Source organism: Patella vulgata, chromosome 6 (assembly GCF_932274485.2).
Source record: "Patella vulgata chromosome 6, xgPatVulg1.2, whole genome shotgun sequence".
Classification (NCBI taxonomy): domain Eukaryota; kingdom Metazoa; phylum Mollusca; class Gastropoda; family Patellidae; genus Patella; species Patella vulgata.
Window position 1 is genome coordinate 65,090,991 of NC_065884.2, and position 144,179 is coordinate 65,235,169.

The following is a 144,179-nucleotide window of genomic DNA, read 5'->3' on the forward strand; positions in this document are numbered from 1 at the left end:
AAACAGGCCCCAGGGTCATATCCATGTAGTCTGGCCGACAACTGTTCTAATATTGTAATCACTCGAGTAACAAAATGACTTTTTATACGCCAACATTTTCACGTGGACGTATATTGTCGTCGCCCCTGTCCGTTCGTCCGGACGTTCACATTGTTTGTGAACCCCCTAGCTGTCACAATTTTTATCAGATTTTGAAGAAACTTAACATATATGTTTATATCCCACAGATCTCGGTTTTATCCGATTTAAAAAACATTTCACCGTTACACCATAATGGCGGATGAGTTCGAATTTCGTGAGGGTTGTGGACCCTCCAGAGGTCACAATTTGTATCCGATTTTAATGAAATGTAAAATATATATGTTTATATTCCAAAGATCTCGGTTCCTGGATTGTGACCCTTGATTGCACTTAAAATCGCCTATTGTTTTAGCTTGTTCTCTGTCCATCTCTTGCAAAATGTGGGCGTATCTTGCATGGCAACAGCTTGTTTTTTGTGCTATGTACATGTAATTACCGATTGTTACCGTACACAGTTGCCGTCATTCGTTCACCATATCTTATGGTTTAATGGTCGAGAGCGAGCCGTTAAGTAATATATTGAAACAACCCGAGATGTTGTTTCAATAGATTGTTTAATGTCTCGCTCTCGACCATTAAACAACTTAAAATACAGACACTCGCATGTGCTTTGCAATGAAATAGGTCATGCTGTTCTAAAATTTCAACTAGTATAAATAATGTATGCTTGACACATTGCCCGCCTGTCTGCGATATCACCTCGGTTGAAGCGAACGTTAAATAAAGCTATTTTAAACACACACATTGCCCGTTCCATTATTTGAAATAATGGTACGCCAACATCAAAGGATGACGTCACATCTGTATTTTAAGTTGAATTATAGTACTATTCCGTTCGTTTTCACCCATACTAATTACTAAACTTAGGCTGTCTGTCTACAGTTAGCTCCCCTTGAGAACAGACAGGCACTTAGCTAGTTGACCGACATTTAAGTCTTAAATCGGCGATTTTAGTCTAAAACACTAAGTATACTTCGAGAATTTTGTTAAGCATTTATTCTGCTTCCATTTAATGAAATTCAAAAAAAATATTTAGTCTTTGTGTGTATTAGAGATGTGAAACTCAGTAGAAACGAATTACAAAACAATATACTAATTTTTTGATATGGCGGCCATTTAGGGCAGAGATCTATTCTCGAAGTATGGAATAGATGGATCTTTGTGTGCAGTCACTATTATTCCATTGGTTTCAACGGATACTCATTGTTTTAGATTTGTTTTGTTAGGAGGGGGGGGGGGGCTGTCTAGTCATTCGGATGAGACGATAAACCGAGGTCCCGTGCATACATTGGCGTGCCACGGAAAAGATCCCTTGGCAGTTGGAATTCGATATAACAGTAGGTCATAGTGCCGCTGCCCGAGTAGGCCGTAGTACCACTGTCCGGGCAAAATGTCCGCCATAGCACACTGTATGGCGTATGCACCTCTTCATTATCACAATCGGAGCAGAACAGTAGGACGTTAAACCTCATTTCATTTCATTTTCATTTCTTTTGGCGGGTAGGATGGCCGAATGGTTAACACAAGCTCGTTGAATCAAAAGGTCTGTCATTGAGTAAATTGGCGTGGTTTCGATTCCTCACTTGTACATGACAAGGAGTACGGTCGCTTGTCCAACCTCGTGGGTTTTCTCCGGGTACTCCAGTTTTCTCTCACTGCTTAAGACCCCTACGCGCAAGCGAATTATTAAAATACAATTGATCCATATGTTAGTCCCGAAATGACCTAGTTTGTGTGGACGTTAAACCTCATTTCTCTCTCTGTGTTTTGTTCTTATGTTGATCTAAGAAACTTACAAACTGGATAACCAAGATGGTCTTTCGCGCAACAACGCATGCGTCGAATGCATAAGATAAAATCTCAACCAACCATGGCAGCTGAAACATATTCGTTGTGTTTAATTACGTCACGATTGTACTCACACCACCTTCGTTGTCGGGACTGACAAAACTGTGAGGGGACTGAATTCCGACCCACTCAATTGTGATTCTGTCAATTCGGAACGTTCTGGTCTGACAATTGAGCATCCCCTATGTTTCAGGGGCGGATCCAGGAATTTTTGCAGGAGGGGGTTTGCCAGGTTCCTGAGACAATGTATCTACCCCCCCCCCCTCCCACATGGTCTCTATCGTCATTTTGGCGTATCTACATACACATTGAGCTTTTTAAGCAGAGAAATTCAACACCTCGTTTGACGTCAATTTGAATTTTTATTATGAATTAATACAGTGACATTGTGATTCAATTTTATGGATGCGAAGCATTAATTGTGATATCACATAATGTCTATATCATTATCTCGTGCTTTGAGTGCCCATCCTATCCCACATCTGACGATAAAGGATAAAGCACACGGCCGAGAAACTTTTCTCATAAAAAGTGTTCATTTACAAAAAAAAATTATGTAGCTGAGCCCCCCCCCCCCCTGGATCCGCCCCTATGCCTGTTCCGCAATCTCATTCAGATATCGTAAATAGTGATATTGTTTAAATAGAAAGTAAAGTGGTGGCCAGACTCTCTGTGTATATTGCCCTGGGGTACACCCTTCACCCGATTCTTAAACCCATCAGTTTCCCATCCGCTTTACCACATCATCGATGGGTACCAAAATAGGGCATTGGATAAGGCATCCGAAGTACTGAGGTATATCATAGGGGCCACGGAGTTTTCCATCCGCTTTACCACATCATCGATGGGTACCAAAATAGGAAATTTGATAAGGCACCCGAAGCACTGAGGTATATCATAGGGGCCATGGGCACGAGAATAATTTTATGAATATGGGCATAGTCTGGTGTGTAGTTCTGACGTATATCTCGACCACGAAGGAGCGGAGATAGTACCCAGAATAGGGCTTAACTTGGTCAGTTTTATGACCCGTATATATGTATACTGTATTTAATTTTTTTTTTAACAGCTTTAGTATATTGTTTTCCCTCTTTATTGTACATTATTGCAATCTGATTAAAACACAAATCCTATTTTGTTTCATCTTTTATAATTCAAAATTTCGTTTTACTTGTCTTCACAAGACTAGGATCTGAAAGAGTTGGGTTGTACGTGACAAGGAGTAGGGTCGCCTGTCTAACCACTGCTTAACACTCCTACGCTCAAGCGAATTATTGAAATAAAAATTAAACCATATGTTAGTCCCGAAATGACCTAGTTTGTGTCGAGTGGACGTTAAACCCCATTTCTCTCTCTCCCTCTGAAAGAGTTGTTACATAACACGCGTTCTGGTTAAAGTGAGGGATTATTCCATGAAACGGTCCGTTCCCGTGAGTTCTTGTCGTGCGATGCACGGATCTGTGGGTAGACCACTAGAAACGTCAACGCTGATAGATTAATCAATGTTTGACGACATAGGGTCAATAGCCGCTGGTGCGAACCCTGAGGCGACCGTCCACTAGAACCGGTCAGATCTTCATGTAGTGTAGGTCATCGAAAGTATAAAAAAACGAAACGAAATATATATCTGTTATTTAATTTATCGCACTATATGAAGGCAGGGTGTTAGAAAGGCTATTATTTTTCAATAAGTCTGATTTCTGGGGTTTCTTAAATAACTTGAATGACAGGAAGACAGTTGTTATAAAATTAAAGTTGAACAAAGAGTTTAATTACGAGAAAAGCTCATAATACCCTAATCCAGTGATTCTCAACCTGTGTGTGCCGCGAGATATTCCTAAGTAGGCCGCGAAATTTTGAACGCATACAAAGACAATGCGAAAAACCACGTGATCCCAATTGAGTATTCACTGGTGTCTACTAGTAAGTTCATAGCTGTGTTTGTGTTTTTCTTTATTTAGTTTGAGTCATTCTATGTGTCTATGACTAGTCTGTGTCTACGGTTGTATGCCGTCTTCGATTCATATATACGCTTAAAAAAAGTAGGGGATATTGAAATGCAAATACCTATGCAGGTTGCGATATGATAAATAGTCATGGACATTTGACATGCTTTGAGAGTATGTTCACAGATGAAGACCTTATCACCTCAACAGAACCACTTAGCTGAATGTGCGGAAATGCACTGCTGTTTTTATTAGAGGTAACCAGTGTATGTTAATAACAGGCCAATTGCCTACACATGAAAATAAACAGTTCATATGGGTGACGTATCTGACGGCCCCATTTCACTCGCAAAGAGATACCCGTCAAAAGTGAAAATGGACGTTTTTTATTTTTGTCTTAATAATGAGTAATTGCTCCACCAATCCTCAGACATTCAGCAATTCGTCGTGTCATGCTCCTAATCAACCATCCAATCACGATTTGGGGCAATCTGACCCACTCCTTTTGCAGTGCCACGGCCAATTCTTGCAGTGTTGTCGGTTGACGTTGACGTCGACGAACAGGTCTCCTGATCAAATTAAACGTAACACACTAAAGCAAAGATACGCTAAACAGTAAATCTTATGCAAGAACCGATAGGAAAGCAAACATGGATAGATAAAGCAGCACGCGGCAGTTTTCATCAACTCTTTCTTGAAGTGTCAAATTTGACAATGAACCCCTCCCACGTGTATGGCGCTATTCCCTGCGCATGTGCAGCTCAGTGGCTCTGTTGGAGCGATAAGTTCTTCATCTGTGAAGATACTCTCAAAGCATGTCAAATGTCCATGACTATTTATCATATCGCAACCTGCATAGGTATTTGCATTTCAATATCCCCTACGTTTCTGAAGAGTATATATATATATACATAACTATATAAGAAATACGTCCAGATAAAAAAATTCTCCACTTTACTTCATTCTGACAGACATTAAATCATATAAGGTAGTTGTCTGCTTCTATGGGCGTCTTATATATAGGTGTGCCGCTATTTTTTCATGTGTTCCAAGGTAAAATGACTTAATATTGGACTAGTATAATATTACACACATGGTTGAGTCTTAAAGTTTTTACTTCTATTAAAAACAATACAAATAATGTTGTTCTTGTTGGGTTTTTTTTTTGTTTTGTTTTGTTTTTTGTGGCGAGGGGGGGGGGGTCTTTAAATAGAACGAAAACAATAACACGTCTATTACAACATCGATATTTAATATTTATCAAACTTATCCTAGTATCGAATAAATATTGAATTAACATTACTTGACACTTAGCAGTTCCATATATAAATAGGTGTTATTATATTAGGATTAAAAAACGTTGGTTAAATTTACTTAGAAAGAACAAAGAACTGTGGGTTATCAATAAATAAAACGTCGGTCTTCGGATGCGTCCTTTGTAAGTACATTAACCACGTGCCCAATGCATTTGTGAACTAAAGCTAGGTTCCCACTCTCACGATTCGCGCTACGATTGAAATAGTGGTTTTAATTTTGGAGAAATTGTGGTGATCCTATCAAGTCTTATATATTGAGGACAGCCGTAGCAATCGTATTGAAACGTATCCAACGCATCTGGACGTGAACTCAATAGGGACAATATTATCGTAACGTATCGCAGGACAGTGGGAACCTAGCATCAGTGCATTTTTGGATCGTGCCCCGAGTTCACAAAGCATTCTCAATTAAGGAATTCACTTACGACTTCAGAGGTTCTTTAAGACGTTTTCACGAGCGAGCTCGTCTGCCGACGTGGGGGAAGCCCTCCAGAACTGATGACGTAGCACGCAAAAGGGAATCACCTTGTTCTCGATCTCGGAGTGCATCTGAACCCGAGCTCGTCTGCCGACGTGGGGGAAGCCCTCGAGAACTGATGACGTAGCACGCAAAAAGGGAATCACCTCGTTCTCGATCTCGGAGTGCATCTGAACCTGTCTACAAATAGTTTGCTATTTATTAAGATGAAACTATACTCTCTTATTAAAAAAAAAATATGAGGGAAAATTGATCTCTCCAAGCGTCATAACAAAATTAAAAAAGACCTAATAGATTCCGTTTTAAAATATTATATGCCCGTTACCCCTCACCTGCAAAACAATTAAAACATCAAAGAAGCGAATATTGCAGAATGTTTTGATTCTTAAAATATATTTATTTGATAATCAACAGAGGAAAGAAGAATAAATAGAAGGAGTGTTATATCTAATTGTCTTTTGGTAAATACACAGCACATTTTGAAGTACCATTGTCCTTTTATTTTAATCTTTTATTTGCTATGAGTAAATATCAATTTTCCAATATCATTTTTTATTTTTTCAATTACTGGAAGTCCTTAAGCTCTCCTTGGTTGTTTATTTTTTTTAAAGTTACAATTTCATATTTTTAAGTTATATTTTTAAAATGTATTAAAATAAAGCCCCCAAAAAGATGCTATCATAAACAGTCCTACCTTGTTAAAGAATAATCCTATTAATCCTATAATTCACTATGGCCAGTTGAGCAATTGGTCAAAATAACATTTTTAACTTCAAATTCAAACGTTTGAAGATAGCTATTCCATGGTGGGAATAGGAAAACAAGGGAGGTAATTAAGAGGTAATTGTGTTATTATTTCCGGTGTAAAGATTTTTAAGTGTGAGAAAGATAACCTATGATCGTATAATAGTGAGTTGACAACCTATTGTGCAAAAGACAGAAATAATTATGTTTTGACTTTCTTAGAAAATATGAAATTGTAACTTTAAAGTATATGAACTCTTTATTGAAAATGAAATCTTCTGTGTGTCACGATATTGACGATACATTTGTAGATAATTTAAAGGGCGCCTAGCTCAGTACTATCCATAACATTCGAAATTAAAAACACGAATTAGAATTATATATGTATATTAGATTTTATATACATTCATATTATATGAAAGGAGAATACTATCGCAAAAAAAATATTTTAATATGAAAATAACGTTAATATTATATTTTTAAGCCCTACGAAATTTAAAAAGTCACTCTGAATATTTTTACAAAGGAAAAATACCCCCCCCCCCCCGCCAAAAAAAAACCCAACAAAAAACAAAAACGAATTGACATTTTATATGCATATTTGCCGCCTCGTTTTAATTTTTTCCGTGAGTGACGTCAAAGACGACAGACGTGAATTTCCCTATAAAAGGCTATTTGTTCCGTCATTTTGTCCAACTGGAAGCATAAACATGGTCAATTGCCTTGTTTGGGGATGTAGGCCTATGTACTAATAGCACAACAAACAATAAATCAGGACGCACGTGTCATTTTTTTAAAATTTACAAGCGAGGCAACACGCAGAATGGTCTGGACACAGCGATGACAACGAGGCGATGTCAAAACACGCTTCTCTTTGTTTGGGGCATTTCGATTATCTGCTTACGAACGTGACCAGTGCAATTTTAATAATATTATTATGTCGATCAAGATATAGCAGTTATGTTTCTCTCAACGTTAAAACCGTGCATAGTTCTATGGTGAAACGGGTACGCTTTCAAAATCTAGCAATAGAAATGACTCATGTAACCATAGCAACAGAATGTAAACAACCAGCTAGGTTGCCTAAACACTTATGTAAATCAAATTAATATCCCCTTTTCGACCTGTCTTCCGCGTAATAGTAGGTGTAGGCCTAATGTCGATGATTTTGCAGTCGATCATATATGATTGTGACGCCGATACTATTGGCCTACACACGACGTGTGTTACATAGCGACAGACATTATAGACGCTTCGTGCTATCTTGACTCGTGAAACTGGTTTTAATATCAACCTGTCCGCTATCGACACCCCTGGTGGTCCTGATGGCATTCATTCGTCATTATGTAACATCAACTTGTGGCTGGCCTGTTTTATTTAACTTCCTTTGTCTGATAAGCAAACTGTAGGCCTACTGAGTGTTAAATCTGATATGATACAATAGCCAGATATGTAATGAGATCGGATCCTTTGTCGAGAAAGGTTTATAAACCCAGAATACAAACGAATCGAGAGACGAGTCTAGGCGAGGGCGTCTAGAAGTTAACTTGGGACCAGGCAGGTCTAGAGTTCAGAACGAACAGCGGTCATGTAAGTTAGTCAGGAGTTGGCACTCTGTGTCAAGCCAAGGTAGGGGCATGGCTCCCTCAGCACCAGCTAATTACGGAGTCTTACGTTTTGTACATGATATGTTAGAAGCAGAATAAAAGTATTATTAGAAGTTAAACCAATGTTGTCATCCAGAACCTGACTGTCACACGTGACCCCCGTTTTTCAATTGTTGAACAAAGAAAGTAGTCTAGGGCATATAATACCGTATTACCATATAGCTAGGGTAAACTTATTGGAATTGGAATTAATAGTTTTTCTCTGATATATTTTCGCCGATGAAGCGTGAACATCAATAAATGAAGCGAAAAGTTATCGAGAATCAAACTCCAAGGACTGTGGTGATAATTTGACAGTAGGACGTTAAACCCCATTTCATTTCATTTCATTTCATTTCTCTCTCATGTCTGTTTGATGCGTACACGATTCTCTTACGTTTGATCTTACGCTGTGCGCATGTCCCCACGGGTACGGTAATACCAGACATCTCTCTCTCTCTCTCTCTCTCTCTCTCTCCCTCCCTCTCATGTTTGTTTGAATCGTACATGACTCTCCCGTTCCATTTGTGCATAGATCTTACATTTTATGTGTGCATAACTCTTACGATTGATGTATACGTAGCTCTTACGTTTGATTTATACACAGATCTTGCGTTTGATTTGTGAATAGATCAAATGTTTCATATGTACATAGATCTTACAGTGGATGTACTTACGTTTGATTTTCCCATGTATGTAAATATTGATATTTTAGAATTCAACTAAAACCTGACATATTCTATCAATAACAGTTATCAATAATTAAATTCTGTCTACTTTTAAGTTTAAAAATCGATTTCGTTTAATGGTATTCAGTAATGGAACTAAAATATTCAGGATACGATTCTGTAGAATTAAAATAAAATAAAACCAAGTACGAACGAACAATCCAAACCATTAGACAATATTCGATGTCCTGTGAAACGGTATCGGCAAATGGATTGTTCACCGTGTACAAAATACATGATGAACAGCGGTAACGGGTGTCCGGAAGAGTAAGCTTACCCTCCCTGGTTTCACACCCGCCATAGCTGCATCCAAACCTTTAGACGAAATCTCGGTAAAATAGCGTAATCAACAAATGGACTTTCCATATGCACACTGGGCTGTCCATATGCACCGTGCACATGATGAATAGAATGAATGTTTAATTACCAAGTGACTAGTATTCTCCTTTCAGTAGGCCTATCAAGCCCAGTTTCAACCAGCTGACTAGTATTCTCCTTTCAGAATCAAGCCCAGTTTCAACCTACTGACTAGTATTCTCCTTTCAGAATCAAACCTAGTTTCAACCTACTGACTAGTATTCTCCTTTCAGTATCAAGCCCAGTTTCAACCTACTGACTAGTATTCTCCTTTCAGTATCAAGCCCAGTTTCAACCTACTGACTAGTATTCTCCTTTCAGAATCAAGCCCAGTTTCAACCTACTGACTAGTATTCTCCTTTCAGAATCAAGCCCAGTTTCAACCTACTGACTAGTATTCTCCTTTCAGTATCAAGCCCAGTTTCAACCCAACTGATTGGTATTCTCCTTTCAGTATCAGGGGGGTGGGATGGCCGAATGGTTAGCACGCGCGCGCTGTATCATACGGTCTGTCATTGAGTCAACTGGCGGGGTTTCGATTCCACGGTTGTGCGTGACAAGGAGCAGGGTCGCCTGTCCAACCTCGTGGGTTTTCTCCGGGTCCTCCGGTTTCCTCCCACTGCTAAAGACCCCTATGCGCAAGCGAATGATTGAAATAAAATTGAACCATGTGTTAGTCCCGAAATGACCTAGTTTGTGTCGAGTGGACGTTAAACCCCATTTCTCTCTCTCTCTCTCCCTTTCAGTATCAAGCCCAGTTTCAACCGAATTGACTGGTATTCTCCTTTCAGTATGACTATCAAGCCCAGTTTCAACCAACTGTCTTTATTGATGATGCATTATGGAAGGTTAGATAAAGAGCTGACAGTACTGGCTATGATAGTCAAAAACTAGATAATGAAAAGGCAATATCTTGAAAATTTCAGACAATACATTATTCAAGGGCTAAATCTGCCTATTGCAGGTCTTTCGTTACAGGCCCTCTGTCCTACGCCAATGACAAAGCGGTACCAACTCGGAAAATCTCGATGATATTATTCGGCCAACGCAGGGACCGAACGCGGGACCTCGTGTATAGTTCATCCATGCAGGATAAACATATAAATCAGCATATCCATATTTTGAAATTGGAAACCCTGTAAGAAAACACAAAATACCCATTATTACGTGATAATTTATAAAAAATATCTAACAAATAACTTTATCTGTAACATATGATCACAGGCAGCTAAGAATACTTAAACATACATATGATCCCAGCGCCACATGTAATCTTTACTAAAAACTTTTGATTGGCCTCTTTTTAATCCTTGAATTCCAGCCTGGGGATCATCTAGTGTTGATATTATGACTAAACTTTAATCAATTTTAGTATAGATTGATCCGTAAAATATTAGATATTTTCCGAATGCAAATGATACCCATGGGGGTGATGCACATGATCCAATGAATCGCCATCACCATCACTTTAAAAGATCATGCAACTTATAAAACACTTTTAATGGCCATGTGCAGATTTTGTTTTGAACTTTTTCTGACCACATGTGTATTATTTGTTCTTTTGTATAGGGATGTCCAGAAATTTGATTTTCAAACCAACAAATATCAACAAATGGATCCCAGGCAGCGACCCCTGGATGGAATCCTCGATGGTGAACCAATTTAACTGCAGCACGTTCCCTTACTATACCATTAATAAAAACATCTTCTAGATAATGGTATTTTGTCTTTAAAGCGACACTGTGTAATTTGCTAGTTATATCTCCGGATAACACGTAGGCCGGTCCAGATACATAATTTGGATAATGCGCTAATGGATAAGTAATCTCGTCCGTGTACCACTTTGACTTTGGGTTTCGATTGGGCTTCGTGAACAGAATGTCGTGTCCCATAATCATATTTCTCCCGTCATGTTTACGTAAATCCTCGATCAAGGCTGGTAGGTTTATAAAGACATCCACATCAACTTTTAGTATATATTTTACACCCCGACAAAATGTGCTGGCGAAACGAAGAATGGCTTCAGATTTAATACTGAGATTATGGTAACTATCGTAAAAATCCTCTTGAATAATATCGTGGTAGTTTTCACTTTCAGTCTTTAAATCATGATGGTTGATCTCTGCACGATATCCAAGCATAAAAACCAAACGTATTTCTGTATTATTCACAGCCAACGACCCCCATGCCTGTCTTATAACCTTTCTTTCTTCAAATTCAGACGTTCTTGAAGGAACTGCTATTAATAAAAATATTTTTTCTGGAAACAGTTTACAAATCTCCGATTCATTTATGAGGTATTTATAGCTGTGGGTTCGAGTGTCATCAAGAAAGTGTTGGAACAAGTCGAGACCTGGGATGACATAATATTGTCTCCAAATCAAAATAAAAACAAAGACCGACACTATTATCGTCGGTTTCTTTTTATGCTTCAGCCTACACCACATAGTTCACAATACAACACAAAGACCTGTAAATGGAACGATGAATTAAGATTAGACATTGGTTGGAATATGAAAGCATCACTGATTAGATATTGGTTGGAATGTTACAGTACCACTGATTAAACTATAGGCGTAGGGGAACAGTCTCAGTTAGGGATGATGAGACTATTTGCCCGAAAATTTTCTTCGTCAACCGAATTTTCAGAATGAATCAATTATTAAATAAAACGAATTTTCCACAAAGCTCCCCTTAAAGGAGCTAAATCGTTAATATTTGGGACCTAAAAATTGACACAAATGGGTCGCAAGGTATATAATAATGTAATATGAATGTAAAAAAAAATGATTTACATTCAATCGTTTCCGTTTTTACTCTAATTTCAAAACAGTTATGTTCGGCGAAATACGCCAGAAGTTTCAATCGAATAGCAATCTCTAGCGTCTGGTTATTCCAGTCTACACCGATAGTATTTATTGCGCTTGCTCTCCAGAGAAGAATATGTGGTCACCGTTTGACATGACTTGTGGAATATGTCTAAACTCGTTCTTCCGAGTCGCAGGTTACAAATTGAGCTGAAACGCATTATGGTACACGATTCGTGTATCAATCGTAAAATGTTTATTTTTTCTTAAATATTGGATATCAGAAGCCCATCTTTTCCCGGTAAGATCATAACACCAATGTTGATTAAAATTGACAAATAATTCGTGTTTTCATTGTCGAAGGTTTTGGATGATATTGAGTTAAGAGACTTAGCTACTTTAAGTATTATAGCATTCAAAACGTAAACTGCGAGCGATTTCATTTTACAATTATAAATCTTTAATATATATTCTCATTCTCAAATCTTTTTGTCCGAAAAAACGCAATTGCACCACCCGAAAAATGCCACACACCCGGCTCCTACACCTATGGATTAGACATTGGTTGGAATTTCACAACCCCACTGATCAGATATTGTGATGTTTCAACATGAGAGAGAGAGAGAGAGAGAGAGAGAGAGAGAGAGAGGGGGTATGTCCACTCGACACAAACTAGGTCATTTCGGGACTAACATATGGTTCAATTTTATTTTAATAATCTGCTTGTGCGTAGGGGTCTTTAGCAGTGGGAGGAAACCGGAGGACCCGGAGAAAACCCACGAGGTTGGACAGGCGACCCTACTCCTTGTCACGTACAACCGGTGATTCGAAACCACGCCAAACACTTGAAGACTTGTTTCTATCATCCAGATAAATATTCTACGAGTATTGGTCCGGAAGCGTTGTCAACATTTGAGAATAATAGGCCATTGCCTAGATTATCCGGTCTTTCCCATTATCATAAACAAAGTCTAAGGGAGGTAACTAGTCCCAAACCAAGATGTCGACGCCTATGAAGTCAATTTACGAATGCCATTCCAGAAAATCCATTTGATTGCATTGCCAATTCAATATCCAACACATTTAATATTTTTTATATTGTAAGATTTCTCTCTTCATGTGCCATATCTATGGGTTTTTTTTTAATTTACCCTACTTCGTCGCCACGGTTCATGGTTGTTTATAATAATGAAAGAATTGTGGGATTTATTCTGGGAAGGGATGCAACTCTTACTTGACTTGGCGAAAAATACTGGATAATCAACCACATAAAAAAAAAATCCCTTTTATGCATGGGCAAAAGATTCCGTGGCATTTGGAAATCGATATAAGAGTAGGCCATTATGTCGCTGCCCGGTAAAAAAAAAATCCCTTATAGCACACTTTATGGCGTATGCCCTTCTTCATTAGCCCAGTATAGGAGCAGAACAATAGGACGTTAAACCCCATATCATTTCATTGCATTTATTTCAGATGATGAAGAATTAACTGCCGAAGAGAACGTTACCAGCACAGCAGTAGGTTTGTACATGAAGGTTTTGTGTTAAAATTTTCGGGGGGGGGGGGAGCTACAGTAAATCAGTAAGCTTCCATATTCGATCCCTGTGTTGACAGGGAAAGTCCATCTGGATAATCCGGCGTGGTTTCCTCTTCTGAGTGGTGCCGTACGGAGGGCCTGGCAAGGGTCCAGTGTACAAAATGACCTTTGACATTTTGAATTTGATAAACTGACAACTTTATGGATAACATTCACTAGGTTTATGTTATGTGAATGTTATCCATAAAGTTGTCAGTTTATTATTATCCCGTTGACTAAATGCCTTTCAAAAATATTTTGAATTTGATTTAAGAGTAGGCCGTATCGCCGCTCTCTGGGCAAAATATTCCTCGTAGCACATTGTATGTTCGTCTTTATTAGTCCAGTCGGAGTAGGGCGTTAATCCGCATTTCATTTGTGTAGGGGGGTTGGATGGCCGAATGGTTAGCACGTGCGCGCTGTATCCTAAAGCCTGTCATTGAGTCAACTGGCGTGGTTTCGAATTCCCGGTTGTACGTTACAAGGAGTAGGGTTGCCTGTCCAACTTCGTGGGTTTTCTCCCGGCCCTCTGGTTTTCTCCCACAGCTAACGACCCCTATGCGCAAGCGAATTATTGAAATAAAAATTAAACCATATGTTAGTCCCGAAATGACCTAGTTTGTGTCGAGTGGACGTTAAACCTCATCTTTCTCTCTCTCTCTCTCTCTCTCTCTCTCTCTCTCTCTCTCACTCTCCATTTGTGTAAGAATACGAGGTTGCAATTGTAATTCGAGGGAGTTTCCCTTTTAATGGGAGAACTAGAAGCCAATCAAACTATAACTTTTTCTCATAAATTTTTCATGGGTTGTTACTCTTGATTGTTTTTTATTGCCTTATATAAGGTCACATTACCTCCAAAAGACAAAACGTAGTTATCTCCCCTGAATCATACAGTTTAACATTAAGGTTGTGCCTTACAATAAGGTCACATTGCCTTCAAAAGAATAAATATGTCACAACCATTGTCGGTTACTTGGATGGCTTAGCTGCTAGGATTTATGTTGCACAAAATTTCATCCTAATCAGGAATAGCGTATCAACTGCCGGAAATTATACCAACGAAATAATAGTATGACTTAATTTGATATCTTTTATTGAAACATACATTGTGCAAGAGCTAAATCTGCCTATTGCAGGTCTTTTTTTAGGTCTAAAATGTTATCTAAATTATTAATTAGACATTAATTAACTTATCCAGACCATAATCAACTCTCGATGTCATCGCTAGCCTGCGATATTTACTGGATTATGATCCAATTTGCTGTTCAACTTTAATTCATGATTTAATCATGAAATGGATAATCGAGGCTATGTTTTTTATCGTACCGACTTTAGTAATGATGATCGAGGCTAGGCCGAAATGTCAAACTATTAATTCTCTGAAATTTTCAGTAAATTGCCTTTACATTACCTAGTTTTTAACTATTATAGTGAGAACTGCCAGCTCTTTACCTAATCTTCCATAATGTATCTTTAATTGTCTTTGTGACTTCCTCAAAAATAATGATAAATATCTTGCGAATTTTTTCCATACTTATTGAGCGGGAAACGACTATGACGTCACACCACGTCTACATTACAATTTATTTTTTATGCTTGTCTGGGAGAATGTTTAGCGAATGATGGAAGATGTTCTGTGGCTAAATCTATTTGTTAAGGCCAGCTCAATTTTTGTCAAGGTCTCTGAGATGTAAATAAGGTTAGGGCACGTGATTGTTAGCGAGATTGTAGGTTAGGTTTAAGAATTTGGGGGAGAGGTTAAGTCTCCACATAAGGCTAGGTCGAGGGTTCGGACTAGGGTTGGGATTAGTACTAGCACTGTTTACATCTTGTGACTATGACGAAAAATTGAGCTGGCCTTACCATTTAGTACTAACCAAGGATGGAAGATGTTCTGTCGTGAAGCAGACTCATTCTAGTAATGAGGGTCATTAGGGCATGGCGCATGAATACATCAATTAACACTACCACAACAAAAAACAGAAGTTGTTAATAATCTATTCCATATGAATGCTAAAAAAGATTGATATCTCTGTATATGTTTTCCTCTCCTGGGAGGTGTAAATTGCCGTCTGTGTAGCAATGCAGACAAGGAACAAAAAACTATCCAATGCAACAACCCATGCAGTAATTATCAGGCATTGCACAAATAAAAAATGAAATTGGGCTTAAAGATAGGTTCCCAGAAAAGTATTTATCGGGTGGTTATTTCTAATAAAGGTATGGCAATTTTGGTATATATGGAAAGTAGAGTTAACCAATCTTACTAGAAAAATACAGGATTCCCTGAAAAACACTCATGGAGTGTATACAGGACAAAAATGTCAGGTTTCCCCTAATCGTAGCCCGACGATTAGGAATATCCGCACGCGTGACGTCAAAGATTGCACGCGGAGATTGAGCGCTTGATGTACATGTTGATAAAATTTCTGAAGAGTTAGACGTACATCTTCTGAGATAAAAATCACGGAAAAAGACGCGGGCAGTGGATAATCCGAGAATTTAATTAGGATTCGACATTTGTAATAAATAGTCAGCGATTAAATAAAGACAACATCGTCTTGTGTATGTAATGAATTCGCCTCCGACCTCGCACCCGTAAGTCACGTGACACAAACATGACCCCTTTTGATCGATTTTTTATAGCAAGGGTATTCCTTGACAATTACAATGTTTTGAGAAGGAATTGAAGCAAATTTATGATCAATTAATTAGTTTGAATATGTTTTTAGGCTAAATATATCATCAAATCACCCAGTTTGTACGCGGGAAGGTATCTTTAACGTCCTACTGTTCTGCTCCGGTTGGGCTAATGAAGACGGGCATACGCCATCCATACAGTGTGCTATGAGGGAAATTTTGCCCAGGCAGCGGCACTATGGCCTACTCTTATACCGAATTCCAACTGCCAGTGATTCTTTTACGTGCATGCCAGTGGGTACACGTGACTCCGGTTTTTCGTCCCATCCGATTGAAATAACAAATGGTTTAACATCCAATTTTTTTTTACAAGAACCTAGTAATGAAGACCGACATACTCCATGCCATGTGCTATGAGGGAAAGTTTGCTCAAGGGTTAGGTCTAAATAGTAAGTCCACCTGCAGATTTCGTCAAGGTTGCGAGATGTAAATACCGTTACCAAAGGCTGTTTCTAAAGCAATCTAATTAAAACACAGATCCTATTTCGTTTCGTTTTTCATAGTTCAAAATTTCGTTTTACTTGCTTTCACTACACCAGGATCTGGGAGAGTTGTTAATAACCCGCGTTCTGGTTGATGTGAGGGATTCGCTAATCAAACAGTCTGCTGTGGCGAGTTCTTGGCGTGCGGTGCACGGAACTGTGGGTAGCGAAGACAATCAAAAGTTTTATTTCCAAATACCCACTTGAACCATCAACGCTGATTTAAAATGTCTGATGTCATAGTCAAAAGCCGCTCGTATGACCCCTGACGCGACCTTTCACTACAACCGATCAGATCTTCGTGTAGTAGAAGCCCAATCTGTTTCACAGAGAATTACGAGTAGTAATATCTCTGTCAAAGATGACTGTCTTAACACGTGCCGTCACAGCACGCGGGGTCAATCATTGGCTGAATGGTGCGTACATTGTTTACATAAGACGTTACTGCTTCGGGCAGAATGCTGCCTTTTAGTCATTTTAATACCCATTTACACTAAATAGGAAATAATTGTTACCTACAAATACGTCAAACGCCTTTATCTATTTTTCCAATACATAAAAAAAATGTTTTAGAATTTAATTTGTTGAAGGAAAAAAGTTAATATTTCTGGCTCATTAAGTCGCATCGATGTCATCCTTATCAGTGATTGTAGCGGTCTAGTGAAAATTCACTTCTGATCAGTGTGGTAGAAGCCACCGAAGGTATAAAAAAAACGAAACGAAATATAGATGTGTATTTTAATCAGGACGTTTCTAACGTGAACACCAACGATACACCCTTGGTGGACCCCCGGTTCTTGTTCTACGACGTGAAAATCCCAATGAAAATTATCACCGAGCCTTCTAACATATAAATAACTTCTGTCTAGCAACTTAAACATACATTATGGAAGAGCTAAATCTGCCTATTGTAGGTCCTTATTTAGCCCTGAAATGTTTTATAAATTGGCATCCACCGCAGGATATAGTAAGCAGAGCCTTTGAGAGAAAAAAAATGTGCTGGGCGCTCTCGTGAGGCTTGATGGTAATTTCGTCATACTAGATGTAATTAAGGTTAAGTTACGGGGTAGGGTTAGCCTTTACCATAAGAGTTTCGCTGACATCTTTTTAATCCGACTGGAGAGAGAGAGATAGATAGAAAGAGAGAGAGAGAGGGGGGGGGGTTCTTAGCAGTGAGAGGAAACCGGAGGAATCGGAGAAAATCCACGAGGTTGGATGGGCGACCCTACCCCATGTCACCCCCTCATCTTCTGCCAGTAGGAGAAAACCGGGGTAGTCGGAGAAAACCCACAAGTGGGAAATCAATACACCAGATGACTTAATGACGGACCTTAAGATACAACAAGCACGGGACTAACCATTCGGCCATCCACCCCCCCCACCCCCCAACCCACTCCTCTTCTGCCCGAATACGTTTAGTTTGTTGAATTTTGTAACACATTATAGAATTTTAAATAATACATAAGTAACATCAATATTTTTCATGTTGTTGTTACGGAATCTGTATTTTGTGTTTTAAAGACTTATAAGTGATCTTCTTACTTAATTGTCACTAAGCAACCGCACAACAAAGGATTTATTTTTCTAATCTTTTTTCCGGATGATCCGTTGTCGTAATTTAACGCATGCGTCAGACGGTCTATATATCTCTGGATAATTATCAGCCAAAGTGGAATTGATAGGAGTCGTGCTAAATACATTCTACGAATAAATAATACATTAAGGTCGTCAATCATCACAGACAGGCCTATGATGAATAACGATCGTTCTATTGTTGTAAAAAATATGAAGAAATAGAAAACAATGTCTAAATGTACTCGCGTGTCTCATACGGAAAGGGAATGAGGTTTAACGTCATACTGTTCTGCTCCGACTGGGCTAATGAGCAGTGTGCTATGAGGGGAATTTTTGCCCGGGCAGCTGCACTACGACCCAACTTATTTCTTGCTGACTTAAAAGAGCTAAAACTCTAAATCAATATTTTCCATAATATTGGAAATTAAAAACACTGATTAGAATTCAATATTGGTCCATTTCAATCAATATCGATACATTTAATCAATAATGATCCATTTCAATCAATATTGGTCCATTTCAATCAATATCGATGTTGTTGTCTTTATATAAATGAAATGAAATGTTCTGCTCCAACTGGGCTAATGAAGACGGGCATACGCCATGCAGTGTGCTATGAGGGAAATTTTGCCCGGGCAGCGGCACTACTCTTATATCAAATTCCAACTGCCAAGCGATCTTTTACATAAAAAAAAAAATCAGAAATGAACATTGAACGAAATAGAAAACAATTATCACGTCTTTTAAGACGCATTGTATTAAAATGCAATGCACTTGCGAACATCTTTTTCACGTGGGCGTCTATCAGAGAGAGAGATAGTGAGGGGGGGGGGGGGTAACGTCCATTCGACACAAACTAGGTCATTTTGGGACTAACATGGTTCAATTTTATTTTAATAATTCGCTTGCACGTAGGGGTCTTTAACAGTGGGATGAAACTGGAAGACCAGGAGAAAACCCACGAGGTTGAACAGGCGACCCCACTCTTTGTCACGTACAAGAGGGGAATTATAAAATTTAAAATTATCGCTGTTACCTTTGTTGTACCAGATGCCCGACCTAATTTGAATAACAAGTTTATTTCGTCTGTTTTTACTTATTTAAAATGTCTTCCTTTCTTATATTTCTGCTAAACACATGTCCCGTGTTCGATCCCGGTGTTGACCGAGTAATTGCCTCGTTGTTTCCGAGTGTGTCCCCCCCCCCCCCCCCACACACACACACTTGTGAGTGGTACATGGCAGCGGGTTTGACAAGAACAGTTGTCTTGTCGCTCGAAATGGACGAAACCTCGAGGTCCCGTGTACACATTGGCGTGCACGTAAAAGATCCCTTGACAGTTTGAATTCGATATAAGAGTAGGCCGTAGTGCCGCTGTCCGGGCAAAATTCAACTCATAGCACACTGTATGGCATATGCCCGTCTTCATTAGTCCAATCTGAGCATAACAGTAGGACGTTAAACCCCGTTCATTTCATTTCTGTCGTACATAAAAAAACTAATTTGGTCCGCGTTGACAGGTACTTTACAAGTAGGCCGTAGCTTCGCTGTCCGGGCAAAATTGCCCCATAGCACACTGTAAGGCGTATAATGCCCGTCTTCATTAGCCCAATCGGTACAGAACCAGGGGCGGATTGGGGCTGGGAACCGGCCCGGGCTCCTGTGTCGGAGTGGCCCCTTTTACTGACCGCGGAGCCCGGATGGGTGTTCCGGGGGCTCTCCCCCATGAAAATTTTGAAAAATGAACCCCAAATATGCGATTTGGTGGCATATCTGATTATAATCTATGTCAAATAATATATATCATAAATCGATTAATTTAGGCCAAAACCCCGACCTGCAAGTAATTTACAACCATCAACCTGTGAAATTATCATATCGTCATATTATTAATTAACGTATTATCATTGCATCGTCAAGACCAGCTATCATCAAATTTTGCCGAGCCCTTAAAATTGATTTTTTTTTTGAGTTACGAACCATCGGCAGACGTTTCTGGCGACAGTGTCGGGTGAATCCGATGAAATTTTCGGATGAAATTCGGAATCTCTATTGCAGGATTCCGAATTCCGGCCCACACCCAGCACACCCGGCCCACACCCAGCTCACCCGGCCCAGAAAGTCTATTATACCAGCCCAATCCAGATTCCATACAACATGATCATCATCGCTCTATGGCCGGTCCAATACCCCCCCCCCCCCCATATAATGTTCAGTAGAAAAGGGTTTTTTAGACGAATTGGAAAACATTTTTTTTTTTCATTTTTTGTCCGACCGGCCCTTTTATTTCAATAATTCGCTTGCGCTTAGGGGTCTTTAGCAGTGGTAGGAAACTGGAGGACCCGGAGAAAACCAACGAGGCTAATCCATGTCACGTACAACCGGGAAAATTGAAACCCCGGCAGTTGACTCAATGACAGAACTTCTGATACAACCCGCACGCGCTAAACATTCGGCCATCCAACCCCGCCTGAAATCTGAGCTTGAACGATCCTTTGGGTGAAGTGTCCTTACTATTGCCCACAGCACACTTCATGGCGTTTGCCCCTTTTCATTACCCCTGCTGGTGCAGAAAATTACGATGTTAAAGTAGCTAAGTCTCTAACTCAATATCTTCCAAAATCTTCCACATTGAAAACACGATTTATTTGTCGGTTTAAATCAACATTGATGTTGTAATCTTACTGGGAAAAGATGGCCTTCTGATATCCAATATTTAAGACAAAATAAACATTTTACAATTGGTGGACGAATCGTGTACCATAACGCGTTTCAGCGCTATTTGTAATAAGGGACTCAAAAAACGAGACTAGGCATATTCCACAAGTCATGTCAAACGGGGGCGCTATATTCTTATCTGGAGAGCAAGCCCAATAAATAATATCGGGCTAGACTGGAATAACCAGGCGCTAGAGATTGAAATTCGATTGAGAATACTGGCGTATTTCGCCGAACCTAACTGATTAAAAATTACAGTAAAAACAGAAACGTTTGAATGTAAATCAATTTATATACATTCATATTACATTATTGTATGCGTTGCGACCCATTTGTGTCAATTTGTAGGTCCCAAATATTAGCGACTTAGCTCCTTTAAACACCCATTTAATTTCGTAGTCTGTATGACAACATGACGTCCCGTTGTAATCAAAGCTAATCGCTCAAAGCCTTCTTGTGGGCGTCTTTATAGCATACTGCAGTCTTTGAATCATTGCACGAGGAAAGTTTAATCAGATCTAAGAAAATGATTTCAAAAATAGATCAAAGAATTCATAAACGGAAACGGTAAAATGGAAACATATTTATTTAAAACAATAATTGATTTTTGAACTAGATATTAGACAAGCCTAAATACACAATCAGATTAAAACACAGATTCTATTTCGTTTCGTTTTTTATAGTAAAAAATTTCGTTTTACTTGTCTTTACTACTCTAGGATCTGGAAGAGTTGTTATATAACCCGCGTTCTGATTCATGTGATTGAATTAGCCAATGAAACGGGATGTCGCAGCGAGATCTTGGCGTGCGATGCACGGAACTGTGGTTATCCTACTAGAAACATCAACGCTGATGGATAATTAAATTCTGGCGTCATAGGACTAAGAGCCGCTCGTATGACCCCTGACGCGACCCCCCACTACATTGACTGGTAATTTAACAGATTGGGGTGATTTAAAGAGTTTATTAGCTAATCTATGCACTTCTTTTGTATTCTCTTGGTTTTCAACCAAACGTTTTTTTTTTTGTGACTGGGCTAATCAAAACGGGCATACGCCATACAGTGTGCTATGAGGGAATTTGTGCCCGGACAGCGGCACTACAGCACGATAATGTATACACAGATCCTCGGGTTTTCGTCCCATCCGAACGGCTAGACCCCTGTCCTTGTCAGGCCCCCCGTGCTGTGCCACTAACAAGGAGAAACCACGTCGGAAAATCCATCCGAACGACTAGACAGCTGTCCTTGTCAGGGCTTTCGTCCTACACCACTGACAAGGGGAAACCACGCAGGAAAATCAAGATGAACGACTAGACGGCTGTCGTTGTCAGGCCCTCCGTCCTGCAGCACTGACAAGGGGAAACCACGCCGAAAAATCAAGATGAACGACTAGACAGCTGTCCTGTCAGGCCTTCCGTCCTACACCGTTGACAAGGGGTTAACCACGCCGGAAAATCACGATGAACTATACCTAAAACAAACAGCACATAAATAAAGCAAAGTAAACTGAGCTGTGAAACTGTCCAATTTATTCTTCCATAATATGAATTTAATAGGCAACCACGCCTAGATCAAACAGTCCATCAAAACAGCAAGAGTAATTTAAGCTGTGGAACTGTTCAATTATTCTTGTATTGCTGGCGTTTGAATTATTGGATTTTGATTAAGCATCTCAAACTTGAGAAATCATAAACCATATTTCCATTAACCGGACTAAATTGATAATCTCAATCGATGATTTATTCTTTTTTTACCAGAATTAAATACGACAGGAGATTGATAAATTACAGATATAAATATATAATATTGTGTATTGAATTACGCCGAATCATTGCAGATTGATTTTTGATCTGCCAAATAGATAACGTTCCTCGTATCCTGTTTGATATGAGACAGAAAAACTGAATTGTGATGTACACAGCGCCATTAAAGGGGCAGATAAAGAATCTGTTAATTTTTACAGCTCTGTGTTTGTGTGTGTGTGTGTGTGTGAGAGAGAGAGAGAGAGAGAGAGAGAGTCTGTTGTTAATTTTTGAATGATTAGCATCGCTTATTAGAACTGATTAATGACCAAATAGCTGTAATTACACCCGTTTGATAATGACAACGCTCATTGAAAGCCACTGATCGACCTAGAGTGGAGATGAAATGAAATGGAATGGGGCTTAAGTGCTATAAGGGACAACGGCACCATGGCCTACTCTTATATCGAATTCCATCTGCCTAGGGATCTTTCGCGTACACGGGATCTCGATTTTTCGTCCCACCCGAACGACTATACATCGTCTCTTACACCGATCACACGAGGGAGCCACGCCGGAAAATTCCGATGAACTTTCTAGACCAATGCAGGGATCGAACACGGGACCTTCTGGTTAAAAAGTCAACGTCTTACTCACTGAGTCGCCGTGGCACCTGTCTTAGAGTAGTATGTATGATGACGTTGTACCCGTGCAGTTATATAGACAATGTAAGAAACAAATCAATCTAATTAAAATACACATCTATATTTCGTTTCGTTTCGTTTCGTTTTTTACACTTTCGATGGCCTACACTACATGAAGATCTGATCGGTTGTAGTAGAAGGTCGCGTCAGAGGTCATACGAGAGGCTTTTGACCTATGACGTCAGACATTTGATGTTTCCAGTGACTTACGCACAGCTCCGTGCACCTCACGCCAAAAACTCGCCGTAACAGACCCGTTTCATTGGCTAATTGATCCCTCACATTATCCAGTTACCATAGTTAGATTCAAATAGACATCAATATGAAAATGTTACCCGTTATAAAAGTCACATCCAAATAGATATCAGTATGAAAATCTTACCTGTTAATTTCCATATTTACATATCAGTATGACAATCTTACCAGTTACCATAGTTACATTGAAATAGACATCAGTGTGAAAATCTTACCAGCACAGAGAAACTTGGTAACCTCGGGACTAACATATTGTACAATTCTATTTCGATAAATCCCTTCTGCATAGGGTTCTTTAGTAGTGGGGGGCGGGGAAACCCCACTCGCATAAGCTTGTGATCAAAACCACGCTATTATGATATATTGGAGAAGCCCCCCCCACCACCCCACCTCGGCTTGCTCTATCTGAAAGACAGTCACATTAGTAACATAATATTTTAGAATCATTCGTCTGTTAAAAATTCATTAATTATGTACATCCTATTCGCTAGATAAAATCTATACGGAACATTAATTCGCTAAATACGATCTTTATCTGCACGGAACATAAATCTTTTAGCGCTATTATGTGACTTTATAATTATTTCATTCATATATCCATATCTTCACTTGTTATTCCCAATTAACCGGAATTAAAGGGAGACCAAAAAAAATCTGTAATAGACCTAATTATAACTTATTTCTTGCTGACTCCATGGATTAAAATGTCATTTGATCATAAGCACTTGAAATTGAAAGGGGCTAAACCTCTAACTTAATATTATCCATAATGAATTGTCCGACAAAGGATTAAGTCAGTCAAGCATGGCAGATTAAGTCAGTCAAGCATGGCAGATTAAGTAGTTAATAGAGGTAGGTGTATAGAAGGTGTAACACGATAATTACCTAATCAATCCAGCCTATTATCAACGATAATCGGGTTGAGTAGTAGATATACACTCAGTACACTATGTCCGATTGAGCTTACTCGTGGTCGGACAATTTCGGTCGTTTTGAATTATAGATGTAATGACTTTTAATGTTTGTTCCTGCATTGTGGCAATAAAGAAGTCTAATACACCTAAAGAAGATCAATACACATAAAGAAGATCAATACACATAAAGAAGTTCAATACGCATAAAGAAGTTCAATACACATAAAGAAGTCCAATACACACAGTCATCTTATCATTAGATCCTTTCATCCTATTTTCGACCATAAAAATAATAGATATACATTGTCCATAAATATTACAGCACCTCTGAGAAAACTCCCCGCCCCCCTCGTTGCTCTGAGCTAGTTACGGCCCTGTTACACAGACGATTGCTGTTAAAAAGAAAACCAAATCTATAAATGGAAAAAGTAAATTTATTTGAACAAAGATTATTAAAACAATAATTTTGGAGCAAATTATTATGCATGTATAATAGAAAATTTAAGATGAAATACTCTTAGCTCAAAATATGGAGTCCTTGTGCATTTTACTTTCCATATTAGAAAGTCATGATATAGCATAGTACAGACAATACACAGGGAAGACCGTCTCAACATTCCGTAGTAGCCTATAGTCAATACACAGCGAAGACGGTCTCAACATTCCGTAGTAAAGACAATACACGGCGAAGACCGTCTCTACATTCCGTAGTATAGACAATACACGGCGAAGACAGTCTCAACATTCCGTAGTATAGACAATACACAGCGAAGACAGTCTCAACATTCCGTAGTACAAACTGAAAATGAATACAGTAACGATATCTCTACATATCATAGAACATACAATATACAGCTTCTACATATTTCGTAGTATAGACAATACACAGCGAAAACAGCCTTAAAATTCCATAGCACAAACAGTACAGGAATACAGCATAGGCAGTTTCTACATACCATAGTACAAACAATACACAGCAAAGATAATCTCAAAATAAATACAAAAGATAATTGATATAAAATAAATATTGGAATGTTGACGAAGTTTTAATGGACATCCATTTTACATCTGAGGAACTCGATGTTGTTCCTTGCTAGGCCCTACCGTCCTGATCAACTGACAGGGGAGGAAACCATGCTAGGCCCTACCATCCTGATCAACGGGGCTGTAATTATCAATTAACAATATTAGTTACCTATCAATTAACGATATTAGTTAATTATCAATTAACCATCTTAGTTAACTATCAATTAAGCGTCTTAGTTAACTATCAATTAACAATATTAGTTGACTATTAATTAACCATCTTAGTTAACTATTAATTAACCATCTTAGTTAACTATTGATTAACAATATTAGTTAACTATTAATTAACAATATTAGTTAACTTGAAAGCCCAGGCCCAAGAGCATGGCATAAGGTTAAAACTGATGATTGGTATCTCTATCGAAATACCTTGGTTTGATAGGCGACTGAAACTGAAAGTTCCAGGATACCCAACCAAGGACACAGTGGTATTTGTGCTAGCAATTGGTGATTTCAATACCAATACGTTATCTTTCGGCCATTCCAGCACCAATGCATAGACTATTTTCTTAGACAGACCCTGACTGGTGTTTTGTGATGTATACCTGAAAGAAAGAACAACCAGTTCTAAATATAGTTTAAGATAGGTTGCTAGTTTAAAATGTTAAAAGAAATAAATAAGACATAAACCATGCAGTGTGTCGTGAGGAACATTTTGACCAGGCAGCGACGTTTCCGCATACTCTTGATTAAATTTCAAAGGTTCTTCTACCTGCAGGGCAAAGTGTACACAGGTCCACAGTTTTTTTGTCCAATCCGAAGGAGTATATATCCTTCGTCCTACACCACTGACAAAGAGAAACCTTGCTGAACTTTCATGGTCAATACAGGGAAAGATACCTAGTTCAGGGATCAGTGGTCGAACATTCGAATACCCAGGCCACGGCATAGGCGTACGAGTTGGGGGGGGGGGGCGGCCCCCCCATTTTGGGAACCAAATGCTGGGAAAATTTTTTGCACACAATTGTACTTTGTAAAAGTTGTATAAAAAAAATATTGTGTTCTTGAATGTGTCCAATTTAACAGCGAATTTAAATTCAGAGTGTCTACAAGTAGGCAATTAAATAGAAATCTTAAGACTGGTACCCTCTATTGTTTGGAGTACAGTAAGCCACGAGTTACAGTTACATAAACATCTGTTTTTAGATGTGTATATTACAAGTACATAAAATTAGTTCTCTTGTATTGATGATTTATTCATCGCAAAAGAGATATTGTAGAACCTGTCATGGGCCTTCAAATAAAAATTAAACTTTTTTTTATTTGGTAAAAACTCCTCAGAATCACTTAAAATGCATATTTATTCATACGCGATTTTGTAAAAAACAAAACACCATTAGCAGCATTCGGATCGGAAATATAGTCGGTACTCAGACAGTATTGTATATGTGTTTGTTTGTTCTTTTATTTGCTATTTGCTTGTTTTAAATTTTAAAACATTATTTCATCGTTATTAGATCATTTGTCTGTAAATAATATATATATTTGTAGTTTTATAAGAAAATAAAGTTATTATTATTATTATTATTATTATTATGTAACATACTAAGAACCTAACTCCTTTTGGGGCATCAACCACCAACGCCCCCCCCCCCCCCAGTCAAAAATTTCCCCGTACGCCTATGGGCCATGGCAATGGACAGCTAAACGTCTGAAACTGCTACTCTGATATTTACCATACTTTCGGAGTCAAGGTATCATTCTGATATGTCCATGGTTTGGATGCATAAATGGCTTCTCCATTTACTGCCAACCATTGTCCCATCTGTCGCAACCTTTCTTCAAATATAGGAACAATAATACCAGAACTTGTTGGTCCCACATTAATCAGAATATTCCCTCCACAACTGAAATTATAAGACAAGATCATCAATACCGCGACAATATATCTCCACATTAATCAGGATATTCCCTCCACAACTGAAATTATAAGACAAGAGCAGATTAGGCCACACTCATTTGAAATTGGTTTTACGAGAACACCTATTAAAATTTTGCCTATTTATTTCATGTTGGGAATTTTTTTTTTTTTTTTTAAAAATACAGAGTACTGGATTGCTCTTCTCAATAACCTTTAGCTTCAAATTGTTAAATGTTTGTTTCTCAAAAGCCATTAGTACTAAATTGTTATAATTAGTGTGTAATGACAGAAGAACACACCTATTTCTACTTTCATATTATACTTCAGATATATTAAAATGTCCTACCTGACTGTTTCAACTATTGTAGCAATAAGATTTTCAATGGTAATGATGTCTTTTATATTCGCTCTTCTTCTATAACCCCACGAATGTAAATCAAGAGTCATACAGTTCTCCCATTTTTTCTTCTGAAGTGTTCCTGAAATAATTATCACAAAACAGTTCAATAATGACCACAAACAATAATAATACAAGTTAAATAAGCATCATAAAAGAGTTAATTAATGATCATAACTGAGTAAAATAATTAAGCATCATAACATAGTTAACTAATAATCAGAGTCAAATAATACTCATAAATAATAACCATAAAGAGTTAAATAAGCATCATAACAGAGTTGGATACATATTAACCAGAAAAGAGTTAAATAATTATCATAAATAATAATCATAAAAGAGTTATATAACGATCATAAAAGAGTTAAATAATAATCATAAAGAGTTATATAATGATCATGAAAGAGTTAAATAATAATCATAAAAGAGTTAAATAAAAATCATAAAGAGTTAAATAATAATCATGAAAGAGTTAAATAATAATCATAAAAGAGTTAAATAATAATCATAAAAGAGTAGAGTAAATAATAATCATAAAAGAGTTAAATAATAATCATAAAAGAGTTAAATAATAATCATAAAAGAGTTAAATAATAATCATAAAAGAATTAAATAATTATCAAAAAAGAGTAGAGTTAAATAATTATCATAAAAGAGTTAAATAATAATCATAAAAGAATTAAATAATTATCAAAAAAGAGTAGAGTTAAATAATTATCATAAAAGAGTTAAATAATAATCATAAAAGAATTAAATAATTATCTTAAAAGAGTTAAATAATAACCATAAAAAAGTTATATAATTATCATAAATAAGATTGAAATGATGATCATATGTAGCCTACTAGGTTGCTTTAAATCTCTGATAACTTAAAGTGATAATCTGGTTTGAATCTTCTATAAATCATATTTTATTACCTGGATTATAGCGATCACGACATGTGTAATATCCACCATGTTTACATTTAGTTTCTGAGCCCCATCTATCATTGACAACAACTCGATCCTTTACTGGACTGAAAAATAAAAGTAGAGTACTAAAGTATTTGAAGCCAGATAAAAGTTTAATCAGTGAAGTAGATGTATGCATGGATTAAGCCGCATGTTTTTTGTAACAATAACGGAGCTCAGTGATTTTATGGGCTGTGTAAGATTTATATGGATACAGACCTGTCATTGTAGAGCCATGAAAGAAATTCCTTTGATTTCCAATAATTAGAATCAGCCCCCATTTGTCCATCTGACCAGACTATATCCGGTTTATATCTCTTTACTAGTTCATATAATTCTGGTGACGATTTCGTCTGCAAACATCAACATATAATACAAGATATTTCAATACGTCATTCCAAAGATAACGACAGTGGCTTGTTTTGTCATGTGATTTCAGGACACACTTTGGTTCTACAGTGACTGAACGTGGTATTTATATAAACTAAAAAGATAGGTTGCCAGGCAATGAAACATACACCCACAGCAGTTAATTATAGGAAATTGTTGAAAATCAATAAGATTCCACGTCTCATGACCATTAACACTGTGTATAAATTTAAAGTCAATCGGATATTAACTTTAGCCTCTAGAGTGTTTACAAGATATTTCAAAGTGATCGAAGTGTGGACGGACGGGTGGATCAATGGGGCTGATGGTAATATACGACCACATTTCAATGTGGGCGTATTAAAATCCCAATAAATTTTAATGCACTACTTACTGGCATAGAAATACCATGTCGGACAATCTGGAGGATCTTTCTAAGCCAACACCAGGATCAAACTCATGAACTCCTAGTTCACAATCCAGACACCGAGGCACTAGGGGCTCTCTCTATAGTTTAAAAGAAGTGCTACCCTCATGAACTCCTAGTTCGCTAGCCAGATACCGAGGCACCAGGGGCTCTCTCCATAGTTTAAAAGAAGTGCTACCCTCATGAACTTCTAGTTTGCGAGCCAGATACCGAGGCACCAGGGGCTCTCTCCATAGTCTAAAAGAAGTGCTACCCTTAAGAACTCAATATACATGTATATACATACCTGTTCATAGACATTAGTAGTGTAATTAGCAGCTTTATCCATATTATATAACGGATTAAACCATTCAAATAACGAATGATAAACACCATAATGTAAATCAGAATTACTACGAACAGCATCAGCTAATTCACCTATAATAAACAAAATTCAAATCAACATCAAATATCATTCAAAATCCAGAGAGAGATAGAGAGAGAGAGAGAGAGAGAGAGAGCAGCGTCCACTCATAACAAACTAGGTCATTTTGGGAACTAATATCAAATATCATTCAAAATCCCATGAATAGCAATCAGCAACATCTAATTCTGAATTTCTAATACATTCAGAATATCACAGTATGTCAATGTGTTCACAAGACCTAAATTTTTTGTACTATCCAGTAAACTAGACAGCTGTCCTCCGTCCTGCACCACTGACAAGGGGAAACTGCGCTGAAATATCCAGATCGAATCACAGATATAAGAATATACAAACCAACAAGATCTCTATTTGGTCCGACAGCCATGGCGTTCCAGTTAAAGGAATGATTTGATGGCCAACTGGTAAAACCTTCATGATGTTTAGTAACTTGTACAACATATCTGTAATAAATTTATTCATAGGGATCATTGTCAGTAAATATATTTGAAGCAAAAATAAATTTAATGGTCACTCGACACAAACTAGGTCATTTTGGGACTAACACATGGTTCAATTATAATTCAATAATGTAGGTGTCTTTAGCTGTTGGATGAAATTGGAGTACCTTGAGAAAACCCACGAGGCTAGATTGGCGACCCTTCTCCTTGACATGTACAAGTGGGGAATCGAATCACGCCACTTTACTCAATGACAGACCTAATGATATAATGCGCACACATCAAACCATTTGGCCACCCAGTCCCCTCAGATTAAAAAGATGCCCATCAAATTTTCAGTTCTTCATAGCTTTGTCAATGCTGAACTGACATTGCTGATTTAGAGATTCAACTTTCATCACAAAATCCCTCAAATGACAGCCAGCAGCTTTTAATAAGTGAGAGAGAGAAATGTGGTTTAACGTCCACTCGAAACAAACTAGGTCATTTCGGGGACTAACATATGGTTCCATTTTATTTGAATAAATCAATTGTACAAAGGGGTCTTTAGCAGTGGGTGGAAACCGGAGGACCTAGAGAAAACCCGCATACAACCGGGGAATCGAAACCAAGCCAGTTGACTCAATGACAGACCTAATGATACAACACACTAACAATTCGGCCCCCCCCCCCAATATATATAGACTAAAACATTCATTCTTTTTTTGTGGGCTATAATAAACCAGTGGTTGTGTTACTGTATTAAAGGACTTGAAAGGAAACTGTAGTCCTATTTACAAATATCAAAGATGAAACTCTTATAAACGTAAGTGGTATCAAATATCACAGTTCAGTGGGTGTGTTTCTTGTAATTATTAATAACTGGTAATGACAGTCAACAATTAACACTAAATATTGCAAAAATCTGGGGTATATATGTTGGACTGAGTGATTGATGGTCATTAAAACAAAGGATTATTACATTGACAAAAATTGAGTTGGCCTTAACAAATAGATTTAGCCGTGATGGATGGTCACTGAAGCAAGTGAATTATTACAAATGAAGCAAGGGAATTATTACAATGAAGCAAGGGGATTATTACAAATTGAAGCAAGAGAATCATTGCATATTGAATTGAATATTGTAACACTAACCTGGCACCACTAGCTTTAAAAATGTCCACCCATTTCTTTGGATTATAGAATTCTGCATGAAACTGGGAGGCAAAATCAGCATAAGTGAAGCCAGGAGGATAATTCTCTTCCATAAACATCTCATAACTTCTGATTTTGGATCCTTTCCAGTAATACCAGAACCATTCCGATCCAAAACTTGGAACAGAGAAAACTCCCCAGTGTATGAAAATACCTATTTTACTTTGATCATACCATTCTGGTAATGGACGACTGTCAAGTGATTTCCAAGTAGGCTCATATCTTACACAATGAACAAACAATACTATACCGAGTGTCAGAAATAGGTAAACATAAATTTGACAACCCATATTTAGAACTCTGATTTGATATTAAAATTAACACCTGCCTTGTAGTTATATGAATACAATATTATATCAACATCTGCAAATTATCTCCATCACTATCAGAACAAAAACAATCTATATCTAGCAACCAAGTAAATAAACACAACATTCAGCAGCCCAAGCTAACTGTGACAACCCTGGAAAAAATGGTACAGACATCCCATATGGCTCCACCCCTTTTCCTTCTGCAATGACCTACATTATGAGCCAATTAAAATGCATTCAATTACTCTATTACTTACTCATAAGTAAAATCCAAACTTGTTATGTTATGACAGTTTGAAAGGTTTGGTCATGTGATCGGTAAATTACAAACTGCAGTTATCTCCCTTTGACCAATTTCTATAAGTTACTAAATAATAACTCTGAGAGTATGATTTGATTGTAAACCAGTTTATCACAGAAATATAATATGATGATGATGAATCAATGATTTACAATTTCATGATAATTACATGAATGGAAGTAATAAAATTCTTTATGTGGAAATAATGGATTATGATTAATTAGGTGAAGTTTTGAAATTGATTCTTTGAAAAACCATTTTGATACGACCAATATGAAGTAATAAAATAAATACAAATCTGTATGCATTAAATAAAATATATAATTCTTATTTTATGCAATCTATTTATGACTTAGTACGATATTTAATTTTTGTAGGTTCTAAGAATATGTCATACCTATTGACATTATATAATATTGACTCAATGACAACCACTATTATCTAAAGTGCATGCATTAGTCCACTTGATCCCTAAACATTGAGAGAGAGAGAGAGAGAAATGGGGTTTAACGTTTACTCGACACAAACTAGGTAATTTCGGGACTAACATATGATTCAATTTTATTTCAATAATTCGCTTGCGCGTAGGAGTCTTTTAGCAGTGGGAGGAAACCAGAGGACCCGGAGAAAACCCACGCGGTTTGACAGGTGACCCTACTCCTCGTCAATTACAACCGGCTAAACATAAAGAGGGGTGTGTACATAATATTAGTATTTTATAGTCCCAGCAATATGGTAACAATGCATTACAATTTTCTTCTCTTCATCAACATCAATATTGTAAATCTTCATCCGGATTCAGACCTCTATATCTGCACTATGTTGAACATGGGCATCTTTGGGTAATTTGATAATCTATGGATGTGTTAAGAAACTTAAATATTTGTATCATAAAAGTGCTAATTGAAGTGACTAATAGTGGTTTTATGGCAAGTCAGCACCAACCGAGCTTTATTGCGCCAAATGAAATGAAATGGGGTTTAACGTCCTACTGTTCTGTATATTGCGCCAAACATGATGAAATTAAAGTAACATCTTAGACATTATAAAGCTGGACTCACACACTTCAATATAATATTCTTTCTTTTAATCGCGGCATATTGCAGTTAATTATGGTCAGCATCAGGTCCGTAACTAGGGAGAGTGCAAAGCCCCCCCCCCCCTTCCGCATAAAGTTTCACGCCCTTCCCCCCCCTCCTGTGAAAAAATTTTTGACCATAAAAACAATAGATATACATTGTCCGTCAATTTTACAGCACCCCTGAGAACACTTCTCGCCCCCCCTCGTTGCTCTGAGCTAGTTACGGCCCTGGTCAGCATATTGCAGACAATCATGACATATCACAATGAATCGTGGCATATGGTAGAGACAGAGAGAGAGAGAAAGAGAGATAGAGAAATGAGGTTTAACGTCCACTCAACACAAACTAGGTCTTTTCGGGACTAACATTTTCTTTCAATAATTTGCTTGCGCGTAGGGGTGTTTAGCAGTGGGAGGAAACCGGAGAACCTGGTGAAAACCAATGAGGTTGGACAGACGACTCCTTGTACACACAGCAACTAAACGTTCAAAATTCCTTGATAAATATCTTTAAAAAAATCTTATCGCAAACACACTATGACTATGACAGGCTATGATCCGTACCGGTAATAGGCACTTTAAACAGAAAGTTGTGGAATGCTTAATATCAATAGGGTTCGTCCTCTCATGACCACAATGCTTCACACCACATTTTTTAAGGATCCGTTAAAAATGTAACCTATATCACATTCACAAGCTAATTTGTGACAGACGGACAACATAATACATCCACAATAAAATGGGTGATATAAAAAGGATACTTGATCTGTGTTTTTCATGGATGTTATTATAGTAGAACAGGGTGTATATCTATTTAATGTTGATATATCTCCGACCATTATTAACTTTAACTTAGCTCTAGTTACAGCTACATTTAATCTTTTAATATCATCTAACAACTCACCTCTCTGATCAAAAACAAAAAACAAAGGATATCTTAACCACTATCTATTTTTAAGATCTCAGATTTTCATAGTTTGCCACTGAAGGGACTATAATACACTAGCCACAATAAAATGTAGCACACAAGCAACTTTGTCAAGAGCGGGTCAATGTTTTTGTTTTTTTATTTCCGAGAAGTGGAAGGTGACAGAGTGAGAGAAATGGGGTTGAACGTCCACTCGACACAGACTAGGTTATATCGGGACTAACACATTGTTTAATTTTATTTCAATAATACACTTGCGCGTAGGGGTCTTTAGCAGTGGGAGGAAACCGGAGGATCCGGAGAAAATGCACAAGGTTGGACAGGCGACCCTAATCCTTGTCACGTACAACTGGAGATTCGAAACCACACCAATTGACCCAATGACAGGCCTTATGATACAGCGTGCACGTGCTAACCAATCGGCCATCCAATCCCCCTGGGAGGTGACGGAAGAAGCACCAGTATCCAAACAGTATCAACCACCATGTCGTTTCAAGAACTCAAATTTCCACAGTTTGTCAAAGAAGGGGCATGAATACATGTAACGATCAAAAACAAACTATACAGTGATATCTCAACCGCTATGAACTCACATTTTCAGTTTGTCAAAGACGGGGCATGAATACGACTAGCTACAATAGAATGCAGCAACTGAGCAACTTTGTTAAGAGTGAGAGTGGGTCAATGGTTTTGTTTTTAATTTGGGGGGAAGTTGAAGGCAGAGGAGGGAGAACCAGCATCCAACCAGTGCTAGATCAACAACTATATTTGGTTTCAAGAACTCAAATTTTCACAGTTTGCCAAAAAAGGGGAATGAATACAATTATCGACAATGAAAATGAAATGAAATGAAATGAAATGGGGTTTAACGTCCTACTGTTCTGCTCCTAAACTGGGCTAATGAAGACGGGCATACGCCAGACAGTGTGCTATGAGGGAAATTTTGCCCGGGCAGCGGCGCTACAGCCTACTCTTATATCGAATTTCAACTGCCATGGGATCTTTTACGTGCACGAAAATATGTACAGGGGACCTCGGTTTTTCGTCCCATCAGAACTACTAGACAGCTGTCCTTGTCAGGTCCTCCGTCCTGCATCACTGACAAAGAAAATCTGGATGAACTTTCACGGCCAATGCAGGGATCGAATACCTGACCTCCAGGCTAGCGAGCCAGCGTCTTACCCACGTGATCCCCCTAGCGACAATGGAATAAAGGCAAATAAAGTTTTACAATTTAATTGCTCAGGATCCTTTAAAGAAATCCTTGGATCCGTTACATCCATCTGTAAAATCTACGACATATCTTACCGAGGACTTGGAACGCTCTGAATAACTTCTCACAAACGAAATAATTATGACCTTCTTGTCACGACCTTGATATTGATCAACAGTGTTGACCTCGACCTCTTCAACTTTGATCTTTTTTAACTGTGAATGGAGAAGTTTGACCTGACTTCTGTATGGAGCAATAACTCCTATATCAACTGCTTCAATACCCGCCTGAAAATATATCGAGAAAGAAATCATTGCATAACAGAAGACATTTGAATAGGTTACTCATCGACAAATTCCTTTTATCAGGTGACCTTCGACTTCAATCGAAGGTGCCCCACCATAAATAAATATCTCCAGATGATTATAACACAATATTCAGAGAGAGAAAGAGAGAGAGAGAGAGAGAGAGAACCCACAAGGTTGCACAGACGACCCTACTCCTTGTCAGGTTCAATGATAGACCACCTGATTTCATGTGCACACTAGACCACCTCCTTAAAGTGCAATAAAAAATAGACTGAAAAGATAAACTACTAACAGACATATTTAGTTCAAAATATGGTACATATGACATGAAAGGGTTAAAACACTGTAACCCTGGTATCATTTCATCTTGTGTATCTAGCACTAATTTCTTTCACATTCATTCAATATCAAATCACCCCAAATCATCTAATTTTTACTTGTGTCCAGTTTAAAGCTGACTGTTTAATTTTGTTAATGAGTGTCCAATTTACAAGCGTTTAATTTCCTGACCACTGTTCAAATATTAATCATTATACATCAATAATCAATTGGGTTGTTTATTTTTTAACAGTGATCGAGAAATTAAACGTTTGTAAATTGGACATTCATTATCAAAATTAAATGGTCAGCTTTAAATTGGACACAAGTACAAATTAGATGATTTTTGGTGATATTACACAATTTTTACGAATCTTTAAACAAAGATTTGATATTGAATGAATGTGAAAGAAATTAGTGCTAGATACACAAGATTAAATGATACCCAGGTTACAGTGAAAGAATATCATTGACCTTTAACAAAGTTAGTATTATCGTTGAGATAATTTCTGCTTCTACAGGATTTTCAATTACACCTTTTTTATCACAGACTTCTGGTGCCGGTACCTGGAATATACAAGTTTAACTTATTATATTTTAATTCTTTAGTTGGTTAATAGAGAAATGGGTTTTAGAGTCCACTCGATACAAACTAGGTCATTTCGGGACCAACATATGGTTCAATTTTATGATGCAACACATATGCGTTAACCATTCGGAATCCCCTCTCTCCCCGCCCCCACTCCACGTCTCCCAGAAGATTATAAAGTAAAATAATTGTAAGTTTAACTGAGATTATATTTTTACGATGGAAATACCAAACGATATATTTTTTTATTAAATAAAGGGAAGAACTTCCCACTAAACCAATTCCTAAAGGCCTTAAATGGAAAGACTGCAAAATCATATTCTAAAAATGCAGGAAGAACATTTGGCTCTCCTAGGTCTTATCTGCAATATCACTTTAGCGGAGAGAGAGAGAGAGAGAGAGAGAGAGAGAGATATGGGGTTTAACGTCCACTCGACACAAACTAGGTCATTTCAAGACTAACATATGGTTTAATTTTATTTCAATAATTCGCTTGCGCGTAGGGGTCTTTAGCAGTGGGAAGAAACCGGAGGACCCAGAGAAAACACACGAGGTTGGAGAGGCAGCCCTACTCCTTGTCACGTACAACCAGGGATTCGAAACCACGCCAGTTGACTCAATGACAGGCTTTATGATAGCATGTGCTAACCATTCGGCCATCCAACCCCCCCACTTCAGCGGAAGCAGACATTAAAGAAACACAGTACTTCTACTAGGATGAATATAGTTGCAGAAATATATCATTAACCAACCTGTTGAGTATCACAAAATACAGCTGATTGGTTAATATTACAGTCTAATACTTGTTTCAACCAATCACATTCACCCTGAAATTACAATACAACATAACATAATCAAGAGCAATAACTAAATAATTACCAGAAATTGTTATCCCTCCCAATAATCTGGGGAGCCACGGTGGCTAAGTGTCTAAGATGCTGGCTCGCTAGTCTGGAGGTTGCGTGTTCGATCCCTGCATTGGCTGAGAAAGTTCCTTGTGATTTTCTGCCATGGTTTTCCCTTGTCAGTGATGCAGGACGGAGGGCCTGACAAGTACAGCTGTCTAGCTGTTCAGATGGGACGAAAAACCAAGGTCCCGTGTACACATTGGCATGCACTTAAAAGATCCCTTGGCAGTAGGAATTCGATATAAGAGTAGGCCATAGTGCCACTGCCTGTGCAAAATGTCTTACAGACAAGTCGATTGGATAAGATTGTACTAGAAATACTTACAGACATGTTGATTGGATGAGATAATACTAGACAACCTTCACTAGCTATTTTACTACCACACTGTAGAGCACCTCCATAAACAAGTTCATTACCTAACTTCATTATAACTCTGTTAAAGATATAAGAGTTTTATAAAGAGTTGGTCATTCTTGCTATAATAATTCAAAAATAGTTGATAAAAAAAGAAAATGTTGAAAATTTCAGTCAAATTACTTTGTTCTGAACGGAATTGTTACTGTTGGAAGTTTGGACTAGAAATAGGCATCAATTGTGTCTGCACCGTCTATGAGAATTGTCAATCCTTTGAGACGATAACTCCACCCAAATATTCTCGATTATCAAGTAACATGTTCAATGGCTATATGGTAGCCTCACTTGGCAGGCCTTTCATCACCAGTTTCTGGTAATGACATCAGCGACTAACAGTAAACGTTCTCCATTTATTGATTTAATTTTAAATGGACGACTATTTAAATCCAAACTTTATCCAAGCCATCCGTGGGTCTACAGAGTTGACTTTGAGCTTGTCATGTAAATAAAGGTCTAATTAATAATTTATATAACATCTGAAGCCTAAATAAAAAATTGCAATAGGCAGATTTAGCTCTTGCATAATGTATGTTTAATTATAGAGAGATTTTTAAGCACTTGTAAACTACAATATTGTGAAAGTTGAAACTCTAATAAGAATATCGGTCCAAAAATGGTTCAATTTCTGGGTTCATTCATGTAGGATTAATATTCAACCTGTTCAGGAACCGTAGTGGCTCAATGAGTAAGACGCTGGCTTGCTAACCTGTAGGTCTCTTGTTCGATCCCGTTGTTGGCCTAGAATGTTCATCAGGATTTTCTGGCGTGGTTCCCTCCTTGTCAGTCCCTGGCAAGGGGTAACGTATATAGTCATTCAGATGAGACGAAAAACCAAGGTTCCGTGTACACATTTGCTTGCACGTAAAAGAACCCTTGACAGTTGGAATTCGATATAAGAGTAAGCCGTAGCACAGCTGCCCGGGCAAATTTCCCTCATAGCAAACTGTATGGCGTAAACTGTTCTTCATTAGCCCAGGCGGAGTAGGATAGTAGGACGTTAAACCCCATTCCCTTTAACTTTCTCACCTATTCATCCTGTATTGTAAATTAAGTTCATAACTAGCTCCCATTCCATCTAATCTTATAAACAGACTTTCCTCCATACCTAGATCTCTGATATAAATAATACAGTATTTACAACATACCTAGATCTCAGACGTAAGTAAAGAATTTACTCAAAATTGTTTGCCTTATTTGAACTGCAATATAGCCCTTTATAAAACTTTTGTTGTTTTAATGTATGAAATACATAAGAAACTATGTGAAAAGTTTTATGTTTCTGGATCAAAGATATTTCTCATAAACAGTGATTGAAAGTTGAGTAAATTTGTAAGTCTGAGAAAGCTTTCAGAGAGCGAGCGAGAGAGAGAGAGAGAAACTAGGTTCAATTTTATTTCAATAATTCACTTGCGAGTAGGTGTCTTTAGCAGTAGGAGGAAACCGGAGGACCCGGAGAAAACCCAAGAGGTTTGACAGACAACCATACTCCTTGTCAGTTGACCCAATAACAGACCTTATAATACAACGCACACACGCTAACCATTCAGTCATTGCAATGCCTCATAGCTTTGTGAATCCGGGGCCAGATATATATTTAAGTCAAGATACCCGTACATACCTAGCTTCTCTACTCTGTACAACAGGCGAGAGTTGTTTAGAATCACCGACTAGAATAAATTTATCTGAAGTAAAGATAGGTCCGAGACAAGCGGGCTGTAATACTTGTGATGCCTCGTCAATGATACACACGTCAAATCGTCTCTGTGTAAAAATAGGATGATTGGTACCCAGACAACTTGTAGCTACTATACCCTGAAATATATATATATATTCTCGTAGCTAATATATCCTCATCCGCAGTATCCTGAGTGGGGGGGGGGGGGTTGTCACGTGGCTAAGTGGGTAAGACGCTGGTTTGCTAGTCTGGAGGTCGGGTGTTCGATCCCTGCATTAATCGAGAAGGTTCATCCAGATTTTCCGGCGTGGTTTCCCCTTGTCAGTGATGCAGGACGGAGGGCCTGACAAGGACTGCTGTCTAGTCCGTTTGGATGGGACGAAAAGCCGCAGTCCCGAGTACACATTGGCGTGCATGTAAAAGATCCCTTGGAAGTTGACATTCGATATAAGAGTAGGCGGTAGCGCCGCTGCCCAGGCAAAATTTCCCTCATAATAAACTGTATGGCGTATGCTCGTCTTCATTAGCCCAGGTTAGGAGCAGAACATTAGGACCTTAAACCCTATTTCATTTCATTTCATTTCGTAGCTACTATATCCTCATACTCGGTATCCCAAGTGGGCTTATTCCATTCCACTAACCACTGGGTTCATCAATTGGGGACACATGTATTCAAATTATCTGCCCTTTATGACTATGCTATTTTTATTGACCAATCAAAAAAATTGTTAAATACATAAATGAAATGAAATAGGGTTTAACGTCCTACTGTTCTGCTCCAACTGGGCAAACAAATACATAAAAAGATCTTTCCCATCAAAAATACATTTTAGGACATCTTTTTGTGTGCATGTCACATCTTTTATATTAAGTTTCTTGCAAACTTTCTTATAATCGAGTGAACAAGCCGCCATATTGATGTGAACGTAAACAGTGAGGCTAAGACTTGTTTTTAAACTGTTTTTTGATTGGTTCAAACAATCAAGCTACAATCAAGGGCAGATAATTTGAATATGTGCATTCCCCATGGATGAACCCAGGGTATAGTGGAGTAAAATGGATTAAGACCACTGGGAATACCCAGGAAGTTAGACAGAGGGAGGGAATGGGGTTTAACGTCCACTCGACACAAACTAGGTCATTTCGGGACTAACATATGGTTCAATTTTATTTCTATAATTCGCTTGCGCGTAGGGTTCTTTAGCAGTGGGAGGAAACCGGAGGACCCAGGGAGAAAACCCACAAGGTTGGACAGGCGACCCTACTCCTTGTCACGTACAACCGGGGATTCGAAACCACGCCAGTTGACTTAATGACAGACTTAATGATACAGCGAGCACGTTCTAACCACTAAGCCATCCAACCCCCCAGGATGTTATACTCTGAAATAGATATAAATATAAATGGGGTTTGATCTTTGATGTCTTACTTTTCTACAACAACTGGGAACATACCATGAAATGTGCTACGAGGGAAATTTGTTTGTCACCTGTGAAACAAAGGATTATGGGAATTAAAGTAAATACCTGAGATGCGTAAAAACGTCTTAATTCACCAACGCTTGTAATCTTTGACGTTAAAACTTCGGCTGAATGATCATGTATATTCGGATGAATTCTAGCTAACCTACCCAGCCTTAAAAATGGTAATCCATCCTAAAAAAATAAAATATATCTAAGCATAGCAGTGGCTGGGAGGCAAACAGTAGAAAAACGACAGCCTTACAGAACTGGTTCCCAATGTTTTTTCCACTCACCAACCCCTAGGGACATTTTACAAATCTCTGAGAACCCTGACTCCGTTCTGTCAGATTAAGGGCTTTAGAGCTTAGTTTTTGGCATAAATCTTTGATAAAACCTAATATTGAACAACTTAATATGAAATGTTAAATTATAAAACAAATAAAATGGAACAAATAAAATGAAACAATATGTATTTTGTGCCAGGATTAGATGCCGTTCCTTGCCAGATCTCCTGTTCTGCACCACAGACAAAGGAACACCAGACTGGAAGTGGAAAAGCCTGAAGAACTTTGGAACCTCCAAGATCAACTATAGAACTCAAGGTAAGTGAGTCAGCACTTTACAGATGTAATTTTGCTGTTTTAACTTGTGTAGTATATCATCAACAGTTTATATAATTTACCTGTTTTAACTTATGCAGTCTATTATCAACAGCCGATGTTATTTACCTGTTTTAACTTGTGTAGTATATTATCAACAGCTGAATGGGTATAACTAGTCAATAAAACTGTTTGTCCTAAAGATCTCAATATCTTCACTAAAGCTACTATTGTTGATGTCTTTCCTGAAACATAGATCATGGACAAAAGTTAACTCATATTGCATATCTTAAAGGACTATAATCCTTAAAGGCTCAATATCACTCTTGTTGTAACTGAATAATATGTCCCAATCTTTATTCTGGTCAACAAATTGTACTATTTTACAGTATTCCAATTAATTGACGATACAAATTTCATCTTAACACACCTAATTTAAAAAATTGGAAAAATTCAACTAAATGATTTGAAAAGCCTTACGTAAACCTTTTCAAATGAGACTTGGATTTAAAAATATTTTCGAACCCTCTGGACAAGTAAAATAGGATTTAATGGATAATTTACACAACAGGTATTACACTAACACATCTAATACTTAGAATAAGGCTAATATTTATTTACTGGAGCTGTCAAGCCAGCAAGAGTGTAATTGTCCCTTTAAGTGGCAATTAAGATTGAGTACAATAAAAAAAAACACAACACAATTTATATGGAAAACAATCACAGGTTTATACACATGTCGTTTCAAAAAGAGTTCTCTTATCTTATTCATTTGTACTTGATAAGGGGGGTTGGATGGCCGAATGGTTAGCACGCGCGCGCTGTATCGTACGGCCTGTCATTGAGTCAACTGGCGTGGTTTCGAATCCCCGGTTGTACGTGACAAGGAGTAGGGTCGCCTGTCCAACCTTGTAGGTTTTGTCTGGGTCCTCCAGTTTCCTCCCACTGCTAAAGAACCCTACACGCAAGCGAATTATTGAAATAGAATTGAACCATGTGTTAGTCCCGAAATGATCTCTCTCCCTTTCTCTCTCTCATTACATCCCGGACCCGGATAATGATAATAAAGGTTTTCTTACCTGTTCCAGGGAAACCTTTTACTAACACATAATCTTTACTCATCAATACCTGTTAAATAAACATACAAACATAATCTTTACTCAATCTATCTGGTTGACATTTATTTGTCAGGCACTGACTATTTTCACCGAACGTTATAATGTTCGGGATATCAATATTGACAAGCGGTTGCCATGCAAAATATGCCCACATTTTCCAAGAGATGGTCAGGGAACAAGCTAAAAAACCCAAAAAAACTGGGAATTTTTGTACAATCAGTGGCCATAATCCAGGAAGTTACAGTTCAATATGCAAGATTATCGAAAGGAACCGAGATTTTTGCAATATAAACATATATTTCAAGTTTCATCAAAATCTGATAAAATTTGTGACTTCTAGAGGGTCCACAACCTTTGTATTACATACTTTTACACTATTCAAATCGGTTAATAATTGTTACCTCTACAGGCCCCACAAACTAAAAATGAAATTTTTTGTACAATCGGGCCATAATTCAGGAAGTTACGATCCGATATTCATGAATATCACCAGAAACCACGATCTTTGGGCTATAAACATGTATTTCAAGTTTCATCAAAATCAGAAGAAAATTATGATTTTTCGTACAATCATGCCAATAACCAAAGGAACCAAGATCTTTTGGAAATAAACCTATATTTCAAGTTTCATCAAAATAGGATAAAAATTGTGACCTGTAGAGTGTCACGGGCGATGACAATATATGTCCACATAAAAAAGTGGGCGTATAAAAATATACCATACATTAGTCTCTAAAATATTGTGTAAAACGGATGTTAACCTCCATTTTATTCTCAAATCTGACGATATTCAATTTACACATCAAATCTTTATACAAACCTTTAAAATGGCCGTTTTCTGAGGCTTGTTCATAGATTTAAAATGTTTCTTCACTGAAACAGACACAATAATAATAATAATGATGACTTTATTTAAGAAGGGTTGAAGATTAGGCTATAATAGCCTTTCCAACATCCTGCCCTTTAAATATATAAGCACTGAAGTTAAATAACTCAACCATACACAGAATAAACAGCATATAAATTTAGGACATCACACGAGTTAAAACTCCGTTGTTAGCATCGCGTCTTGTAACATTAGTGTAATATCAAAATGTCAACCAAACAAAACTGACAACAATCTGGTTTAATTTAAAAATATGACAGTAGATTAAAAGTAACAATGGAAATAGAACAAAATACAAAATTAATATTTTAGAAATGTTTCATATAATTGAACATTTTTATATTATTATTATTATATAGCACTTCATATTCAGTGATATTTATAAGTGCTTTACAAATGTCACACTTTGTAGTAATATTTAAGCAAGTGTGTTTTTAACTTCGATTTAAATTTAACAGGGAAAGATAATTTTCCTATGAGTCTCCTATAAGCAGGCACAGATAATAAAGTAGTATCTGTGGACGAACGAAGATTATTAGCATACAATTCTGCTTTTTAATTTTTTGAAAAATGTCTGTGTTATCTTTAGGTTATTCCGTCATTGTGTCCAATCTTGATCATCTTTAAATAAACTCCTGCTGGATGCTTGTGATCTCATTTCTCTATATATTGTGAGAGAGAGAAAAATGGGGTTTAATGTCCACTCGACACAAACTAGGTCATTTCGGGACTAACATATGGTTCAATTTTATTTCAATTCGCTTGGACGTAGGGGTATTTAGCAGTGGGAGAATACCGGAGGACCCGGAGAAAACCCATGATGAATCGAAACCACGCCTGATGACTCAATAACAAACCTTATGATACAAGGCGCCATTCAAACCACCCTCTATCGTTTGATCTTACTTATCAAATTTTTTGAAGAAATAAATGTTTGAAATAATGTATGTAAACCAAGAAACAAAATCTGTGCATTTAAATATAAATTTGGGTTCGTATGTAATTTATTAATAACCTACCTTTTTCTATAGATTTCTTGGATAAAGTTAAATTAAATTCAGGTTTCCTCTTGTTAATGATCAAATCTCTTAATCTAGCACTGAAATATTTTAAATTAGATCGATTATTTCATCACATCATTGGAAAAACAACAGAGAACCATTAGCAGAGAATACACAAAGAAGGTCATTTCGGGACTAACATATGGTTCAATTTTATTTCAATAAATCGCTTGCGCGTAGGGGTCTTTAGCAGTGGGAGGAAATAGGAGGACCCAGAGAAATCCTATTCCTAGTCAGGTACAAGTGGCAAATTGAAACCGTGCCAGTTAACTCAATGACAGACCTTATGATCCAGTACATTTTTGTGGTTTTGGAACCGTCAAGCTGCAAAAGGAATATATTAATAAGCAATTTATGAATGTGTATACAGGACTTTGGTTTTTCGTCCCATCCGAACAATTATACGTAGTCCCTTGCCAGGCCCTCAGACAAGAGGGAACCGAATACTAAAAGGATAACTCAATAAACAACAATTTGATTAATTTATGAAACTCACCTATGAGGGTCATCCAACATGAGACGTGATAAATTCGTAAACAGATATCCCATTGTATTAAAATTATTACACTTATCTAATCGAAATAATTTACGCTGTAAAATTTTATCCGTATGTAAAGTATCTCTGTAAAAATAGAAGGTAGAAATCCAAGTCAGATACATATACCATACTCCTCGCAGTGTTTCGTGTGATTAGAGCTAATCACACTAAACACTGTTTTAATGGAAACAAATTTCAGTTCCAATTTCTGACTGCGTAACAACATCGTTACATTTTAAACAAATCTCCAAATTGGAGCAAATATGTTTACATAACGTTACGTCATGACTCACGATTTTATTATGCCCAATTAACCAGTGCATAGCAGAATATTGCAGAAAAACTAATTGCTTGACAAACAAGGCTATCAACACCAATACAATGTAAACAATACTGTATGGAGACAAAGAATACTTTCACCGTTTTTAATACCTTAAATCACTGTTCAAAGTTTTAGGGAAGAACCCAGATTAAACGAAGGGCTGTCATGTTGCTGTACTTAGGATACATTTGATTGAACGGGAAAAATAGACATACTCCCTCAAAAGCTCAAGTATCAGAAGCCATTCCAGCAATGGGCAGAGATGGATTTCTCAGACCATTGCTTCAGGAATATGGTCAGATACCCACTCAATTAAAAATGGTCACATTTGTGGTTGAATTTTCCACGCAAAATAAGTGGGATAATTTTAGAGAGAGAGAGAGAAATGGGGTTTAACGTCCACTCGACACAAACTAGGTCATTTCGGGACTAACATATGGTTCAATTTATTTCCATAATTCGCTTGCGCGTAGGGGTCTTTAGCAGTGGGAGGAAACCAGAGGACCCGGAGAAAACCCACGAGGTTGGACAGGCGACCCTACTCCTTGTCAAGTACAACCAGGGATTTGAAACCACGCCAGTTGTCTCAATGACAGGCCATCTAACCCCCTAATTGTAGATAGACAGCGCTAGTTTAGTATGTTTTTTAATAAGAATTACCTGTCTACAGCAACATATATATATTTATCTGTTATATTCTGTATTACACCTGTACTGATAGCTAATAACTGACACTCTTCAGTACTTATAACAACAAAATCATTCTTCACCATGCCAACAGAATTTAACATGATTGGAGAATAACTGGAAAATACAAGAATAATTTAAGGGGCATTCACAGATTTCACCGGGTACCTGTTCATAGAAGGGTTTAATGCCATATCGGGACGATACAATTCTATTTCAATAATTTGCTTGCATGTAGGGGTCTTTAGCAGCGGGAGGAAACCGGATGAACTGGGGAAAACCCAAGAGATTGGGCAGGCTATACTGCAAGCTTGGGGTCGAACCCATGCCACCTGAGTTAATGACAGACCTTATGATCTAAAGTGCACACATAAGACTACTAGCACCCCGCACCCCACATCCCTGTTAATGAAAGTAATTTCCAGATCCCATCACACAACCCATATAAAGAATTCCACTGTGTATTCCAATTGTATGAGTGGCTTGGTAATCTCGACAATCACTTACACATATAGATTATGCAAGTACATAGACATGGATACCGAGGCACATTGAATTAATCATCTGTCATCTATGTAAGTCATAGATCCAATCCCACATGCCTAAACATATGAGTTTTATCTGTTCTTTGGTTCCCAAATACATAGATTATAAAACAAGAAATGAAATTGGATTTAACATCCTCCTGTTTTGCTCCGACTAGGCTAATGAAGACGGGCATACGCCATACAGTGTGCTATGAGAGGTAAATTTTGACTGGGCAGTGGCATTACGGCCTATTTTTATCTAATTGTCTGTCAAAGGATTTTTTTTTTCGTGCATGCCAATGTATACATGGGACTTTGTTTTTTTTTGTTCCCATCCGAACGACTATACATTGTCCCTCGCCCCCCCCCCCCCATCCTGCACAATGAAGACAGGACATAAATGAAGAACTTACTCGTGATGTCTGGTGAATGTGATAAGACAGTCACTACCTTCGGAATAATTCTGACTGGCTAATATCTGACCTACATCCGTTTTATAAATGACAAGACCAGCAATACAATCACCACTTAGCTCTCTACAAAATAAACCACAAATAAAAACATGAGTTGCCAGGCAACGAAACATACAACTGCAGCAACTTGGCTAATGAAGAGAGAGAGAGAGAAATGGGGTATAACGTCTACTCGACAGAAACTAGGTCATTTCGGGACTAACATAAGGTTTAATTTTATTTCAATAATTCGCTTGCGTGTAGGGGTCTTTAGCAGTGAGAGGAAACCAGAGGACCCAGAGAAAACCCATGAGGTTGGACAGACTTTATGATACAGCGTGCACACGCTAACCATTCAGCCATCCAACCCCCCAGCTAATGAAGAAGGGTATATACCATACAATCTCTACTTAGCTATCTACAAAATAAACAAATAAAAACATGTGTTGCCAGGCAATGAAGCATAGACCAAAAGGCAGCTAAGGTGTCAGGGCAGCAATAAATGAAATTGGGTTTATTAGTTTTACTTTTCTGCACTAACAGGGCAAAATAAGGACGGGCATAGGTCATGCAAAATGTCAAGAATTCTTTTTGATTTGAACACCAATACATACAAAGGACCATGTTTTTTTGTTCCATCCAAATGATTAGACATCTGACCGGCACCAGTGTTGTTACCAGGGCCCTGTTTCTCGAAATCTTAACTAAAGATAAAATCGAAATTTTAGTAGATACTTCAGTTTTGATTGGCTAAGCACTAAAATCAATCTAATATTATCCAATCAAATTACTAAAATTTTGATTTTATCTTAGTTAAAATTTCGTGAAGCAGGACCCAGACTAGAAAATCCTAAGGAACTCTCTTCGCTGACATCTGCATCGATGCTTGGTTAGTGAACCAGAGCCACAATCAATGAGCCTTTCGGCAGCCTTGAAACCTTTTTTATGTAGCTGAGCAGGGGGTGGCCTGCATTAACCTTTCCCTGCTAGTAGATTGGGCAGGCAACTAGACTTATTTTTCCCACCAATAACCTTTCACAGCTGGTAGGTTGGGCAGGCAACTAGACTTAATGGCCCTGCTTGATTTGTCATGTAACCGGTTTAATATTATAACATTATCCGACGCCATATTATTCATCAGCCGAGTCACTTGATTTGCTTCGATACCGTAACCTGACCGGCGTACGTCATAGTAGAAACCGGCTCACCTATCGGCGGACAAATCAAGCAGGTCCATTTTTTCCCCACCACTAACCTTTCCCTGCTAGTAGGTTGGGCAGGCAACTAGACCTATTTTTTCCCCACCACTAACCTTTCACTACTAGTAGAACACCAGAATTGTTTTGTCCTGTATCAGTATTTTGTCCTGTGCAGGTGACTAGATACATCCCCCCCCCCCAACACTAACCTTTCACTGCTAGTAGAACACCATAGTTGTTTGATATCAGTATTTTGTCCTGCCAGTAGACTGTGCCGGAGACTAGATATATCCCCCCCACCCCTGACACTAACCTTTCAATGCTAGTAGAACACCATAGTTGTTTGCCCCCCCGACACTAACCTTTGTCCTGCCAGTAGACTGTGCAGGAGACTAGATATATATTCCCCCTGGACACTAACCTTTCACTGCTAGTAGAACACCAGAGTTGTTTGATATCAGTATTTTGTGCTGCCTGTTTTTCTAGATCCATACATAACATCCAATGTATAAAATAATCCAGATGTTCTGTCGTTAGATGTGATAAAGATTCCGGTACCAGTTGATACATGGCATGGCTCTCTCTGTGATCATACTTCTCTACAGATCTACAAATAGAATGGTGAAAAAAAACCACAACATAATTTTGTGGAAAACAATCACTGGTTTAATTATACACATATAGCGCAACATTTTGACAAGTGAGAGAGAGAGAAATAGGGTTTAACGTCCACTCGACACAAACTAGGTCATTTCGGGTCTTTAGCAGTGGGAGCAAACCGGAGGACCCAGAGAAAACCCAAGAGGTTAGACAGGCGACAATAGAAATAGATCTACAATAGAATGTGTTTTGGCAATATGGATAAGACATTATCAATATTGATGTCGACTTTTAGAGTCGATGATTGCCATTTGAAGGATTTTGAGTTCCCTGCAAATTACAAAATGGTGTTTTCGTAATATATCAGTTTTTAATTGAAAGATAAGAAGTCATTAATACTTGTGGACGATGCTGAATGACGTAAAACTTTCAATTTATCACATCTCTGTAAATATGAAGGAAGAGAACAATATTTTGGACTGATGTCTTCTATAGAGATTTAATATTCACAATATTGTAGTTTGCATGGAACTCAAAATCCCTAAAAAAGTGATCATGGAACTCCAATTCCCTCAAATGATGATAACGGAACTCAAATTCCCTCAAAAAATGATCAGAGACTACAATCAAATGAAATGAAAATGGGGGTTTAACGTCCTACCGTTCTGCTCTGACTGGGCTAATGAAGATGGTCGTATGCCATACAGTGTGCCATGCGGGAATTTTTGCCCAGGCAGCAGCATTATGGCCTACTCTTATATCGAATTCCAACTGCCAAGGGATCTTTTACCTGCACGCCAATGTATACATGGGACCTTGTTTTTTCGTCCCATCCGAAGGACTAGACAGCTGTCATTGTCAGACCCTCCGTCCTGCATCACTGACAAGGGGAAAACACGCCGGAAAATCGGGATGAACTTTCTCGGCCAATGCAGGGATCGAACACCCGACCTCCAGGCTAGCGAGCCCCAGAAGTAGTATCAAACCGGCTACAAAATAATTATATACTCTGCCTTATGTATGATACTAGTCACTATTTGTAGCTTTATTTGGAGACATTTTGGAATTGGGCCATTTTAGAGGAAGAAAAGGGAGGTTTAACATCCACTTGACACAAACTAGGTCATTTCAGGACTAACACTTGGTTCTATTTTATTGCAATAATTCACTTTTGCGGGGGTCCTTTAGCTGTAGAAGAAAATCCATGAGGTTCAGACAGACGACCCTACTCCTAGTCACATGCAAGCTGGGAATCGAAACCACGCCATGTGACTCAATGACAGACCTTATGATCCAACGCGCACACATTCAACGATTCGGCCACCCATTCCCCGGACGATTTTAGCATACTCTGGAAAATACAGCTCACCTCTGATATATAGCACAGTTTAAAAGTTGTGGACATTTACTACATGAACGCTGGCTGTTGATTGGTTCCGGTAACTTGCCTAGATTATAGGTCACATGACCTTCGTCTACTTCCTTCTCAACATGGTGACTGATATAATACGCCATTTCATTTCGTAACTGCAACAAACCTACGACGACAAAATTATTTTATTATTATTATTATTACAGCATATCTATAGTGCGCCCTTTCATATAACATGTTTAGGGGCACTTTACAAAGTGACAATGTAATCATAAATAAACAACAAGATTATGGACATGGTAACGATTGTATACAGAGTCAGTTAAAAGCCTGATTAAATAAATGTGTTTTAAGCTGTTTTTTAAAAGAATATAGAGATTTACATTAAATAATAGTTTCTTGATATATTTTTACATGAAATGAAGTCACATTTATGGCTACCAATAATAAATTTCAGGCTAGTGACCTATAAGGCTTTGGTAGTCCTGGATTTGTGCTCTTTCACTGGTGAATTTTTATGCTTTGTGAATATACAATTACTGATATTGATAAAATAAAACTGTAAAATGTCCCACTTTTACTTTCTCAAATGGGAGTTACCACATTGTTTTCGTTCACGGAACACCACATACCCACATACTTCATAGTGTAATAAATCACTAATTTAGTGGAACAGTGGAATCCAATAATTCTTTATGTCCCGCATATTCCTGAAGCGATTGCCCAAGGAATCCCTCTCTGGCCACTGCTGGATTGACTTCTGATACTTTAACTTTTGAGGGAGTGTGTCTATTCTTCCCGTTCTATCAAATCTATCCCAAGTACAGCAACATGACAGCCCTTCCTTTAATCTGGGGTCTTCCCTAAAACTTTGGACAGTGATTTAAGGTATCAAACAGTATTGTTTACATTGTAGCCGTTTTGATAGCCTCAATTGTGACACAATTAGTTTTTCTGCAATATTCTGCTATGCACTGGTTAATTGGGCGTAACGCTACGTAAACATATTTGGAGCTCTGTTTAAACCCGAATGACATTGTTATGCAGTTATGTATTGGTTGTTAATCGGACTATTGACCAGTCATAATTTGGAACAGAAATTTGCTTTCATTACAGCAGTGCTTGAGTGGGATTAGATCTAATCAAACAAAACACAACGGAGGAGTATGTATGTCCCTGCTTCTTACCTTTTTTGTTTTCATTTTTAGCAGGAATCATTTTCATGGACGGTTCTTTTAGATAAAGTAACAAACCTTCTTCTGGGTCATCTCTACGATCAGAGCTCATCATGGAATACAGTGTCACCTGGGTAAAAATATAAATTATCTCCCTTGAGTCTGCAACATAATTTTATTAGGTTTATTTACCGAAACTAATGCATGGATCTTATTCAAACATTTATGTATTCATGCACTAATAAAAATCTATTTATAGTAATTTTCTTTTTCTCCAATTTAGGGAGATTTGTTTAATTAGGCCTAGCTAAAAATCAAAAAGGTCACCTTCTTTAACATCTTTATCAGAAGATTGTGACATGTTAGGGCACTTTCTGGTTATAAAAATTAAGTTAATCATAATGTTCAGAAAAAGGTTACAGGCCAAGAAATGTCATGGATTTAACATTGAAGTCAATGGGGAGAGATTGACTAGTCTGATACCTCATGTATCATGTATGAGTTATCTCCCTTTAGTCTTCAAAACAATTATGTATGTGTATGTACAAATGCATTTATCTCATATAAATATATATATACTTGTCCTTTGTGTTCTACAGAATAAGTTGTTCGACCAGTTTTCAATTCTAACGGAACTGTTTTAGTCTGGTAGGAATTTTTGCCTGATGGTATCTGGGAAGAAATAAAACAAACTATACAGATATCGTATATAGTAACAGGACAAAATGACAATGGTTGTCATAGTGACTTGACAAAATGACAATGGTTGTCATAGTAACAAGACAAAATGACAATGGTTGTCATAGTAACAAGGCAAAATGACAATGGCTGTCATAGTAACAAGACAAAATGACAATGGCTGTCATAGTGAAATGACAAAATGACAAATATAATATCATCATTAGGATACTATTGTCAGTCCAAAACATAACACAATTCTAATTCACTGACACCATGGACCCCAGGAAATCAAGAAAACCAGAGACTACCAATGAGGTCACTCCAAAAAGCCACAAATGAAGACTGGCATACGCCATACAGCGTGCTATGAGGGAATATTTGTCCAGACATCAGCGCTATGGCCTACTCTTATATCCAATTCCAACTGCCAAGGGTTCTTTTACATGCCCGCCATTTGTACACCGGACTTCGGTGTTTTGTCCCATCTGCACGACTATACAATGGTTCTTGCCAGGACTTGTCATGCACCAATGACATGGGGGAATCACGTTGGAAATCCTGATTAACTTTCTTGGCCAAAGCAAGGATCGAATACAGGACATCCAGCTTCGTGAGCCAATGTCTAACTGAGCCACAAAGTTACATATAACAATGGAGAGAGAGAGAATGAGAGAGAGAGAGAGTGTGTTTAACCTCCACTCGACCCAAACTAGGTCATTTCGGGACTAACATATGGTTTAATTTTATTTCAATAATTCGCTTGCGCGTAGGGGTCTTTAGCAGTGGGAGGAAACCAGAGGACCCGGAGAAAACCCACGAGGTTGGACAGGTGTCCCTACTCTGTGTCAGGTATAACCGGGGATTCGAAACCACGCCAGTTGACTCAATGACAGGTCTTATGATACAGCGCGCACGTGCTAACCATTCGTTTTCCAACCCCCCCATATGACAATGGATTATAACACCTTACCAAACATTCCCTACCACATAGAAACCCCCCAAACCACCTTGCATATCAAATGTCACAGTAATTACAGTTGATAGTTTATTACCTTTACTTGTACTGTTAGATCAATCTTTCCTTTAACACCATATCTATTCAAATATCAAATATCAAAATATCAAATATCAAATATCAAAATATCAAACATAAAATATCAAATATATAAAAAATATATCAAAAATATCAAAAATAAAAAATATCAAAATATCAACCATAAAATAGAGCCAAATATTAAATACTTGATACCTGGAATTCGCTGAAGGGTAGGTAATAAGACTGCCCTTATAACACACTACAAGTCATATGGCTGTCTTCATTAATGTTCATAATTTGTTTTATATTTTTAATTACACAGAAAATTATTATATTAATTACTTTTTTACTACTCTACTTATTATCAATAATAATCTACATTGATCAATAGGCAGTAGATAACAATATTATTGATACAAAATATATTGAGTGATAATTCACGGATTAACAGCATGATAAACAAAGCTTACAAAACTTTTTGTAAAAAAAAACATTATTGCCATAACCTTGGAGATGTTTTATAAGGTGTTGTTTTATAAAGTATTACCTAAGAGATGTTTTATAAAGAAAGTATTACCTAGGAGATGTTTTATAAGGTGTTACTTTGGAGATGTTATAATATAAGGTATTACTTTGGAGATGTTATATAAGGTGTTACCTTGGAGATGTTTTCAAAGCTATTACCTTAGAGATGTTTTATAAGGTGTTACCTTGGAGATGTTTCAAAAGCTATTACCTTGGAGATGTTATATAAAGTGTTACCTAGGCGATGTTTTAAAAGCTATTACCTTGGAGATGTCTTATAAGCTATTACATGGAGATCTTTATAAGCTATTAACTTAGAGATATTTTATAACTATTATGTGGCGATGTTTTATAAGGTGTTACCTTGGAGATGTTATATAAGTCATTGCCTTGCAGATGTTTTATATGGTATTACTTTGGAGATGTTTTATAAGGTGTTACCTTGGAGATGTTTTATAAGGTGTTACCTTGGAGATGTTATATAAGGCATTACCTTGGAGATGTTTTATAAGGTGTTACTTTAGAGATGTTTTATAAGGTGTTACCTTGGAGATGTTTTATAAAGTATTACCTTGGAAATGTTTTATAAGCTATTACCTTGGAGATGTTTAAAAGTTATTACCTTGGAGACCAAATATTTTCCTCTATATCTTTAACATCATTTATACAGATTTCTGTAGAGCTGAAAATACAAAATTTTATCCAGTAGAAAATTAAATTAAATCTTTGGTATGAAATTTACTGGAGAGCACAATACCAAACGTCACGTGACGTTCAAGTTTTCAGTAAGTCATGGTTACTCAGTGAGTATGACGCTGACCCACTAACCAGGAGGTCCTAGTTTTGATCCTGGTGTTGACCGAGAAAGTTACTCAGGACTTTTTTCCAGCTTGCATTTGGCAGTGGTGTTGCATGGGGGCTTGGCTAGGAAAAGCATGATGTAGTTTTTCATATCATATGAGGTCCCATGTAACCCATAGGTGACACATTACAGATCCCATGACAGTTGACACATTACAGATCCCATGACAGTTGACACATTACAGATCCCATGTCAGTTGACACATTACAGATAACATGACAGTTGACACATTACAGATCCCATGTCAGTTGACACATTACAGATCACATGACAGTTGACACATTACAGATCCCATGTCAGATGACACATTACAGATCCCATGTCAGTTGAAAATCGAAATAAGAGCATGTCATGGAAAATTTCAAGATAGCGTGTCGCATGCTATATGCCCATCTTGGATGATGACAGAGATGACGTCAAACATCCAAACATCCCGAACTAAACAGAAAATAAAACATGAATTTACTTGTATTTTGTTTTATCAGCATCTGTGTGTTTTTTTACCCAACTCTGTAAAGGTGGAATATATTTTTCTATTTCACTCAAAACCACAGTTTCATCCGAATCTTGACTATACCTGGAAAGGAGAGAGTACTGTAGTATATTGTCGTCATCTTCATCCGTTGTATTTTGGTCATCCGTTCTACAGAGAGAGAGAGAGAATTGAACCATATGTTAGTCCCAAAATGACCTAGTTTGTGTCGAGTGGATGTTAAACCCCATTTCTCTCTCTCTCGTCCGTACTCATGCTTGTTTTGTCAAATGTTTCTGTTGTACCGTAGGATGTGTGTCCCTATTCGTACTTATTTTATTAGTACTTGTTATATAACATCTTGTCCATCATTCTTTTTTTTTTTTGTACATATATATAAATATTTAATAATCCCTTTTTTTCACTAATCACATTGTAAATGATTATACTATGTACATATAACATGTAATTGTCTCTGACATCAACTCGGTGGAAGCGGATGTTAAATAAAGCTATTTCACACAAATAACATTTCTACTTACATTTCATGTATAAATTTGTTGAGTTTCAAAACATTCTGAGCAGCATCCATAATTTCTTCCTGTTTGTAAGTCATGTTTTTCAAAATCTGGGAAAAAAATAATTGTACAAAGTCTGAGAGAGAGAGAAGAGAGAGAGAGAGAGAGAGAGAGAGAGAGAGAGAGAGAGAGAGAGAGAAATGGGGTTTAACGTCCACTCGACACAAACTAGATCATTTCCGGACTAACATGGTTTTAATTTTATTTCAATAATTTGCTTGCGCGTAGGGGTCTTTAGCAGTGGGAGGAAACTGGAGGACCCGGAGAAAACCCACGAGATTGGACAGGCGACCCTACTCCTTGTCACGTACAACCGGGGATTCGAAACCACACCAGTTGACTCAATGAAAGGCCTTATGATACAGCGCGCGCGTGCTAACCATTCGGCCATCCAACCCGAAACAAAGTCTGAGAGATGAATGTTTCTATCAAAGTTATTAGAACACAACAGGCAGGCTATAATACCCTCAGTTATATACAGTCAGGGACAATAAAATCACAGGAGACAGAGTGGTTCAGTGAGTTAGACGTTGGCACGCTAACCTGGAGGTCCTGTACTCGATCCCTGCGTTGGCCGAGAAAGTTCATCAGGATTTTCTGAAAAGGGTTCCTCTTGTCAGTGGTGTAGGACAGAGGGCCTGCTAAGGGACAATGAAGTCGTTCAGATGGGACGAAAAACTGAGGTCCTGCGTACACATTGGTGCGCAAGTAAAAGATCCCTTGACAGTTGGAATTCGATATAAGAGTAGACCGTAGTGCCGCTGTCCGTGCAAAATTTCCCTCAAAGCACACTGTATGGCGTAATCCCGTCTTCATAAGCCCAGTTGGAGCAGACAAGTGGGACGTTAAACTCCATTTCATTTCATTTCATTAACATCACATTAACAGGAGTCTAGGTGTCTCCATGGATAACCTGAAGATTCTGGGCTCTGGATTTAAAGTTTTGAAATTCTCTAAAATTTAACTGGTGTGGTTTCGATTCCCCGTATGTACGTGACAAGGAGTAGGGTCGCCTGTCCAACCTTATGGGTTTTACCCGGGTCCTCCGGTTTCCTCCCACTGCTAAAGACCCCTACGTGCAAGTGAATTATTGAAAATAAAATTGAACAATGTGTTAGTCCCGAAATGACATAGTTTGTGTTGAGCGGACGTTAAACCCCATTTCTCCCTCTCTCTAAAAATTTAAGGTTGTCTTAGATATCGCTTGAAATATCTGTGCACCAGTGATAATATTAAAATACTGATAGTGTTTCAATAAAATACATTTTCATCTCTAAAATATGCCATCATAGTTTTGGTGGAGTATTATTACTGACTATCTGTTAGAAATTTAGCATGATATAAAAAATTAGGAATACACTTACCTTTTGAAACAAACAATGTATTATACTACCATATAACATATGTACATTCTTACTATCACATCCCTAGTCAAATAAAAACAATATATTACTAATATTTGTGACTGTCGTTTGTTTATCTGTTCCTTCAGGGTTGGCAGCTACACTAGGGATGTCCCAGAAACTGAATTTTGTGCATAGAGGTAGCTCGGACCGGGTAGTAACATAGGCTATGTGGCGTTGGCCTACCGATTCCGGTTTCAGGGTTATACTACTTTCAACCCGTGCAGCACCGGGTCATCCACTAGTACGGGCTATACTATATACCGGAAAACACTGGAAAACTACCGGAAAAACACCATGTTATACTGAATACCGGAAAACACCGGAAAAACCTACCCCCCCGCACACAGAGGACCAGGCTCTGGGTTACCTATTTAGGGTTTTTTCCAGTATTTAATGTGTTTTCCGGTATTTAGGGTGTTTACCGGTATTTAGTGTGTTTTCCGGTATTTAGTGTGTTTTCCGGTATTTGGTGTTTTTCCTGTGTTTTCCGGTATTCACAGATGTGATGTCGCCCTTTGATGTTGGTTACCATTATTTCAAATAATTGTACGGGCAACTTGCCAATCGTACATTATTTATACCAGTGAAATATTGGACTCGTGTGACGTATTTCACTGTAAAAGAATGTGCTGAGTGTCTGTATTTTAAGTCGTTTAAGCTTAATACATTGTGTAATATATTGTAAAAACACTTGGGCCTACGGTCCTCTTGTTGTTACAATATATTACTTAATGTCTAGTTCTCGACCATAAAACAATACGTGATAGTCTAAATATGATAGTTATGTTTGTACACATCTAGTGGTATTTATGAATCAAAATATTTATGTTGCTATACTTACTTTAAATTTCTCATTTAAAACAGATCTGTAACAAAAGGAAGAGAAAAAGTTTTGGTAAAGATTTCATGGTTTGTAGATAATTGGGCTTTTGTTTTAGTAATATTTGTCCATTTTTGACTGACTTGGAGCGAAAATGACCACCTGGAGAACTTAACTGTCAGTCAATTTAATTATCATAAAGTTAGAATCTTAAACTTATAGTTTCCATGCGTAGAAAAAATGTTACAAATAGATTTAGAAAGAAAACACGTATGGTTCCAAAAGTCACTATAATTTCTATGTAGGTGGAACATTAGCACAATGATGAACGTGTTGATGCTTTTGTTAAATCAACTACATGTGATGTGATTTGTATTTTTTAGTAAAATATCAGATTAACAATTAATTAAGAAAACAAAATCCAAATATCCACACTAGATAATCTCCTGGTTTCAATTCTATTGGATTAAAAACAGGTCCATTAATTAGATTTTGCAAAACACAAAGACAGTGGTGGTCCTGTTTGCATACGAAGATGCATAGATCGATGGAATTTCAGTTTATATCTTTGTGAATACAAAATGGAACAATTTTTGGACTGATATTCCAATTAGAGATTTATATTTCACAATATTGTAGTTTTCAACGGATTCCTATATCATTCATTCATTCAAGAGAGAAATGGGGTTTAATATCCACTTGACACAAACTAGGTCATTTTGGGACTAACATATGGTTCACATTTATTTTCATAATTGTTTGCGCGTAGGAGTCTTTAGCAATAGGAGGAAACTGGAGGACCTAGAGAAAACCCATGAGGTTGGACAGTCGACCCTACTCCTTGTCACGTACAACCGGGGAATCAAAACCACGCCAGTTGACTCAATGACTGACTTTATGATACAGCACGCACGTGATAACCATTCAGCCCCCCCCCACCCCCATATCATTCAAATCAGGCTCTGAGACTATAAGTTTCAGGTGGTATGTAAGAAATCTGAATACCAAGCCTGAACATAAGACACCTGTCACAGACTTTGTCAGTCACAAATTATCATACAACAGAAGAATTGTACATACCTGACAAATCCTGACTTTGTGACTGACACTGTTTATGACAGCTAGGTACCTTACATCTATGTACAGGCTTGTATATATGAACGATTTGTGATAATTTATACTTGACAAAATCTGTGACAGGTGCCTTATGTCTAGGTTTGCTGAATACTATAATAAAAGTCTTACCTTCTCATACAGAATACTGACGAAACAATGGATGTTCCAGATAGAAGGAAATCGGGATTTATAACAAGTAGTCCATGCTTATCATCAACGGTATATACTCCATCTTTATACCCCACTAATATATTTACAATATCTCCCACACTAACATGACTATCACACCTTTAATATACAAAATACACTTTCACCCCAGTGATATATATCTTCATGTAGTTTTCATAGAGTAGACTGAATTGAAGAAACAAACCAGGTCATTTCGGGACTAACATATGGTAAAATTATATTTCAATAATACCCTTACGTGTAGGGGTCTTAGCTGTAGGAGAAAATCGCAGGATCTAGAGAAAACACACGGGGTTGGACAGGCAACCTTGTCAAATACAAGCGAAGAATCAAAACCATGTCACTTGACAGAATGACAGACCTTCTGATCTAATATGCACACATTAAACCATTGGGCCATCCAACCACTCCAAACAGCAAAAGGGTTAAAAACGAATGTGAGAGAGAGAGAGAGAGAGAGAGAGAGAGGGGGGGGTCACCTCCACTCGATACAAATATTTCCTGGCATATATTATGCTGTGATACTCACCAAAAACCTCTAAGTATACATTGTTTTATCTCGTCATCATTCTCCGATTTAACATCTAATATAACTTCAGTTGGATTTCTGTAAAATATATATAACAAATGGTTGCCATGCAAAATACGCCTAACTTTGCAAGAGATGGACAGAGAACAAGCTAAAAAAAAGTGATTTTTCGCACAATCGGGGGCCATAATCCAGGAAGTTAGGGTTCAATATGCGTAAATATCGAGAGGAACCGAAATCTTTGGGATTTAAACATATATTGTAAATTTCATCAAAATCGGATAAAATTATGACCTCTACAGGATCCACAATGTTAGTGTTGCTTTATTGTGGTCTGAGTCCTTTCATATTTTGTAATAGAGTTATCTGTGTATGGTATATTTGAGTGGAAGATTTCACACAACGTATTAAATACTTTTACACTATTTGCTAACCATCTAATCTTTGTATATTCCCCATTGTATTACTTTCGTAACCTTTGAACCTTTGTATATTTATTGTAATTTCGGAACCTTCTAATCTTTGTGTATTCCCCATTGTATTACTTTCGTAACCTTCTAATCTTTGTATATTCCTCATTGTACTACTTACGTAACCTTCTAACCTTTGTTTATTTCCCATTGTATTACTTTTGTAACCTTCTAACCTTTGTATATTCCCCATTGTATTACTTTCATAACCTTTGAACCATTGTATATTTATTGTACTGTCGTAACGTTTGAACTTTTGTATATTCCTCATTGTATTACTTTCGGAACCTTCTAATCTTTGTATATTCCCCGTTATATTACTTTCGTAACCTTCTAACCTTTGTATATTCCTCATTGTCTTACTTTCCTAACCTTCTAACCTTTGTATATTTATTGTATTTGCTAACCTTCTAACCTTTGCATATTCCTCATTGTACTACTTTCATAACCTTTGAACCTTTGTATATTTATTGTACTGTCGTAAGGTTTGAACCTTTGTATATTCCCCATTGTCTTACTTTCGTAACCTTTGGACCTTTGTATATTTATTGTACTGTCGTAAGGTTTGAACCTTTGTATATTCCCCATTGTCTTACTTTCGTAACCTTTGGACCTTTGTATATTTATTGTATTTTTGTAACCTTCTAACCTTTATATACTCCCCATTGTATTATTACTTTCGTAACCTTTTAAACCTTTGTATATTTATTGTATTTTTGTAACCTTCTAACCTTTATATACTCCCCATTGTATTATTACTTTCGTAACCTTTTAAACCTTTGTATATTTATTGATGTACTTTCGTAATTTTTAACCTTCGTATATTTATAGCACTTTGGTAACTTACCTTTGTATATTGATGACAATATGCCGATTAAACTGATCCGATGGTCGTACAGTTGATTCTCTGTAAGTCCTCGGTACAGGTGTCGACTTCGATCTACTGAAAAACAAACAATATTCAATCAGTGAAATAGTACCTGACACTTCGAACCATAAATATCAATAAAGACATAGAAGAAAAAGACAAAACAACAGATTATGTATGCAGAATCAACCAAATCCGGCAATATCAATTCATTGTATACATTCATTACATGTAAGTGATCCTGACAACATTACATTACTTCCGGTGATAATGAAAATGTTAAATTAGTTTCATGAAATCAGAAATAGCATAAGGCATCACATGGTGAAAATTTTATGTAAATCGAATAATATTTGCTACTTTTATAGACCAAAATCCTTGAAAAGTGACTTGTAGAAAATCGTCTATTTCTCTGCAACCGTACAAGTTAGAAACCATTTTTTGGTATTTGTATGATCGTGTGGGTTCATTCTATTTGTTGATTGGAATCAAATATCATAATTTTAAAAACAATACAAATCAGACTCATTTGAATTAAATATCTGTTTTGAAGGCTAAAAATACAGTTTTTGCCACAATGACGTTACTTCCGGTAAACTAAAAGTGTTAAATTACTTGTATGAAATCGTAAATGGCATTAGGTATCACACATGGGGAATTTTATGAAAATCGAATAATAATTGACACTTTTATGGACCAAAAACCTTGAAAATTTACCTGTTGAAAATCGTCTATTTCTCCGCAAATGAACAAGTTAGAAACCATTTTGTGATATCTACATGATCGTTTGGGTTCATTCTATTAGTTGATTGAAATCAAATATCAAAATTTTAAACAGAAAACAAATAAGACTCATTTGAATAAATTACTGGTTTTGAAGGTTATAAATACAATTTTTGCCCAAATTACGTCATTTCCGGTGACATTGGAAATGTTAAATTGGTTTGACCTTGTTAAAATTGACATTACGCATCAAATGGTGTTACTTTTATGAAAATCAAATAATAATTGACTCTTATACAGGCAAACTAGCGTAAAAAGTGACTCATACAAAATTGCCCATTTCTCGGCAACTGTTCATATTACAAATTAATTTTCACATACATTCTCTTTGTATGGATTATTGCTACTAGTTTATGAAAGTTGCGAAGAAATATTTTAAAATATGAAAAGCCTGAATGGGTTGTGAATAGCTCATTTTTCCACCCTTTTTCATCTTTAAATCGAAATGATCCGAAAACGAAATAAAAATTAAAAAAACTGAGCGCGATGATTTCTGCGCATTAACAGGGCAAACCCTTTCAGTCATACCAGATTTGAAAAAAATAATATTTGCTTTCAAAATGTGGTACCGAACTCTCAAAATTGCAGTTTTTGCTTAATTTATGTTACTTCCGTTGCCGAAAGGAAAATGTACCGGTAACAAAAAAAATGACATTTTGGACCGCGGAACATATGAATTTTGTTTTATACAAATCGAACAATAATTAATTAATCCAGGGCTGAAAAACTGAATTAGCCAGTGGGGGGCCAAGGAAAAATACGGTGACAAAAAATGTTGACATTTTTTGTCAAATCAGATGACCCTTTAACCCATGGTAAAATACCACATAAAAATAATTATTAATAAAAAAGTTTTTTGTAAAAATTTAAATTTTCAAAATTTGGCGCCTAAGATTCGTCGAAAATAAAAAATCCAAAGAATCTTAGCTATGTGCCTTGTCTCTGGCTATGTCAAAATGTATCAAATATTACAATCAGACAATTATTGATAACATTACGGCAAAATATCGAAAAACGACAACTTCAGTAATTTCGGACATTTCGCATTGTCGCAGAACGTTGGAAATAGCTTTAAAATTTAAGTCAAACCCACTTTCCCAATAAAACCGAAGACATCGAATCGATCCGACAAGTAGTTTCTGAGATATGCTCAAATGGAAAAATAATAATAATAATAATAAGAAGAATAACAATAAGAATAATAAGAATAAGAATAAGAATAAGAATCCGAACAAAAACAATAGTGTTTCACACTGGCTGCGCAGTGTGAAACCCTAATTAGGGTTTAATCCTTTAACCATGGGATTGTTTTGGGGTTTCAACTAGGAAAATTATATAGATAAGAATATATCCTGTAATTCATACAAATGTATATATTTTTAGAAAGATCTTGAATTCCTCTGTTCAGTGGTATAAGGGGAAACCACCCTGGAAATTCCTAATGAACTGTCTCGGCCAACACCGTGAGCAAACCCGCAACCTCCAGACTAGCGAGCCAGCATCTTAACCAGTCAGTGCAAAGAAGCAGGATGTTAAAGACCACATAAGATGAAAAAATCTTATTTGCGTGTACTTATAGCCAATGGTTACTATATCCATTTTATGGCAAGTGAAAACCAATCTGATTTAAATTAATTCAACTATTAAGGTTTAACTATCCGAAAGCCAAAACCCTTTTTTTTTAAATTTCAATTACAACCTTAATCCGGTTGATTGGCTGGTGACGTCACAGACACTACACATACTATATACATAGTATATTTCAGAATTTCCACTTACCTTAAACTGTTTTCATCTTTCGGAGTACATTTGGATGCCGTCTTCTTTTCGACTAGCTGTTTATTTTTAGGCTCTTCACAATGGAGTTCATTTAATATTTCACACAGAATATCGTCATTCTCGCACGATACAATATCTTTAGAACTGGACGTCGGTGCTGGTGTACGTTTCAAAGGTTTACAATCTTTATTAGCATCAGTCTCGGAGAAAGACGAATGAATGCCTTTCTTAGCAGTTGGAGATATTCCGGCTTTCGCTAACCGTTTGGTGCTGTTTTTGTACACTTTAGTAGGCGTTATATCATTATTTTTAGTGCCATTTTTCTCAATTGCACATGACGGACCAGTCTCTCGTTTGGCAATTTCCTTCGACTTTAAATTTGGTGAAATGTCTAAGACAGAAACACTGGAATAAGCCTCATTATGTTGGAATTTGTCACACGGTTTTGCCCAAGTAGAATTTGATGCAGATCGACGATCAGATGAAGACTTCTTCTCCTTGATTTTGTCAACTTCTGATTTAATATTTTCACAGATCAGGTTTTTTTTGTTGGCTCCAATCTTCGTAAACAGACTAGCAGGTTCTTTTTTCTGTTTTAAAGAGAATAATATGGTCCTCATAAGACATATAGATTTCACTAAAAAATAAACACACTTATATGGATATACTACTTCTGAATTTTATTAACATGCTGCGTTTCAATACACATACAGGTATCGTTATCAAGCAAATAACTGCTTGATAACGATGCCTGTATGTGTTTTGAAACGTAGCATGTTAATAAAATTCAGAAGTAATATATCCATATAAGTGTGTTTATTTTTAGAATAAGGTGGGTTAGCTATCGTTGCCTGAGCCATATTTTATTAGTGAATCAAGTCTGGACATAAGGCAATTGTCACTGACTTTGTCAATCACAAATTATCACACAGCAGAGGAATTGTACATACCTGACAAATCCTGACTTTGTAACTGACAATGTTTGTGACAGCTAGGTGCCTTACATCTATGTCCAGGCTTGTATCCAGTGTGTAATAATTTGTACTTGACAGGTGTCTACGTCTAGACTTGTATAGGCTCTGTGATAACATGTACGTGACAGGTGTCTTATGTCTAACATTAGAATTATCACCAATAATACATATATATTATGTCTTAATTCCGACTATTTATCAATTGTTAGAATGTGCACACACCGGTATGGTTATTTAATCAAGAAGCATTCAAAGTGACAAAAATTGGTTAGAAAACCATCATAACTTTCACGTTAGATTTACGTCATTTTCTGACGTAAAAGTAACCATAACCATTATGACGTTAAAAGTAACGTAAATTTAACCATAAAATTTTACCATTATTGGACACTAACCAAAATCTAACCATAATGACGTAATCTATATGTAAATCTAACCATCAATGTTAACTGGGTAGGCTCTGCAATAACATGTACTAGACAAAGTCTGTAACAGGTGCCTTATGTCCCATCTTCAATATGAGACGAAAAACCGAGGTCCCGTGTATACATTGGAATGCACGTAAAAGATCCCTTGCCAGTTGGAATTCGATATAAGAGTAGGCGACAGTGCCGTTGCCCAGCAAAATTTCCCTCATAGCACACTGTATGGCGTATGCCCGTTTTCATTAGCCCAGCATAGGAGCAGAACAGTAGGACGTTAAACCCCATTTCATTTCATTTCACTTACCTTAAAAAAGTTGGATATTTTTCCTGTTGACTGCTGGTCTTTCTGAAAATAAGAGAGAGAAATGGGGTTTAACATCCACTCAACACAAACTAGATCATTTCCGGACTAACATATAGTTCAATTTTATTTCAATAATTCGTAGGGGTTTTTAGTAGTAGGAGGAAACCGGAGGACCCTGAGAAAACCCATGAGGTGGGACAGACGACCCTACTCCTTGTCATGTACAACCGGGGAATCGAAACCACACCAGTTGTCTCAATGACAGACCTTATGATACAGTGCACAACTAACCATTTGGCCACCCGGGCTACCCACCCCTTTCTGAAAATAAATCAAATATACAGATAAAGGAAATAGTTGTATATATAAATAGGTAAAGGATATGTGATAGTTAAATCAAGACCAAGGATGATAGATCAAGTATATTCCATTCATAAATGGAGAAATTCAACTTGCATACATTAGTATCTGATGTCAATCTGTTCGTATTTATAGACAAGTTATTACAATCAACGGTAGTAAAAAACATATTTATAGACATATATTACAATCAACGGTAGTAAACAACATATTTATAGATACCTTGTTGCAATCAACCATATATAGACAGACTCAAACAAGTTTTATGAAAAAGAGGTTGCAAGTCCTTGCATCGAGAAAACATGTATCCCAGTTAAATAAGGAAGATTATATTGAAGGGATGGAAGAATGTAAATGAAATGAAATGGGGGTTTAACGTCCTACTGTTCTGCTCCGACTGGGCTAATGAAGATGGCCATAGAGTGTCCCGATTATATTATAAGGAAGATTATATTGAAGGGATGGAAGAATGTAAATGAAATGAAATGGGGGTTTAACATCCTACTGTTCTGCTCCGACTGGGCTAATGAAGATGGCCATAGAGTGTCCCGAGGGAAATTTTGCCCGGGCAATGGCACTATGGCCTACTCTTATATCGAATTCCAACTACCAGGGGATCTTTTACCTGCATGCAAATGTATACACGGGTCCTCGGTTTTTCATCCCATCCGAATGACTAGACAGCTGTCCTTGTCAGGCCCTCCGTCCTGCACCACTGACAAGGGGAAACCATGTCGGAAAATGGAAGAATCTAAATGGCTAATATTAAATTGATAAGTAGCCCACTAATCTGACGTCTTGTACAGGGTATCAGAGCTCTTGATTCCGTCTTATCTATCAGTCTTGACTGACTAGTAGCAAAATTGACAGTCTTGACTGAATTGTAGCAAAATTGACAGTCTTGACTGAATTGTAGCAAAATTGACAGTCTTGACTGAATTGTAGCAAAATTGACTGTCTTGGCTGGTAGCAAAATTGACTGTCTTGACCGACTGGTAGCAAAATTGACAGTCTTGACTGAATTGTAGCAAACTTGACTATCTTGACTGGTAGCAAAACTGATCGTCTTGCCCGACTGGTTGTGACCTTGACAGTCTTGCCCGAGATCTTACTAGTTGCTGTCAGTCAATTACCGTAATTGCCATAAATTTGGGACATTCTAACTAAAATATAATCAAAAAGTGCAAGGGAGAAAAGACATTTTAATAATCTACAAGATGAGTAACTATTGGGGCCCAATACACAAAAAACACATACTTATGGAAAAACAGCTACTTATTTATTTGGGCGACGTTTCGAAGAGTATTGGGGCCCAGTTCTCGGTATAATAATGATTTAAAGAGTAATACCAAATCACTGTCCTTTGCTTTAGTGAGTTTTCCCATTCCAAGATATAGAATTCATCAAACTGCTACATGTACTATTCCAAGATATAGAATTCATCAAACTGCTACATGTACTATTCCAAGAGATAGAATTCATCAAACTGCTACATGTACTTTATGCTGAATGTTGAACTGGTAATGATAAGCTTCAATGTCAGTCGGTCGGACTCCCGCCTTCAAGCTGTAATAGAATAAATCCATAATTTTACAATGAAATGAAATAATTTAACATCCTTCTGTTCTGCTCCTATGTTAATTCATATCCCATACTAACAATTTACTATGAGGGAAATTTTGCCGGACAGTGGCGCTACGGCCTACTCTTATTTCGAATTCTAACTGTCAGGGATTTGTTTATATGCACACAAATTGTTAATGTGTACGCACAGACTCTTGGTTTTTGTACCATCCGAACTACTATATATGTTCACTTGCCAGGCCTTCCATCCTACACCTGATGAACTTTCTCGGTCAACACTGGGATAGAATACGAGACCTCTACATATATGTATTAGCGAGTCAACATCCTACTCGGTGAGCCATCGCATGGCACAAGAAAAAATCTACAAAAGCCAAAGTGCGCATGTGTTTATAACAATTTTCGGACCACTGGGCTAATGAAGACGGGCTTACGCCATACAGTGTGCTGTAAGGGAAATTTTGCCAGGGCAGCGGCACTAAAGACTATTACTTTGCATTCCATTCAACTATCCACGGAACCTAGGTTTTTCGTAATATATATACTAATGTCCAAAAGAAAGTATACACTGTGCATTTTGTGCTGCATAAACCAAAGTCGTTTTTCCATGGTATACGGTATTTGGGTAGAATGTCAATTTGTGTCACATTTTTATTTTGCTTAGAAATGCTGAGTTTGGACGCAAGAGACAAACTCAGTAATGCTTTATCAAATGTTTTTAACCTAAACAAAACTTGATCATATTTTTAGTGTGTATACTTTCTTTTGGACATCAGTATATATATATATATACATACAACTAGACACTGACCTCATCATGAACAATCTAGTTAAAATACTGGGCCCTTATTCACGAAAACTTAAACTAAGACACAATCGAAATTTTAAGAAATACTGCAATTCGATTGGCTGACCAGTAAAATCAATTTGCATATATCCAATGAAGTAGCAGTATTTCTTAAAATTTCGGTTGTAACTTAGTTTAAGTTTTCGTGAATAAGGGCCCAGATCTATATATCGTTTCGTTTTTGTTTTTTTTAATCTTTCGATGACCTACACTACATGAAGATCTGACCAGTTATTTTGGGAGGTCACGTTAGGTTAGAGGTTATACACGAGTGGCTTTTGACCTGATGACATCAGACATTTGATCAACCAATCAACATTGATGTTTCTATAAGTGGATTACCCACAGTTCCGTGCACCTCATGCCACAAGCTCGCCGTAATACAGACCGTTTCATTAGCTAATCCCTCACATCATCCAGAATGCGGGGTTATATAAGAACTCTTCTTGATCCTAGCTAGTGACTAAAAAAAGACAAGTTTGAAGTAAACAAAACGAAATTTTGAACTATAAAAAACGAAAGGAAATAGGATCTGTGTTTTAATCAGATTGCGTCAGGATCCACGTGCTCGGTGCAGTAGCTGTATATAGTTATTTATCATGATATTATATATAACTATATTTATACCGTAGTAATCAAAATATATGATCACGCACGCATAAAATTATAATATATATTAATATGGTAATTATTTCTCTCTGGCCAACCTCGTCAAAACAGACGTAGACCTATCAGACGCCGGGAAACCGTAGGAAGATTTAAAATACATAATATTGATATTTAGGGAATTACATTTCACGGAGATAATATGTTTAGTTCATGTTTTGGGGGGTTTTTTTTGATTCACGTAGCCTATCATTTACCATTTTCATTTACCCGCGGAAATTTTGTAAACATTACGACCGATTATCCAGACATAATACACGTGCGAATTTCAATTATCCAGACTTTTGTTTTTGGTTGAAACAACAGCAATTTCTCCCAAGTCACCATTATCCAGCCATTTGGGGAATTCAAGGAAAAGTAACTCCGCTTGAAATATTAAAGGGACAGAAATCTTGTTAAAATTGCCAGAAACACTCTTGTTGAGTTTTCATCTAATTACATGGCTAAAATTAAATATACCAAAAGGAATCCATCACACGTTCCTCAGGATAAAAATGCATTGCGTAAAAACCGGGAGCCAGAGTCGCCAAAGAAAAGTTGCAGTGGTAATAATATTATTTGTTTACTAGTCTCGATTTACCTGTTAGTGCTAAATGATAAGGCCAGGTTAATTTTTCGTATTACAGGTCAGATGTAAACAGGGCAAGCGCTAATCCCAACCTCTACCATAACCCTGGACCTAGCCTCAATGCTTACCCTAACCCTAACCTACAATCTCGTCAACAATCACGTGCCCTAACCGTATGTACATCTCAACGACCTTGACAAAAATTGAGCTGGCCTTAACAAATAGATTTAGCCTGATTTACCACTACACTAACTTATTGTATTGAGCCGTGTCAACAAACTTAGTTGCCCCCTAGAAATGGTTCGTGGCCTGTCTTCCGTCTTGCCCTAATGTCGTGTACTATACGGGAAATTTTGGCCGGGCAGTAGTGTTAATTCTAACTGTCAAGTTTGATATAATATATATATATATTTAGATATTAATTACATTACATAAAACCCCCTTCTCGGGCAACATGCATTAAATTATACTTTATGCATTATGTATGATACATAAAAAATTGGATGAAAAATGTATAAAGTGGATGAAATGTACATTAATATATACATTAAATAAGAGAGTACGTACAAAATATAAACCAAAGTTTTGAATACGTCATGTCATAGCTACAAATGTCGTACCGTTAAACTGTGGCTGGAGTAAGGCGGAAGACATCAGTAGTGGAATGGAACCATTTCTAGTCATGTCATAGTCGCTTTAGCTAAACGTGAAAAAAGAGATCTTTAAATTGTTGGTTATATTTTGGTTTATTAATATAGAAGTGGGTGCCACATCCCTTAGCTTGAAAGCATGCTGTACAAAGCAGCACACTGGGTTTTTTCCCAGAGCAAACGGCGGGTTAAACATATATAAATGCCCCATAAACAAGTGTCTTGTGGAGTTCATCTGAGTGGTTACACCCATTTTCAACTTGCCGTTATTAAGGGCAATTTGTACAGAACCGTAGATCCTTGTTCCACCCTTATGTGCATCACAAGTGGTGTACACGAGACCGCGGGTTTGCGTACCATCCGAACGACTAGGTGCTATTCATTACCAATGAATTACCATGCCCTCCGTCCTGTACCATTATATAGACCAGGAGAAACCGGGTGAAAAATGCCCGTGAACTTACTCGACCAATACCGGGATCGATGCCCGGGCCTCCAGGATAGGACCCACTGAGTCCCCTTAAACGACCCAATTCACGCTCAAACGTGCTCAAAATGAGTATCACTTAATTGAAAAAGCAGAACCAATTAAATGTCAACGCTGTCTGCTGGTTTGAGAATGACATGGGCAGATAAACGAAGACCGACCTACAACCGCGTTTCTCCGGTTTTCTCCCACTGCTAAAAAGCCCTACGCGCAAGCGAATTATTGAAATAAAATTGAACCATGTGTTAGTCCCGAAATTACCTAGTGTACACGGGACTCCAGTTTTCCTTCCTCCCTAACGACTATATACGTTGTTCCTTGCCAGGCGGGGGGTTAGATGGCTGAATGGTTAGCACGTGCGCGCTGTATCATAAAGCCTATCATTGAGTCAACTGGCGTGGTTTCGAATCCCCGGTTGTACGTGACAAGGAGTAGGGTCGCCTGTCCAACCTCGTGGGTTTTCTCCGGGTCCTCCGGTTTCCTCCCACTGCTAAAGACCCATACGCGCAAGCGAATTATTGAAATAAAATTAAACCATATGTTAGTCCCGAAATGACCTAGTTTGTGTCGAGTGGACGTTAAACCCCATTTCCCTCTCGCTTCCCTTGCCAGGCCCTCCGTCCTCTACCACTGACAGAGTTAGAACGTGAATAAAATAAAGAGAACATATTAGGTCATTGATGATATTGTTGTTGTTATATTGCTCTGACGCTGGCTTGCTAGCCTGAATCCCGTGTATACATTGGCGTGCACGTAAAAGATCCCTTGGTCGTTGGAATTTGATTAAAGAGTAGGCCACAGTGCCGCTTCCCGGGCGAAATGGCGTATGGCGTATGTCCGTCTTCATTAGCCCAGTATAGAAGCAGAACAGTAGGACGTTAAACCCCATTTCATTTCATTTCCTATTTCTCTGTGTATTTTATTCAGCTAAAGGAATGTATGTTTGCCAAAGAAGAATTTCAGCAATACGAGAAGCTAAATGGAAACCGATTTGTAAAACAACAAAAGATTATGTCAGGAGAATAATGAAATCTTCGATCAGGTAGGCATACGATAATCGAGTGGCCAAACGCATGCACCTTCAGGGGCGTGTCCAGGGATTTGAGCAGCGGCGGGTGCGGGTCCAAGGTGGAGACAACGTCAAGTTTGAAGTTAAGTCCGCCCGCGCGGGGGGGGGGGGACTACCCGCGAATTTGAAATGAAATGAAATTAAATGGTGTTTAAGGACCTACTGATCTGCTCCGAACACCATACAGTGTGCTTTGAGGGAAATTTTACCCGGACAGCAGCACTACGGCCTACTCTTCTATCAAATTGTCAGGCCCTCAGTCCGGCATCATTGACAAGGGGGAACCATGTCGGAAAATCTGGATGAACTTTCTCGGCCAATGCAGGGATCGAACACCCGACCTCCAGGCTAGCGAGCCAGCGTCTTACCCACTTAGCCACCGTGACCCCCCGCGAATTTGATCAAATCAGAAGCTTTGAGACAATAATTCTGCTTATTCGGGGAGTGAGCCAAGACGGCGTTATTTCTATGAATGTGGAAGAGAACGCGCTGGACACGCGCCTCGCCTTAGATCATATGACCAGCGATGAGAGACGGACGAATGATCTAACGCACGCGTCTTAGTAATTGAACTTACGCGATCTGTCTGTAATCAGACTAGATAGTTCCCTGTGTGCAGGGGGGGGGGGGGCGAATGTTTAGCACGCGCGCGATGTATCATACTGTCTGTCATTGAGTCAATTGGCGAGGTTTCGATTCCCCGATTGTACGTGGCAAGGAGTAGGGTCGCCTGTCCAACCTCGTGGGTTTTCTCCGGATCCTCCGGTTTCCTCCCACTGCTAAAGACACCTACGCGCAAGCGAATTATTGAAATAAAATTGAACCATGTGTTAGTCCAGAAATGACCTAGTTTGTGTCTAGTGGACGTTAAACCCCTCTCTCTCTCTCTCTCTCTCTCTCTCTCACACATCCTCCGGTTTCCTCCCAACTGCTAAGGCTAAGTGCAAACGAATTATTAAAAAAAAAAGTGAACCATATTATATGTTAGTTTGTGTCCCAACCCCTGACTGTTGGAATTCGATATAAGAGTAGGCTGTAGCGCCGCTGCCGGGCAAAATTTCACTCATAGCACACTGTATAGCGTATGCCCGTCTTCATTAGCCCAGTCGGAGCAGACAAGTAGGAAGGTAAACCCCATTTCATTTAGTTTGTATCCCATCTCCTCGTCGCTCCTCAACTCTCTTTTCTTTCTCGATCTGGATAAATTTATGCAAGAAACAAACAACCACTTCCATTGAAACGGATACAAGTATTTTATACATATCTCGAAGTGCTGTTGGGGGTTGTAGCTTATTCCAACACTAACGACGGTAATTCGAGATAAATTGTGCTTTTAAACATACATTATGCAAGAGCTAAATCTGCCAATTACAGGTCTTTCTTTAGGCCTTAAATGTTATCTAAATTATTAATTAGACATTATTAAAGTTATCTAGACCATAATCAACTCTCAATGTCATCGCAATTAATTTATCTAGACCATAAGCAACTCTCGGTGTCATCGCTAGCCTGCGATATTTACTGGATTAGAACCCGATCTTCTGCTGCTGATTTGATCAAAAACTTAATAATCGAGACTATGTTTTTATCGTACCGACTTTAGTAATGATGATCGAGGCTAGCAAAATTCAATCGCTAAATTATTGGTTCAGAGTGGATCAATTTGACTGATATTTTCAGAAAATTCCCTTTACATTATCTAGTTTTTAACTATTTTAGTGAGAACTGCCAGCTCTTTATCTAATCTCCCATAATGTATATTTAATCAATGAGTGTCCAAAACTGGTTAGCGGTCACAATAACAAGATAGGTATCGCTAGGGCGAGGCGGTCACCAGACTAAAGTTACAGTAGAATATGTAACATATATTCAAGCTTAGGATTAAAATAATGATATAATATTTGATAATGTCAGAAACGTATGTTTAAATACAAAGATGATATCGACACAGCAAGAACGCGTGTTAACTATAATTAATATATATCTCGTTACATTAAATATAAACTCAGACAGTTAAAAAACTTAAATAATTAATGAGATATCAATTCGGATATTGGTTAATTACTACTTTAAAGGAGCTAAATCGGTAATATTTGGGACCTAGAAATTGACCCAAATGGGTCGCAACGCATATAATATCTGATTGTATATAAACTGATTTACATTCAATTGTTTCTGTTTTGACTCTTAATTTCAAATCAGTTATGTCCAGCGAAATACGGCATAAGTCTCAACCGAATGCCAATTTCTAGCATCTGGTTATTCCAGTCTATTGCGCATGCTCTCCAGATAAGATATGGCCTCACCGTATGACATGAGTTGTTGAATATGTCTAGTCTCGTTCTTTCTGGTCACTTGTTACAAATGGCGCTGAAACGCACTATGGTAAAATGTTTACTTTTAAATGTTTAAATGTTGATTTGAATTGACAAATAATTCGTGTTTTCAACGTGTAAGACTTTGGATGATATTGAGTTAGAGACTTAGCTACTTTAACTAAAATTATATAATAAAATATATACAAAGATACACTATACATATATTCTGCTTTGCCCGAGGGGGGGTGGATGGCCGAATGGTTAGTACGTACGCACTACATCATAAGGCCTTTCATTGAGTCAACTGACGTGGTTTCGAATCCCCGGTTATACGTGACAAGGAGTAGGGTCGCCTGTCCAATCTCGTGGGTTTTACCCGGGTCCTCCGGTTTCATCCCACTGCTAAAGACCTTTACGCGCAAGCGAATTATTGAAATAAAAATAAACCATATCTTAGTCCCGAAATGACCTAGTTTGTTTCGAGTGGACGTTACCTCCCCCCTCCCTCTCTCTCTCTCTCTCTCTCTCTCTCTCTCTCTCTCATATATTCTGCTTTGCTCGTAAATCGGAAACGATAATCACCCACGTGAACTATATTGTTTCAAAAAAACTGTTGAAAAGGCGCCACTTGACAAATGTACCTAGGGGAAGCGGTCGTGCCCCGTTACTCTCCGAGGCTAAACCTATTTGTTAAGGCCATTTCAATTTTTGTCAAGGTCGCTGAGATGTAAATAAGGTTAGGGCACGTGATTTTTGGCGAGATTGTAGGTTAGGGTTAGGGTAAGCATTGGGGCCAGGTCCATGGCTAGGGGTAGGGTTGGATTAGCGCTAGCCCTGTTTACATCTCGTGACCTATGACCTGGCCTTATCATTTAGCACTTACCACTCTTCGACTATATCTAGGTCACTGCGCAATATACCATGTTTGTTTTACCTTTCATGTTTTTACAGACAGCTGTTTAAAAGAGTTGCTGATCGACAACCTGAATTATGTAATGATGTTGAGCGTGCGTTATTAAAGCTCGAAGACAGGTAAAGTAGAAATGAAATGGGGTTTAACGTCTTACTGTTCTGCTCCGACTGGGCTAATGAAGGGCATATGCCATGCAATGTGCTATATGGGAAATTCACTCGGCAAACCTCAGAGGATTCCGTTACTCTGCATCTAGATGTAGGATGCTACCGAGTGGAGCGAAATTTTGCCACACCACGTAACGCCACTAATCCCTACTTTCATATCGAATTCCAACTGCCAATGAATTTTTTAGTGTGTACACGTGGCCTCTGTCTTGCACCCCTGACAAGAGGAAACCACGCCGGAAAATTCCGATGAACTTTCTCGACCAACGCATGGATCGAACACGGGACCTTCGGGTTAGCGAACCAACGTCTTACTTCGTGGGAGGCTCTCGTTACTCAGTAAGGAGCCGAGTCACAAACCAGGTGACCCGGGGTTTGATCCCAGTGTTGGCCAGGAGAGTACCAGAGTGATGTCCCCTTGTCAATGGTGCAGGACGGCTTCAAGTCTTTAGGAGAGAGAGAGAGAAATGGGGTTTAACGTCCACCCGACACAAACTAGGTCATTTCGGGTCTAACATATGGTTCAATTTTATTTCAATAATTCGCTTGTGCGTAGGGGTCTTTAGCAGTGGGAGGAAACCGGAGGACCCAGAGAAAACCCACGAGATTTGACAGGCGAACCTGCTACAACCGGGGAATCTAGTCTTTAGCAATGGACGAAAGGAAGAGGTGCTTTGTGCACACGTAAAATAACTCTTGCCATTTTGAATTCGATGAAGAGTAGACGGAGACGGCCACTTTCAGTCAAATTAAGTTTAAACGTATTATGGGAATAATTTGCCCGGACATGGGTGCTTCGGCCTACTCTTATTTCGAAGGGTTTTTTTTTACGTGTACAGCAACCTTGGATTTTTCTTCCCATCCGAAAGACTAGACACTGTTCCTTGTCAGACCTTCCGCCCGGCACCACTAACCAGGGTAAACCACACCGGAAAATCAAATCCCACTCCTACGTTTCAGAATCGTTCCTCGGGCTTAACGCCCGCTTCCACTTATGATGGTATCTCAGACAAGTCTAGCCGCATCGCTGTATTTAACCTAGAAGCTATTCATATACCGGGTCGTGTTAATTTGCCCCACCGGGATGCCTTTCTCCAGCCAGACTAAGTGCCCAAACATATACCAAACAAAAACATTAAAAATTTAATACCGGTAATGTATATGTTGTTGAACAGCAGACTATATGAAAGCTATATTATTATATTGGCAATGATGAGTAATAGAATATATCATGTTTCTAATAAAAGCAGATGTAATCGTATGTGGAATTTTTTATTAAGCTTGCAATTAATTAAATAACAAGGGTGTTATTTTTCGTCATTTGAAAACACGATTAGAATATCATATAATCTGTATCATACCTAATGGGATGGTCGACATTCAAAACGTAAGTGTTGCATGCATAAAGATATATTTATATATGTTTATGACCATACATGATCCAGGAAACAAGCATGGTGTCGCCTTGACCCTCTTTAAATAAGTGACGTCAATCGAACAAAGGACCAGCATATCAGTTTTCATGTTGTTAGCGCAGAGCCTTAGGCCCTTTATTAAGAACAAGAAGACCAAGAACATGAATACCAAGTGTGTGCAACCGGTTCGTACTTCAAAGATAGGTTGCCAGGCAACGAAACATACGCCCACAGCGGCTAAGTCGTCTGGTAGTCAACAACTGTTGTCGCATATTTTTTTCTTTTGTCAGAAATGAAAACATTTACAACACACTGAAATATGATAACGAGTAACAACCCATTTGGCTTCTAGTTCTGCCCTATTCTAACATTTAGCATACAAAACACTTAATATCAAGTGCCACAATCATCGGAAATAGTTGAAAATCAATAGGCTTCTTCGTCGCATGATCTTAAACACTTTATAAATATAAAGTCAATCGGACATTAACATTAGCCTCTAAAACGCCCACAAGATTTTTCAAGGTGATCAAGGGCCATAACTCCGACAGTAATTATCGGAAATCATTGAAAATCAATAGGCTTCTTCGTCTCATGACCTTAAACACTGTGTATAAATTTAAAGCCAAGAGCGTCCACAAGCAATTGTTGACACTGGACCGACAGACGGGTGGGCGGGCGGGGGCGACGACAATACACGACCACATTTCATTGTGGACGTATAATTAAATTTTCTGCAGGTCACGTGGACGAGAAAAAAAGAAATAAGAGACATGTTTTATTTCATTACGAAAACACGGCCTTTTGCCTCCCGCCTTTCGAAGAAAGCAAGGAACTATCAAAATGGGTCCGCCCGTCCGCCTGCCCGTCTGTCCGTCTGTCTTTATAGTTTCATTATATCAATACCTTGACTGAGTTTGATACTGAGCATTTTCTAAACAGGTTAGCTGAGCGATAAGCAATTTGATTAATCGAGACTTTGGAGCTCGATAACTTTGATTCTAATTTTTGACTAAGTTTGATGATGAGGATTTTCTTGTTAGGCTAGTAGAGACTTTAATCTGATTGGTCGAGACTTTGAAACACAATAACTCTCCTTCTAATTGAGGTACAATATTCAAACTTGATGTAGGTGTTTATTAGGTTCATGCCTTGACAATGTTCGTTCATTTGCATTTCCCGCTAAGGCCAAGAAGAGATAAGTAATTTGATTGGTTAATTGCGACTTTGGAACACAATAACTTTGGTTTTAATCGGGCGAGAGCGATGAATAGATTCATTATATCAATGCCTTTACTAAGTTTGATGATGTGAATTTTCTGCTTAGGCTAAGTAGTGATAAGCAATTTGATTGGTCAAGACTTTGGAACATAACAACTCTGCTTTTAATTGAGGTAAAATGTTTAAAGGAGCCGAATCTGTATTCTCTGGTACCTAGAAATGGACAAAAGTGGGTCGCAACGCATATAATGATGTAATATGAATGTATATAAACTGATTTACATTCAATCGTTTCTGTTTTTACTCCAATTTCTAATCAGTTATGTTCGGCGAAATACGCCAGAAGTCTCAAACGAATGGCAATCCCTAGCGTCTGGTTATTCCAATCAATAGGATTCTTCGTCTCATAACCTTAAACACTGTGTATAAATTTAAAGTCAATGGATTATTCTCTTTTGGAATTTGTTTAGCCTTGTTCATCGAGTCGCTTCATTACAATTTTAAAATTTTCGTTTTGTCTTTGATATTGGATATTAGAGGCCCATCTTTCACGGTAAGAGAACAACATCAACGTTGATTTAAATGGACCAATAAGTCGCGTTTTAAATGTCGAAGACTGTAGGTGATATTGAGTTAAAGACTCGCCTCCTTTAAACTTGGTTTAGATATTCAATAGGGGAATGTCTTGACTGAGTTCAATGATTAACATTTTCTGCTAAAGCTCAGCAGTGCTAAGTAATTTCATTGGTCGATGCTTTCGGACAAGATAACTTCGATTCTAACTGATGGAGACTGATGAAACTTAGTGTATAGTTTCACTACCAGATACTTCAAAACCTTGATTGAGTTTGATATTTTATCTACGTTTTTTGGCGGCCATTTGAAGAGCGTCCTCTCTTTTTATCACTTTCAAGAGTCTGTTTGGGAATAACTCTAATAAAAACTAAAGCAAAAAGTGGTCAAACATGCATCATTGTTATTAATTTAACCCACATAGTCACTATATTGAAAAAAGTACCCTCACGGAAAAATATTCAGACTACAGCCTGTTTACCTCATATATTCTTGTTCAGAATAAAAAAAAAAACTGGATTGGAAAAACCAGATGAGAATTTCTACGGCTCCGGGTGGAACCTCCCTTAATTATAACCCATCCTAGATAGAGAGTGATAGTGTATAGCTGATAATCAGTTTGATTGCTCGATACTTTGGAAAAAGATAAATGTGCAATTAATTAATATGTGCCATCTATTTATTTTGGGATTGCGGCGGGGGATATCAGCCTCACTGTTGGCTTGTTTTTTTTGTTTAAGAGTTAAAGCAACGGTGGGTGATTTGCGTTTTTATACGCCCACATTGAAATGTGGTCGCATATTGTCGTCGCCGCCGTCCGTCCGTCGGTCCGGCGTCCACAGTGTTTAAGGTCTCGAGACGAAGAAGCCTGTTGATTTTCGACGATTTCCGAGTATTACTGTCAGAGTTATGGCCCTTGATCACTTCAAAAATATTGTGGACGCCCTAGAGGCTAAAGTCCAATTGACATTAAATTTATACACAGTGTTTAAGGTCATGTGACGAAGAATCCTATTGATTTTCAGCGATTTCCGATAATTACCGCCAGAGTAATGGCCCTTGATCACTTTTAAAAATCTTCTGGACGCTCATGAGGTTAAAGTTAATATCCCATTGACTTTAAATTTATACACATAGTTTAAGGTTATGAGACGAAGAAGCCTATTGATTTCTCGCTATTTCCGATAATTACTGCCAGAGTTATGGCCCTTGATCACTTCAAAATATCTTGTGGATGCTCTAGAGGCTAAAGATAATATCCGATTGACTTTTACTTTACACACAGTGTTTAAAGCCCTGAGACGAAGAGGTATATTGATTTTCAATGAATCAGCTAAATTCATGATATTAAATGTTTCATATGCTAAACATTAGCATGGGGCAGAACTTTATAAAAACCAAACAAATTCTAATGATTTTCTGATAATTACTTAATGAGTTGTTACTCTTAATCAGATTTTAGTGTATTATAAATGTTTCATTAGTGAAAAAAGTAAAAATATGTTACAACTCTTGTTGACAGCCCGGACGATTTAGCTGCTGTCGCTGTGGGCGTATGTTTCGTTGCCTGGCAACCTATCTTTTAGAAAAATATCAAATATCTCATGGCTTAATCCACGCCATTATGTACTCAGATTGGTTATTTAACATTTGATTAAGAAAATCAAATCAAAATTCCCCGACTTGGATAAAATCGGATGAGAGAGAGAGAGAGAGAGAGAGAGAGAGTTTAACGTCCATTCGACACAAACTAGGTTATTTCGGGACTCACATATGGTTTAATTTTATTTCAATAATTGGCTTGCGCGTAGGTGTCTTTAGCTGTGGGAGGAAACCGGGGGACCAGGAGAAAACCCACGAGGTTGGAAAGGCTACCCTACTCCTTGTCACGTACCAACCGGGGATACGAAACCATGCCAGTTGACTCAATGACAGACCTAGACGATACAGCGCGCACGTGCTAACCATTCGGCCATCCATCCCCCCGGATTATAAACAGGTCCATCAATTACAATCTGATTAAAACACAGATCCTATTTCGTTTCGTTTTTTATAATTCAAAATTTTGTTTTACTTGTCTTTACTACACCAGGATCTGGAAGAGTTGTTATATAACCCGCGTTGATGTGAAAGATTAAACAATGAATCGGTCTGTTACGGCGAGTTTTTAGCGGGAGGTGCGCGGAACTGTGGGTAACCCACTAGAAACTTCAACACTGATTGGTTAATCAAATGTCTGATGTCATAGGGTCAATAGTCACTCGTATGACCTCTGAAGAGGCCATCGAAACTATAAAAAAACGAAACGAAATAAATATCTGTAGATTGCATCATTTAGATGTTGGTATAGCGAAATGAAATGAAATGAAATGAAATGAAATGGGGTTTAACGTCCTACTGCGCTGGTCCGAACTGAGCTAATGAAGTCGGGCATATGCCATACAGTGTGCTATGAGTGAAATTTTGCCCGGACAGCGGCACTACGGTCTACTCTTACATCGTGCATCTTATATCTTTTACGTGCACGCCAATGTGTACACGGGACCTCGGTTTTTCGTTCCATCCGAACCACTAGACAGCTGTCCTTGCCAGGCCCTCCGTCCTGCATCACTGACAAGAGGGAACCACGCCGTAATATCTGGATGAACTTTCTCGGCCAATGCAGGGATCGAACAACCGACCTCCGGGCTAGTGAGCCAGCGTCTTACCCACTGTTGGTATAGTGGCGGTGGTATAGCAATTAAAAGTGAAAGAATGCTAATGTTATTAAAAATTCAAGTATTCATAACTTCACTCAGAATAAGGTGATTTGACTGAAATTTTCAATATGTTGCTTTTTCATTATCTATTTTTAAACAGCTGCGGATAGCGCTGCGGATAGCGGGGAGGGGGAGGTCCAAATTTAGGGAGTCATCCACAATCCTACCCCAAAATACATGTCAACACAGATGGTATTGCCTATATAGAAGATCGCCGGAAAGCAGTTTTATGCAAGTTGGCATAGCGAGCAACCTGAAGAGTGAATTGGGAAGGGGATGGGGGGGGGGGTCTAGGAAAATTTTGAAAGTTTGAGTCAGTGTTCTGGGAGTTGATAGTATATTTGTATAGTCTGTCGCCCCATGACCCTGGTACTACTTACTGGGCGGTTCACTATGACCATGAATATGATAGAGATGAGATAGTATTCGAACACAGCGGAGTGGAAGAACGATGGAGATCGCATAGGCGCGAAAAAATTTCAGATCCAGATATCGACGCACAAAATGTAATATTTTGAGGGGAGGGGGGGGGGCTAAGAGGCACTACTACCATCGTGACGTGAAGCCCCCCCCCCCCAACGCCTTTAAATCCGCGCCTATTATAGCGAAAACTTACAGCTCTTTAAGTAAATATTACATAATGCATCAAGGGGGGGGGGGGGGGGGCATTGATTCTAGTGGCGTGGTTTCGATTCCCCTCTTATACGTGACAAGGAGTAGGGTCGCCAGTCCAACCTCGTGGGTTTTCTCCTGGTCCCGCAGTTTCCTCCCACTGCTAAAGACCCCTACGTGCAAGCCAATTAATGAAAGAAAATTGAACCATGTGTTAATCCCGAAATCAACTAGTTTGTGTCGAGTGGACGTTAAACTCTCTCTCTCTCTCTCTCGCTCTCTCTCTCTCTCTGTCTCGCCTGTCCAACCTCGTGGGTTTTCTCCGGGTCCTACGCTTTCCTCCCACTGCTAAAGACCCCTACGCGCAAGCAAATTATTGAAAAAAAATTGAACCATTATGTTAATCCCGAAATGACCTAGTTTGTGTCGTAAAACCCCCCTCTCTCTCTCTCCCTCTCTCGCTCTCTCATAATGTGTTTTTAATGACCACCATGAGTGGCACAGACTCAAAGTATCCTACTGCTCAAGACTGCGGTTCTTTTGTTCGGCTCACGGCTTACGGATTGCCCCGAGTGGTAAAGCTCAATCACTGAATACATTAGGAACTAATGCGCGAGATTGTCGTCTAATTGATTCAACCCATAGTAAAATCACTATTTTGTAACACCGAGGGTTTGTTTGCAATTTCTATATATTTTTTTTTATATTCGTAAGTGATTTTCAGTACTATATTCACAGTCCCGCCTCTCCGAGGAATATATATTTTATTTTTTAATAGCCATAATGGACTATAATAGCCTTTAATAATATACCACATTAAATGCATCATTAGATTCCAGTCATATAGTGGTATGTTAGGTACATTCTCATTCAATAGTTAGTATTATTATGTACTTGGGAGTTGTTTTTTAAACAATAATGTGCCCTCTACTTAACACACACAGGGAGAGAGAGAGAGAGAGAGTCTATCTCTATCTGGCTGAAATAGATGCTCGGGTCGTTCTAGCTGTAATAAGGCACTCGCGTCGTTCGAGAGAGAGAGAGAGAGAGTCTATCTGACTGAAATAGATGCTCGGGTCGTTCTAAGTGTAATAAGGCGCTCGCGTCGTTTTGGGTTAGTGCTAAATGATAAGGCCAGCTCAATTTCTCGTCATAGGTCACGAGATGTAAATAGGGCTAGCGTTAACCCTAACCCTAACTGGGACCCACGCTGGCTCACTACCCCGAAGGTCGCGTGTTCGATACCTGCATTGGCCGAGAAATCTTCCGACGTGGTTTTCTCTTGTCAGTGGTGCAGGGCCTGGCAAGTACAGCTGCCTAGTCGTTCGAATGGGACGAAAAACCAAGGTCCCGTGTACTCATTTGCGTGCACGTAAAAGATCCCTTGGCAGTTGGAATTCGATATAAAAATAGGCCTGTCCAACCTCGTGGGTTTTCTCCGGATCCTCCGGATTCCTCCCACTGCTAAAGACCACTACGCGCAAGCGAATTATTGAAATAAAATTGAACCATGCGTTAGTCCCGAAATGACCTAGTTTGTGTCGAGTGGACGTTAAACCTCTCTCTCTCTCTCTTTCTCCATATCAAGTCTTGCCCAACATAGCAAACAATCTGATAAAAGTATAATATAAATAAAACATACTAAGCCTATGGTCACGTTACCATGACAAACTACTTCCTTGTATAACACAAATATGTTTCCTTATGAAGGTGAAGTGGTGTGCAATTTATTGTCTTTAAACCACTCCACAGTACATCCAACATTTTTAATACCCATTGAACGGGAGAATTTCGTATATTTCCGGAATCGGGAATTAAGGACAGGGGAGTAGTGATGTTGCTAGACTTTGTGGACGCTCAAGAGGCTAAAGTTAATATCCGATTGATTTTAAATTTATAGACAGTGTTTAAGGTCATGAGACGAAGAAGTCTTTTGATTTTTGATAATTACTGCCAGAGTTGTGGCCCTTGATTAATTGAGAAATCTTGTGGAAGCTCTAGAGGCTAAACTTAATATAAATTATACACAGTATTTAAAGATGGGTTCCCGCGTACAAACTGGGTGATTTAGTGGTATATATGGACTAAAAACATATTCAAACTAATTAATTTGTCATAATTATGCTTCAAATCCTTCTCAAACATTGTAATTGCGAAGGAATGCCCTGCTATTAAAATTCGATCAAACCAGGTCATGTTTACGTCACGTCTTGGAAATCAGAGGAGAATTCATTGCATACATAAGACGATGTTGTCTTTAATCGCTTACTATTTATTACAAATATCGAATCCTAATTAAATTCTCGGATTATCCACTACCCGCGTCTTTTTCCGTCATTTTTATCTCAGAAAGTGTTGTACGTCTAACTCTTCATAAAGTTTATCAACTTGTACATCAAGCGCTCAATGTTCGCGTGTGACCTTTGACATCACGCGTGCAGAAATTCTTTATCGTTGGGCTGTTGATTAGGGGAACCCTTACATTTTCGTCCTGTATACGCTCCATGAGTGGTTTTCGGGGAATCCAGTATTTTTCTATTAAGATTGGATATCTCTACTTTCCATATATACCAAAATTACCATACTTTTATTGGAAATAACCACCCGATAAATACTTTTCTGGGAACCCATCTTTAAGGTCACGAGAAAAACAATCGAAACAAATTCTCGTTGTTAGATTTTAGTATGTTGTAAGTGTATTCATTACTGACAAAAGAAATGCGACAACCCTTGTTTACTGCGCGGACGACTTAGCTGCTGCGGATGTATGTTTCGTTGCCTGGCAGCCTGTCTTTGGACCAGGAAATGATTGCATACTCTTCATCATTCTCGCTATCCCAAAGGAAGACAACTCTGCATGGGAGAATGACACTTCGCAACCCTCTTGTTCTTCGGGCGACGCTCACTGTATGGCGTATGCCCGTCTTCAATAGCACAATCAGAGCAGAAAAGTAGGACGTTAAACCCTATTTCATTTTATTTTCATTCCGCCCATCTTGTGACCGATCTTGCTAGTTATTTAGGATCTGTTTTATATAGAGCGAAGCTCTAAACTTGAGCAAAGCTCTTTCCCGGTAACACAGGAGCGTAATTGAAAATGTCACCCACAGACTGTTGATTAAAAAAAAATTCAGACAGGAACCGGATACACTGGGGAAAACAGGCAATGCGCATGTTAACTTACCAAATCTCGACCAAACGAGATCACGTAACTAACAAAAATAATTCTACACACCAAATCTCGTCCAAGCGAGATTACGCGCCTCATAGAACTATTTCTATGACGCGTCTAATCAATGACGTCACATATTTTTTTACGTCAATGAAAATAATTCTCACACTTTTTTGTACTTTTTTTTTTAAAAAAAAGTTAATGTATAAAATTTAGATCTAAATAAAAATCAATTTTGAAAAACTAAATTATTTAACATTGTTTTTATCACTCGAGAAAATTAATTATGAAGGTTTTATATTTGACAATAATTAGCTTCGCTCTACTCAGGCATTGCAGGCATTGCCTGTTACATATTATATGACCAATTTTCAGATTATGTGTTGAGATGGATGAATTGAAAGCACCCAAGAACAAAATGGCTGATTACACTAAACTCGACCCTGTCCTAGTAAGTATGAACACAATCTGATTAAAACACGAATCCTATTTCGTTTCGTTTTTTTATAGTTCAAAATTTAATCTTACGTGTTTTTACTACACTTGGATCTGGAATAGTTGTTATATAACCTGCGTTATGGCTGATGTGAGGGATTAGCCAATGAAACGGTCTGGTACGACGAGTTCTTGGCGTGTGGTGGACAGAACTGTGAGTATCCCACTAGAAACATCAACGCTGATTGGTTAATTAAATGTCCAACGTCTGACACACCCTTCCACTACAACCGGCCATCAAAAGTATAAAAGAAACGAAACGAAATATAGATGTGTATTTTATTTAGATTGATTCGAAACTATGCAAAACCACAGAAAAACATAGAGGTTGCTATGTGTAGGATAAAGCACGAGACTGAGGTTATGCTGGGGAAAGAAAGCCTGAAGAAAATAACCCGAGAAAAAGGAAAACCGAGGCCGGCAGATCTGAGTTTATCTGTGTTTCTATGTAGCCTGATCTGTGTTTCTATGTAAACTGACCTGGGTGTTTCGTTGTTTCTTTGTAGTCAGATTTGAGTTTTTCTGTGTTTCAATATTTTTGTATAGGCTGACCTGTGTTTCAATGTTTTTGTGTAGGCTGACCTGTGTTTCAATATTTTTGTATAGGCTGACCTGTGTTTCAATGTTTTTCTATAGGCTGACCTGTGTTTCAATGTTTTTCTATAGGCTGACCTGTGTTTCAATGTTTTTCTATAGGCTGACCTGTGTTTCAATGTTTTTCTATAGGCTGACCTGTTAGAGAAATGTAAAGAAGAAGAAGAGCACGAGGATAAACTGATATATGATTGTGAAGTAGAATTCAGGTAAATATATTAAACCATATTATATATTATAGCTATATCCATTCACCACCCGGCGTGGTCTCCCCTTGTCAGTGGTACAGCTATATTCATTCAAACATCCGGCGTGGTTTCCCTTGTCAGTGGTGTAGCGATAACCATTCACCATCCGGCGTGCTTTCCCCCTTGTTAGTGGTGCAGCTATATTCATTCGAGCATAAGTATGACAGAGAGGGAGAGAGACGGGGGGTGATGGCCCGGGGATTTTCCAGCCCGGATTCTCCATGTCAGTTTTGTGGTGTGCACGTAAAAGAACCCTTGGCAGTATATAGCAGTCGGGTGAAACCTCTAGATAACCCTACCTTGTCACGCTCAAGCTTGGGATCGAAACCAGTCCAAATGACCCAATACAGACTTTATAATCTAAAGCGCGTGCGTAAGGTCACTAGACCCTAACCCCTATAGAAATAAAGTACACCGTTTTGCCGCTATCAGGGCAAAATTACCCCACAACATACTGTCGGCCCTATAGCCTGGTTGGTGCAGAAAAGTAGGACGATAAACTTCCTTTCATTTCTGTGTTATACGAACTGTCCTGCTGTTTGTTTTTTTTCAGGAAAAATGTCGTGTTGAAAACCAAGATAAGTAAATTAAGGAACCGATAACGAGTTGTATGTCACACTGATCAGCCGCTACAATCACTAAAAGAATAAAAGGGATGACATCGTTATGAGCCCCCAATATTAACCCTTTTCTTTCTGTAAATTGAATTCTTGAACATTTTCTATACGAATTAGAAAAAAAAATAAAGGTTTTTGAAGTATATGTAGGTAAAAAATATGTTCTATTTAGTGTAAATGGGTATGTAAAATGGGTACAAGTCACCATTCTGTCCGGACCAGTAACGTCTTATGTAAACAATGCACGCGCCATTGAGCCAATGATTGGCGCCACGTGATGTGACGTCACGTTTTGAAAGCCGTTATTATTTACAGAGTTGTTAGAAGACTTTTGCAATCCTCTGTGAAACAGATTTGTTGTATTTAATTAAACGGGTTAAACAGCTGAATATTTTTCATCTTATTTCGACTTTTTCTTAAAGGGACAATAACACTCTTACTGGCTTGACAGCTCCCAAAAATAAAAAAAATAGCCTAGATGTGTTAGTGTCTTACCTGTTGTGTAAATTATCCATTAAATCCTATTTTACTTGTCATCTGTGAAACAGATTGGTTGTATTTAATTAAACGGGTTAAACAGCTGAATATTTTTCATCTTATTTCGACTTTTTCTTAAAGGGATAATAACACTCTTACTGGCTTGACAGCTCCCAAAAATAAAAAAAATAGCCTAGATGTGTTAGTGTCTTACCTGTTGTGTAAATTATCCAGTAAATCCTATTTTACTTGTCCAGAGGGTTCAAAAATCCAAGTCACATTTGAAAAGGTTTACGTCAGGCTTTTCAAATCATTTAGTTGAATTTTTCCATTTTTTTAAATTAGATGTGTTAAGATGAAATTTGTATCGTCAATTAATTGAAATATTGTAAAATTTTGCAATTTGTTGACCAGAATAAAGATTGGTACATATTATTCAGTTACAAGAGTGGTATTTGGCATTTAAACATGCATTATGCAAGAGCTAAATCTGCCTATTGCAGGTCTTTCTTTAGGCCTGAAATGTTTTCTAAAGTATTAATTAGACATTAATTAACTGATCCAAACCTTAATCAACTCTCGATGGCATCAGATTTCTCCGATATTAAATAGATTAGAATGGTTCAGCGATACTTTGATTTAATCAAATATGGAGGACCGAGACTTAGCTTCGATCAACCAGTACGATGGTTGAAATTATTACACACGTCTGCCAAACCTTCAAAGGCTAATATATTCGCTTGCAATAGAGTAAATTGAATGAAATTTTCAAATTATTCATTTGTAGTTATGAAGACAGGCATACGCCATACAGTGTGCTTTGAGGGAAATTTAGCCCGGACAGCGGCACTACGGCCTACTCTTATATCGAATTCCAAATGTCAAGGGATCTTTTACGTGCACGCCAATGCGTACACAGGACCTCGGTTTTTCGTCACATCCGAACGATTAGACAGCTGTCCTTGTCATGCCCTCCGTCCTGTACCACTGACAAGGGGGAACCACCCTGAAAATGTGGATGAACTTTCTCTGCCAATGCAGGGATCGCTTACTCAATTGGGACAGTATTGATTTTCCTATTCTACGCCACTTTCTTGTATGGCAATCGCTTCTTTAAATTTTTATTTATATTTACATTTCTAATCAATTCTGTTCGGTAAAATACTGAAGCATTCCAAATTGAATGGCAACAGTTAATTATAATATGTGTTTCTAATTTAATATACTGTCATCAGATAATCGTGTCACTAAACATATTAATTTTTGTAATCGTCTAAATCGTGATATTACGGACATGAAATGAAATGAAATGGGGTTTAACGTCCTACTGCTCTGCTCCTATACTGGGCTAATGAAGACGGGCATACGCCATACAGTGTGCTATGAGGGAAATTTTGCCCGGGCAGCGGCACTATCACCTACTCTTATATCGAATTCCAACTGCCAAGGGATTTTTTACGTGCATTCCAATGTATACACGGGACCTCGGTTTTTCGTCTCATCCGAAGGACTAGACAGCTGTCCTTGTCAGGCCCTCCGTTCTGCACCACTGACAAGTGGAAACCACGTCGGAAAATCCCGATGAACTTTCTCGGCCAATGCAGGGATCGAACACCCGACCTCCGGGCTAGCGAGCCAGCGTCTTAACCAACTAGCCACCGTGGCTCCTATACTCTTCATACTCTGATGGCCGAATGGTTAGCACGCGCGCGCTGTATCATAAGGCCTGTCATTGAGTCAACTGGCGTGGTTTGGAATCGCCGGTTGTACGTGACAAGGAGTAGGGACGCCTGTCCAACCTCGTGGGTTTTCTCCGGGTCCTCCGGTTTCCTCCCACTGCTAAAGACACCTACTCGCAAGCGAATTATTGAAATAAATTAAACCATATGTTAGTCCCGAAATGACCTAGTTTGTGTCGAGTGGACGTTAAACCCCATTTCTCTATCTCTCTCACTCTTCATAGGCGTACGGGTCCGGCGAATATTAGGTGTGAGGGGGGCGGGAGCGGCCAGACCTGAAATGCCCGAAAATTTTCCCATTTACAGACGGCCAGGCCGATCATCAGCGAGTTGACCGTGTAGGGGAATCCCAAGAAATTTTGACGGCTGCATAAACGCGCTTTCCTGCTATTCCAGCCCATGACTACGGCAACTTCAAAGTGGTCTAAAATATATATAGCCTAACTTAGATGGCTGACCCAAATTCCATTTAACTGTTCACTCGTTTACAGTTCACGGAGATGCGACGGTCGGGAGTTAAGCATCTTCAAGTGCCGATCTGAATACCGATTATCCAATCAGACTGTTGCAGCTGCATTCTAAAATAATAATCGATGTCCGATTGCACCCCAACCCCTCCCCCTACCACCTGGCTCGTACGCCTGTGATACTCTTTGTCTTTGTGAATTTAAATCCTTATATAATATATATATGACTAGTATTTGTATACGCCCACACGTTGGCGTACGTAGTCCATTCGGCACACAGAGGACTATCTACTCCGAGAGTAGATCTCTGTTATGTAAAATTTTTCTAGTCCGTTTCAGGGGCGGGGGGCACGGTGGGTAAGTGGATAATATGCTGGCTTGCTAGCCTGGAGGTCGGGTGTTCGATCCCTGCATTGGCCGAGAAAGTTCATCCAGATTTTCCGGAATGGTTCCCCCTTGTCAGTAATGCAGGACGGAGGGCCTGACAAGGACAGCTGTCTAGTGGTTCGGATGGGACGAAAAACGGTGGTCCCGTGTACACATTGGTGTGCACGTAAAAGATCCCTTGACAGTTGGAGGTAGTGCCGTTGTCCAAGCAAAATCCCCTCATACCACACTGATTGGCGTATGCCCGTCTTCATTAGCCCAGTTCGGAGCAAAACAGTAGGACGTTAAACCCCATTTAATTTTATTTCATTTCTAGTCCATTTCACATGTCATACACAAAGACAAAATAACCCGTTCCAATTTGATTAAATGACAGCGGATTAAATACTTCTGAAAATTCACGAAGTATAATCATTTTGTATTATCTATTTTTGAACTATTAAAGCACAAACTGTCAGCTCTTTATCTAAATCTTGCGCAATATATCTTTAATAAAGGTATTTTTTAGAATTGCGAGATATCAATTGCGACATTGGTTAATTACAATTGCTACTGAATAATGAATATCTAACGAGACACGCTCCATCGCCACTAACAAATATGTGTAAGAACTTAACCTGATCATGCATAATAAATTGTTCCATGAGGGAACTTTTGCCTACTGTGTGCCTACTGTTCTGCTCCGACCAATAAGATTAAAACACAGATCCTATTTCGTTTCGTTTTTAATAGTTCAACATTTCGTTTTACTTGTCTTTCCTACACTAGGATCTGGAAGAGTTGTTATATAACCCGCATTCTGGGTGATGTGAGGGCTTAGCCAATCAAACGGTCTGTTACGGCGAAATTTTGGCGTGAGGTGCACGGATCTGTGGGTAACCCACTAGAAACATCAACGCTGATTGGTAATCAAATGCCTGACGTCATAAGGACAAAAGCCGCTCGTATGACCTCTGACGCGACCTTCCACTACAACCGATCAGACCTTCATGTAGTAGCGGCCATCGAAAGTATAAAAAAGAACGAAATGAAATAATAGATCTGTATTTTTTAATCAGACTGTGCTCGGACTGGGCCTATGAAGACGGGCATAGGCTATACTGTGTGCTATGATGGAACCTTTGCAAAGACAGCGGCGCTACGGAATCAAATCTTATATCAAATTCCAACTGCCTAGAGTTGTCCTTGCCAGACCCTCCATCCTGCACCACCAGCAAGGGGAGACCACCCCGACGGACTTTCCCGGCCAACACCGGGACAAACACGGAACCTCGAGCACCGTGGATGAAATGAAATGGGGTTTAACTTCCTACTGTTCTGCTCCTAACCTGGGCTAATGAAGACGGGCATACGCCATACAGTGTGCTATGAGGGAAATTTTGCCCGGGCAGCGGCGCTACGGCCTACTCTTATATCGAATTGCAACTGCCAAGGATATTTTACGTGCCCGCCAATGTGTACACGAGACCTGGGTTTTTCGTCCCATCCGAACGACTAGACAGCTGTCCTTGCCAGGCCCTCCATCCTGCATCACTGACAAGGGGAAACCACGCCGGAAAATCTGAATGAACTTTCTCGGCCAACGCAGGGATCGAACACCCGACCTTCAGCCTAGAGAGCCAGCGTCTTACCCACTTAGCCACGTGATCCCCCCACCGTGGATAAAATAATGACATATTTTAATGATTCAATTAACTCATGCGTGATCAACTGGGATATTAAAAATAATCGTTTGATAATGTCTCACTTGATGTAACCGCCATTGTGTAACTTAGATCATCTTGAAAGTACGAACAATTAGGTAGAATATTCTTTCACACGATTTGTATTTTACGTCACAGCAGTTAAAAATATGTTTAGACACAAGTTGTTATTAAAATCAACGGTAGTTAAAAACATATTTATAGACAAGTTGTTACAATTAACCATATATAGCCAGGCTCAAACAAGTTTTATGAAGAAGAGGTCAACACTCAACAGCCCTTGCTTTGAGAAAACATTTGTCCCAGTCAAAGGTCTTGAGTCCCTGCTTTAAGAAAACACGTATCCCAGTCAAAGGTCTCGGAGTCCCTGCTTTAAAGATACAGTATGTAAGATTTAGATAAAGAGCTGACCATTTTTGCTAAAATAACTCAAAAAAAGATAATGTAAAATGAAAATATTGAAAATTTCATTCAAATTACTTCATTCTGAGCCAAGTTATCACTGTTTGTAGTTTTGATAAGATGTGTGCATTGCGGTAACCAGGACATTGGTATATTCGAGACTTAGCCTCGCTTTCCCTTTTTTAAATTAAATTTTTAAATGGCGAACCGTTCTAATCTAGTTAAATTCTCGAGTATCCGAGTTTATTATGAGGTTTTTTGGTTAATAAATGTCTAATTAATAATTTAGATAACGTTTCAGGCCTAAAGAAAGACGTGCAATAGGCAGATTTACCTCTTGCATAATGTGTTTGAAAAAAACGTGTATCTCAGTCAAGAGAGGGAGAGACAGAAATGGGGTTTAACTTCCACTCGACACAATTTTGTTCATTTCGGGACTAACATATGATTCAGTTTTATTTCAATAATTTGCTTGCGCGTAGGGGTCTTTAGCAGAGGGAGGAACCGGAGAAAACCCACGAGGTTGGACAGGCGAGCCTACCCCTTGTCACATACAACCGGGGAATCGAAATCACGCCAGTTGACTCAATGACAGACCGTATGATGCAACGCGCACGTGCTAACCATCCTTTACATCAGAACACATCAAGAAGATACAAAAGATACAAAACACCTCCGCTCTGATTGTATCTCGTGCTCCACAAACATCTCATGTATCACTAATATTAAACTCTTTACACTGGCTGTGAATACAGGAACGGCTTGATTTCAAGATGCTATCACTGACATTATCAATGTTAGGTTGCCCCATGTAGTGAAAATTGTCCCTACTGAAAGTTGAACTCGACACGTCGAATGTTCACGCTTAGTGGCTTGTCTCGAAGTGATTTCTGGTTAGTCACGCGGTACGATAACACTTAGCGCAAGAGTCTATGAATCTATAAAGACCCATCGCACGTGAAATTCTCTACACATCTTTCAACTATTACAGCCGTAAAAAAATCAGTTGTTGACGATTCTGAATCGTTTTTTTTTTTAAGGACTTCGAATTTTGTTTAATGGTTTGGATTGTTCGTACTTGGTTTTATTTTATTTAGCTTTTTGATTATTTTGGTTATTACAGCGGCTTTAGAAATTACGTTCGTTTTATTTTATAAATTGCTTTATCATTAACTATACCGTTAGTTAATGAGCGGCATCTTTGGTTTAGTACAAATAATACCCCTTAAACACTTGGGTTAGGCAAGAACATGATACTAGTTCTTGCTCCATCAAAATGGAACGATCTTCCGGTGTTCATCAAAAGTGCCCCTTCGGTTGAGTGTTTTAAATTCAGACTAAGAACATACCTATTTAAACGTTATATACTCTTCAAAAAAAAGAAACGCATAGTGACATTTCATCGTCGGTATACCCTCGCTCTACTATCGCCTCGTTGCAACAGGAACCGTGACTGGTTGGTTGCTGAACCAAACTGTTCTCCAGCGTTGCTGTGGCCATACCAATTAAAAGAGTATATTTAATTTAAAATTGTGTGTATAAACGCGCATACAATCTGAATAAAATACATATCTATATATTTCGTTTCGTTTCTTTATACTTCCGATGGCCTCTTCAGCATGAAGATTTTACCGGTTGTAGTGGGCGGTCATACGAGCGACTTTTGACCCTATGACGTCAAACATTTGATTAGGCAATCAGCGTTGATGTTTCTAGTGGGTTGCCCACAGTTCCGTGGACTTCACGCCAAAAACTCGCCGTAACAGACCGTTTCATAACGCGGGTTATATAACAACCCTTCCAGAGCTAAGTGTAGTAAAGACAAGTAAAACGAAATTTTGAACTATAAAAAACGAAATTGCACATTAAATGCCCACCCCATCCCACCATCTGATGATAAAGGATAAAGCACACGACCGTGACACTTTTCTCATATTATTGTACTCACAGGCTTTTTACAGTTTGCATAGCAGAACACTTATAGGCTACCCAGTGATTACGTTTCTAGTGTAAGGAAAGATTTGTAATATAAGAATCTTCAATGAAAAAAATGGAATTAAACAGTTAGAAGGTTTAATGGATCCATGTAATTTAAAGCGTCGACACATGTATCCAAAATTTTCACAGTCTACAACAGAATACAATACAGAACAGCTGTATTCATCCGCAAAAAAAATAGTACCTAAAATTCATGTACATTATATAGCTTTAAACGTCAAATGAGGTCAAATGAATAGAGACGTCTTTAATATATACTAAATATTCGTATCATCCCAAATCGACAATAAAACAGTGAGAAAAAGGAAAATCTAAGTAATGGCAATCTAATTAACATAAATTTACGACATAATGGATTCTTCAATGTTTTGATGGTGATCATGAAGAAAATAGGCCTACATCTGTTCTCAGGAATCCGATAAGATTTTCAAATAAAAGATCAGTAGAATTATAGATTGTTATTCCACAAAGTCGAAAGGTATGTTAGATTTTTCATTCAATCAAGTTAGAGCGAGTTTATTGCCGTACTTTGAGCTCCAAACCCGATAGAAATGAAGGCGGAAGTGGCCATAATAGTTTTAGAGATCACTACGTGATGGCGCTCCTGCGTCGCGACAAACGGAGCCGATTTGTCTAGTAGGCCTGTGAAAGAAAACTTTAATGTTCCAATTCACTCAGTCACACTTTATCACAATTAATTTTGTCATAATTATATACAGAGAAAGAAGCAATCTGATTAAAACACAGATCCTATTTCGTTTCGTTTTTTATGGTTCAAAATTTCGTTTTACTTGTCTTTACCACACCAGGATCGGGAAGAGTTGTTATGTTACCGGCGTTCTGTTTGAAAAGTGGGGGACTAGCCAATGAAACGGTCTCTTAAGACGAGTTCTTGGCCTGTGATGCACGGAACTGTGGGTAAACCACTAGAAACGTCAACGCTCATTGATTAATCAATGTCTGACGTCATAACGTCAAAGGCCCCTCGTACGACCCCTGATGCGACCTTCCAGTACAACCGGTCAGATCTTCGTGTAGTGTAGGCCATCGAAAGTGTAAAAAAACGAAACAAAATATAGATCTGTATTTTAATCAGAATTAATTTTGTCATAATTTTGTATTACTTAAACATACATTGGCTAGATCTAAATCTGCCTATTGTAGGTCTTTTTGTAGGCCTGGAATGTTATCTAAATTATTATTTAGACATTAATTAACTTTTCCAGACCACAATCAATTCTCGATGGCATCGCTAGCCTGTGATGTTTATTGGATTTGGTTCCGATATGCTGTTCGACTTCCATTCATAATTTAATCATGAAATGGATAATCGAGACTATGTTTTTTATCCTACCGACTTTAGTAATGATGATCGAGGCTAGGTCGAAAATTCAATCGCTAAAATCTCAGTTCATAGTGGATCAATTTGACTGAAATTTTCAGCAATTTGCCTTCACATTATCTAGTTTTTAACCATTATAGTGAGGTCTACCATCTCTTTATCTAATCTCCCATAATGTATCTTTAAATATATATATATATATATATATATATATATATATATATGCGAAAGTTAAATGAACATCTGTACCTATTCTGTCTTCCATGAAAGCTGCCAGTGAAGCGCGTAAAGATTCACGGCACACGCAGCTCTCACGCCCTGAAAAGTATGTTTTAAAATCGCTGTGTTCCCTGCATTTCACAATGGGACATCGACGAGTCACTACAGCAAAACGATGGCACGTCATTGGAATGGGGAATGTTGGGATGTCCATGAGACAGATTGCACAACAGTTGGGTCACCTTCCATCAACCATTAGTTAGTTATTGCAAAATCATAAACAGGATATTCGCCGTCAACGTTCTGGTACACAGAGCGCACGTAAAAGATCCCTTGGCAGTTGGAAGTCGATATAAGAGTAGGCCGTAGCGCCGCTGCCCGGGCAAAATTTCCCTCATAGCACACTGCATGGCGTATGCCCGTCTTCATTAGCCCAGTTTAGGAGCAGAACAGTAGGACGTTAAACCCCATTTCACTTCATTTAATTTCCCTTTGTGCCAGACACTACCCTAAAGAACTGTTCTTAATTTGCTCAAATCGGCGGATATGGCGCTAACAGGCCTACAGAACTTTTTTAATCTGATCAAATCGGCGGATATGGCGCTAACAGACCTAGCATGGTCTAGCGTAGTCCCGACCACGTCATGGCGAAATTTCAATTGTCGGATGAGCGTCGCTTTCTCTTGTTCATTACGGATGGTAGAGCACGGGTATGACGAAGTGGGAACACGGAATATGCCCAGAGGAACATCATAGGGCAGGTTTCATTCAGCGGCGGCTCTTTCATGATATGGGTGGGCCTTTTAAATCACCCGATTAGATTTTATTACATACTTCGAGAAGGTATTTGTTGAGTAATAAAACCTTCTAGTAGTTTATCGAAGCAACAAATTCCAGAACAAGCCAGAACTCATACCAAAATGGCCGCTTTATACAAATGAGTATTTAGGGGAATAACCCTTTTAAGAGAAGTAAAAACTAAATTAGACCCAAGTTCAGTCTTTTAAAAAGGGTTAGGGTTAGGGTTAGTTATCCCCAAAATTCTCATTTATATAAAGCGGCCATTTTGGACTCCGGAAACACCCGAACCTCGATAAACTACTAGAAGGTTTTATTTGTACCGTGCGGTAAGGACGGCCAGCCCTCGATAAACTACTAGAAGGTTTTATTACTCAACAAATACCTTCTCGAAGTATGTAATAAAATCTAATCGGGTGTTTAAATATGACTGTAAACTTCCAGGGGTAATCTCAATCGTCAACGGTACCACAGAGGGATACTGGACAGACCAATCTTATGGACGACAAAGCTAGACCACACATAGAAATGGTTCCACTACTGATGTCTTCCGCCTTACTCCAGCCACAGTAGTGACTCGTCCCTTTGCGCAAGTTTTTTTAGTGAAATCACTACAAAAAGGTTACTGGCCTATAGCTCCCTTAATTTACACACAAACTGACCCAAAACAGTAGTACACCAAGCTTAACATATAATAAATCAATATAATTATATGCTTTGATGAAACCCAACTGCTACGCGAAATTTCAACTGCCGGCTGGTGTCATGGCGGATTGTGTAATAAGTCATTACAAGAAACATCCCTATGCAAATGTAGAACGCATAACCACGAAGAAAAACTGTTCCGTAACTATTTTAGTGGTCCAGTCTTCACTATTTGTCATAGAATTACTTATTCCAATACAAACTGTAATGATATGTGTTGACAATTGTGCGTTTGAACCTATTTGAACTTGCGTAAGGAGTCTTAGACTGTATCAATTGTAACGTTAAACACACAGTTTAGCGTTACAAGTATAGTAACTGGACCACACAGTGAACGTGGTGTGTTCATTCTCGGTTTCTGGAGGCCGTTGCTACACTATCTTTGCCAGTCCGTTACAGGGATCCACCGGTACAGAATCTTGATGATTTGAAGCAGGCACTACATCAGGAATGGAACAGACTAACGCATGCCCAAACTCAACGTCTCATTCATTCAACCAGGAGATCAACAGCTGATCCAGGCTTGCAGCATATTCCATAAAAGGCCTTATCAAGGCATCTTACATCTTATCAAGCCATTCACGTAAAACTCCGCATATTTTGTCATTAATAGCGACTGCCTACTGACCCAGCTGGGTCAAGGTTTCCGTGGAGGTCGCCATGTTTGATTTGGGTGTGTTTGTGTCACGACCTCTGATTGGACAACGCTTGTTCACGTGTCTGCGGTAAAGGTTTGGGGCGGGGAGGGGGATGTCCTATAACTTCGGAAATGTCAGCCCAATCTAGCAATGGCTAGATGTTGTTAAATCCGCGGTCGTTGCTTCAGGAACGTGGGCTAACGGAGGCTACACCAGATATTGACATTTTCTCTAGTTTGGCAGCTCTATGAAATAAAATGAGCTGAAACTGTAGGTTTTACTTTTGACCGATGATGATGATGATGATGATGATGATTTGACTACCTGGTGCTAACGTCTGCTTCCACAGAAGTGATATCGCAGACAAGAAATATTCAGCTTGAGACAATTATTTAGTTTACCGACCGTCAAGCGGATGTCAAGCGTCATGGTTTTTAGACAGCCCCTCCAAAGATACTAGAAGCTGTTTTCCAGAAGTATATGTTATAATTTATTATTTTATATCACATAACAAAATTAAAGGCACACCATTAAAAACTAAAAAGGCAAAGATAAACTTTCAGTCGTCTTACCTAAAAGTGTATTCGTCCAAACATTATCAAAATTGACTAATCCTAACGTAAGTTATATTTTACACATTAGAGACTTTTGGCAAGCGTAATTTCCTGGTCCGTATCGCGTATCCGTATGGATTTTGCGTGTGAATTTCTCATACGTGATACGGCACACGGATACGGCAGCACGTATGGAACGGCTTTCATACGGAAATGGTCCGTATAACACTGTCGTCTTTTTACCGTCGTTTTTGCTACTTTTAGACGCTGAAATGTTGCATCATAGCGTTTTTATGAATCTTTGTGTATCCTAGAACACGAAGGTGTATATTTGATGTGATTTTAACAGTGATAACGACTGCAATTTAATCATTATTTTTGATGGGTTGTTCTCGGAATTTTCATATTTTTCCCGCCTGTCTGCATACTGGTTGATCTACGGGCTAAACTTTCTGAAATGATACATTAGTGAAACCAAAAATTTCTAAAATCTGCCAAAACTCTAAAACTACATTGACGCAACGTATCACGCATACGATACGGATACGGCATACGGATGGGAAAAATCCGCTTGCCAAAAGTCTCTAATGTGTTGTGTAATTCTCGACAAACATAGTTTACACCTTGTGGGTTGTAATGTGCAAAAAAACATATTTTACACACCGTATTGTGTAATTCTTAACAAATATATTTTACACACCGTGCTGTGTAATTCTTAACAAATATATTTTACACACCGTATTGTGCAATTCTTAACAAATATATTTTACACACCGTGTTGTGTAATTCTTAACAAATATATTTTACACACCGTGTTGTGTAATTCTTAACAAATATATTTTACACACCGTGTTGTGTAATTCTTAACAAATATATTTTACACACCGTGTTGTGTAATTCTTAACAAATATATTTTACACACCGTGCTGTGTAATTCTTAACAAATATATTTTACACACCGTGTTGTGTAATTTTCACAATACATAGTTTTCAAACTGGGCTTTGTAATGTTCAAAAACATAGTTTACACAATCGTGTTTTGTAATGTTCAACATAGTTTACACATTGGACTTTGTAATGTTCAAAAAACATAGTTTACAGAATCGTGTTTTGTAATGCTCGACATAGTTTACACATTGTCTTGTGTAATGTTCAACATGGTTTACCCACTGTCTTGTGTAATGTTCAACAAACATAGTTTACACATTGTGTTGTGTAATTCTTCACAAACATACACATCGTGTTGTGTAATGTTCAACAAACATAGCTTACATATTGTTTTGTGTAATGTTCGACATAGTTTACACATCGTGTTGTGTAATGTTCAACAAAAACATAGTTTACACATCTCGTTGTGTAATGTTCAACAAAAACATAGTTTACACATCTTGTTGTGTAATGTTCAACATGGTTTACACATTGTGTTGTTTAATGTTCGATAAACATATTTTACTCACCGTGTTTTTGTTCGATAAACATATTTTACACACCGTGTTTTGTAATGTTATAAAATAAATTACACATTGTGTTGTGTAATGTTCAACAAACATAGTTAACACATCGTTACACATCGTTAATGGATTTTTGATAAAATCGATCAATCCTAACGTAACGTATGTCCATATGAAGATCACACTACTTTCACTTGATTTCACGCCGCCATTTTTATTGCTATTCAAGGCCTGAAGGATAATTCATTCTAATCCATGAACATCAAGCCCAGGATAGTATCGAACCTAGGTTTTCTGTTCTAATTGTCGTAATCAACTCTAAAACGAGTTAGTATATCTGCCCCTCCCCACATCGCCTAACAATTTGAAATAAAATGAAATGGGGTTTAACGCCCGTTGTTCTGCTTCGACTGAGCTAATTAAGACAGGATTTATAACCACTGAAACTCCATAATAAGTACTAGGGATTTGATCTTCTCGTATTTAAATGGTCCAGAGTGACTTGGGATGGCCAAGTGGTCTAGAGTATCGCGCTTCGAGCTCTAGCCGGTCGGTCACCTCTAGCTTGCCGATGTGAGCGTATACTACTTGGAGATCCGGGTGGCGTCTCAACTGTGTGGGTATGCGCACTGGCGGGCACGTAAATAAACCCTTGCCAGTTGGAATTCGAAATAAGAGTAGGTCGTAGGGCCGCTGTCCGTGCAATAATTTCCCTCATAGTACTCTGTACAGCGGATGTCCGTCTTCATTAGTCCAGTTGGTACAGAGCAGTAGGACGTTAAACCCCATTTAATTTCATTTCATAGTTCATATCTCTATTTCTTTTCACACTTCTGTGGCTACTTAACTGAGAACCTTTGGCGTTTGTTATTTATACAGTATATTGAAAGTAAACTTGACTGAGAAACAGAATATTGCTCAATACCCAAACGGTAAAAAACATGCCAAAAAGTGCTGAATCCAAACGATTAGATCGCTGATCATCAAAGGAACAATTAATATCTTCTACCTTGGACATTTTAAAACGAACTATGTCCGAGATGTATCTGATTTTAGAATGGCCCGGGCCATTATTTCGGGCTATAGCTTCTCGGTACTTCTTGGCCGATCTGTACTGTAACAAGATGGCGACCAGAACGGTGAGACCACTCATCCCCAGCAACACCGAAATATAGATGGTTATAGAAACAGGCTTGTCTGAAGTTTGAGGAAGCAGACCACTTGTTATACTCAAAAACACCGTCAAGGATAATAAGACTGAAGTTGCAAATGATATCTTTTCACCAGAGTCATCTGGCAACCAGAACGTCATGACATTAAGGAACGATAGCACCATGATTGGGAGAATAATGGTCTGAACATAGAATGTCGGTCGACGTTTCATTTTGAAAGTGGCAATCAACGACTGGTAGTCTGCATTGTAGATGTAACTCAGATCCGTGGCTTTCAGCTGCCACCCGCCATTATCACTGAAATCACGCAGAACTATTTTTCCTTCCAGCCACATCTCCGAACTAAGGTAGATGGAACGTATAATAACGCTGCAATTTTGCTCATCAAAGGGGAAAAAACTCACATCGACTCTACATGCTGTTTCGACAACTGCTGAGGGAAGCCAAGTAACGCGGCCAGTGTACAAAATATCCACTTTCGATTGGTCATCTCCAAATATTTCTCGTTTTTTTAAGGAATTTAAAATCTCCAAAGATGGCTTCCAGATCTTGGAGGATGGGGTGTGAATGAGTGTAAAGTTCCCGTGATCCTCGGGATTCCATATCAGTTGTTCATCCATCCAGGACAAATTGAACCACGAATTGAAAGAGAAACTGTGTTTCAACTCGTCTAAGGCTAGAAAATTCGTAGGGTGAAACTGCAGACTGACGGAGACATTTTTGCTCTGGTTCCATTTTGGTCTGTATTCGACACTGTAGTTTCGAAATATGTCGTCGTAAAGGTTTTTCGCGTCTGCTAAAGTAGCGCTGTATCCCCTGGATGCCATGAGTATCATCGTCAATATGCAGAGGTGAGTAAAGTTGAAAAATCTCATCTTCGACATCACTGTAGAAAAATTTCTTGGCTTCGTCCAAATCCGATTATTGTTATGTCGATCCTCTCTCAGAATAGTTTATATATGATTTCAGCGGTTGTGTAATAATTAATCAATACTTGATAGTCACACTGTCGCTTATCGGGAATAATCTAACCAAACATTCTTCACTCTCTCAACGGAACAAAATGTCTACTTCTCATGCAAGAGGGAACTCAGTAGTCCTATAGAATGATACCTCGTCGTGTTTTAATTGTCCATGGACCAAAGATGAACAGTGGAGAGGAAATGTATCGATTTGTTTTTCACACGGTTTTAAATTAATCACTAAATCACGGGATATCCATAATATAGGATATTAATTTCCTTTCTTTTTTGTTTGATGTTATTTTTTTATATCTATATACGCTCACATTTTCATGTGGACGTATATTGGCGTCGCACTTGTCCGTCCACAAGTTTGATGAAATTTAAAAATATATGTTTATATCCCAGAAATTTCGATTCCTTTTGATATTCGCGCATATCGGACTATAACTTCCTGGATTATGTCCCTTGATTTACGAAAAATCGCTTCTTTTTTTTTGTTGGTTTTCTATCCATTTCTGTCAAAATGGCGACCCAAACTAAATCAACCGCCATAATTGTTTACATCCGATTAATTTGCATATAACGGACTGGAATTAACTTTTCTGTGAAGAGTTCCACATTTAACGTGCTTGGCACGGTTCTGAGACCGGTTATTTTAGAGTAATGTAAACGGGTCAATTTCTTGAAATTCATCGCGGCCTAATACCATGCCGAGAACGGCACGCTTATCGCCACCAAGGGTAAACGGGGCTATAGTGTTTAACGGGTTAGCACAGTGGCTCCATTAATAATAATAATAATAATAATAATAAGTCTCAATTTGTATAGCGCAAGTTTGAACAAAGTCATTCACTACTGACAAGAATAAGCCTGGTTGAAAAGATGAGTTTTAAGCTGAGATTTAAAGCTTTCTACAAAATTCCATAGAAAAGGGGCCGAGTATGCGAACGAACGGCGGCCTATCTCAAGATTGACAGCTGGGACCGTCAATAGATTTTTATTCGTTGATCGTAAGTTTCTAATGGGATCATGCGTAATGAGAAGGTCTTTTATGTATTCAGGAGAGAGAGAGAGGGGGGGGGGTTTAACGTCCACTCGACACAAACTAGGTCACCTCGGGACTAACATATGGTTTAATTTTATTTCAATAATTCGCTTGCGCGTAGGGGTCTTTAGCAGAGGGAGGAAACCGGAGGACCCGGAGAAAACCCACGTGGTTGGACAGGCGACCCTACTCCTTGTCACGTACAACCGGGGATTCGAAACCACGCCAGTTGACTCAATGACAGGCTTTCTGGGCTCCATTAATGTACTGACCAATTAATGTAAGTGGTCAGTTCAAGTCCAGTTAGATTTCGAAAAAGCGTAGGTGTAAGTCCAGATGTATTTCGACAAAGATTAGGTGTAAATTTCTCTCTTAACACACAGCATGGTGCATGTCAGTCTTCATTATCCCGGTCGGGGAAGGTAAGTAGGTCGTTAAACCCCATTTCATTTCCCTGGGTGGATTTGTATTGTTTAACCCATCAAAGACGTGTATTTAATACAATATATTATTTGTATTTGGTAAATGCGAAAACATATCTATATAAAATACACAAAATATGCCAATAAATATTAAATATGCAAGTAACGTGTGTGTATTAGTTGTTTAAAATAAAACAGTGTGTATGGGGAGGGGGGTGTCACGTACCCCTGTCAGTTGTTTAAAAAACCAATGAAACACAAGATTTGATTGGACGATCTTAAGTCACACTCTATCTACGTCACAAATCGGATGATAGCTTCAGGCTATAGACAAGTTTTATTTCTAAGTGCCATAACTCTAAGAATAACTATAAGAAATCGTTGAAAATTGATAGGCTTTGCCTAGGAGTTTTGGATATTGAACTGGCAATGCAAATGGAGTTTCTGAAATGGCAATTAAATTAAATTCATGGACATCAACATCTTGTTTTAGGGCTAGTTACCTCCCTTAGACTTTGTTCATGATAATGTAAAAAAAAAAAACGGATAATCTAGCCAATGACCTATTATTCTCAAATGTTGACAACGCGTCCAGACTAATATTCGTAGAATATTTTTCTGGGTAATAGAGACAAGAATAAATATTTTCTTAAATTAATTTCATAGGCGTCGACATCTTGTTTTATGACGAGTTGCCTCCCTTAGACTTTATTCAGGATAATGTTAAAGACCGGATAATCTAGCTAATGACCTAGTTATTCTCAAATGATGACAATCCAACCAGACTAATATTCGCAAAATATTTGTCTGAATGATAGAGACTATGTTGGAATCGATAGGCTTGTTCATGAATTTACATAAATCCAAGATGGCCACTCCATGTTTATTTTCTGTCAATATATTTATGCAGGTGTTGCATTTAGGGAATGTGTTTTCAAATGTAGGTATAAATGAATACATCTTCGGGTGAATGCTGAAGACCTTTCTCTTCACAAAATTCAAAATGGTCACCATTTTCCAAGATGGTGGCCATTATTCTACCAGTATGGATATCTGACAAAGAACTAATAGTCCAATCAATAGATAGTTTGAGATGAAAGATACTTTCCTACAAAAGTATTTATCGGATGGTTATTTCCAAAACAAGTATGGCAATTTTGGTATATATTGAAAGTAGAAACATCCAATCTTATTAGGAAAATACTGGCCCCGAGTTCACAAAGCATTCTCAGACTTAAGTTAAAAATTTACTCAACTTTCTATCGCTGTTTATGAGAAATATCTTTGATCCAGAAACACAAAACTTTGCAAATAGTTTCTTATTGATGTATTTGATACATTAAAACAACAAAAGTTTTATAAAGGGCAATATTTTAGTAAAAATAAGGCAAACATTTTTTGAGTAAATTCTTAACTTTAGTCTGAGAATGCTTTGTGAACTCGGGACCTGGATTGATTCGCTGAAAAACACCCATTAAGCACATACAGGACAAACATGTAAGGGTTTCTCTAACCGGCAAGCTGGCGATTAAGGATGTCTGCTCAAGTGACGGCAAAGTTCGCACGCGAAGATTGTTTGATCTCCCAGCGTTTGTGAGCGCTTGGTGTATATTATGTTGATAAACTTGATGGTGAGCTGAAACAGTTTCTGAGATAAAAAAAAAACACGGACAAAGACGTGAGCAGCGGATAATCCGGGAATTAAATTAGGCTTTAATATTTATGATAAATGGACAGTGATTAAAGACGACATCGTTTTGTATATGCAATGAATTCTCCACCGACTTCGCACCCTTTGTTAGGCAGCGCGTCAGCCAAGTCACGTGACACAAACATGACCTCTTTTTAATACATTTTTTTTATAGCAGGGGCATTCCCTGGATTGGAAGCAAAATTTTGATAGATTAATTAGTTTTAATGTTTTTGGTCCAAATATATCATCAAATCACCAAGTTCGTATGCGGGAATGTATCCTTAAAGGGACTATCCCGATTTCAAAAGAGTCTCAAAAATAAAAGTCTGAGTACGTATGAAATTTAAGCGCCAAAATATAGAGGAATGGTGTATTTACCTTCTCTCAAAATTCCAGCTCAAAATATTTAGTCGTTTGGACGTGAATGTCAAAACTGCTTATCCGGACACGTAACCCTTTTAAGATTTCGGGTCAGTTTTTTCGTTGGGAGACCTGATAATCGATTCCCGTTCCTTGAGGGGTCTATATAGTGAATGACCCATATGCTGTACTTGATAACGAAAGGTAAATTTAACCTACACATTATTATTATAAAATAAAAGTCTAGTTTTATGCAGACACCGCATAATACAGCTTATGACACCGGTCTCCATTTCCAGATGAAGACTGACGAGTTTAAGTTGTTCGAAAACGTATCACAAATATTGAGTTAGTTGCTCGGCCCTTAGCTAGAGGAATTTAAGGGATTTTAACACAAAATTAAGCAGTTCTATTCTCCAAAAAATATCGGGATTAGCCCTTTAAATAAAATTGCAGTAAGATTAACTATGCGTTTATCAAAACACAACACATCCCTAAATAACATATCAAAAGTTCGGAAACAAACGTCAACATGGCGGACAACCTCGGCTCACAGAGAGAGGGAGGTTTACCGTTCATTTCTCTCTCTAGGGAATCACGCCGGTCATTTTGAATGTCACGTGATGTATCCTTTTGCTTCGCAAAAAATTCAAGGTGGCTGCTCAACCTCGCGTTTCTTCAGAAATTTCGCGAATTTTACGCTCATATCGCCGAATCACTCACATTGCGCGCAAAACGTAGTTCTCGGTAATTCATCAAATCGGCTGTTTTCGAATGAACTTTTGTTGTCAAGATGCGGAAAATATTCCAAGGATTATTAATATGCCTAATCAAACAAATCCAGCAAATCAGGGGCCACTGAGGGAGGAACTTAGGAACCGAATTTTAGAAGTCCACCAACGTGGACTGTACATCAACTGTACAGTGATTCCCAAAACGTTCATATACAAAGTGCAATATATGAATTTAACCCTATGTCCAACCGCGCGGGCTTTCTCTGGGTTCTCCGGTTTCCTCCCACTTCTAAAGACCCCTAACCATATGTTAGTCCCGAAATGACCTAGTTTATGCTTAGTTGACGTTAAACTTCTCACAGGAGACGAGGAACCCTATTAATAGTCAACGATTTCCGATAATTACTTTTTCTGCAGCATCAACTTGCCTCCATTAAATATGCGATACGATCAAATTAAAATCTTTGAAACAGGATTAGCAATAATCGATATTATTTACTTTTAATATATAATTGAAAGGTTTCCATTATATAACATGATGCTTTTATGCTTTAGTTTTTATAGCTTTCAACCCTTCCTATTGTAAACGCGTGCCAATCTATTATTACAATAGCTGGGTTCGGTGGCCGAATGGCTAGCGTGTGCGCTGTATCATAAGGTCTGTCATTGAGTCAACTGGCGTGGTTTCGTTTCCCCGGTTGTACGTGACAAGGAGTAGGGTCGCCTGTCCAACCTCGTGGGTTTTCTCCGGGTCCTCCGGTTTCCTCCTGCTAAAGACACCTACGCGCAAGAGAATTATTGAAATAAAATTGAACCATATGCTAGTCCCGAAATGACCTAGTTTGTGTCGAGTGGACCCATCTCTCTCTCTCAGTCAAGTGGTGTGGTTTCAATCAAAGGCGTGTTCATGATAAGGAGTAGGGTCGACTTTCTAATCACGTGGGATTTTCCCGGGTTCTCCGGTTTCCTCCAGTATGCGCAAGCTAATTATTGTGAAATATAATTGTACCATATTATGCTGGTCCCTAAATGACCTAGTTTGTAAATAACAAACACAACCAGCGGCTGCCAAGCAGGATACGCCCACATTTCCGAGAGATGGATAGAGAACAAGCCAAAAAGAAAGTGATTTTTCCTACAATCAAGGGCCATAATTCAGGAAATTACAATTCGATATGCGCAAATATCGAAAGGAACCGAGATCTTTGTGTTATAAACTTACATTTCAAGTTTCAACAAAATCGGATAGCCAGCGGCTGCCAGGCAGGATACGCCCACATTTTCGAGAGATGGATAGAAAACAAGCTAAAACGAAAGTGATTTTTCCTACAATCAAGGGCCATAATTCAGGAAGTTACGGTCCGATATGCGCGAATATCGAAAGGAACCAAGATCTTTGGGTTATAAACTTACATTTCAAGTTTCAACAAAATCGGATAAAAATTGTGACCTCTACAGGGTCCACATTTTTACGCTATTTGAGAAAGAACGGCGGTCATTTTGTCTGTCAATTTTGGGCCGATTTTCACGAAATTCGAACTCAGCCATCCTTAGGGTGTAACGGTGATATAATAATACGGTTTTTTAAATCGGATAAAAATTATGACCTCTATAGGGTCCACAAGCTAAAAACGCGATTTTTCGTACAATCAGGGGCCATAATTCAGGAAGTTACGGTCCGATATGCGCGAATATCGAAGGAACCGAGATGTTTGGATTTTCAACTTACATTTCAAGTTTCAACAAAATCGGATAAAAATTGTGACCTCCATAGTGTCCACAAGCTAAAAACGTGATTTTTGGTACAAACAGGGGCCATAATCCATGAAGTTTACATCCGATACATGCCAATATCAAAAGGAAGCGAGATCTTTTGGAGATAAACCTATATTTCAAGTTTCGTCAAAATCGGATAAGAATTGTGACCTATAGAGTGTCCACAAACAAATTGTGGACGGACGGACAGGGGCGACGACAATATACGTCCACATGAAAATGTGGGCGTATAAAAACCATATTTAATACTTACGAGGGCTGGCTGAAAAGTTCCAAAGGGGGGTCACGTGGATAATATTAAAACGTCATCCCAATTATTTAATTCCAACCCGTTTCTCACCTTGGTAATTCTATATCTACCTACTGAAAGAGAATCGGTTTCAGACGAGTTATTTGCCCCTAAGTTAGAAATTGGAATCAGACCAGTTATTTGATAATGCCGCTTACGAACGTGGACGTAACTTTTAGACATTATACTTAGTCATAGCTGCTTAATGTTTTGATATATAGTCCACGTTACAGGCGCCTGTGCTTTGTACATGTCTTTCACAGATAGGCTTAGAACTTTTCAACGAGACCTCGTATTGGCATATTTTGCATTATTTTATATAGACCACCCCCCCCCCCCCACCCAACACACACACACCTCTCCCTCCCGAGTATTTTCGAATTTACCAAATACTAATAATATATTGTATTAAATACACGGCTTTGATGGGTTAAACAATACAAATCCACCCAGGGAAATGAAAAAGGGTTTAACGACCTACTTACCTTCCCCGACCGGGATAATGAAGACTGGCATGCACCATGCTGTGTGTTAAGAGAGAAATTTACACCTAATCTTTGTCGAAATACATCTGGACTTGAACTGACCACTTACATTACAAACTGGTCTGTACATTAATCGAGTCACTGCGCTAACTCCTTAAACATTATGGCTCAGACTGGAGCGACGTCCTTACTGCGCTGCTGCGACCGTACGGCGACCAGAAAATGCACATGGTCGCCGGCAAACGTGAACGCAACGCGAGAAAATGTCCCAAAAAGTTACAAAAAAAAAGTAGCCTTCTCACAGCTTTCCAGGTCAGATCGCAGAATCTTGGCGTTTGTTTTGAACATGCTCAAAACAAACGCCGTGCGTCGGCGATCATTGGCGCCCACGGAGACCACAGCACGATATCTGGCGTTTCCATCACGCTTTTACCACGCTAATGACGATCTTGACGCGCTCTGAAACCATTTTCGTCGGCGTAGCAGCGCAGTAAGGACGCCACCCTGGTCTGACGGGGGTATTAGAGCTGGACTTTTAACTGACCAGTTAAATCATAAATCTGCTAGTACAATACACTGCTTAGCCGTCAACATAAAACTGCAGATAAAATGAAATATTTTAATTAATGTTCATAGCATACCCGGGCGTGGGCTACAGAAATGTAAAAAAAAAGAAATAACATCAAACATAAAAGAAAGGAAATTAATATCCTATATTATAGATATCTCGTGATTAAGAGATTAATTTAAAACCGTGTGAAACACAAATCGATACATTTCCTCTCCACAATTCATCTTTGGTCTATGGACAATTAAAACACGACGAGGTATCAGTCCATAGGACTACTGAGTTCCCACTTGAATGAGAAGTAGGCATGCTGTTCCGTTGAGAGAGTGAAGAATGTTTGGTTAGATTATTCCAGATAAGCGACAGTATGACTATCAGCTATTGATCGAGTAATATTAATTACACAACCGCTGATATTTATAGGTTTTTTGCTTTGTTTAAGAGCAGGAAGTGGAAAGCGAAGTTATATATGTACTATTGTGCGTATACTATTGTGCGAGAGGGTCGACATAACAATAATCGGATTGGGATGAAACCAAGAATGTTTTCTACAGTGATGTCGAAGATGAGATTTTTCAACTTTACTCATCTCGGTATATTGACGATGATACTCATGGCATCCAGGGGATACAGCGCTACTTTAGCAGACGCGAAAAACCTTTACGACGACATATTTAGAAACTACAGCGCAGATTACAGGCCAAGCCGGAACCAGAGTAAAAATGTCGTCATCACTCTACAGTTTCACCCTACGAATTTTCTAGCCTTAGACGAGTTGAAACACAGTTTCTCTTTCAATTCGTGGTTCAATTTGTCCTGGATGGATGAACAACTCGTATGGAATCCCGGGGATCACGGGAACTTTAGACTCTTTCACACCTCAGCCTCCAAGATCTGGAAGCCATCTTTGGAGATTCTGAATTCCTTAACAAAACGAGAAATATTTGGAGATGACAAATCGAAAGTGGATATTTTGAGCGATGGCCGCGTTACTTGGCTTCCCTCAGCAGTTGTCGAAACAGCATGTAGAGTCGATGTGAGTTTTTTTCCCTTTGATGAGCAAAATTGCAGCGTTATTATACGTTCCATCTACCTTAGTTCGGAGATGTGGCTGGAAGGAAAAATAGTTCTGCGTGATTTCAGTGATAATGGCGGGTGGCAGCTGAAAGCCACAGATCTGAGTTACATCTACAATGCAGATTACCAGTCGTTGATTGCCACTTTCAAAATGAAACGTCGACCGACATTCTATGTTCAGACCATTATTCTCCCAATCATGGTACTATCGTTCCTGAATGTCATGACGTTCTGGTTGCCGGATGACTCCGGTGAAAAGATATCATTTGCTACTTCAGTCTTATTATCCTTGACGGTGTTTTTGAGTATAACAAGTGGTCTGCTTCCTCAAACTTCAGACAAACCCGTTTTTATAACCATCTATATTTCTGTGTTGCTGGGGATGAGTGGTCTCACCGTTCTGGTCGCCATCTTGTTACAGTACAGATCGGCCAAGAAGTATCGAGAAGCTATAGCCCGAAATAATGGCATGGGCCATACTAAAACCAGATACATCTCGGACATAGTTCGTTTTAAAATGTCCAAGGTAGAAGATATTAATTGTTCCTTTGATGATCAGCGATCTAATCGTTTGGATTCAGCACTATTTGGCATGTTTTTTACCGTCTGGTTATTGAGCAATATTCTGTTTCTCAGTCAAGTTTACTTTCAATATACTGTATAAATAACAAACGTCACAAGTTCTCAGTAAAGTAGCCACAGGGGTGTGAAAATAGAGATATGAACTATGAAATGAAATAAAATGGGGTTTAACGTCCTACTGCTCTGCGCCAACTGGGCTCATGAAGACGGACATAAGCCGTACAGAGTGCTATTAGGGAGATTTTTGCACGGACAGCGGCGCTGGGACCTACCCTTATTTCGAATTCCAACTGACACTGCCGATTATTGCGTATACCCACACGGTTGAGACGGCACCCCTATCTCCAATTAGGATATGCTCACATCGAGGATCGTAACTCCGGCAAGTTAGAGGTGCCCGGCCAGCTAGAGCTCGAAGCGCAACACTCTAGACCACTAGGCCCATCCCAACTCACTCTGGGCCATTTAAATACTGGAAAATTGAATCCCTGGTCCTTATTTTTCAGTAACAATGGTCAAGAATTTCTGTCTTCATTAACACAGTCGGGACAGAACAACGGGACGTTAAACCGTTTTTCATTTTATTTCAAATTGTGACGCGATGTGGGGAGGGAGGGGCAGATGTACGAACTCGTTTTAGATGTTGATTACGACAGTCAAAACAGACAAGCTGGGTTCGATACTATCCTGGGCTTGATGTTCATGGATTAAAATAAATTATCCTTCAGACGTTGAATAACAATAAAGATGGCGGCGTGAAATCAAGTGAAAGTAATGTGATCTTCATATGGACATAAGTTACGTTAGGATTGATCGATCGATTTAATCAAAAATCCATTAATGATGTGTAACGATGTGTAAACCATGGTTGTGGAACATTACACAACACGACGTGTAAAATATGTTGAACATTACACAACACAATGTGTAAACTATGTTTGTCGAACATTACAAAACACGGTGTGTAAACTATGATTTTTTACATTACACAACACAATGTGTAAAATATGTTGAACATTACACAACACAATGTGTAAACTATGTTTGTTGAACATTACACAACCCAATGTGTAAACTATGTTTTTTGAACATTACACAACACGACATGTAAACTATGTTGAACATTACACAACACGATGTGTATGTTTGTTGAACATTACACAACACAATGTGTAAATTATGTTTTTGTCGAACATTACACAACACAATGTGTAAATTATTGTTTTGTCGAACATTACACAGCACGGTGTGTAAACTATGTTTGTCTAACATTACAAAACACAATGTTTAAAATTTGTGTGGTGAACATTACACAACACAATGTGTAAAATATAAATTACGTTAGGATTAGTCAATTTTGATAATGTTTGGACGAATACACTTTTAGGTAAGACGACTGGAAGTTTATCTTTGCCTTTTAGTTTCCAATGGTGTGCCTTTAATTTTGTTATGTGATATAAAACATATATATAACATATAACATATTATAACATATACTTCTGAAAAACAGCTTCTAGTATCTTTGAAGGGGCTGTCAAAAAAACATGATGCTTGACACCTGCTTGACGGTCGGTAAACTAAAAAAATTGTGAAAAGCGGTTGTCAAGCGTCAAGCGGATGTCCAATCTAATTAAAATATAGATCTATATTTCGTTTCGTTTTTTATACTTTCTATGGCCTACTTACAAGTAGATTTAACAAGTTATAGTGGGAGTTCACGTTCTATGACGCCAGGTAGCAAGCAAGCGACATTTGACCCGATTACGTCAGTCATTCGCTTAACCAATTAGCAACCGCCATGTATTTTTTTATCTACTTTTGCTTTGTTTTGATTTCTATTGCCGCTAATGTCTACCCACAGTTCCCCGCAAGAAAGGTCAAACGCGCGATTCGACAGACCATTTGATTGGCTGACCCCTCATTTCAAGCAGAACACGAGTTAAATAACAACGCTTCCAGAACCAAGTGTAGTAAAGACAAGTAAAATCGAAATTTTGAACTATAAAAACGAAACGAAATTGGATCTGTGTTTTAATCAGATTGGCGGATGTCAAACGTCAAGCTATTTAGACTGGGGGATATTTCGAGGAATATCACCCGCCCTTTCTTCTCACGACAGCGATTTTATACAAGGACTTTTTTATTTTCTGTTTTTACCAATTTTCAACCCTTTAAGTATAAATAATTTAATTAAAATCAACTTGTCCATAATGTCATGTTTATTGCATTGGACGTTAAATCTGTAAAAAAAAAAACAACATCGAAGAATATTCTCTCAAAGTTTACTCACTAATACGTCACGCCTTTTAAATCAGGGGCGTTGGATGGCTGAATGGATAGAACGTGCGCGCTGTATCACAAAGTCTGTCATTGAGTCAACTGGCGTGGTTTCGATTTCCTTGTTGTACGTGTTGTCAAACCTCGTGGGTTTTCTCCGGGTCCTCCGGTTTCCACTGTTAAAGACCCCTACGCGCGAGCGAATTATGAAAATAAAATTGAACCAAATGTTAGTCCCGAAATGACCTAGTTTGTGTCGAGTGGACGTTAAACCTCATTTCTCTCTCTCTCTCTCCCTGTCTCTCTCTCTCTCTCTCTCCATTTAAATCATAAGTATGGTGTAGTTTATAAAATGAAAATGATATGGGGTTTAGCGTCCTACTGTTCTGATCAGACTGGGCAAATGAAGACGGGCATACACCATACAATAGGACGTTAAACCCCATTTCATTTCATTTTATTTCGCATATATTTATTTAGGTAATAGATTTCTCTTGAGATCATAAACATTCCGTGTTTCGATACTTTTTTCTCAATCTTATTAAAATACAGATCAATATTTCATTTTTTTTTTTATATTTTCAATGGCCAACACTACACGAAGATCTGACCGGTTGTACTGGAAGGTCGCGTCAGGGGTCGTACGAGGGACCTTTGACGCTATGACGTCAGATATTGATTAATTAATGAGCGTTGACGTTTCTAGTGGTTTACCCACAGTTCCGTGCATCGCAGGCCAAGAACTCGCCTTAACAGACCGTTTCATTGGCTAGTCCCTCACTTTTCAACCAGAACGCCGGTAATATAACAACTCTTCCCGATCCTGGTGTAGTAAAGACAAGTTAAACGAAATTTTGAACTATAAAAAAAAACGAAACGAAATAGGATCTGTGTTTTATTCAGATTGCTTCTTTCTCTGTATATAATTATGACAAAATTAATTGTGATAAAGTGTGACTGTGTGAATTGGGGACATTAAAGTTTTCTTTCACAGGCCTACTAGGGAGCCTATAAGTGTTCTGCTATGCAAACTGTAAAAAGCCCGTGTGTACAATGAATATGATGTATTTAAAGAGTTTTGATGTATATGTACATTGAATAAATGAAATTAAATGAAATGAAATGGGGTTTAACGTCCTACTGTTCTGCTCCTATACTGGGCTAATGAAGACGGGCATACGCCATACAATGTGCTATGAGGGAAATTTTGCCCGGGCAGCGGCACCATCGCCTACTCATATATCGAATTCCAACTGCCAAGGGATCTTTTACGTGCATTCCAATGTATCTTATCTTACCGAACAGTTTTTCTGTATTTTCGAGTGACACGAAACCACGCGATTCTGGTTCGGCGGCTATTTTGAAATGAACAGAAATTTCGCATGGCAATTGGGTTTAATCATATCATATATTTATACGGTAAGGTTTCACCTTTATTTCAATGGGAATTGGTTTATTATATGTTAAGCCACGTACAGTAAAGTTTGGGGTCAGTGTAATTGGAAATTAAGGGAGTTATATGCCAGTAACTTTTTTGTAGTCAAATGGCTATAAAACTTGCTCAAAGCAAGGCCTTAGGACGACCCACTACTGTGGCTGGGGCAAGACGGAAGACATCAGTAGTGGAACCATTTCTAACAGACTCCTAATTTGTCACTATTTCTGAACACGGTTCAATAATTAAAGATATACTCAATCCATGCACCCTTTCTCAGAATCGGTAACATTTTGTTTTGGCCCACCCTGGTATATAGAGTGCTCATGCAGACAATGTACACACCAAAAGACACGCAGAATAATCTTAATGGATTGGCCCTTTCCAGCTAGATAGGTGTTGTTTGCATGGCATTTTAACGGATTTTATCTGTGAACATATAGTCCGATTGGGTTTGTTACATAATTCCTATCCGTCGGCTTCTCGGGTAGAAATCGTGGAATAAGCTTTATTTTGAAGGTTTTGATGTTTAATGATGTTTTTTTTTACCTTATTTATAATGTTATTGGCATATCAACTGTGTTTTGGCAATGTGAAATGAAATGAAATGGGATTTAACGTCCTACTGTTCCGCTCCTACTGGGCTAATGAAGACGGGCATACGGCATACAGTGTGCTATGAGGGAAATTTTGCCCGGGCAGCGCTACTATGGCATACTCTTATATCGAATTCCACCTGCCAAGGGATCGTGTACGTGCGCGTCAATGTATACACGGGACCTCGGTTTTCCGTTCCATCCGAACGACTAGACATTACTGTCCTTGCCATACCCTCCGTGCACCACTGACCAGGGGAAACCACGCCAGAAATCTGGATGGACTTTCTCGGCCAATGCAGGGATCGAATACCCGTCGAACTCCATCAAGGCATTGACCTAATAAACACCTACGCCAAGTTATCGTGTCCCAAAGCATCACCCAATCAAATGTTCATCTTCGAACTCCATCAAGGCATTGGCCTAATAAACACCTACACCAAGTTTGAACATTGTAGCTCAATTTGAAAGAGAGTTATTGTCAGTGGTCTGCCCTCTGTTTGCCCCCCCCCCCCCCGCCAATAATTTTAGAAAATAAAAAAAAGTATTTGTGATACGTTTCGGTAATCAATACCTTCTACGGTGAATAAATCCCACATCCCCACTCAGTCATAAACTTGCATGTTGTAGAGCATTTCCAACAGTCTATTTTTCAAAATTTTCTAGGCGAGGTCCCCAATGGACTCCCTCTTTGGCGCTCACAAGGGGAATTCGTTGAGGTTCGCAAGTCCGTTCGTTTGACATTTTATTCTCTACTCGGATAAACTAGAGATCAGGCGACGGACGGTATCTGGTCAGATCTATTTTTCTCGACGATCGGTGCCTGACAGAATACTGTAAGACAGCATTTCCGGCAGTCTATTTTTCAAAATTTTCTGGGGGAGTACTCCCTACTTTGACGCTCTTGAGTGGGCTTCGTCGTGATACTCAAGTCCGTTCGTTTGACACTTTACCTCATCGATCAGTGCCTGAAATACTGCCAGGCTGCATTTCCGGCAACCTGTTTTTCAAAATTTTCTGGGGGAGGCCCGCTACCCCTAGTTAAAGCTCGTGCCTTTGCCCCCTTAACCTTGGACTTTGCCCCAGCTTTGCCCCTCCAATCACCGACGGCTGGCGCCGTCACTGGTTATTGTGTCCCAAAAATTGTGACGGACAGACAGACGGACGAACCCATTTTAATAGTCCCCTGCTTTATATACTTTATATACACTGATGTTACAATAATATGTCTATTTTAAAGCGGAAATTGCAAATTTTTAAGTTATATTTTTAAAATGTATTAAAATAAAGCCTGAAAATAGATGGTATCCATAAACAGTCCTACCTTGTTAAAGAATAATCCTATTAATCCTATAATTCACTATTGCCAGCTGAGAAATTGTCAAAAATATCATTTTCCTCTTCATTTTCAAACGTTTGACTATCGCTACTCCATGATGGAGAATAGAAAACAAGGGAGGTAATTGTGTTATTATTTCCTGTGTAAATGAATCTTAAGTGTGAGAATGACACCTATGATTGTATAATTGTGAGTTGACAACCTATTGAGCAAAAGACATAGAAATAATTACGTTTTGACTTTCTTAGAAAATTTGCAATTTCCGCTTTAAGGTTCCATAGAATAGAGCCATAATACGCCCGTTAAAGGACTATTAGTGGTGCCAGTCATTATCACATATGTGATAGAACTGGTCAAACACGTTCCAAATATTTTTTTATCACAGAGATCATTGCTACGATAGATGCGTAATCAATGCTTCAACAATCGGAAGTGACGAAAAAAAAGGAAAACATGAGTTATCCCTCTATATAACTGACTGAAGTGGCGGGTGGTAACAGATACATGGGTGAATTTCTGCTCACTAATAATTCCTTCGAAAACCAAAAGTTGTTGTGTGAGGCTGTGAAAGGATATCTGACAATTCATAAAAAAAATTGACTGTCACTAGATAAGAGAACATGAAAGAAAAATAGAAAAAGTCCGTGCATTACCATATTACCATGGTTTTTTATAAGTATAGAATGAATAAACACACGTGAATGTACGGACTGTTTCTATTTTTCTCGTGTTCTCTTATCTAATGACATGCAATTACTTTTTTGAATTGTCAGATATACTCTTACAGTCTCATATAACAACTTTTGGTCTTCGAGGCAATTATTAGTGAGCAGAAATTCGCCCATGTGTCTGTTATCACTCGTCACTTCAGTCAGTTATATAGAGGGATAACTCGTGTTTTCCTTTTGCGCTCGTCACTTACGCATCTATTCTAGCAATGATCTATGTGTTAAAATTATATTTGGAACGTGTTTAACCAGTTCTATCACATATGTGATAATGGCTGGCACCAATATTGTCCTTTAATGAATTGACCCATTGCAGCACGGTAGGGGGTTGTTTGCACAGCAGTTTGATGATATATAATGCTAATGGACACGGTATTCCATCATGTAATCTTTATAGAATATCATTACTGATTTTCCTTGACCCTGATAACATAGGGTTAGAGATTTGCATGGTCTTAGCAGAATTGTTTTGTTTTTTTTACAAAGATGAGACTAAAACCCCGAGTTCGGCGATATATTAGTAAAAAAACCACACAGACTGATTTACATATTACCCATGATGCAAATATTTTCCTTTTGCAACTTGTGGTGGACCGAGCTGCTCAACTAGCTCATTTTAGGCCTTGACCCTAAAGAAATGAATTGAAATGGGGTTAAACGTCCTACTGTTCTGCTCCGAACTGGGCTAATGAAGACGGGCATACGCCATACGGTGTGCTAAGGGAAAAATTTTGCCCAAACAGGGGCACTACAACCTACTCTTATATCGAATTCCAACTGTCAAGGCATCTTTTACGTGCACGCCAATGTGTAAACGGGACCTCGGTTGTTTGTCCCATCGACGACTAGACAGCTGTCCTTGTCAGGCCCTCCGTTCTGCACCACTGACAAGGGGAAACCACGCCGGAAAATCTGGATGAACTTTCTTAACCAGTGCAGGGATAGAAATAAAGTTAAAGATACATTATGTAAGATTAAGATAAAGAGCTAGTCATTCTTGCTATAATAGTTCGAAAATAGATAATGCAAAATGAATAATATGAAAATTGCATTCAAATTATTCTATTGCGAGTGAAGATATTCGCCTTTGAAGGTTTAACAAGACATGTGCAATAATTTCAACCACCGTACTGGTTGCTCGAAGCTAAGTCTCGCTCCTCCATTTTTAAATTAAATCAAAATATGGCTGAACCGTTGTAATCTATTTAATATCGAAAAAATCCGATGCCATCGAGAGTTGATTAATAATTTAGATAACATTTCAGGCCTAAAGAAAGACGTGCAATAGGCAAATTTAGCTCTTTCATAATGTATGTTTAATATATCTTTCTACTTACAGTTTCCTGTGTAGTATTGTGTAGTATGTTTATCCCAAGGCTTAAGAAGAAACATAGATTAATAGCTGCGGCCTTTGGTTTTATTTGTTGTTTTATTTTGATTTGAAGACTTTATTACATGTATGCCATCGACGTTTTCCAACACTCTCTTGACGACACTCGAACCCACAGCTATAAATACCTCATCAATGAATCGGAGATTTGTAAACCTATTGAAGGAAAAGTATTTCTATTAATATCAGTTCCTTCAAAAACGTCTGGGTTTGAAGAAAGAAGGGTATAAAGAAAGACCTGGGGGTCTTTAGCTGTGAATAATACAGAAATATCTAAATCTTACATAAAGTATCTTTAAGATCAGATATTGGTTGGGATGTGAAAGCATCACTGATTAGATATTGGTTGGGATGTGAAAGCATCACTGATTAGATATTGGTTGGGATGTGAAAGTATCACTGATTAGATATCGGTTGGGATGTGAAAGCATCACTGATTAGTCATTGGTTGGATTGTTACTATACCACTGATTAGATATTGGTTGGGATGTGAAAGCATCACTGATTAGATATTGGTTGGAATATGAAAGCCTCACTGATTAGATACTGGTTGGGATATGAAAGCCTCACTGATTAGATGGGGGGGGGGGTTGGATGGCTGAATGGTTAGCGTGAGCGCGCTGTATCATAAAGTCTATCATTGAGTCGACTGGCGTGGTTTCGAATCCCCGGTTGTACGTGGCAAGGAGTAGGGTCGCCTGTCCAACCTCATGGGTTTTCTCCGGGTCCTCCGGTTTCCTCCCACTGCTAAAGACCCCTACGCGCAAGCGAATTATGTAAATAAAATTAAACCATATGTTAGTCCCGAAATGACCTAGTTTGTGTCGAGTGGACGTTAAACCCCATTTCTCTCTCTCTCTCTCTCTCTCTCTCTCACTGATTAGATATTGGCTGGGGTGTGAAAGTATCACTGATTAGACATTGGTTGAAATTTTAAAGCCTCACTGATTAGATATTATTTTGATATTGGCACCATCCACAAACAAAGAACGAGTCGTTTGTATCAACATAATGGATGGTCCCGATCTGGGCCCGGTTCCTAGAAAATTCTTAAAAATAAGCACAAAGTCATGCTTCACTTTTGCTTACGTGAGAAACTTTATAAAATACCGTCTCTAGAAAATTCTCAAGACCGTTCTTACGTAAGCACAAGTCAAGTATGACTCTAAGCACATTGTGACTGGACTACGATGCTCTCTAACGTCATAAAAACAATTTTGGTATGCGAATTACGTCATAAATTGGTCGGCTGCATAGAGTTATAAATAGATCAATGACATAACTTCCCGGCAAATAGTCGATTTAGATGTATTTGACATGTCCCCCATACACATATAAAATGTGCCACAAGCTAAAAAAAAACAAAACGCAAGCACATGCAAACAGACGGAATAATTGTGAGAGTTCTGATCTTAAAGTAGCCCGTGTTTGTGTTGTTTACTAATTTGTTAATAAATAAAATGGTTTCAAGGTACTAGAAGCTAAATTTGGTATCAAAAAATGTAGGAAATGTCGTCGAATAACTCTACGGTCAGCCATGTTGTTTGAAGCAGAAACAGACTTAAAGTTGCTTGCTTGGGACTTGTGCTTAGATTGATAACGTTTAAGAACGATGTTGTGCTTAAGTTTTTTCTTGGAACACATAATAACGTGCTTGTGCTTACACTGAAGTCTACTTAAAATCTAAGCACAAGAACGTTCTTAAGAATTTTCTGGGAACACAAAATAAGATAAGTTTACTTAAATGCAAAGTCTACTTAAAATCTAAACGTGCTTAAGAATTTTCTAGGAATCGGGCCCAGGTGCTCAATCGCCAAATTGAGCACACGGTGGCGACACCAAACGATGTCATATATAATAATAGATGGTTGCGAGGTAGAAGTATAAAAATTCTAAATTTGTTTGACGTTCATACTTTTAAAACATGTAAAGCGACAATGAAGTAGACAGTTTTCGTCTTAATAATAGTAAGAAGATGAAACAGAATTAAAATTTACACTAAACAAATAAAGAAGTTGGATTGTACATTGTCTTAATTTAAAAATTACATGAATAGAAGTTGGAAATTACATGAATAGAAGTTAGAAATTAGACGATAGCACGTTTGAATTTTAAATCTAATATACCGCCATACATTGTAGCCTAAATGTATCACGGCTGCTAATTAAGCTGTCTAAATTATTGTCAATATCACGTTTGAATTTTAAATCTACTGTGCCGCCATACATTATAGCCTAAATGTATCACGGCTGCTAAGCTATGTCTAAATTATTGTCACTCATTCTGATGCCCTCATCATATATAAAGCAGTATCACCCAAACAAATAAAACCGACATGGGAAATAATATACTCTTCACAAAAAGTAGGGGATGTTGAAATGCAAATACCTATGCAGGTTGTTTTATGATAAATAGTCATGGACACTTGACATGTTTTGAGAGTATTAGTCCGATCCTTTATGTAATTCCGTCGGCTTTTCGGGGAGAAATCATGGAATAGGCTTTATTTTGAAGGTTTTGATGTTTAATGACAAAAAACAATGTTGACATTTTTTTTTCTGAGTAGGTCTTCATGGTATGGGAGGCCATTATCTGAGGGTAACCATTTTCGATAGTATTCCATCTTATTTTTTTTTTATTTTCACCCTATTTATAATGTTATCGACAAATCAACTGTGATTTGGCACTGTATTAGTATTCACAGGGGTAATGAATATTTCAGATTTTTCCCATCACTTCATGAAGATATTTCTTCCAAGATGGCGGCTATTTTTAGCGCCAAAGTGGGACGATGTGGAGATTTTGTTTAAGAGTAGTGTTTTGTGTCAATATATATGTTTTCGGGCTCGCAGATTCCATTTCTGACATGTTCAGATTTTGATTATGTAGTAAGTGTTTGGTGTCAATAAATACTCTTCAAAAAAATAAAGGGATATTGAAATGCAAATACCTATGCCGGTTGTGATATGATAAATAGTCATGGACACTTGACATGCTTTGAGAGTATGTTCACAGATGAACAACTTATCGCCCCAACAGAACCACTGAGCTGCACATGCGACACACAATAGCACCATACACGTGGGAGGGGTTCATTGTCAAATTTGACACTTCAAGGAAGGGTTGATGAAAACTGCCGCTTGCTGGGTTATCCTATCCATGTTTGCTTTCCTGATCGGTTCTTGCATAAGATTTACTGTTTAGCGTATCTTTGCTTTAGTGTGTTACGTTTAATTTGATCGGGAGACGTGTTCGTCGACGTCAACGTCAACCGACAACACTGCAAGAATTGGCCGTGGCACTGCAAGAGGAGTGGGTCAGATTGCCCCAAATCGTGATTGGACGGTTGATTAGGAGCATGCCACGACGAATTGCTGAATGTCGGAGGATTGGTGGAGCAATTACTCATTATTAAGACAGAAATCAAAAACGTCCATTTTCACTTTTTACGGTGTATCTCTTTGCGAGTGAAATGGGCCATCAGATAGGCCGCTCATAAGAACTGTTTATGTTCATGTGTAGGCAATTGGCCTGTTATTACCACACACTGGTTAACTCTAATAAAAACAGCAGTGCATTTCCGCATTTTTGTATTGTTTCTGAATATCCCCTACTTTTTTTGAAGAGTATATATATGTTTACGGGGGCGCAGAATTCATTTCTGACGTTTACAACTTTGTAAAAAGATCACATGTTCACATATTTAGCTTATTGCCAATATTGCTGCCACTTGGGGTGGAAAATTCGAACGATCTGCTGATTGTCTTTGGCGTCAATATATATGTTTTCGGTGCCGCAGGTTTGATTTCTGCCATATGATTTAAAAAAAGTATTTATTCAGAATTCTTATATACAATCATAGAGGGAATAATATGAATAAGTTGGATACAGTAACAAGCAACTTAATGCTTATATAAAACTGCTTCCAGAATGGAGTGACACGAATATAAATTTAATGATCAGCTGGTAATGTAATACAATGGGAATGATTATCAATATTAGGGTTTTAGTTAACAATGAGATGACAGAGGTATATAAATAAAAAGAAAAATAGTCAAAGGAAAAGAGAGAAAATCGGAAAAGGAACGGGTGCCCGAGTACAGATTTGGATAATAAAGTTGAGGACGCGATGCCAAGAAAAAAAAAAAAAAAAAAAAAAAAACGCACCAACCTACTATAGTTTAATGGTACTGGTATACACATATCTCACATTTGACTGGGTTACAGAGGCTAGGTCAGGGAAGTTTGTATGTACTCAGACAGTGAGTAAACGTTGTTCACAATATAAAATTTGAAGGGTAATTAAAAAGTGGCTCGTAGAGAATGATCGATTAAAATTTTTATTTCGGAGAATTGAAGCGTTTAGTCAAAGTAATATATTTGTGAACGACTGAGAGTAAACAGATATTTCTATTTTTAGAAAGACTGTCATTTCCAAATAAAAGTGAATTAATGTTCTTGTAATGGTAGTCCAATGTATCGATAGTGGATCTGCGTTGTTCTAAGAAGAGGCTACAATGAAAGAAGAAGTGTTCGCTAGATTCGCATTTGTTTCCGCACAGACAGGATGGGTCGTCAGATATATGCATAAGGTATTTATGATAATTTAAGTCGGATTTCGAATTACGTAATTTGGAGAGAATAATCTGGAGAGTCCTGTCGCCAAAGTTGAAGAGATCGTTGTGTTTAGGTTTACCGTATGCTTGTCTAATTTTAAATTTGAATGAAGAGATCGAGTCAGAAGTTTTGATGCTTTCGTCTAGACGATTCCACTCCAGTACTGACGATGGAAAAAACGAATTTTTATAAAGGTTGGATTTATAGATAATACTCATTAGATTGTTGGAGTTTCTGAGTTGATATGGTTGGCTTGACGCTATAGTTGGAGGTACTAAATCCAATAGAAATGACGGTGTTTGTATATTGATAATTTTGAAGAATAAAACCATTTTATGTTCGTAACGTCTTTGTATAAGGCTGGTGAATCCAGATTCAGAATAAAGTAAGTTATGCGAAGTACCGCGAGGAAGGCCTGTAATGGTTCGAATGGCGTCTAAATGTAGAAATTCCAGCTGGTCACTTTTTTCTTTTGTGCAGTTATTCCACACGCAATCAGCGTAGTCGAAAAGTGGTAGGATAAAAGATTTGAAGATGATTTCAAGGGTTTTACGTTTAAGTCGATATTTTAATGAACGGAAGGAGTTAGTGGTTTTACTAATTTTAGTTATCATATGGTTAATGTGGGTATCCCAAGTACAGAAGTTATTGAAATATACGCCAAGGTGTTTATGGGTGTTAACATCAGTAAGAAGGACATTGTTGAAATTTAAGTTGAGAGAGGTGGGGGAAAGTTTTCTAGAGAAGGTAAGGCTGGTAGTTTTGGAAGGATTGAAAGTTACTTTCCATTTTAATGACCATTTGAAAATCGTTTCGAGGTCCGCGTTTAATTTATTTTGAGTAGAGATTTGGTTATCAATTATTACGAATAAAGAGGTGTCGTCAGCAAACAGGCGTATATTAGATGAAATATTATTTGTTAAATCATTTATATATAGGAGAAATAAAAGTGGACCAATTATCGAGCCTTGCGGAACACCGGCAGAAACATTTCTTGAGAATGATTTTTGACCATTAAGGACGACACATTGTTCGCGATCTTGTAGATAACTGGTAATTAATTTGTGAGTGTCATGGCGGATACCATAGTTATTTAGTTTGTGTAATAAGCCACGATGCCAAACTCTATCAAAAGCTTTACTAATATCGAAGAAGACAGATTTTACTTCGTGTCCCTCATCGAGAGCCTTACAAATATAGTTGTACATTTCCAGAAGTTGGTAAGTAGCAGAATTTTTAGCCAGAAATCCTGATTGATGGGGGGTAATGATCTTTTGACGGATGATGAAATTATAAATATGATTATAAATGATTCTTTCAAAGACTTTACCTAGAGAACTAAGGAGAGAAATTGGTCTGTAGTTTGTGCAGTCGTGGGCACATCCTTTCTTAAAGATGGGAACAACATTGGCAAATTTCCAGCAATCTGGAAAGATGCAACGATCAACTAGTATGGTAAAGAGGCGGCTGAGTGGAGTTGCTAGGGATTTATGGAGTAATTTTAAAACAAAGTTGTTTACATTGTCATGACCACATGATTTTTTAGGAGTTAAAGAGAAGAGAATATCTTCGACTAGTTGGGGGGTTATTTTAAGGGGAGGAATTTCTATGTTAGAGAAAGGTAAGTCGGGAAGGTTGTCTTGGTCGGTGTCTAGAGTTTCCTGTGAGACAAAAAAATCATTAAGGGCGTTAGCTTTGTCACTGTTTTCAAAGAATAATTTATCATTATATTTAAGAGGTGGAATTTCCGGGCCTGAGCAGCCTTTCTTTAGAGAGATTTGTTTAACCAAAGACCACCATCGAGATTCACTAAAGTCGTTATTATTAATTTTAGAGTCTATTTTTGAATAGTGAGAAGATTTAGATTTTCGTATTTCGGAAATGACAACGTTTCGAGACTTTCTAAAATTTTGCCAGTCGAGCTGTACATTAGTCTTTTTCGCTTTTTTATGGAGTCTATTTCGTTTACGAATAAGAAGTCTGATTTTTCCATTCATCCATTTAGGGTCATTTGGTCTGATTGTAACGATTTTATTTGGTATGAAAAGCCTAAGTTCAGAAAAAATTGATTTGGATATATTATCGGCAAGTGTATGAGGATCGTGGTATTGTTGGAAAAGATCGTCCCAGTTATAACTAGAAAAATGAGTTATAAGATCAGTGGCATTTAGTTTCGAATAAGACCAAACAGTCCTTTGAAAGCAGTGGGTTTTTAGAGTAGTGAAATTTAGATATAAAACGATATGGCTATGATCACTGAGGCCCGAGTCTGAAACGCTTACACTTTTCACGAAGTCGGGACAACTCGTTATGGCTAAGTCTAACAGAGATCGAGAAGATGGCGTAATGCGGGTCGGTACATTTATTAGTTGATGAAAATCAAATAGGCCAATTAGATCATGGATTTTACTATTAAAAGTGGTTAAAAAATCTATATTAAAATCACCTAATATAATAACATGAGAATTTTTAAAATTACAAACAGTTGCAAAACTATCCTCAATTAACTTCCAATAATCAATTTTACTGGAAGGCGGCCTATAAAACGATCCAATTAGGACACTTTTGGAATTGAACTGAACTTCTACCCAAATAGCTTCTAAGTTTCTTATAAATAAATCTGGGCGTGGTGTGAAGTATAGATTATTTTTAACGTATATAGCTACTCCCCCACCCCTACCATCTTCGCGATTTAATAAAACGGGGGGGGTGATAACTATTAATGTATAGGTCAGGTAGAGGAATGGAATCGTCAAGCCAGGTTTCGGAAAATGTAAGTACATCATACTTATTAAGTTCTACAGTAATTTGATCAATTTTGTTTCGTATGCTTCTCGTATTTAGATGCAAGACTGATAGGTTTTTGGGTCCAGGATTTGGATTAATATCACCACATATAACAATAGAATAATTAAAATTAGACTTGGTACATAATTTTTTGATTTGAGGGAGATATGTATAATTTGTATAGTAATATGTGTACCTACCCTTTGCGAACAACAGTACATTTGGAAAGTAGTCATTATTTTGGATTTACGGAAATCTGATAATAGCTGTTGGGAAGCAAAGGGAAGATATCAAATTTAAAGACCGAGATTGGTACGTATTTTTCTTGGCATGGCGTCGCGAGGAGGTCAGGTATGGAAAAGGGGGCTTTCTTGCGATAGTAAATAAGATACATATTAAACAAAAAGCTGAAAGACCTAACATATTTACAAGGTATATACAGATCATTGACAAACCTAACGCATTTACAAAATATATACAGCTATATTTGGTATAGAACGTTTTGTACGTTCTTGGAAAGTGTTATCATCATGCAAGTGACATGTTAAGTATCATTGGTGTACAACAATATAATATATTACTGTGGGGGGGGGGTATAATATTTGGATTATACAAATGCTAAGTGCAGACCAGATAGATAGAGAGAGGGGGGGAGGGGTATCATTAACTTGTCATAATAATTTGCAGTTTATATACTAAGAGATATTAACAAATATGACTTCGTCTGACACCTCATAAGTATCGTAAATTGGTATATATGGGATAAGGTTTATAAATATATCAAGATTAAATTCTATATGGTTAAAATGTCAATTATTGGTGCTATAAGACAACAAGGAGAAGAAATTCTGCTTCTAAAGACTAACTAGCTGAGCGCCAGGGGAAGATGTTGAATTAAACAAGTGTAAGGCTTGTATTGTTTCGGCTAGGTAAACGAGAACTCACTAGAGACAGGGGCGTATTAATGGGATTATCACATCACAACAATTTGGATTTGTTTACCAAATATACAAAGACATCCTAACTAACTAAACAAAATTAACATAACAATTACACTCTTAAATAGGTTACACCAGACATTTCATCGTAATTTAAGGTTAATATGTCCCGATGCGTTGTTTTGAGTGATTGGATTTTCCGATAAGCTGCTATATCCGCTCTACATAGGTTAGTTTTTATTTCCAAATTTTGTGTAAATAAAGCGACGTACATTCAATGTGTTAACGGTGAGTTTAAAAAGCTCACCACTTTCACACGATCGATGTAGTAAAAAGACACTGTTGCGTAAAAATAGGGAAAAGAACGTAAACGTAGTACTGATTTACTAACTTTACGTCCCATTCTTTTTTCTTCTTTTAACCACGACCATATTGATAAATTATTAACATTTGGAAAATAAGAGTCCAGAATTGCCACATTATTATCAATAATGGTATAAAGTGTATTATTTTAACAAAAGTAAATTTAAAAGGTTATAGTAATTATAACGTGTAGGCTAAGATTGATGGTTTTGTTTACTAAATACATAGAAATATCCCTTTACGTAAGATGCTAGGGATTACATTTAACATAACAATTACACACTCAAATAAATTTCATCTAGCATTACCAAGGAAAACATCGAATTTATGCTCGTAAATTAAAGGTTTGTACATGCATATCGAATTTTTTACAATTCGACTTTTAGATAAAGAAGCTATATCTGTGCTACATAATGTAATTTATTTAGATTGACATGAAAAGAGACAATGGGTAGCCGAAAAGACGAAAGTGTTATAACTCCTTCGAAAGTCGAGCAGTCTGAGCAACTATAAAAGTAAATGAGAGGTTCAATTAATGTGTTCATGCGGTGAGTTAAGATAACTCACAAATTATACACGATCGATGTAATGGTAAACAATTGTTACTTAAACATGGAGAATTAGCACTCATACACTGTATACCCTATGATGGCGATTCTAAAGATTCTCATCTAACGTGACTTCTATAATAAGTGAGAATGAAGGATAATTTACTTTTGTGGATTGTCAACAGAATATCGATAATTATAAGAGAGATTATTCTAATTTATATGGGGGGGGGGGGGGTAATATCGACAGAACACAAATACATATAGCATAATCATTACAGCAATTGAATATTGAATAATTAATTTATTTAGAAAGTTTATTCATTTGCAGACTTTTTATGATGACATCGTTGGAATTATGCTGTTAGCTTCGCTAATTGATGGTCTAAGCTGGGAAATAGCTCAATTTTGTGACACATCAGGCCACTGTGACCTTCGGCTTTGATTTTACCGTTTGTGAACCATGCCCTTTTTACTAGTGGGTGATTTTGAACTTCGGTTAGCTTTTTCACGTTCTCACGAGTCATGTCTTCGCATATGGATACACCGGAATTTTTTAATTTTCTTCTTTGAGATAGAACATACTGGCGGTCTTCTCTCTTTAGGAAGCGCACAATAATTCCTCTAGGTTTCTCGGCTGTGGGATTATTCGATCCTTCTTCGTTAGGTTGATCAATGGTTGTTTTTTTACCAACACGGTGAGCCACATCTATGCAAATATCCTTGGTGATTTTCAGTTTATCTCTGAGCAAATTTTGAACACTATGCAGACAGTTTTCATTTTCTTGATTTTCGGGGATACCAAACACACGAAGATGAGACTTTCTTGTATATTGCTCTAGATTATTGAATTTATTTTTAAGAGATTCGTTTTCGTTATATGACTTGCAAAGGGATGATTCTATACGTTCGAAACGTTCGTGAAAGCCATCAACATCAGACCCAATGTTGTTGTTTATTAGTTCGACCTCAGTTAGGCGATCTTCAATTTTGGATAGTCTATTATTGATTAATTTGTTTAGTTTTTTTTCAAGCAGGTCTACGGCTGCTTTTACTGCTTCATTTACGATTGAGTTTAATGTTTCTTTATCAAATAAACTACTTGCCATACCTTCGCTACTTGTTTCCATCGAAGTTGGCGTTGAAGTTATGTCCATCGACATTGTTGCGACAACTTGATAAAAGTGATCACGGGGATTATAACTTAGTGAGCTTTACTTACGAAAACAATGGTTTGACCTGCTTAAATTGTTGGTACACACAGTATTTATATTTTTTCTTTAGCAAACTACACCTTCTAAGTTATAAGTAATGATACTTGATTGACTTCATTCTGTTCGCTGTTTATATAACATCATTATATATACTTTCTAGTTTATCATGACACTGTGCAATGAAGATATTCACACATTAGTTGGAGAGACACACAACCCTGTCTGTACCAGCGGCCATTACAACTGCGTAAAATGATCAATGATCAATTTAGCATATTTTCAAGTCGGCAGAACGTTTTCTAAACACATTATTATCATTTATTTACTTGTCGTTGTTATGTAGAGGTTTCTGAGTCCAATTCTGCTATGTAGGCTATTAGCTTGTAGCACATTCCTGAAAGCCGGTACCGTGTCGGACCGATTTGGTATATTATCCAACGATGGAAATTACTGATCCGAGATAACCACTGAGCTGATATCGATTTGAAGGTGGTGGGGACGTGACTGTAAATGAAATACTTGCTAAGAAGCCCTCGTGACATACGTAGGTTATGTTATCAACTGACTTCCAAGCTGAATGTGGAACGAGCATGTGGAATGCTGTTGCGTTGGAAACATAAAGTATGCCACTACTTACACAACGACGTGGCCGGCTACTTTTACATCACTGCCACCAGTTCTTTCAATGTGGATGGCAGTGATGTTATAGATGACGGGTCACGTCGTCGTTTATTTGGTGATATAGTTTGTTTGCAACAGTTTTCCTTTGGACGACTCCTTCCACACGCAGCTTTACGTCAGTTGATAATATAATCTATGCCACAAAGTTTTTTTTATAGCAAGTGATACTATTTCATTTGCAGTCCTTGTTTTTATTTCTTTGTATATTGCTTTATATTTACTATCATACATTTCTGTTCTACTTTTTAATTAATTTATTAATTACCTTTTCAAAAGTTGTAAATCTCACAATTTTAACCAGCATTAATTTTGCATCTATAACTGACAGACAACATAAACTGGAAGTCTCGATGGCGCCACCAAGTCTTAAAATCAGACTGATCGACCAAGTAAATGCACCTTTTTCCTGGAAAATCGATATTAGCTCAGTGGTCAACTGGATGAGGAATTTTCATCTTTGGATAATATACCTAATGGGTAAAACACGGCAATGGCTTCCAGTAACATGCTACAAGCTTATACATAGCAGAATTGGTTTCAGAAGCCGTTTCAGTAATTAGCACATCGTCCCATTTTCCCGCCACAAATGGCTGCCATATTAGAAATATGCTAAATATGTGAACAAGTTATTATATTACTTTGAATCTTCGGTCCAAAAACAGATATATTTACACCAAAGACGACTACTTAATCAATATCAGAACACCGTCCCATTTTCCTGCCAAAAATGGCCACCATCTTGGAAATATGCAAAATAGATGAACATGTGATCATTTTACACGGTTGTAACTGGGAGAAATGGAATCTGTGCCCCTGAAAAGATATATATTGACACCAAAGACGTCCACTTGATCAATATCAGCCCATCGTCCCATTTCCCCGCCAAAAAATGGCCCCCATCTTGGAAATATGCAAAATAGGTCTACATGTGATCATTTTACACATTTGTAACTGGCAGAAATTGAATCCGTGCCCCTGAAAACATATTTATTGACACCAAACACTACTACTTAATCAAAATAAGCACATCGTCCGATTTTCCCGTCAAAAATGGCCGCCATCTTGGAAATATCTTCATGAAATATTGAAATATTGTCGCGACCCCTGGCATTATTAATACATTGCCAAATCTGTTCGATCCCTGCATTGGCCGAGAAAGTTCATCCAGATTTTCCGGCGTGGTTCTCCCTTGTCAGTGATGCAGGACGGAGGGGCTGACAAGGAAAGCTGTCTAGTCGTTCGGATGGGACGAAAAACCGAGGTCCCGTGTACACATTGGCGTGCACGTAAAAGATCCCTTGGCAGTTGGAATTCGATATAAGAGTAGGCCGTAGTGCCGCTGTCCGGGCAAAATTTCCATCATAGCACACTGTATGGCGTATGCCCGTCTTCATTAGCCCAGGTTAGGAGCAGAACAGTAGGACGTTAAACCCCATTTCATTTCATTTCACATTGCCAAATCACAGTTGATATGTCAATAACATTATAAATAAGGTAAAAAAAACATTGGTTTTTTATCATTAAACATCAAAACCTTCAAAATAAAGCTTATTCCACGATTTCTACCCGAGAAGCCGACGGATAGGAATTATGTAACAAACCCAATCGGACTATATGTTCACAGATAAAGAACTTATCGCCTCAACAGAACCACTAGGCTGCACCTGCGACACGCAATAGCGCCATACACGTAGGGGGGGGGGGGGGTCATTGTCAAATTTGCCTTTTCAAGGAAGGGCTGATGAAAACTGACGCGTGCTGGTTTATCCTATCCATGTTTGCTTTCCTAACGGTTCTTGCATAAGATTTACTGTTTAGCGTACATGTATCTTTGCTTTAGTGTGTTACGTTTAATTTGCAATGAGACGTCTTCAGCGATGAACGTCTATGTGCTATTGGCATGCTTCAAATGAGCAGTAGCCAGCATGCTTAATGTGTCACAGTCTGTGATCAGCAGACTGTGGAACCGGTACCAACAAACACACAATGCTGATGATAGACCTCGTTCAGGTCGTCCTAGAGCTATTACACAAGCCCAGGATCAATACATTCGTACACAGGTCCTGCTTTCTGTAAACTTGTACTAAGTTACAGGAATTCGAGTTACACCCCAAACGATTAGAAATCGGCTACATGCAGCCCATTTGCATGCGCGACGACCGCGTGTTTTGCCTCCATTAACTCGCCAGCACATGGCAAACAGGCGTCAATGGTGTAGGCAGCGTAGAAATAGCACGTGCGCGCTGTATCATGAGCTCTGTCATTGAGTCAACCGGCGTGGTTTCTATTCCCTGGTTGTACGTGACAAGGAGTAGGGTGGCCTGTCCAAATACGTGGGTTTTCTCCAGGTCATCCGGTTTCCTCCCACTGCTAAAGACCCCTACGCGCAAGCAAAATATTGAAATAAAATTGAACCATATATTAGTCCCGAAATGACCCAGTTTGTGTCGAGTGAAAACCCCATTTCTCCCCCCCCCCACACACACACACTCTCTCTCTCTCTCTCTGTCGTTGATGATTTTTTTTTATCCTATTTGTAAGTGATAGCAACATATCCACAAATACTAGCACAACCATAAGGCTGCTCTACTTTGTTTCACGGTAAACGATGAAAAGATAAAAGGTATGCCGACACAAACTGATTTCAACGATGGTTTAATAACATTGTTAAAGTACTTTTCGCTCGTCTGGGAACTCCTCATAAAAAATGTATATATATTAAAGTAGATAAAGTACAAGTACTGCTTTGTTTACGGTAGATAGATATATAAATAAATAAATACAAAATACGTCCAGGTAAAAACATTTCCACTTTACTTCATTCTGACATATATTAAATCATATAAGCTCTCTCTCTCTCTCTCTCTCTCTCTCTCTCTCTCGTACACATACAAGTTATCGTACCTTTAACTGTAGAATTATATTCATTTAGCTATATATACACGCCATTGTTGTTCTTTTGTACTTGTTTTGTTATTATTATGTGTATGTACTGTACAGACAGGGGGTTTGTATAGGCTTAGCATGTTCCCCAATTTTTAAATTTTCGTCCAGATAACATGAATAAGATATTGTTTATAAAAGAAAAACAAACAATTAAAGGACAATATTGGTGTCAGCCATTAGTACATATGTGATAGAACTGCTGAGAGGATATCTGACAATTCCAAAAAAAAGAATTGACTATCACTAGATAAAAGAAAACGAAAAAATTAGAAAAAGTCCGTGCATTACCATGTTTTTATTAGGTACAGACTGAATAAAAATAAAGGGATACACGGGCCTTTGAGGCCTATATTTGTCTCGTTTTCTCTTATCTTGTGACAGCCAAAACTATTTTTGAATTGTCAGATATCCTCTCACACCGTCTCATATAGAAACTTTTCATCTTCAACGAAATTATCAGTGAAATGAAATTTGACCGTGTATCTGTTATCGCTCATTACTTCAATCAGTTATATAGACGGATAACTCGTGTTTGTCATTTTTGTCGTCACTTCCCGTTTCTTCAAGTATTTGTATACACACCTGCCGTAGCAATGATCTCTGGTTAAAATTACATTTGTCACATACGTAGTAATGGCTGAGACCAACACTGTCCTTTAAAATCTTTTCAGATAGTCAATATATAGTTTGAATTTGTACAATTATGTTGTGGTACGTTCTTGCAAAATTCGTAATAAATAACAGAATTCCCATGCACAGTACTCAATTTTACTCATGTTATAGGTGTTTTCTGACCATCAGAATTCTGACAAATCTTCCCCAAAGTCCAGGAAATGGCCTTTCAAGGACTTTAGATTGTCAAATAAATTTACGGTAAAGGCGTGCCGTGAACCTGTTTGCATCATCAAGACTATCCTGGATAACTTGGACTATCTATAGCCAGTCAAAGGTAAGGGTCAGGTCCACTCGACAAACCTCGTCAGACTCTAGTACCTTACATCTAGCTAGCTAGTCTGCCGAGGTAGGCAAACCACGTCAGACTCTAGTACCTTACATCTAGCCAGCTAGTCTGTCGAGGTTTGCCGAGTGAGGTCAGGTCTAAATATTAAGGCCAGATTTCGTCATGGTCGCGTAATGTAAATAGGGGAGAGAGAGAGATGGGGTTTAACGTCCACTCGCGCGTATGGGTCTTTAGCAGTGGGGGGGGGGGGGTACCGGTGGACCCGGAGAAAACCCATGAGGTTGGACAGGCGACCCTACTCCTGGTCACGTAGAACCGGGGAATCGAAACGATGTAAATAGGGTTAGGGCACGTAATTGTTGAAGAGATTGTGGGTTAGGGTTAGGTCTAGGGTTGAAACAAATGCTGTAAACCAGGAACCCCTTGTTCTGGAGTCATGTTCCCATTTCACAAAAACTGTCAACGCGATACAGGCAAAGTTTCAAGCCGATCGGATCCTTGGGCTCACATTAGATTGTTTTCGCAATAGAGGCTATGCTTAATTATTAAGCTATAAGAGGACGAACCCTATTGATTTTCTGTGTTTTGTGACTTTCCGTTTGGAATTATGCCACCTATTCCGAAAATCTTGCGAACACAATTGAGGCTACAGGGTGGGGTTTTTTTATCACATTTGTTTCAAATTTGGTGTAAAGCATTGGGGTCCACACACGCACACATTTCATTAGATAATGAAACCTATCTAGGGGATTAGGATGTTCCCTGTTGATTTTCAGCATTCCGGGAATTTGTGTTCCAGGATTATATCACATCATGTACCCCAGAAAACCTTGTGAACACAAAATAGATTATACTTCTCGGAGTCACGGTTAGCACTGATATGAGCCTGGGCTTGGGGGTTGGGAATGGTTAACGCATGCGCGTTACAACATTAGGTCTCTCATTAAGTCAATTGGCGTGGTTTCGATCCCCCGCTTGTAGGCCTATATGAGAGAGAGAGAAATGAGGTTTAACGTCCACGCGACACAAACTAGGTCATTTCGGGACTAACATATGGGGGGGGGTTGGGGGGGGGGGTAAAATTTTATTTCAATAATTCGCTTGTGCGTAGGGGTCTTTTGCAGTGGGAGGAAACCGGAGGACCCGGAGAAAACCCACGAGGTTGGACAGGCGACCCTGCTCCTTGTCCCGTACAATTCGGGAATCGAAACCACGCCAGTTGACTCAATGACAGACTTTATGATACAGCGTGCACACGCTAACCATTCGGCCATCCAACCCCCAGCCCTATATGACAAGGAGTAAACTATACTCTATAATAATTTAAAGCAAATCTCAGATTCTCCGTTTTCATAGGATATGTCAAAGCAGACCGACTTTGAGTCAGCATGTACATTGGTATTTAGCAAACTAAGGGAAAGTGGATACTCCAAACGATATCTCCGACACATAAAAATAACACTCTAGCTGAACTTGCCACCAAAGAAATAAATAATATGCAATCAGCAGTTAAAACCAAAACTTGTGGCAACCCAAGATGTCAAACATGCAAAATCATAAACATATCCATTTTCATAACAAAACATCTGGCACAAAATTCCCAATATTAGACGAACTTTCGTGCAGTAGTTCAAACTTAATTTATCTAATTTCATGTAGACAATGTGACAAGTAATACGTGAGGGAGACCCAAAATGCACTTCGGGAACGAATTACGGTCGCCGGTCAGACATAGTCACCCAAAAAGACAAACCTGTCTCAATTCACTTAAACCAACCAAATCATAACAATTATGATCTCATTGTCACACCAATAGAAAAGGTTAAGAGCGATTTAGGCTAACAAAAGAAAAATTTTGGATTGTATATTCATACGGCTAGCGCAATAACCGCTTTTGTAGTCCCATTTAGCGCAACAAGAGCAAGTGCATCCGAAATCATCAGAAAACACTATACTGATCACCCGAAAATCTTCACACAGAAACTTATATTTGCATATTCTAAAAATAAAAATCTGAACGACATCCTAGTGTACAGTAAATTAAACTAAATAACACCAGTACTCACCCTAACTCAAAGCAAACAACATATCAAACCCTAGCCCTAACCCTTAGCAAATAAAATCAACTAGTTATTAGAATCCCTAGCTCTAAATCCAAACCTTAGTAGGAAACATACTAATTTATTCTTTTTTTCTTCAGAAACCAAAATATCAGAAGACCATCAGCGGCATCAACACAAAAAACAGCGAAATCAACTTTGTATTGCATGATGTATTTTTAATAAAATTAGGAAATATCACGAACCAAATTTTCATCATCTTAGGTCCCCCAAATTCTAAAACCTAACCTACAATCCCGCCAAAAATAACCTGCTCTAATCTTATTTACATCTCAGCGACCTTGACAAAAATTGAGCTGGCCTTATCAAATAGATTTAGCCTCCGACTCTTGGCTAGTGAAAATAACGCTAGAAATGAAATGAAATGAAATGGGGTTTAACGTCCTACTGTTCTGCTCCTATACTGGGCTAATGAAGACGGGCATACGCCATACAGTGTGCTATGAGGGAAATGTTGCCCGGGCAGCGGCACTATCGCCTACTCTTATATCGAATTCCTACTGCCAGGAGATCTTTTACGTGCATTCCAATATATACACGGGACCTCGGTTTTTCGTCTCATCCGTCCTGCATCACTGACAAGAGGAAACCACACCGGAAAATCTGGATGAACTTTCTCGGCCAATGCAGGGATCGAACACCCGACCTCCAGGCTAGCGAGCCAGCGGCTTACCCACTTAGCCACGTGATCCCCGAAAATCACGCTAGAAATTTTATTTCGGGCAGTGTGATTGTATGCTTCCTTGTTGCTTTCTCTATACGTGCGCGTGGTTATGGAATTAAAACAAATGTGTTTTATAAATATTTTGATCATGTTCTAATGCACACGTGTCAGATTACCATCAAACATCCAGATTTGATTAAAATCATGTTGGCATTCCAAACTCTTATCTACATGCAATCCTACAAAGCAGAGTCGGATCAAGATAAGGTAGGACTCTTTACAATATTCATAATCGACATTTAATAATCGCCGATCAGCAGACTTTGTTGAATGTAGACTTTGGGGATGCTCTATTGAACGTTCCAGAATGGAATTCGAAAAATAGTGTCAATCGCGTGAAAATGAGAATGTGGCGACTGCATAAAAAAAAAATATCTCAACCGATCATGACAACTGCAACATATTTGTTACTTAATTTAAACATATTTTATTGATCATAAATCATCAAAGGGATGAGAGACAAGTGAATTCACTTACAAAGCTCATCTCCCTACAGATACATGATAATAATACATCATTATTAAAACACTATATATGCAATTCTATTATATTCATAATTATATATATTCTAACTATACTTCTATAATTATAGCTACAATTTTATATTTATAACTTTAATGTTTGTCACAATTGGTATGTTAATTTGCTATTGTTGCATGGTTTATTTCTGTGATTTAGGGTACCTAATTAATTTGGTACATGTCTAAAGGGAATATTTATTTTTTTTAAAGACATTTGTTTAGGGTTGTACAGGTTTTGGTTAATAAAGTTTAATTATTTTCCATGTATATGGGTTGTTTTTTACAGAATGATTGTTGGTATGTTTAGCAAGTTAGGTAATGAGGGTGTAAAGTAATGAATGTGTCTGGATTGTGATGCATGTGGTGCATAGTTCTGATTGGTTGTTTGAGTGACTAAAAGTTTCTTGGTGTAGGAATTAGAAAAGTTTGTCAGAGAGGTTTTAAATAAGTTACAGGATAGACATGGCTGTTTTCTCTAATTAGATCCGTGAGATTTTAAAGGACCAGAATGACTGTTTTTCAATGTCCACAGTAACACCAATGACTGGCTTTTATAGATGCTTAGAACCTGGTAATTAAATACGATGTATTTAAATGTGATGAATCCGTTCCTTGATGAAATAACATTTAACCGGTAATGTCTAGGTGAGCGATATTCCAACCCAGGGGTAAACTTGTGAATCATATATATGGTTTAATCTTGGGGAACTTTGTGAATCATACGCCTTTGTAGTCTTGGTGAAGTATATTTCAATCTTGGTGAATTTTAATACAACTAGTGAGTCTAGGTGAATCCGGGAAATAGATCTGTGACATGTGAAGGTTTTGTGATTTCCAAGAATTTGTGTTCGGGTTTAAAATGTTTTAAAAAAAGAACTTACGCGATTGGGATGGTGGAATTAAGACGGAGAATTAATCGGAATGCTAACCAAGAGGATTAATTGAATTAAAGGAACAGAGTATTAAAAGCCGGAATGAACTGTAACTTTAAAACATTTACAATTTCATATTTTTAAGTTATATTTTTAAAATGTATTAAAATAAAGCCCTAAAATAGATGGTATCTAGAAACAGTCCTACCTTGTTAAAGAATAATCCTATTAATCCTATAATTCACTATTGCCAGTGTGAGAAAGATAAACTATGATCGTATAATAGTGAGTTGACAACCTATTGAGCAAAAGACATAGAAATAATTATGTTTTGACTTTCTTAGAAAATATGAAAGAACCTGAGGTCACTTTGTGACAATGTTATTATTTATAACTACAACTTAAATAACCATAATTACAATATTAATAATTATATCTACAATTTACATAAGTCTAATTGCAATTTTAATCATAACTAAATTTATATTTATAAAATTACAAAAAATGTAATATTTATAATTGACTTGTGCATGGATACTTATATTTACTCTTTATCTTTGTGATTATAATGACTGTTTATTTTCTACATTTAAACTATACTATTTACAATGTGTTACTTAAAATACATCACGAGTCTACTCACACCACCTCAGCGGTTGGGACTGGCAGAACTGTGACAGTGCTCAATTCCATATCATTTGATTGCAATTCTGTCAATTCGGGATGTTCCAGACTGACAATCGTTGAGCACCCCCAATATGTCCGTCAACAAAGCGTGGTCTATAATCCGTTCTCCAAATTGTCAATACTATTTTTAATAACAGGTTAATATTAAAGGCCCAGGACCGTATCTAGCGGGGGTGCAGGGGGTACATTGCATCCCAAAAAAAATAAGGCGCCCCGAGAAATGGCGCCCCCTCAAAAAAATTGACAACCTTTCAATTATAAAATAATAGACTTGATTATGATCACACTGTGATGCTCTTAAGGCACTGATGAGTCGGTCGGTTTTAATGGCACCCGCAGGACGGAGGGGCTGACAAGGAAAGCTGTCTAGTCGTTCGGATGGGACGAAAAACCGAGGTCCCGTGTACACATTGGCGTGCACGTAAAAGATCCCTTGGCAGTTGGATTTCGATATAAGAGTAGGCCGTAGTGCCGCTGCCCGGGCAAAATTTCCCTCATAGCACACTGTATGGCGTATGCCCGTCGTCATTAGCCCAGGTTAGGAGCAGAACAGTAGGACGTTAAACTCCATTTCATTTCATTTCATTTCATTTAATGGCACCCACACGCCAATAGGTACCTAATTCGTTTGCCCTGATCCAAACTTTCTTATATCAATTATGTGGAGGCTATGGGGCGCCACGCTTTTAGAAAACGCGTTTGCGGCAGCCTAATTTTCAAAATTTTCGGGGGGACACACACCCACCCACACCCACGCACACACACACACACACACACATCGCTGCACGAGCGTGGCGCTCGCGGGCTCCCGCCTTCGCCGGTCGCCCCTCCGCGTTCAGTAACTCGGACATTATATTGGCGCCCCCACCACTCTGCTGCACCCCCACTTTTAAAATCCTACATAAGGCCTAGTAAAGGCCTCGTGTTACAATTAATTTTTGTACCATTGTCTTTTCGCTAGAAATAAACAATTACCATATGCTATCTCAAAATGACCATATTCCATTCTAGCTAGCAACACCTTTCCCACTAAGCCACACGGTGGCTCCATACAAATAACAAGTTAATGTCTACAGGTAGAATACGATGCCGAGTCAACCTTGGGCAGTGTCCGACAAATCAAAGAGAAAGAGAGAGAAACGGGGTTTAACGTTCACTCGACACAAACTAGGTCATTTCGGGACTAAAATATGGTTCAGTTTTATTTCAATAATTCGCTTGCGCGTAGGGGTTTATAGCAGTGGGAGGAAACTGGAAGACCCGGAGAAAACCCACGAGGTTAGACAGGCGACCGTACCCCGTGTCACGTACAACCGGGGAATCGAAATCACGCAACCTGACTCAATGACAGACCTTATGAGGGGTAGGACGTGCACGTAAAAGATCCCTTGGCAGTTGGAATTCGATATAGTAGGTCGTAGGTTCGTCCGAGCAAAACCGCCCCCATAACACACTGCATAGCGTATTCCCATCTTCATTAGCCCAGTCGATGCAGAAAAATAGGACGTAAAACCCTATTTCATTTAAAAATCAATGAAACACCTCGTTAATGTAGTATAAATACTGGAGCAGTATGTTATCAGAATGAATTAATCGCTTATACCGTGGGAGTAATATGTCATTAGAATGAACTATTCGCTCTAATAAACCCAACACAAACAATTAGATTTTATGCTCATTCTAAAATAAACACAAATTAACCAATGTTGTCAGTCGCTCTCGATTAATCTAATCTATCACAGCTTACGCCTAATTCCTCACCAACGCCATATCTCTATTATACATTACCGCCAACAAATGATCTTCGTTGTGAACATTTTTTTTACGTCTATTCCAATTAATTGTATCTTAATCGAGCACTCGGCAAATATATCAATCAACGTCGCCATACGAGACTTGTCGAATATAAACAATAAATGCTTTTTCAATGCCAGTTTGATATATGGAGTCCGAATGTTTGCCTGTAGTATATATAAAGTTGGTTTCCATTGGAAGCGATTTTGCCACGGTTGCATTGCATAACAAACCATAACACTACCGGAGACAGGATGGTAAAAACGTGTTTTAAGCGTTTCTTCTTCGTTTTTTCTTTTTTTGGAATCGCTGAAAGTCAAGCACTATATGAGGATACTAAGAGACTGTATGAGGATTTATTTTCAAACCATAGTTCTGTGATAAGACCCATTGTTACGCAATCCGATCGACTAGATCTAAACGTTACCGTAGAACTGAACGATGTGTTTCTTGATGGAGTTGCTTTGAATCTAAGAATTAAACTTAGAATAGATTGGGTCGATCAGACACTTCGTTGGTTAATCGGAGAATACGCCTCCATTGACACTGTTTATCCAAAATCTTCTGATCTGTGGACTCCGTTATTCTTAGTGCCAGATTCTTTGGATAAATCGGGGTTTGAATGCCACGAATCCATGATGCGCTTACAGAACACGGGGAAGGTTGACTTCGTCTGTCACGGCAACATGCGTGTAAAATGTAAAACAAATTTTGTCCAGTACCCTTTGGATCAACACGTGTGCGATGTCGTGGTGTTTCTGAAGAACTTCCGGTCAAGTGAGGTGCAATTCGTGGAATCCAAATTAGTTGACGAGAGTACACACGGAGACGCGAGAGACTGGCAATCCACCGGTCAAGTTGGAGTAGGCAATCGTCAATTGTCTTGGAGTAGTGCCTCTGCGTTGGTGATGACTCTTCGCCTGAACCGAGATTTTGTCTACGTCGTTGTTTATGCATTGGCGCCGGTGATTTTGCTGTCCTTGCTGAATTTAATGACGTTTTGGATTCCCGATAAATCGGTTAAAGTGTACTATTCAGTAACCCAGTTGTTGATCATGGTCATCACTGTGGCTCCGGAATCCACGAATCGTCCACGAACGTCCAATTGCGCCTTTAACCTGTACATCTCATTGCTCTTGTTCCTGAACATCGTGGTTGTCAGCGTCACCGTCACGCTGTGGAGAAAGGAAGAGAAGGCACTGAGGGGAGATAACTCAGATGACGAAAACGAGGACAAGCGGGATTCCATCTACGATTTCCGTAATCCACAAAACTATGCATTCACGGAAAAAAAATCCATAATTGATGTCCCCAAAGGGTGTTTTCCTTGGTGCTCCTCCAAGAAAGTGGAAGACTTTGATGAAGCTCAAAAGAGAAAGGAAGAAGAACGGATAAAACGATCGAGAAATCGAGACTACAAGTTATTTATTCTCTTCTCTGTTTTGTGGGGTTTCATTACTAGCCTATTTCTCGTGAAGCTTTTGGGGATTGTTTAAAGCCACGGTTCACCATTTGCATTGTTCGGATAATATCCAAATTTTCAAGACTGAATCGTCGCTAAAATATACTCATAATGATTTTATAACATTTAATTATGAAAATAAAATCCAAATCCAAATATTAACAGTGATAATCTCCCGGTTTCGATTTAATCAGATTAACAAGAGGCCCAACAAAAGATTTGTGAAATGAAATAGGGTTAAGCGTTCTACTTTTCTGCAATGAAATGAAATGAAACGGAGTTGAACGTCTTACAATGCTGCGCCGAGTGGGCAAATGAAGGCGGCTACTTTTCTGCGCCGACTGGGCAATTGAAGACGAGCATAGGCTAAGTCACACAATGTGCAATGAGGGAAATGTTTCCCGGTCAGCGGCACTACCCTTATTTCCAATTCCAAATCTCAAATGCTGTTTTACGTGCACACCAACGACTATACATTGTCCATTGTCATGTCATGTTCCCCGTCCTGCACCACTGACAAGGTGGGACCACGAAGGAAAATCACCATAAAGTTTCTCGGCCAACACCAGGATCAAACACGGGACCATCGCGGTGTGACAAAGTGATCTATACCTGAAGTTTAAACTCTCTATAAACCTTTGTTAAGGCACGATCTTATTAAACATTTAATTTATTCAACATGTTCTTTACAAGCTTCCAAATAAATATGCAGTGTAATTACAAACACCATAATTTGATAATAAACAATACCATATATGATTATCACTCCTGTCCATCTCCCCTAATTGTTAGACGCTATATAAGCAGGCGTTTACTGACAGCAAGTCAGACTTGGAATAGTTTATTCAGTTAAAAGTAATTATAATTAAGGATTAATACAGCTGTGTTCCCAGTGAAGAAAATAAATTTTAATTTTAATTAAACTTAAGTGTAAGAATATGATTAAGATATAATCACATCCAATTAAAATAAATGTTATTAATTAAGGGTAATGTAATTGTAATTGGTCTAATTGAGCAAGTACACTGGTCATTTATGGGATTTATTGTACCCTATCTTAACGCACAGCAACACCGAACCAGACAGGGGAATTCCAGTATGTAAAAAGATATGGCTCTGAAGCGAAGTTTGCAGAAGTGTTTACGATCACCAAATTAGCCGTGCAAGAAACAGGACTATGAATAGAACATATATTTATGTAGTGGTTTTTTTTAATGTGTTGGAACGTATAACCGAGTATTCATATTGACAATGAATCAGTGACCTTATATAATATTGTAGCATGTTTATCAGTGTAATGATATTTTAGAATTAGGACTTGAAATTGTAATGGACATATTTAGAGCTTTAAAGTGTATTGATATTGTATTGTATTTAATGCATGTTAGATATCAACGTTAATTAAGGAGATGCTGTCGGTTGAGACCGAGGACGAAAATACGTTCCAAGGAACAGATGATTCCACACCAGCACTAAGAAATAATCAAGTGACATTAACATTGTCATGAGTTAGTCCAGAAGAATGCCAGAATTTAATGGTATAACGAGAAGTGTAGACCGAATAAATGATATCGTCCTAAAAAAGTCTAGGACCAATATGTTGTTCCTATAGTATAGTATAAATATATATCGAGTGTGTTTTCATTATATCATGAGTACCGTTATTATATCGTGATTGCTGTATTATATCGTGTGTGCTGTTCTTATTTCCTGTGTGATATACCTTTATTAATGTGCCATCAAGTAATACAGATGAAGACAGTGTCCCACCTGTGGGAATTGTGTTCGTTATTTATTTTTAATAAATAACCTGTGGGTGGGAAGGGAATGTGACAAAGTGATCTATACCTGAAGTTGACGTTTAAACTCTCTATAAACTTTTGTTAAGGCACGATCTTATTAAACATCTAATTTATTCAATATTTTCTTTACAAGCTACACGTGATCCGTGTATAATTCGACAGAACTTTAAAGAGAATTTATTAGTGGTCAGTGCATCATACCTTGTACCTGACAATGACTTTCAAAGAAATATGCAGTGTAATTACAAACACCATAATTTAATAATAAACAATACCATATATGATTATCACTCCTGTCCATCTCCCCTTATTGTTAGACGCTATATAAGCAGGCGTTTACTGACAGCAAGTCAGACTTGGAATA

The 144,179-nt window shown here is 38.2% G+C and overlaps 5 protein-coding genes and 1 long non-coding RNA gene across 6 annotated transcripts; 2 read left to right on the forward strand and 4 right to left on the reverse strand.

Annotated features, from left to right (window-relative positions):
• Window positions 1–9,993: 9,993 nt before the first annotated feature.
• Window positions 9,994–12,328, reverse strand: LOC126824481 (uncharacterized; the record flags this gene model as incomplete). The annotated part of the gene is made up of 4 exons (XM_050553714.1): window positions 9,994–10,034; window positions 10,886–10,944; window positions 11,323–11,423; window positions 12,284–12,328. Coding segments are annotated over 4 exons (246 nt in total), but the record flags the coding sequence as incomplete, so codon positions are not given.
• A 15,230-nt stretch (window positions 12,329–27,558) lies between these two features.
• On the reverse strand, window positions 27,559–32,389 carry LOC126824482 (alpha-L-fucosidase). Its single transcript, XM_050553715.1, has 7 exons — window positions 31,708–32,389; window positions 30,470–30,576; window positions 29,996–30,126; window positions 29,133–29,266; window positions 28,881–28,978; window positions 27,913–28,045; window positions 27,559–27,625 (listed from the first exon to the last, which is right to left on the reverse strand). The coding sequence occupies exons 1-7, from the start codon at window positions 32,055–32,057 to the stop codon at window positions 27,559–27,561; spliced, it is 1,020 nt and encodes a 339-aa protein (XP_050409672.1). The 5' UTR covers window positions 32,058–32,389.
• Window positions 32,390–32,521: 132 nt separating this feature from the next.
• On the reverse strand, window positions 32,522–67,549 carry LOC126823324 (DNA replication ATP-dependent helicase/nuclease DNA2). Its single transcript, XM_050552089.2, has 31 exons — window positions 67,340–67,549; window positions 63,928–64,517; window positions 61,345–61,440; window positions 60,028–60,105; window positions 59,439–59,597; window positions 58,215–58,239; window positions 57,332–57,394; window positions 55,932–56,017; window positions 55,384–55,494; window positions 54,678–54,737; window positions 53,547–53,589; window positions 52,393–52,485; window positions 51,826–51,943; window positions 50,636–50,804; window positions 49,088–49,273; window positions 47,429–47,551; window positions 46,462–46,605; window positions 45,438–45,563; window positions 44,900–44,979; window positions 43,815–43,867; window positions 42,956–43,004; window positions 42,006–42,121; window positions 41,341–41,469; window positions 39,758–39,951; window positions 39,166–39,252; window positions 38,050–38,158; window positions 37,569–37,643; window positions 36,702–36,794; window positions 35,697–35,888; window positions 34,222–34,368; window positions 32,522–33,234 (listed from the first exon to the last, which is right to left on the reverse strand). Exons 1-31 carry the CDS (start codon window positions 67,373–67,375, stop codon window positions 33,178–33,180), a joined length of 3,687 nt encoding a protein of 1,228 aa, XP_050408046.1. The 5' UTR covers window positions 67,376–67,549; the 3' UTR covers window positions 32,522–33,177.
• Window positions 67,550–69,444: 1,895 nt separating this feature from the next.
• LOC130013145 (uncharacterized) lies at window positions 69,445–87,888 on the forward strand. The gene is made up of 6 exons (XR_008788490.1): window positions 69,445–69,632; window positions 71,720–71,834; window positions 75,131–75,211; window positions 85,387–85,462; window positions 86,233–86,309; window positions 86,902–87,888. It is a non-coding gene; the product is annotated as an uncharacterized LOC130013145 (long non-coding RNA).
• A 4,986-nt stretch (window positions 87,889–92,874) lies between these two features.
• Window positions 92,875–101,655, reverse strand: LOC126824483 (neuronal acetylcholine receptor subunit non-alpha-2-like; the record flags this gene model as incomplete). The annotated part of the gene is made up of 3 exons (XM_056101798.1): window positions 92,875–92,883; window positions 101,035–101,226; window positions 101,602–101,655. Coding segments are annotated over 3 exons (255 nt in total), but the record flags the coding sequence as incomplete, so codon positions are not given.
• Window positions 101,656–109,967: 8,312 nt separating this feature from the next.
• On the forward strand, window positions 109,968–120,223 carry LOC126824484 (CHRNA7-FAM7A fusion protein-like; the record flags this gene model as incomplete). Its single annotated transcript, XM_050553718.1, is given in 5 exon segments — window positions 109,968–110,095; window positions 110,588–110,851; window positions 112,256–112,298; window positions 112,760–112,778; window positions 120,165–120,223. Coding segments are annotated over 5 exon segments (513 nt in total), but the record flags the coding sequence as incomplete, so codon positions are not given.
• Window positions 120,224–144,179: the final 23,956 nt, after the last annotated feature.

Excerpts from the sequence above, each read along its gene's own strand:
- LOC126823324 (XM_050552089.2), bottom strand. The coding sequence starts at position 67,375 with ATGGGAAAACTCACTAAAGCAAAGGACAGTGATTTG. Across the intron at positions 42,122-42,955 it reads AAAAGGTTTCCCTGGAACAG|GAAAGACATCAACAATAGTA; the intron begins GTAAGAAAACCT and ends TCTATGTTTCAG. Across the intron at positions 35,889-36,701 it reads TAATACTAACTTTGTTAAAG|GCGGGTATTGAAGCAGTTGA; the intron begins GTCAATGATATT and ends ATATATTTTCAG.
- LOC126824482 (XM_050553715.1), bottom strand. The coding sequence starts at position 32,057 with ATGGGTTGTCAAATTTATGTTTACCTATTTCTGACACTCGGTATAGTA. Across the intron at positions 28,979-29,132 it reads TCATGGCTCTACAATGACAG|TCCAGTAAAGGATCGAGTTG; the intron begins GTCTGTATCCAT and ends TTTATTTTTCAG. Across the intron at positions 27,626-27,912 it reads ACAATAGTTGAAACAGTCAG|TTGTGGAGGGAATATCCTGA; the intron begins GTAGGACATTTT and ends TTATAATTTCAG.